This window comes from Adiantum capillus-veneris, chromosome 29 (assembly GCF_014529385.1).
Source record: "Adiantum capillus-veneris isolate H3 chromosome 29, ASM1452938v2, whole genome shotgun sequence".
Lineage (NCBI taxonomy): Eukaryota > Viridiplantae > Streptophyta > Polypodiopsida > Polypodiales > Pteridaceae > Adiantum > Adiantum capillus-veneris.
The window spans coordinates 49,286,095-49,430,273 of record NC_140959.1 but is presented as its reverse complement, the minus strand read 5'-3'; the positions used below and the strand labels follow the sequence as shown (position 1 = coordinate 49,430,273).

Genomic DNA, 144,179 nt, shown 5'->3' with positions numbered 1-144,179 from the left:
GAGTAAGCTTGGGTCGTGCATCCTTTTTCTCAGGGTTGCTTTTTTTCTTTCTACTTTCATTCCCAAAAGTTTGTTCGGCTCGTTGTGTCATGTTCTCATCTGTGGGGTAAGTCAGACTGCCAGAGTGAATGGCAAAGCCCTGCTTCGCATGTCTCATCAACTCCTGAATAGAAGCTGACTTCTGCTCCAAGCAGTGATCTCGGATCTCTGTAGGTAGACCCAAGGTGAACCGCTCAATATGTTCTCTGAACATGATCTTCTTGAATGAAGAGGCGGGTAGACAAGAGCTCCATAATCTTTCTCAATAAGCATTGATTGTATCTTTCTTGGTCATTCGAAGATGGTTCCAAGCAGCTCATATATCTCGTTCATATTCTTGCGTCAACTAAGAAGAAATAAAATGTTTTTTGAATTTCAGGCATTTAAATGGCGCAGTCTTGTTTAAAAGAAGCGTGGACCACCAAGTACGAGCATTCCCCTTTAGGTAAGAGGTAGCTCTCCGAATCTTGGAGTGCTCTGAATAGCGTCCTCCCGCGAAAGAAATGTCAAACTGCTGTATAAACGATAAAGCCTTCGAAGCATCTGAGTATCCTGAAAAGGTATCAAACTTGATCGAGTGGCCACCTTCCTTAAACTCTCAGACTTTCTTGCTTTTATCTTCGAAAAAGTCATACTGGTTGGCTTTCTAAAAGTTCTTCTTGTTCGCATAGAAGTTTCCATCATCAAAATCTGAGCTGTCTGTGACGAGTCCTCAGTAGAACTGTCAGGCTCTGGGCGAGATTTAGCCTTCTTTGCCTTTTTTTTCCCCTTTCCGAAGCTTTGTTTCTTACTTCGCTTTTTACCTTTTCTGTCTTCTTCGCTCGATCTAAAGAGCTAGAAGAACTGTCGGAAGACAAAGAAGAAGAATTGGGTACTCCTTCAGATCGAACACGCTTCTTCTGTTTCTTTGCCTGGTCAAATGTCGACTCACGACCCAAATATCCCGAGAAGTCAGTGCTTTTCTTCTGCTTTTTGCCGTGCTTTTTGTCTCTCTTTTGTGTCAAAAAGCTGGGCGATCCGTGCATCAACCACCTCTTCTAATTCCTTCTCCGAATATTTCTTGTGAGTTTCTTGAGAGTGGGTGTAGTGATTTTTTGCCACTGCTCATGCACTTCCTAAAAAGAAGTCTCGCTCATATATTTTGCAAATTTTGGGTCCTTCGCAAAATTGAGCATCATCTTCGTTGCATCGCCGATCAACTGGCAACGCTCCATCTCTCGCCGCTCCGCCTGAGTAGGCAGAGGCGGGCCATACTCTCTGCCGGAATGTTCGTTGTGATCCCTGCCCCCATCTCGAGATGCAGAGGGAGTCGAATGATCCTTGCGTGAAGCCATAGGTGCCGCGGGAAAAAAATTAGGGATCGGATTTCCCGTAGAAGAGAAATCGGCCGTGCTTTGATACCACTATAACAAACTTGGACACTCCAAGTCAAGAATCAATCGCGACAGCACCAAATAACCACTTCAAACAATTCACAGATCACAATAGATTTGCACTGGCCCGGCGGAGTTCCGTGCCTAGAGATATTGGCCCAAAAGACTGGCGCCCCTTTCGGTATTTCTTTTCATAATAATTAGTTCAAAGTACAAGAGAGTGACTCGGGGTTCACTCTCATACTCTGCGTCCAGATGCTCTGAGAAGTGAAGGCCCAAGCCAATTATTTAAAGGTTTACAAGGGATGCCTAAAGCAGAGCTCCAAAAAGCTTCAAAATCAAAAGCAATTGCTTTCTCTCTCTCTCAGAGTCCAACTCAAAGCAAAAAGCATTCTCTCTCTCTTTCTCATTGCGTGGAGAAGAAAAAGCAGGTTGCCGTAAAACGTGTCGCAAAAAGCGGAAATCCGTACATGTTGCCACATCATCATGCGCGGGCAGTTTTAGGGTTTGTTGAGTTTAGGATTTCAGCCAAAATTTAGGGTTTATAGCAAATTAGGGTTTTTGGTAGTTTTTAGGGTTTGCAAGAATTTTAGGGTTTAGCCAGAAATTAGGGTTTTTGTTGTCTTCCACGTCATCACTTTGTGACACTGGACAAGCCCTTCTTTCTTGGGTTACCTGTCACTCTCCAGAAACACGATTAGGAATCCATACGCCCAAGAGAACTTGGGTTATGTGCGATCGCAACAAGCAAACCTTCAACTTCTTTAGGCTAAGTGGCACTCCAATACAAAATATGTCTGTCAGGCTGAATGTGGGAGATAATTGTTTTGGATTTGAAGTTCAAAACCCATCTCTAGCATTTGATCAGCGTCATCAAGGACAAGATATGTACCCTGCAAAGGTTGGTTTATCTACCATTTGTGTTTGCTCTTCTTCGTTTGTGACTCCTTTGTTCCTTCATGAAGGGGATAAAAGTTCCATTTTCCACTGTTAGCTTTTATATGCTATATATCATTATACTGCTTCTACTTGATACATGACTTAATTAAAGCTCGACAAACCCCAGTTAATTCCCCAAGTTAGTGACTTGCTTCAAAAGGGATGTATCTGACATCATTCATCATCGATGAGCTATCGTTGTCCATTTGTCTTCAAAACTCATATACATGATGTACAAGGTATGTAGATGGATATCATTGCTTCAGCTTTGAAAAGTTTGCATCTTTGGCTAGGGGTTTGTATATATTTTTTCAAAAACCTTAGATTGTACTCTCTATTCATAGCCTCCTGACAAACTTTGACTTGATTTGAACTTATATTGGACACTTTTTGGACTTCAGTCTCAAAAATGATTGATGGGCATCCCTGGCACCATTAATCTCTGGTTGCTTTTGTTGACATCTGCTCCTTTTGTTCTTGTCAGTACCGTTAGTCCCTTTTGTTTGTTAGGCTTCATCATGTCACATACAAGATAGAGGATTTACAGTATAAATATCTACTTCCTATATACGGCCTTGTAGTCACATGAAGTGTCTGATAGGAAAATTTACACTTGATGAGTGCATTCGTTAGTCGCGTCACCAACTTTCTTTGTCCTTATAGGCCATATCGAAGTTTTATGACCATTCACAATCATTTTTGGTCGCATGTTGTTGTTGAAGACTGATCAGCGTCCTTTGCTCACCTCTGATGTCATAGCCTTGTGCATGTGGCTTTTGAGACGTACTTTGTGAAGTGTCGTCATTTTTGTGGACCTTCTTTGCTTTGTACGTCTCAACATCTCTTCAGTCTTTTCTTCATCTGGATTATGGATTTTTCTTACTTTTGAAAAAAAAATTACAAAAATAACAAAATAAAACAAAAAATCAACTCAACTCAAAAGGTAAAACCAAGTTAATAGAATTCTAAATGCTATGTACATTGTACACATGTCCGTAGGGATTCATATATGGCTTTTGTCCTCGTACTCCTCTTGTAATGCTGCTATGAGGGCATATACTCTGAATTTTGTCCAAAAATGTCACAATCAAACACAAAAATTCAATACAACTCACAAAACATTGCCCTCTATTATTCATATACTAGGTTCGTATTTAGAATGCCTCCCCCCCTCCTATTTGGAGTCCTGCTTGGCGAGAGGGTATTGCCAAGGGTATGTATTGTGCATGGGCAATCAAAAATTGTGCATATGCAGGCCTTGTAATGTAGCCCTATTATGCATACACAATCAATGCATATAAAAGACTTATGTTGTGCAAGATTTGGGTATAAGCAATTTTCTTATTGGCATTTGCTGGCAAAGCTTCCTATTCTAATCAATGTGATGATCTTTGAAGCTCCTGTGTTGTCTACTTGATTGAAGGTTATAGAGATTTTTTCTAAAGGCTCACTTATCTCTTTGATGCTTCTTTGGAACCCAGTTTAGCCTTGTGGTTGGGCGTTGTATTTGGAATTATTCCTCAGAGTGGGTTCTCTTCTAACTGAATTGTAACCGTAGGAAGAATTGAAGTAATTCAAGCAATGGTGTGTTCACAGGAGTGTTATGGTTTCCTTTAGGACCCACTTCTTAGTGATCAATTTTGTTGATGCTGCTCGTTTTGGAACCCATACTTGTTCTTGCTTTGTTTGTGTGTTTGAAGAGACTTCTTTGGGATCCATCTTGTCTGAGTCTGCAGTAATCTTTGCTTCAGCCCTTTGGGCCATTCTGTGTGTTTGTCTGCAAGCTGCAGTTTCATCCTTGTAGCCCTCACTGCTAGTTTTTTCCATCTTTTTCAGACCTCTTTTGTTGCGATGGAAACACCAGCTCCATTGTCAAGGATTACCATGGTTTTTACACATTGGAATTCCATAGGAAGAGTGGTGTTCCCATCTTCTCCCTCATAGTATTCTTCAACCTTGTTTAATGGAATTGGCCTAGTGTTTAGTTGAGGCATTTCCAGCTCTTTGATCCTTTCCTCAATTTGAGTCATTGGTCTTTTGACACCAAATTTCTCTAGGCATTTTCCCACAGTAGCCCACATGTTTGTCGAGGGAGTCCACTCTGTAAAAATAGCATATAGTATGTGCGAATAAGAGGTATTTAAATAATCCCTTACCTGTATATGTTCAAGTATTATATGTATGTATTTTTGCAAAAAAAACTAGCCCTTGTGTATGAAAATTTTCACTTTCTCAATTAAAAAACCCTTTATGTAAGTACATTTTATTGTAAATGTACCTAATTATAAATCCCTTATTTTGTTTGCACGTGCTATCTTACATATTTCTTAGTGGACGCCTCGGGGCATGTTTGGTCGTATTTTGAGCAAACTCGGCTAACATTATCGTACAAGTGACTGATGTTGACAAAATGTCTATCAGCCCTTTTGAATTCATGACCTTGTTAGAAGACAGTCTCTGTGATGGGACTGCAACAACCTCTGACTCGGCCTCATGCTCTCTTAAGAGTATAGGATGGTAGTGTACTCAGCGAATGGGGTTGACTGTCCATAGACATGATAGATCCTTTGTCTTCCCGATATGATTCCACTTCTAGATTCATTTGAGATCCAGCCTCATATTCCTCTATTGGTGGAAGAGACACTCCTCTTTCATCACCCGTTTGTTTTACTCGTCTGCTTATCTCACTTTCTTCATTGGCCTCTCTGACTTGTTTCCACAATTTGTCAAGACAATCTATTTCTTTATAGTTGTCAGGTATAGCTATGTGAAATCCCTCGGAAGAGTTATCCGTGGTATTCAACACTATCCTTGGCTCTAATGCGGGGTCCTTGATCCTTTTTCCGTGCTTGTAACTAGAATCTAGCTCTTTTTGTTCCGGGCTTGGTGGGATTACTAGTGTAGGTGGGACAAGGATCACACCCTTAGGTTTTCCAACTTATGGTTCTAGTAAATCTTGGGTTGTTTGAATCATTTTCTTACACATTTCAAGCTTGTCCTTTTCTAGTTCCGCATATGGATATATAATCCATCTCTGTTATTGGGTTTGGTTGTTTTTGAGCTGTGTTTCATACGCTTTTAGGAGGGCGTTTAATGGCTCATTAATCTTTTCTACCAATACTGATCCTCCCGAACTAGCACTTCTTGGTTTCTCATTTGTGGATTGTTCTTCTGGAGGTTGAGACATTTGTGCAAGAGAAGGGGAAACCCTTTCCTCATGTTATCTTATCTTCTCTTCATCTTGGGTAAGCTTCTCAACCAGGCATTTCTTCTTTTGTTCTCTACGTGCTTTCATTCTAGCCTTTCTAGCTTTCCAACTATTTTGTTTGCTCTTGGTTTTTTTGACTAGGTGCGTTGGTCTTTGGTTCACCCATCTCTAGACTTGCATCAATTTCCGCTTTCACTGTCTCTGGGTTCTCAGCTTCTTTTTGAGCTTGCGCTCTTGTAACTACTTGAATTGGTACAACGTTGTCATTTTCCGAGCTACTCGGTATTTGAAAGATTCTTAAGATATCTGTTGTGATCTTTTTGACTTAGTTTGGGTTTTTTGGACAATTAGGGATCAAGTGAATGACTCTGATTGATCTTTGTCTGAGGACATTGTTTGACCAAGTGGTTGCCACGAATTTTGTGACACTCTATCTCTAGTTGAGGATCTTCTTCTTGCATTTCCTCTTGGCTGCTTTGACCTAACTAAGCCTCTATTCATAATGGACCACAATGTCCTTTCGTCCATCTCATACCTTCTTTCTTCAGGTCAAAATGCAAGAGGTGGAGGTTGTACCAACCTTACTACTCCATGTGTTCCTCTCATCTTCTATCGCTTCCAAGAACAGTACCCACTTTGGTTGTTATAATACATGGTCACTGGTACTATTGCTTGTTTGTTAGATGCTTCCATCATTGGTGTGTATCTAGGCACTTTAGCACCTGGCAGCGGAGGTTGTTGTCGTAAGACACGCTGTGACCTTGAAACTCCTACTAGTCCTGACGTATTTCCTGTACCGTATCTAGGTGGAGGAGGTTCTACTGGAACAGGTTGTACATACCTCTCCCTAGCATATTCTATACCATAGTAACACTCTTCTCTCGTATGGTTTGTCCATTTCTCTCAATTTTGCACCACTTAAGCTCCCTCGGGTCAGCATTTACAAGAGCAGTTAACCTCTTGACCATTTCATTGATAAACTTTTCTTGATCGATAGGTGCCATTGGTTTTGCAATGGAATCACTCATCTGTGAGTCAATGTGCTGAGAGGATGTGTCATCCTCTTGACTCTTATAATTATTTTCTTTATATCAGAGTTATCCACCCCATAAAGAGCTTCTTTGATCAATTTTTTTAGTGACTTGCTCCTTATCATGTGCAGATCCTTTTGAAACCGACATGTCTCATTCCTTGGATAAAGATCAACATTATCGTGTTGCTTGCGTAGGAAGTTCCACTCTTGGACAGAAGTGGATATATCTCTTGAGTCGTAATGTTGCTTTGCGTACTAATTCACTTTCGTTTTGCTTGAATCTGTGGATTTGCGAGACCGTATTATACCTTTCTGCGAGAATTCTTCGATGAATTCCTCAAACAGCTTGTCTAGAGTTTCAAAATCATATCTTTCCACTGAGTCAAACCATGTAGCTGCGTCATCTTCTAAAGTCAATAGTCTAAATCTTGCAAACTATGTCGCAAAATCTGAAACTTTCTTTGCTCTATCAATTACTCTATTGAAAGCCGCTATGATCTCTTGGATCTTTATCTCCGGAGTATTTCTTGTATACCCATTTCTGGATCTGGGATGGTCTAACTCGCCGATTGTCTACAAGTCTAACCATAGACTCTCCCAATCCTTCTCTTGCTTCAGGCTCTTCCTCAAAGAGATTAGTCGTTTTCTTGGAGATTGTTCCTTGAGAAGACATGTCTGTCATCTTTGTGATCACTTCATCTCTCGTTATCACTCTAGAAGGGAATCTAGGTGTCTGTCTCTTTGGAATTCTCGTAGAAATTCTCGTGTTTGGTGGAGGTATATGTGGTCCTTCATTGACCAAATATTTATCTATGTCTAATGCAATCCATGGATTTGTGCTTTCTACAGCTCTATATTCTCATTCATACTTGTGAACAACTATAGACTTCCAATGATAGTTGACTTCGTATGTATAGACATATAAGAGCTTGTAATCCATCAGCTCTTCTAGGTATGGCTCTAAGCACCTATAAAGGTTGACCTTAGCTAATGAAAATGACCCATGCAACATAACCCTCATCTTTCGTTGCGTCGCCCGAACCCACCCTTAATGAAGAGCGGGTGTGGATTATCAGATTGAAAAAAACCAAAAAACAAAAAAAAATCATCTTGAGCGATGAGGCCAAAAAATGTATCTTGGGGAGGGTATCCAAACACTAACTAGAGCCCCGTCTTGCCAAGGGGCTGCAGGTTCTACATGACAAGCAGTCTATGCTATGCAAATTGCAGCTTTACTTCTCGATGATCATGGTGAGAAGCCACGATTCCCCCCAATTATGACTCACATGCGTCCTACTTTTCAATAGACGTTGGGTGCACTCTTTTGTCTATTTTTTAGAATTTTAGCAGCGCTTGCAACATAATCTTCATCTCCATGTCATATAAGTCCTACAAACGAATTGGTGTGACAACTACTTTTAAAGGATCCGAGCTACCGTAACCCCTGGAGATGCTGGGCGGGATGTGGCTCTTAGTGTTTCGTGAACGTGGCTGCGAGCTGACACATGAGGAGTGGCTCGTTTGGGTCACCACTTTTAGTTCCCTATCACATTGGGACAAGTAGTAGGTAGTGATTAATCAAAGAAAAAAGCAAATGTGGTCTCACATCCTTGTCAGAGCGGCATACACATACCCACAAGTAAGGTGGGAGATATTCCTCGTCAATAAGTGACACGCGGTCGCCTTCAAAGAATCGACGACGTGGCAATTTATAGGCAGGGTGGTGTGATTTGGGATGTTGGATCTCCGCAACGGGAGGAGGGGGGGACTTTTATACACGCGGCATCGCCAATAGTGCATCAACTCGTGCTAGCTAAGGTAGATAGGCGAGACAGGTGGAGCCCTTAACGGGAAAATGCAACGACAAGAATCCTATCCTTTTTTCTAATGAAATGCGATCAATGACAGGGTCTCCTTGTGTCACATAAAGTGGAGGGGAGATCACTTTCGACTTGATTAAACTGAAAACAGTGCGCTTGTTAGGGTGCCCACAACCTAATGAGATTCGGGCGGGCGTCCAAGTGTGACGGGGCCTTTGTGCATGGTGGAGTCTATAATAACTCCCAGCTTGGCTTGAAACCTATTTCCACTCCTCCCTGTTCTTGATGTGCTTAGCGAGCACGCGAGTGCTTCATGTTCTTTGTGTGAGTCGAACCTTTGGCTGTGAAGACCTATAGATCTCTCTCCCTTTACTGTTGATTCTCCTCTTGCTCGTTCTCTAGGCACGATCGCGCTTTTCCCTTGCTAGTTCTCTGGGCTGGACCTGTTGCCTGGCTGTGAGATGGATTCCTTTAATTGCTCCTTGGCGTATATTGTGCGAGCAAGGGGAGGTGAAGCAGATTTACAGTCTCACTGTTTAAGAGTGGTGAAGCAATTACAGGACCATCATGATCGATCTCACAGTAGGCAAGATATGTGGATGTATTTTGGAGCATGAGCTTGGTGCTTGGACCGAGATGCAGGGCTTGAGGTCACTAGGAGGGGCTGGTTTCAGACGTGGATACACCACTTTGTATCACATCCTTTCACTTGAAAGTGATCAAGGGTTGAGCACATGGTAAGAAGAGTTTTTGTTGCTTTGTGGATTTTCGTAAGTCTTTTAGCTTGATACCCTGAGTACACATTAGGCAAAGATTGTAGGACATTGGTGTCCAGAGCGCCTATTATGGGGTATATATGCTTTGTATGAGAATGTGATTGACTGCACTAGAGCTCCTCGAAGACTATCATACAGAATTCACACCGCCACAAGGTGAAACAAGGATGTCGACGAGACGTATACTGTACGAGCAGGGATAGAGGATACAGAGTAGAGGATATTCAAATGGTAAAAATGATTTTTAAAAAAATTGTATCAAGCTATATTCTGTCACAGGGTAGAGGAGGAGCGAGGGGGGTTGCGGTTAGTTATTGGCCATAAGATTTATCAATATTTGACGGGGGAGATCTTAAATCAACGATCCTCATGTCGTGGCTTGTATCCAATCAACGTCTACTCCACCACCTATAAATAGGTTTACGTAACTTGTATTTGATCTTTTTGGACCAAAAACATGACGGCTCTTGTAAGGGACCGGTTCGCTCTTTCTCTCAAGGTACATATTGACCTCCAAAAGTACCGTCTTATTGTTCTGTTACTTTGCCGATCTGTCTCTGCGTTGCTTGTTTCCACGTTCAGCTGTTTGTTTTCACGTTTAGTCAGGTTATAGACTAGCTTGTGATTATATTCGCTTGATGCAACAGCGTGAGCTATTCTCCAACATTGTGGATTCAACGATGGTGGATGAAAGATGAGTGTCAGATTTCTTAGTAACGACGACAAACGATTTGCTCTGTCACACAATTCTCCCAATGGATTTGATTGGTGTTGCTTCCCAGCCTCTGGCTCTGGAACTAATCTAAAAGTCACAAAATTAGTGAGTAATTTAATCTATAGTGAAATTCTGTAAGAATTTTTTCAATCAAGTAAATTATGTTAAATCATTGTTCTAATTTACTGTTGCAGCGACAGGATCATGATTTCTTGATGTTCTATATGATGATGCTTGGGTCAATCCGGACTTTATATATACAGACCATCTTAAATTTTTAAAGAGTTCCTAATTTATATTTGCATACCAAAATGAGAGATCCGAAATATCTATTTCAGTTTAGCATCATTCATGGTTCTCCCGGTCAAATATTTCCATCTCTTAGAGGTCTATATCTTTGGTATGCTTCTTATCTGTATATTTTTAAAATAAAAAACATTGTGAAGTATTTTTGAATGCTTTGTTTTAAATTTGTTATAGAGGTAGATGTTAACATTACTATTTTATGGAATAAATACTCGATTCACAAGTTATCAAATGTCATAAAGCGCATTTGTTTTTCTCTGATCGGTGATATAATTTTTCAATTATGTCGCACGATATTGAAGCTTGCCCAATCTGCTCCTAAGAATGCGAGAGTTTGTTGAAGTGTATTAACAAACAGTGAAATGTTTCAGAAGCTTGAAAGTCAGCTATCTAAATTTATGGTTTCAAGTGATATATCTTACCGGAACAAAGCAGTTCATTTAATAAGTGGTCTTTTAATGCCTCCAACTGGTAATGTGTCGACATATTGCATCGCGTTTTCCTATCTAAGGCTAAATTTGGAAATCACTTAGCTACATGAAAATGACTTGAAGAGGAGGATTGATAAAATTGTGTTTGCCGATTCGTCTCTAATCAAATTCATAATACTTCAGAATGTCGATTGTGTTGCACCAGAGTTATTTGCTGCTTCTTCTTTGCTGCTGAGGGATTATTACAGGGAGCTGGTAATGTGCTCATGATTATGTAATATTTTTTTTTGAAAAAATATTCACTTTTGGTTTTTTGCAAATTCCACACTCATGTAGATTCATCTATCCTGGAATGACACATGTTGTAATAAGAAAGGTTGTCAATGACATCATTGAAAATTTTGATGTTTTTCCATCCGATAAGTTTTAACAAAGCTTACTCTTTATTATTTCTTAATCTTTTCTACTAATCTTTTGTAGTTGCTACCACCTTCCTTCGAATAGATGTGGACGAGTATTTGAGCCTATGGAATGGATGGCATAACTGTATTATTTTGCAAAAACGATCAAATTTCAGTATTATATTTGTTTCTCCTTGATATTTGTGTAATCAAAGATACTTTGTATTGCTGGTTACAGTAATAATTTCACTTATTGATGTGCTTTCTTGGTAGGTGAATGTATTGTGTTTTTCAAATTTCTATTTGAAAAACACAATACATTCACCTACCAAGAAAGCACATCAATAAGTGAAATTATTATTGTAACCAACAATACAAAGTATCTTTGATTACACAAATGTCAAGGAAAAACAAGCATAATACTGAATTTTGGTCGTTTTTGCAAAATAATAAAGTTATGTCACCCATCCTATAGGCTCAAATACCGATCCACATCTATTCGAAGGAAGGTGGCAGCTTATCAACTATAAAAGATAAGTAGAAAAGATTAAGAAATAATAAAGAGTAAGCTTTGTTAAAACTTACCGGATGAAGAAACATCAAAATCTTTAATGATGTTATTGACAGCCTTTCTTATTACAACGGGGGTCATTCTAGGGTGGATGAATCTACATGAGTGTGAAATCTGCAAAAACCAAAAGTAAATATTTTTTCAAGAATTTTCAAAAAAAAATCTTACATAATCATTAGCATATTATCAGTTGCCTGCAATAATCCCTAAGCAGTAAAGAAGAAGCAGCAAATAACTCTGGTGTAGCATAATCGACATTCTGAAGTGTTATCAATTTGATTAGATACGAGTTGACAAACGCAATTTTATCAATCCTTTTCTTCAAGTCATCTTCATGTAGCTAAGTGTTTTCCAAATTCAGCCTTGGATAGGAAAACGCGCTGCAATATGTCGGCACATTACCAGTTGGAGGCATTAAAAGACCACTTATTAAATGAGCTGCCTCGTTCCGGTTAGATATAGCACTTGAAACCATAAATTTAGATAGCTGACTATCAAGCTTCTAAAACATTTCACTGTTTGTTAATGCACTCCAATAAGCTCTCACATTCTCAAAAGCAGATTGGGCAAGCTGCAATATCGTGCGACATAACTGAAAAATTATATCACTGATCAGAGAAAAGCGGATGTGCTTTACGACATTTGATGAACTGTCAGCCGAGTATTTATTCCATAAAATAATAATGTTAACATCTGTCTCTGCAACAAATTAAGAACAAAGCATTCAAAAATACTTCACATTATTTTTTATTTTGAAAATATACTGATAATAAGCATACAAAGGGTATAGATCTCTAAGAGATAAAAATATTTGACCGAGAAAACCATGAATGATGCTAAACCGATGCATGTATTTTGGATCTCTCACTGCGGTATGCAAATATGAATTAAGAACTCCTTTTAAAAATTTAAGATGGTTTGTATATATAAAGTTCGGATTGACACCAAGCACCATCATATAGAACATCAAGAAATCATGATCATGTCACTGTAGTAGTAAATTAGAACAATGATTTAACGTAATTTACTTGATTGAAAAAATTCTTACAGAATTTCACTATAGATTAAATTACTCACTAATTTTTTGACTTTTAGATTAGTTCCAAAGCCAGAGGCTGGGAAGCAACACCAATCAAATCCATTGCGAGGATTGTGTAACAGAGCAAATTGTTTGTCGTCGTTACTAAGAAATCTGACACTAATCTTTCATCCACCATCGTTCAATCCACAATGTTGGAGAACAGCTCACGCTATTGCATCAAGCGAATATAATCACAAGCTAGTCTATAACCTGACTAAACGTGGAAACAAACAGCTGAACGTGGAAACAAGCAGCGCAGAGACAGATCGACAAAGTAACAGAACAATAAGACGGTACTTTCGGAGGTCAATACTTACCTTGGGAGGAAGCGCGAACCAGTCCCCTCCACGAGGCGCCATGTTTTTGATCCAAAAATATCAAATACAAGTTACGTAAACCTATTTATAGGTAGTGGAGTAGGCGTTGATTGGATACGAGTTACGACATGAGGATCGTTGATTTAAGATCTCCACCGTCGAAATATTTAAAAATCTTATGGCCAATAACTAACCGCAACCCCCCTCGCTCTTCCTCTACCCTGTGACAATCTAGCTTGATACGAATTTGTTTTTATCATTTTTACCATTCGGATATCCTCTACTCTGTATCCTCTATCCCCTGCTCGTACAGTATACGCCTCGACATCCTTGTATCACCCTGTGGTGGTGTGAATTCTGTATGATAGTCTCCAAGGAGCTCTATATGCCCCATAATAGGCGCTCTGGACACCAATGTCCTACAATCTTTGCATAATGCGTGCTCAGAGTATCAAGTTAAAAGACTTACGAAAATTCATAAAGCAACAAAAAATCTTCTTACAACCCTCGATGACTGATTCAAGTGAAAGGATGTGATACAAAGTGGTGTATCCACATCTGAAGCCGGCCCTTCTAGTGACCTCAAGCGCTGCATCTCGGCCCAAGCACTAGGCTCATCCTCCAAAATACATCCACAGATCTTGGCTATTGTGAGACAGATCATGATGGTCCGGTAATTGCTTCACCACTCTTAAATAGTGAGACTGTAAATCCGCTTCACCTCCCCCTACTCGCACAATATACGCCAAGGTGCAATTAAAGGAGTCCATCTTCATAGCCGGACAACCGGTCCAGCTCAAAGAACTAGGAAGGGGAAAGCGCGATTGTGCCTAGAGAACAAGCAAGAGGCGAATCATCAGTAAAGGGAGAGAGATCTGTAGGTCTTCACAGCCAAAGGTTCAGCTCAGACAAATAACATGAAGCACTCACGTGCTCGCTAAGCGGATCAAGAACAGGAAGGCGTAGGAATAGGTTTTGAGCCAGGCTGGGAGTTATTATAGATTCCACCACGCATAAAGGCCCTGTCACACTTGAACGCCCGCATGAATCTCATTAGGTTGTGGCACCCTAACAAGCATAGCGCTTTCAGTTTAATCAAGTCCAAAGTGATCTCCCCTCCACTATATGTGACACGTTTGAGACCCTTTCATTGATCGCATTTCATTGGAAAAAAGGACAGGGTTCTTGTTGTCGCATTTACCCATTAAACGCTCCACCTGTCTCGCCTATCTACCTTAGCTAGCACGAGTTGATGCACTATTGGCAATGCCGCATGTATAACCCCCCCCCCCCCCCCCCCCCGCGTTGCGGAGATCCCCGTCCCAAATCACACCGCCCTGGTCTATAAATTGACACGTCGTCGATCCTTTGAAGGCGACAGCGTGTCACTTATTGTTAACCCTCACGGCTCACGGACACCCTATAACCTACGACGGACGTTGTATTATTTACTTGGTAGAGTCAAGTACTGGGCTTGTCGGTCCAATAGGAAAAGGGTAAGAGTGATCGCCGATGAGAGGCGCACTCTAATTGGAACATTCAAGGGATTAGTTGGCTAAGCATGGGCATCCAAGTGTGAATGGGGTGAGCTCATATAAAAGTCAACTAAACCTAAAATTCACTCATTCTCTCATTTGTGCAATTAAAGAGTGCTCTTGCTCCATCTCCATCTTCTTCTTCTTCATCTCCTTGTGTGTGTGTATATGCGTGAGAGAGAGAGAGAGAGAGAGAGAGAGAGTGAGAGTGTGTGCGATCGAGCATTGCGGTGAGGCGGTTGAGCGCGGCGTAGCGGCGTCTCCCTCTTCTTCGCGGCGAGGAATCCTCCATGACAGGAAGCGTAGAGCGGTGAGTGACACACCAACGCCATCTTTAAGCTTGCTAGTTTAGGCTTGTTGTGTACTTGGAACCATTTGTGGCTCGCACGCGGTGTATCGACAAATTCCTGGCATTGATATGTGCGATATTCGCGCACATTTTTGGCGCCGCTGCTTTTGCCGGGGATTGCCATACATTAAGCTCGAGTAGCACTCTGTGCTTCTCCGTGGTGTAATTTCTATTGTAGGAAAGGTAAGGAAGGAGAGTGTGTGTGTTGAGAAGAGGGATTTGGTGTTATACTGTGTGTTTCTTTTGTTAATGGAGTTTTCAAAGGTACTGTGTTTATTCTCTGTGTATTAAGGTAGTTAGTTTTCTGTGTACAGTAAGTAGGAAGTAGATCTGTGAGAGTTAATAGAGTGTGTTAATGTGTAACCGTAGGTGTATTAATTAGAAGTAAGTAGATAGAGTATGTGTGTGCTCTCGCACAGGCCGCGGCGACCTTATCCTTTTTTATTTAAAAAAATTAAAAATTAAAAAATATATATTTTAAAGGTAGGACCGTGATCAAGAATATCTCCCATACCCAAGCCCAAGCTCACGCTCAGGCCTAGGCCTCAGTCGCCTTTTTAAAAAAAACGAATTTTAGCTTCACACGTAGCTAAAAATCCATTTTTTCAGGACCAACGGAACGTTAGATGCCTGAAAATTGTGTTGTAAAGCACACAACGACCCTCTAAGTGATACGCTCATTTCAAGCTATCACACACTTTAATCAAAAAAATCAAACATTAAAAAACATTAAAAACGTAAAAAACACGAGTGAAAACGAACGCTTAAAAAAGGTAAGCGGTTAACCTTCGAGGTTAATCATCGACGCTTGTAGGGTGCCAAAGGCACATGCATCTGCACTCTGGTCGTGTGCTAGAGACGGAGCAACTAGAGAGAATTTCGACTTACGCAAGTTCTCAATATCCACCTACTTTAGGTTCTGGACCCTCGGCGGGGACCCAAGGTATTACAAACCAAGACCCGAACATAGCGGCTAGTGACTCTTCCTCTGACTACGACGTCATGGAGGGTTTCCCAATGCCTGATCCCGATAGCTCGAGCCAAGACATGCATGCCACGGGTCCTCGGTCCGAGCCGAGTGTGCTTAACCGCCTGAAGGAAACCTTTAGTAGAGCCACTCGCTCCGAACATGGAGCTAATGATGTAAATGAGGGGGGTGGGGAAGTAAATTCTCCATTCGTGACAAACGTAGACCCTATACCGTTAGAGAATGTGCACGTGAATACTTCATTCACTGCACCTCCTGACTCTTCAGAGTCATTTCCCTCCGAGGTCATATTACCCGATGGTAGAAGCCTTGCCGAAGTGCAAGAGATTGAGCGATATATCCTTGCAACGAGGGAAAAGAAAGTCGAGAGCTTACGCAAGGCGAAGCAACGAAGAGAGTTAAAAGCGATAGCTCCTATGTCAATATCCTTGCTAAGAGAGCAATCAAGTGCACCTGATTTAGCAACCGCTAAGGGCCAACCCCTAGAAAACAACATTGCATCTAGCTCAAAGGACACCCCTAGCACCTCAATCCTAGATGAAGTGTTCTTAAATGAGAACTGGGAGTACGAATTATAAACAGAGACTCTGACCGACCTATACACAGGTCACACCTATCACATGGGTTGGTTAGATGTCCTACAATCCACAATGGGTGCTACTAGTGTGGAAGATCAACAACAAAGAGTTTGTGAGGTCATCCATAGGGTTATCGAGTTAGAGAGACAGAACAAGGGGATCAACATGCCTTCAACGGGTCTCATGAGATTCTTGGATACATGGAAGGCTAAACAACCGACCTTATCGCAAATGGAGACTCCCTCGGTAAGTCCAATGGATCCTCCATATGTTGTTTCGCCAGGGGTCTCTGTGCAATCTAAGCCCACAAGTGATAGCTTCACCTTTCCAAGTCTAGCTCATCTTTCCCTTGATGACACCACGGCCACCATGCCTACCCCAATGATGGGCATGCCGAGAAACATGCCATATATGGACCTCATTTGTTAGTAAAGCACTACTACATCCAGTAGCTCAATGCCTACAACAGTACCTACAAGTGTGCACCAATCATATGCACCTATGGGTCATCACACTCATGTAGTCCCTACCCCTCCCATTGTTTCAACTACCTATGCTCCACAACCACAATACACAAGTTCTTATTTCCATGGGACTATATCGGCTAGCATTAGCATGTCACATCCGACGTCTACTATGCCTAGGGCCACCCATATGAACTATGGACCACCACATGGCACAACATCGTACCCAACGTGGAACCCAAGGGCTTTCTATGCGCCAAGCCCAATGCCAATACCTACTCCACATTAGTCTCTGGAGCGCCTTCACCCACGGTACCTGCACACTTAGGTGACTTGGCAACATTTGCTCAAGCTATAGGTCGATCTATTGCTGAGAATATGCGTAACGCTCCTGATAGAGAGCCTAGAAGTAAGGCAGTACAAATAGCCAAGCTCACACAAAAATTTAGTGGAGACGGGGATGTGAGAAAGCATATCGAAGTGTTTGAACAAATATGTGATTCTCTAGGAGAACACAATGACCTACATAAGAGCAATGCTTTAAGCCTAACCTTAAGTGGAAAGGCTGGGGATTGGTATAGAACCCTAAGGGTGGAAGAAAAAACGCTTTTAGGAGACTGTTCTTAAAAGAATACATACAAGAGGGAGTACTTTGGGGTGTAGCCTCTCAACTCCAGAAAGCCCAACGAGAGGAAGGAGAGTCGGTGAGAGACTTTATAAGTCGCTTGAAGCATTTGAATCTCGTTGTAATCCAAATGAGTGCTTCAACAATAACCAATTGCTTGATAGCTTCATTAGGGACTTACAACATGAGGATATCTACAATGGCCTAGTCATTAGAGGTATCACCACTTGGGAAGCAGTCACCACCAATGTGATCCAATTGGAGGATAATTTAATGATTCAAGGAGAAAGAGTGTCTGTTGAGTCTAAATCTATTAGCTCACAAGCATCGGGGCATCAGCCAATGACCCTAAAGTCTATTGCTAAGGAGCCAAAGATATCTTAGATGACTTTAGCAGATCTCACCAAGGCTATTCAAGAGAGTCTTAGAGACAATCGTGCTCTGCAGAACAATCATATGTATCCAAGAAGGGAGCAACAATGGTGCTCAGTATGCTATGGACCGCATAATACCAGTGAATGCCCTACTTTTAGAGTAAAATTCAATGAGAACTGCAATGTCTGTGGGAGGTATGGTCATCAAGCTAAGGATTGCATAGTATTTAAGCGCGCGATGGCCAATAGACCAACCTTAGCATAGACAGACACACCTCGAGTGCCTGCATTGATGCCGGCCCCACCTCTCGAACAAACAGCACAACACATGGTCCCTAGGGCCTAAAATGTTGTTCAAACAACACCCTTACCACCTCCAGTGCTAGGACCGCAACCACCACATCCGAGAATCACTTCTGTGAATCAAGTGGGTTGTGAGTCATCTATTTCTTGTTTGGAAGGCTGTGAGGAGGATATAGATCCTAATATCGCCTATGGGATGGATGTGCTTGAAGAAAGTCCACAATACTACATGGAGGACTATTGGGGACAAGTCAAACCTGTATATTAAGTAGCTGCTCTTGCGGCAAGAGGCCAAAATATCAATTACACTGCTAAGAGACCACCTCTTCAATGCTATGAGTGTGGAGGTCCACATCGTGTAGCTGAGTGTCCTATTACGCTACAAAAGAACGCCACACTAATGCAAACCAATCAAGCGAGCACGTCTACAATGCCGATACTCATGTGTAATCGATGTGGCATAGATCATTTGATTGCCCAATGTCCAAATAATCCAAATGCACAGAAGATCATGCCATTAAACTTGATTGAAGTTACCGACGAGCCGTCCCGTGGTACCAGTAAACGTACTCACACGATCGATGCTCCAAAAACAAAATTATATTCTTGAGGAAAGAGACATGGCATCAATTGCCCAATCTCAGAAAAAGAAGAAAACACGAAGAAAGAGATCGCAAAAAGCAGCGAAGTCAAGACCCCAGTTCAAAGACCAACATAGGGACTAGTGATGACCCCGTATATATGAACGACGCTGAAGAAGATTCTGATTCAGGTGAAACCATGGAGACCAAAACGACCACTAACATAGAAACCAACAAGGAAGATCTTCATGAGCCACAATGGTCAGGATCCAAAAAGAAGATAGAAACTTACCCAAACCCTACAGAGGAGATTTAGCGAGTCAAGCAATTAAGGATTTTGGTAGAAGATACCCAAAGGGATCTAGAACCAGCACCTAGGAAGATCCAGATTACAGACACCGTGTTCCCTACACAACAACAACCTCACCAAGTCCATAGACCCTTAGACATACCTAGTGTCATCCAAGAAGAAAGTGACTTAAAGTCACGGGAAAGTGGGCGTACTCACTTCTTGATGGAAAGAATGTTTACTTAGGGATACCTGATCCTATCGAAGAAATGGAGATCCCATCTTCCCCACGTCAAGGGACTAAAGTCCAAAAGGTGCCGTTAAACATTGCCAAATTGATGGATTTCATGTCTTCAGAAGTTAGAACCACCATCATGTCCAAACTATATAAAGACCCTGAGCTAGTCTCAGCTCTTCGAGCCTTCCTCAATGGAGAACTGAAGTTTGGGCTACCACAATTTGCACAGATGGATGGAGCTGGGGAGATGCCAATAGAGGAGGAATACATAGATCCACAACCCAACCTAGATAAGAACCTTGTTATAGAAATACATGTTAACAAGTTGGGACAATACTTTGAGGGTGATGAATCCAATGCGACTATACCAATCACTACTAAGGGAATAATTGTGAAGGGAATCCTTAATGGTGGCGCTGGGGTTAGCATTGTGACTAAAAATTTCTGGGAAACTATGGGAAGACCTCACCTTGCGACCACAACCATAGTAGTGAAGATGGCTAATGGGTCTATTGTTAAACCTATTGGGATGCTAGAAGATCTCAAGATCAAGTTCTTTGGACATAAAATAAGGATTACCTTTATTGTTATGGATTTCTCCAAACACACTATGGCATCGGAGATGATCTTAGGATGTCCTTTCATGAGGGAAGCAAAAATGATGCATGGCTGGTCCAAAAACCATGTCTGCCTGCAGTTCCAAGATTCTGTCATTCGAGTGGATCTTGTAACTGGTAGAGCACGTCCTCTAGGAAACAGGTTTATAATTGATCATAGATCTGACACCACAGTTCACTCGGCCCCATTGCAGTATTGTTACACGTGTAAAGCGGACACTGATGTTGGGGAAGATTCTCCTTATATGGATGTACTACTTGGGATGAATAAGTCGGACAATGTGGATTGGGTCCACCTAGCAGTAACCATAGACACTTGGGGAAATAGGGGGACGACCTGGGTAACACCTGAGGGGGATGAAATGCCACCACTCGTACCCTTAAACATGCTAGAAGCAATGCATATAGCTTCTGATGATCTTCAAGATGAAAGTTTGACTGGCATTGGAACCAGTAGCGCCTCACAAGACTATAGCCCACACGATTTGGGGTCAGAATCATCAATTGAAATTGACTCTGAGGACGAAGAATCTGAGTTAAATCTTAGTGCAAATGTGGGGACAAACCATTCAGGGCACAGTGGTAACATAGATGACAATCTATCCAAGGGAACAGAAGACACAAGTAGTGATTCATCTAGTGACTCTTCACTAGAGATCGGCCGTAATCGAGAATTAAACAAGAAGAGTAAGAGATATAAGAGGCGACGATATCAAGCAAATGTGCGTGCTAGAATAAGTGAAAAGAAATCTACCGCAAAATGGCTTATTTATATAGGGGCATGTGATGCTCATCGAAAGTTGGTAGATAATTGGGTTGAATACCTTCAAAGCGTTATGTGGTGTAGTCCACAACCCATTGACATCGCACAACTAGAGGCTACAGAGAAGCCAAAGTTGAGCCGTACTGTAAGGAGACGACAAAATCGATTGTTAGCTCAACAGAAGTGAAATCACAGTCCACAGAACAACAGTACTCCACAGACTTACACCCTGCATCTGAACATTTCAAATCCTATACCACAGAGGAACGTAAGGTTGTGGATACAAAGGCTCAAAGAAAATCTATCGATGGGAGCAATGGAGTCTATGACGGTCCAGCGATAGTTAAGAAAATAGAGTTAGCAAACCCAGGAGAAGAGTCTAAACATGTTTTCATTGCCCAGGATCTGATCGAGACTGAGGAGTGTGTACTTAAAGAACTTCTCAAGGAATTCAGGGATATATTTGCCTGGACATATCATGATATGAAAGGTGTTCCACCTTCAGTGGTGCAACACACAATCCCCATGAATAGCATGGCTAAACCAGTTCAGCAACGACCCTACCCAATGAATCCTAAATATGCAAAAATTGTTCAAGAAGAGATTGAAAAGCTTGTGGAATGCGGACTCATATACCCTATTGAGCACTCAGAATGGGTGTCTCCAATAGTGATTGTGCCAAAAAAGAATGGGAAACTCAGACTGTGCGTGGATCTCAAGAAGGTCAATGCCACCACTAGGAGGGACCATTACCCCTTGCCATATTCAGAACATGTGCTTGAAAGAGTTGCAGGGAAGGAAGCTTATAGCTTTTTAGATGGGTACTCTGGCTACAATCAAATCACAATTGCGCTGGAGGACCAAGCTACAACAACCTTTATAACCAAATTTGGAGTGTTCGCATTTCGTGTTATGGCTTTTGGCTTAACCAATGCCCCGGCTACCTTTCAAAGATTAATAAACATTGCTTTTAGAGAATATTTAAGGGAGTTTTGTGAAGCTTTCTTAGATGACCTTTGTGTTTATTCCTTTTGGAAAGAACATCTATCATGCTTACGAAAAGTGTTTGAGAAGTGTAGATTGTATCGCGTCTCCTTAAACCCTTTCAAATGCCAATTTTGGGTTAAACATGGAGTCATTTTAGGGCATATAGTGTCCAAAAATGGGATTTCCACAGATGAGGACAAAATTAAAGCCATTGCTGAATTGCCACCATCTACAAATTATAAAGGAGTTCAAAGGTTCATGGGCCATGTTGGTTATTACCAATGATTTATTTTAAACTTTGCCAAGATAGCTCGTCCTTTGTACAAGCTTCTTATTGAGTTCCAATGGACTGTGGAGTGTGACCATGCTTATGAGCCATTGAAAAAGACCTTGACTAGTGCTCCTATTCTACGAGTGCCCGATTGGAATGTAATTTTTCATGTGCATATTGATGCATCAAACTTTGCTATTGGGTGTGTTCTAGTTCAACCAGGAGAACATAAACTGGACTACCCCATTAGCTTTGCAAGTCGTCAGTTGAATGATGCCGAAAGAAACTACACCATTACAGAGCGAGAAGGTTTAGGTATGATTTATGCAGTGAAGAAATTTTGCTACTACCTTCTAGCCAACAAGTTTGTGTTCTATGTTGATCATCAAGCCTTGTTGTATCTAATAAATAAACCTTGTTCCACGGGAAGAATTACACGATGGTTGTTAATTCTCCTTAAGTTTGATTTTACCGTTGTGGTGAGACCTGGTAAAAGACATGTCATGGCTGATCATTTGTCTCGCACACCCAATGGTGAAGCCCCTACTGGAGTCGATGATGAATTGCCTGATACTTCTCTATTCCTAGTCGAAACCATACCTGAATGGAGTTGTGAACTTTCTAGTTAATGGTTTTCCACCCAAAGAGCTTCGTAAAGACAGAGCTCGAAAACTGTTAAAAGAATGTGAACCTTACTCTCTCATTGCGGGAACTCTCTACAGGCTAGGGAAGGATGATATTCTTAGACGTTGTGCCCGTGAGAATGAGTATTTATACATACTGCAAGAATCCCACATGGGTATAGCCGGAGGACATTTCTCAGGGGAACTAACAGCTAGAAATTTGTTGCAATCAGGCTATTGGTGGCCAACCTTATTTAAGGGTGCATCACTTTTTGCAAAAGGATGTGATGAATTCCAACGTTACAAGATCACACAACGAAACGATAGGATGCCCTTACATCCTGTTAAAGTGACTCAACCATTTGAAAAATGGGGCTTGGACTTTGTAGGCCCAATTAGTCCAGCAGCTCGTTGCACTCAATCTAGATATATTATCGTTGCCACTGACTATGTGACAAAGTGGGCGAAAGCCAGGGCGACACGTAAGGCCGATGTGAGGTCAACTGTCAAGTTTCTCTTTGAGAACATTATTACAAGATTTGGTTGTCCCTTTGAGATTGTGAGTGACAATGGTACTCATTTTATAAATGGAGTAATAAAAGAACTTACTACCAACTTTATGATAGCTCACCATAAATCCACACCTTATTATCCACAAGCAAATGGCCAAGTTGAGAGCACCAATAAGACCTTAATCTCTATCTTAGCCAAAACGGTGGAAGCTCATCGCACAGATTGGGATTTAAAGCTTACATCAGCTCTATGGGCTTATCGTATTGCGTATAAAGTTGCCATTAACTGCACACCATTCAAGATGGTGTATGGCCAAGAAGCGGTTATGCCATGGGAGTTTGTCGTTCCTAGTCTTCGAGTAGCTTCTCAAGAAGGTTGAGATGGTAACCCCTTAGTTGAGCGATTATATATCCTTGAAAGGCTAGATGAAGAGAGGCAATTAGCTGTGCAAAATGCACTTGTGGAGAAAGATAGGAGGAAGAAATGGTTTGACCGTCATCTAAAGAAAAAAGATATCAATGTTGGTGATAAAGTCCTTATGTATGGAGTGCGTAATGAAAAGAAAAAGTTGAATATGCAAGAAAAGGACCATATAGAGTATGTGAGATCACCCCACAAGGAACAATTCGTGTGGAGACTCTTGATGGGGTTGAAACCATTGGATTCCTCAATGGGAGCAAATTTAAAAGATACTATGATCCTTTAAGCCAAGAGGAGTTGCGTGCCATCCATAAAAAAAGGCAGCCAAGGCACAAATAGAATTGAAGAAGATACAAGCTCAAGCTGAGGTTAAGGAGCGACAACAACGTATAAGACGAAAACGAGAGGCTAACCTTGGAGTCACACATGCATTCCACGTTGAAATCGACGAGGATTGGTTGGACTCTGGCACACCTCTACGATACCCTATTGAGCTAAACAACATCTATGGAAAAGTGCTATATAACGCCATATTGGACACGGGTGCTAAATATAATCTGCTATCATATGGGGTGTGGTGTCAGTTAGGGAAGCCACCTCTATCTGAGAGTATTATCCAAGTCAAGGGTGTCAATAAGAAAAAAACTGCAGTTTTTGGAATCTGGCACACTTCTGTTAGTTATGACAATGGGGTTGTAGCTCAAGACTTTTTGGTCATGCCTGTTGGAACTATGGAGGGTAATATAAACCTAGGACGCACGTGGATGATAGCCACCAAATGCACTATTGATTGGGGGACAGGGGGTGTCACAACACAGAAACCAACTCTTAGCCTTGCCACAAAAGCCGTAGTCCCTGAGATATTGCCTCTTAAGGAAATAAAACCCAAAACATTGCATGTCGAAGAGGTCATATGTCCCCATAGCCCAAGTCTCTAGAGCTTCAATTGATGTAGCTAAAATAAAGCTTGAGATACACAAGACCCATCCCAATATAACAAAGAAAACATACAAGTGGGTCCCTAAAGCTTCTTTAGCAACCATAGCCAATGCTAAAAGACAGAAGCCTGGTAAGAGACGTCCCATTCGCCCAAATAAATGTAAAGAAATGTTGCGTTGGATTCCTAAAAAACTATTGGAAGCCCAAGGCTACTATGAAGGAAATGATCAAATCTGGGTGCCAAAACGTAAATTGTGCTCTTACTTGTCACCAGGCCCATGTGAGCTCAATCCTGTGGCTCCAAAACAAATTGAAGATCGTGGAAAGGAAAAAATCACGGAATGCGACACACCCACTCCAGAGCTAGTTTGGGTACCAAAGAAAGAACGATTTGTTCCACCTAGCTCACGAACATGGAAAGCAAATGAAACGTCTTGCTCTTCATGTAGTTCTTATACGAAAATAGAAGCTTCGACACAACCTCCACCTACCATTGTACATATCCATACAAGCAAGAAAGAGTTTACACCTCCCGTTGTAAGTTCACCACCTACAACGATGTTGCAAATAAAATCATGGGAGAGTACCTTACCACCCTTGCAACTAGATGAAACGTATAGAGCGGTCTAAAACTATTGGTTAAAGCCTTCACCTATAACAACTTGAAACAACTGGTTTGAAAGGGTGACGACATCATTTCAAACGGTATGATCTACCCAAGGAAGGGGGGAGTGTTTGTTGACATCCATCATTCTCTTTCTTCCCTCTCAACCTTTCTCCCTGACCTCTTAATCTCCAATCTTAGGGAATGTATATATCAAGTCTTATACTCACAAAAACAAGATAAAAAAGTAAAAGAGCAAGAGCCATAACAAAAAATCATAAAAACACATTATGCACAAAAACACGACCCTTGTAATATTTGCACTCTAACCATCATCTATTTGTGTGTATAGACATGGCTAGTACGCTAGAGTCATCCACTCCTGCCTTGGGTGAGAGGTATCCTTGTTACTTTTCACAAATGTTTCACATGGTCTTTCCAGTGCTTGCATGTGAATGGGATTTGGTAATTACGCTAGCATGTGAGAGGAATTTTGAGGAGTTAGACTGGCTGATACGTCTCTTGACCACGACTGATCCATACTTAGTAGAGAGCGTTTCTCCCATTGCACAAGCCTATCCTTTTGACCAAGATGACTATAGGCGTCTAGTGACCTTCTTAGTAAACATGGGTACCTATGATGAAGAAGAAGATTTACATGACTACACGGATGGCACATATGGTCTCATGGATGATGACTTTGTTTATCTCGACGACGAGGATAGGGGTTTAGCCTTAGGGTTTTCTCCCAATCTCTACAATATCCTATTCCCTTGACTCTCTAGGGGGAGTGCAAATAATTAGGTTGGGATTCCTTATGTTTTTTTTTTTGTGTTCAATAAGTGTTGGTACCTTTTCCCACTGATGTGCCTCCTAGAGGTATTCTTTGTGTTTCTTAGTGTGTACAAGAACGTGTTGCTATTGTTAGGATTTGAACCTTCATGGGATCTTTCTCTCATTCACACTTCAAATCAAGCGCGACCATCGACACAAACAGGTGTTTCTTGTCCATTAGCATTGTCCCTTATCTTTTTGCATCCATGTTTGCCTGCTTTGATTGTGATTGGTAGCATAATATTCAGCGCATTTGCTTAGTACCAAACATTAAATTCAATGAATTTTTTGTCATAATCACTAGTCTAAATTTAAAAATCAAGCAATCTGACTAAGCTAGTTTGACCAAGTTAGGTGTTAGAGATCTTCTCTTAATACCATGGGGAATGCTTTCCTAATAATCAATGATTACTTAGGTTCTTAATCCGATTTAGGCAGCATTGTGTGAAATGTACTAGGGCTTTCTAGTGGGCTTGACCCTATTGACCTTTAGCTTAAGTATTATAAAGGGAGTTTACTTGTGTGATGAGCCTGGGGAGGTGTATCAGTGTTATATGACCCCCCAAAGTTACAAAATTAAAATGTTGAAAATGAACAAACAAAAAATCAAAGTGCCACATTGTAAAATCTTAAGCTGGAAGAGAAATCTTAGCTTGATTGGGTACTTCACTCACATGTATCGCCTATGGTACTAGAGCCCTAGAGGTTCCCAGTGTGGGCGTTTTTCCTTGAAAAACAAAAAACCCAAGGCATACAAAATAAGCACACACATCGAAATTGAATCACTGTGAAAAGACTTTGGGGGGTCAAAGAAAAGGTAATCAGTCAAGCGATGATTTCATGAGAGATTATTTTTATCGTAGCTTAACTACAAGGTCTTCTAGGTATAGCCTCTACTCAGCCCTCGAACATGAAATACTTGGCTCTCGTGATTAAACAACTTAATTGACCAGAGAAAATTAAGAAGCTTACCCATGGTATTAATAGTCGATCTCTAGTGCCTTTCGACCGTTAAATTAGCGACCCCATACTTGTTTAATTTTTTACCTTTACATTTGTTTATGCATTTGATTATATTGCAATTTAATGTTTATTGCTGACAAATGGTTTAAAATTATGTTACCACTCACATTGTCTGCCTACAACTGTATATGCTTTTTAATTCTATATGAGAATGCAATTACTTTGCCAATGTTGTTTGATTTTGCAGTGACTGAAGAAGGCTAAGGACATTCATCTCAAATGCTCTTCCACCTCGACGAACCAGCTTCAACTCAATAGCTTGCGAGGACAGAATCTACATCAGGAAGGGGGGCATGTTAACCCTCACGGCTCACGGACACCTTATAACTGACTCTACCAAGCCCGGTACCTGACTCTAAGCATGGGCGCCCAAGTGTGAATGGGGTGAGGTCATATAAAAGTCAACTAAACGTAAAATTCACTCATTTTCTCATTTGTGCAATTGAAGAGTGCTCTTGCTCCATCTCCATCTTCTTCTTCTTCATCTCCTTATGTGTGTGTATGCGTGAGAGAGAGAGAGAGAGTGAGTGTGTGCGATCGAGCATTGGGACGGCACGACGGCGGCGAGGCGGTTGAGCGTGGCGTAGCAGCGTCTCCCTCTTCTTCGCGGCGAGGAATCCTCCACGACAAGAAGCGTAGAGAGGTGAGTGACACACCAACGCCATCTTTGAGCTTGCTAGTTTAGGTTTGTTGTGTGCTTGGAGCCATTTGTGGCTCGCACGCGGTGTATCGGCAAATTGCTTGCATTGACACGTGCGACATTCGCGCACATTTATTGACGAGGATTATCTCCCACCTTACTTGTGGGTATGTGTATGCCGCTCTGACAAGGTTGCAAGACCACATTTGCTTTTGCTTTGATGAATCGCTACCTACTATGTGTCCCAATGTGATAGGGCAACTAAAAGTGGTGACCCAAATGAGCCACTCCTCATGTGTCCGCTCGCAGCCACGTTCACAAAACGCTAAGAGCCACGTCCCGCCTAGCATCTCTAGGGGTTACGGCTGCTCAGATCCTTTAAAAGTAGTTGTCACACCAATCCGTTTGTAGGACTTATAAGATATGAAGATGAAGATTATGTTGCAAGTGCTGCTAAATTTCTAAAAATAGATAAAAGAGTGCACCCAACGTCTATTGAAAAGTAGGACGCATGTGAGTCATAATTTGGGGGAATCGTGGCTTCTCACCATGATCATCGAGAAGTAAAGCTGGAATTTGTATAGCATAGACTGCTTGTCATGTAGAACCTGCAGCCCCTTGGCAAGACAGGGCTCTAATTAGTGTCTGGATACCCTCCCCAAGATACATTTTTTGCCCTCATCGCTGAAGATGATTTTTTTTTGTTTTTTGGTTTTTTTGTCAATCTGATGATTCACACCCGCTCTTCATTAAGGGTGGGTTCGGGCGACCCAACGAAAGATGAGGGTTATGTTGCATGGGTCATTTTCATTAGGTGAAAATGAATGAATGTCAAGGTCCAACATTCCTCTAGCAAGCCCCCCCCCCCCCCCCCCCCCCCCCCCTCCCGCGCAAGATGAGGAACTTCCATGGTTGAGATTAAAAATCTCCACGTGTATAGCTCACAATTTTTGAAGTTGGACACAATCCTTTACACCCTTGGATTTATTGACACCTTTTCCTGGCTGTTGTTTGCTATTATAGCTCACTGTTGTTGAGCTGTGTAAACGGGGGGTGGTAAAGGTTCAGAGCGAGGATTGGGTCGTCGTCGCGCCGTCTTAATTAGGCCTCAATTGGGAAGGCGGGGAGAGAGGGGGGGGGGGGGGGGGGGGGAGGGGGGGGGTTCCTTTTTTCTTAACATTTTGTAAGGTGGAAGCGGATGGCAACGTGGTGAGGTGCCGTGATGGTCATTCTTTTGTGATTGTCCTGGATTCCAAACTTGTCTTGGAGACTCTGTTCACCTTGAGATAAGCAAAATTTGCAAGAAAGATTCTCACTAGTGAGAAATGGAAGATGAGCAAGTATGGTCCTCGTTGTGGGGATAGTTGGGTTCGAAAGGCGAGCCAGGTCAGTGCTAGGGTGCTAGATGTGGGAAAAAAGAGAGAGAAAGGGTGTGCCACATTGCACAATAGAGTAATTGTTGAGTGAAAATAGAAACGGATCACGAAACCAATTGATTTTACTAACACTATCAACAATCAGTACACGTTTGTCAAGGAGTGTTGTTAGCAGCACCATAAACTCAATTACGTGAGGTTAAGGAGTTTAAGCTCCTTTTACAAAAGGTAGACCAAATTAATTTAGCCTACCCTTAGTTCGTGCGTTTGTCGATACTCTGTATTGATAATTGAAATGTTTTGAATGATTTTGAAGATACAAAAAAACGGTGAAGCTCACCCAAGCTTCCTTTATCTACAAAAATTCCTCCTTACTTGCTTCCTTTCTTCATGTCCTTGAGCCTTCTTCTTACTCGGAGAGAGAGAGAGAGAGAGAGAGAGAGAGAGAGAGAGAGAGAGAGAGAGAGAGAGAGAGAGAGTGATTGGCCCATTTCTGCTCATTCTGTCCTTGCCTTCACTCCTTCCTTCTTGCCTTCATCTATGTGCCCTTCACATTCCATGGCTCCATGCCCTCTAGCCACCTTCTTACTCCCTGAGGTAGAGAGAGAGAGAGAGAGAGAGAGAGATATTAAATTTGATATCCCCTCTTAGAGAACCATATATTGACACTTGACCAAAATATACAAGAAATAAAAGACAGTAGACAATTGACAAAGACAAAATAGACAGAAGAAAAAATTCATTATTCTATGCTGCTACGATCGTTTTTTATAGGAGAACAATTGAGCTTTAGAACCCATGAAAGAATAGACCTATACATGTCACCATCCAACACAAGGACCCAATTAGAACATGGGCAACCTTGATGGGAAGACAGGTATCCAAACAGTCTATTCTGCTTGTTATTGTTGTCCCATAGCCCTAAACCCCTTGACTCTCCTTATATGCATTTCTAGGGAGTTTTTTGTTTGCTTCTCTATCGGGCATGATCCGTTTTTTAATGATAAGATGATTTTATTTTATTTTATTTTATTTGGTTTTTTTCAATCTGATGATTCACACTTGCTCTTCATTAAGGGTGGGTTCAGGCGACCCAACGATAGATGAGGGTTATGTTGCATGGGTTATTTTCATTAGCTGAAAATGAACGAATGTCTGGGTCCAACATTCCTCTGGCAACCCCCCCCCCCCGCGCGCAAGATGAGGAACTTCCACGGTTGAGATTAAAAATCTCCACGCGTACATTGTGAGCGGGATGGAAACACACACAACGCCTCTATAATGACCCGACACACACTCTTGGGATGATACACACACACATTATGGGGCACCACTCGGCTTACACAACCAGCCTGGCCGAGACAGGAAACACACAGACGGAGTGAGAAGAGAGAGATTTCCCACTTGCCCACTCAACACTCACACATACACACTCACAATTCAGCTCAAAGGAGGCAAATTGCTATTTTTTAGACTCAATGAAGCTCAGCCCAACACCAATGGGGCAAATAGTTTACACAGTATTGAGGAAATACACCAGATACAACCACAAAGTTAAGCAGAGGCTTCACTCACCAGAGAAGATGACACAGAAAAACAGCAGAAAATCTGTGAGGAATTTGGCAAAATAGACAGCACCATTGCGTCTAGAACGCCCAAAAACCCCAGTCTACAATGTCAAAGTGCTCAAATCCGACCTCAGATGACCAGTTTAGGGCCAAAAAAATACTCCAAAAACAGCAAAAACACACTTGCGGCTGTTCCTCCTCTCTTCTCCACGATTTTTCTGGTCTTCTCTCAGTTTTTTCAGTTCCCACACTTAGCTTTATTAGTTGGGCACCGTGGCCTTTTAGATGACCTCAAACGGACCCCGAACAAGCCAAAAATTGACCTCGCAGTGCATAGTTGTCACCTTTTTGCATCATCCGCACACCTGGCACTCAGTTTTTCCAAATAATGCATCGCGCAACCACGTGAAGTGTCCCCAAAAATTGGTCCTCATGATGACCTTTCTGCATAAGTATCACAAGAAAACACCCACGTCGTGTCCATACTTCTCCGCGTGCACGTATTGACCCCGTTCGACCTCCTGATGCCACTCGATGCCATCTGACGCACCTGCTTACCTCATGTCGTCGGCCCGCGGATAGCTTCCTCGAGAAGTTTTACGCGCTACCAACTCCTCCTTATTGTAGAAAAAACACAGTGGTACTGGTAATAGTGAAAATAGATGCACTATGTACACCCTGTCCTACCTGTACACATGTGGGCCCCACGTAACCACCTGGCTCTGAAAAATGGGCAATTCTTTATTTGATGCACCATGCATGTATATGTACATATGCGTAATCCCTTGCTCCAAAAAACTCCTGACATAATTTGCCCATCCCCTAGCCTGCTAGATCATTCATGATCAGCAGCAACAAAAAGAGATATGAGGCTCGCCTCATCACAGGTCTCCTCATCCCTCACAGACATCACTTGCTCCACAGACAGCTCATCCTGCTCCACCATCATCAATCTAGCATGATACAATTTAAGACGCAATCCATTTACCCTTGACTTATGTAGAACCCCATCCAGGTTAGCCAACTGATATGTACCATTCGAGAAACACTCCACTACCTTGAAAGGGCCTTCCCACTTAATTTGAAACTTCTTTTGGAAGGTGTTGTCCAGCTTACTGATGTAGCGCAAAACCAAGTCATGCTTCTTGATACCCTTACTTTTGACCTTTTCATTTATCTTTGCCAAAGCCTTATCCTGCATCTGCCCATAATGCTCCAATGCGCTCATCCTATCCAACTGAACCTCTTGTAACTGCAAGAGCCTCTCTTTGAATGCATCACTAGGCATCCCAAGCAACTTCTCTAACATCTTGACCGCAGGCAACTCTACCTCCACAGGCAATAGTGCTTCCTTTCCATACACCAAATGAAATGGAGTAAACCTTGTACCTGTCTTCACCGAAGTACGGTAAGCCCATAATGCACTAGGCAATTCCAAATCCCAATTCTTTCCTTGGTGCTCTGTCACTTTAGAAAGAATTTGTACCAACTCACCATTGAATCTTTCATTTAAGCCATTACACTGCGGGTAATAAGGAGTGGTATGCTGGTGCCTAATCTTCATCTTTGTGCATAAGAAATCTAGCAGTTTAGCTCTAAATCCTGGCCCCTTATCTGAAAGTAGCTCTAATGGCACCCCAAACTTGCAACATATTTCATCATACACAAATTTTGCCACATCCTTTGCAGTGATCTGTTTTACTGCTATAGCCTCTGCCCATCTAGAGAGATAGTCCACTGCCATCAAAATATAGCTTTTGCCCCTGCTTGTGATAGGTAACGGGCCTATTGCATCAATCCCCCACTTTTCAAACACATCAAACGCCATAATGGTTTTTCGTAGCTCTGGCTTCAACACTCTCTTCCCAAATGCTTGACACCTATTGCAAGACCTACATCAATGGTGAACATCCTTGTGCAAACTAGGCCATACATACCCCTCTTGCAAAATCTTATGCAAGGTGATCTTTAGAGCAAAATGGCCACCACATGCGCCTTCATGATTCTCTTCCAACACTCTATAAAGCTCCTCTCGCCAAGGTACACGTCTCAACACAAGATCAGCCCCTTTCATGTATAAGACATCACCAATCAATTTGTACATGTATGCTCTACGCACAAAACCATACTTCTTAGACTTCTGAATCTCCTTTGGAATAATTCCTGTTAGCAAAAACTCCTCTTCTTGAGCCAAACTTTCCCGGCCATGATAAAGAGGTAAAGTGGTCCTCAACACAAATAGCTCCCCAATCATGCCTTGAGCTGCTTCATGTGCCTCTCCATTTAGAGCACGTTCAATGTGTCTGATGCTCCATGCTTCGAACTTTTTTAACAGGCCTTTAATTCTGAAGCGCATTTCCTTCAATGAGGTGTTCTTGCTCTTCCACACACGCAGCACTTGCTTCACCACTAACAAGGCATCACCTTTTATGCTCAACCTTCAAACCCCATGCTTCAAACAAAGGTGTAATCCGGCTTCCAAAGTAGCATATTCAGCCTCATTGTTACTATGAGCATCTAGTTTGAACCCTCTCTTGCATACTAGCTTCCCCTCTGGATCATAAAGTGCTATACCCCCTGAAGCTGCATCATGGCTCTTTCTGTATGAACCATCAAAGAAAAACACATGTGCATTGCTGATCTATGGCACTTCTTCAACTACCTTTCTCACCACCTCTTCCTTAACAATAAGGGGATTCTCCTTGTAGGTCAACAAATCAGCTAGGGAAGCCCTTGTACTATCTTCCACTAGAAAAGAGAACTCAAACTCTTAAAGCTCAATTACCCATTTCTTCACCACATTTGACATGTTAGTATCGTTAATTAACTGTGGCCAGAAGGAATAACTCGTCAAGAAAACAAAAGGCCGTGGTAGCAAGTAATGACGAAATCGTCGACAAGCAAATATTACACTGGCCATCACTAGCTCTACTTCCGAGAACTTTCTCTCCGCTACCAACTTCACTCGGCTTGCACAATACACTGGCCTCATATAATGGCTGCCCTTCCCCTTTTGCAATAGCATGGCTCCAATGGCATCATCCCCTACTGATGGATTTACATAAAACACTTTCTCCCAATCAGGAGCCTGCATGGCTGACAACCCCCCTAACACCTCTTGAAACACTTCTTCACACTTGTCATCCCATTGCAATGGATCATGCTTTGCCACTTGCTGTAATGGATAAAGAAGTTGCGAAGACAATGGAATAAACCGTGCCATGTACTTCACTTTGTGTATAAAAGTTATCAATTGCTTTGTACTCGTAGGTGATGGAAGAAGAATAATAGACTTAACCTTGTCTGGATCAGCTCCTCTAATCGTTTCCTTGTGTCCATATTATAAAGCCTCTTGGTACCTATCTTTCCATAGAGGCTAATCGTACCATGTCGCCAATCTTGAACAGCTCCCACTGCACGTAACCATGGTCTGCCCAGTATAATAGGATATGCTCCCAACCCTGCTTGCATCACATGAAAATCAACCACTGCCTTTGCATCATATGCCTCCAATTCTAAGCTCTTTACAACACCCAAGCATTTTACTTTTTGATGGTTTTCCAATCTGATCCGAAAACCTGACGCCCCAGCCACTGTGAGACCCATCTTCTCAACGCATGAGTGTGTTATGACGCATATTTGGGCTCCACCATCCACATAACCTTGTGCCAAATTTTTCCTTTTATGCCACACATCTACTATTGGACAAATGTCTGGTAGCTCATCCATTGCCAACACCTTTACTGAACCTCTCTCTGGCTGTTTCTCCATTGGGTTAACCATCCTCTTTCACTGTCGCTTTAGCTTAGGCACCATCTCTATAAGCTGCCCAAAAGTAACATCTGCCTTCCTGCTCGTCAGATCCTCCTTCAAGTCATAGCTTAATTGCCCATCTCCTAGTGGAAAATCTGAAACATGAAACTTTCAACGAGCTCTCCTTTTCCTCTTGGCCTTGACATCCTCGCCTTCATGGCTCTTTCCTTTCTTCTTACTAGGACCTGGGGCACTTCTTCCTTCCTTATCCTCTGTGGTCCTCTTCCCAATAGGCATCACTAATGTATCCTCTAGCTTTGATGCCTTATCCAAGGTGACTACACTTAGCACTTTCGTCTTTCTCTTTTCCTCCTGGGTCAGTCCACTGGTTCCTTCGTCTCCCTTAATTTTGATGCCATAATCATTTGACCTAGTTAGCACCTGTCTTGGCAATGGATACATGTCTCCCCCCATCCTTGGTGGCTTATCACATTGCGGGCTGATGTGACCCAACTCTCCACAATTATAACATGTGGGCGTCTGCCTCCAAAACCTACCATTGCTTTGTCCAACACCATTCCTAGGCCTTTCTTCACCTCCTGGCTGATTTGCAAACCTCCCTCGACCTCGATTATTTCCCACTTGACCTAGCATGTTTAGGCTGAGATTCTTCATCAAATCTACCACTTGCCTCATGTCTTGCCTTAGCCCATCATCTTGCACTGATGTAGTGACCACTGCTAGCATAACCTGAGTAGTAACAGGAATCACTGGTTCATTATGAACCCCTGACATGCGACCTTGTAAAGACTCTATAGGCTGAAATTCAGACCTCATGGGCAAAGAATCCACCCCTAACTGGCTCATTTTCCTCAACTTCCACTCTTTGTTCCTTGCTACCTCTAGTGCATCTTCATATGTCCTAGGCTTCTTTAGCTCCACTCTCCAACGTATATTCTCCCAAAGACCAGCCAAGAACATGTCCTTCTTCATCATGTCAGGCGGGGGTACCTGTGGTGCTAAGTCCTTGCACATCCGCTCCCATGCCAATGAGAACTTACGTATGTACACATCTACTGGCTCACCTTCCTTTTGCACCAAACCTTGTACTTCTTGGCACACTTTGTCAGGATCTTCTATCTTCACAAACTCCACTTCCAACCATGCCTTAGATTGTCCCAACTCAATCTTACAGGTGGATCTGCTGCACGCAACTCCTCTTCAAATGTTTTGGACCAGACTCGTGCATCACTCTTCAAACAAATTTGGAGAAGACGTAACATCTGTGCAGGGTCATGAATCTGGTTGCTAATGCAGGCAACCTCCATCTTTTCCAAAAAGTCTTCCACATCTTCATCACTTCTTCCATGAAACTCCGGATAAGAGAAAGCCATGGCTACCCAAGTTACAATGCTTTGAGAACCCCTTTGAACACACGTGCAAGAACCCAAAACTTTTGACTACCCAATCCCAAGAAACTTCAATGGAGCTCAACTTTAGATAAGGACAAACACATGCACATCAAATGAGTTTTCATAGTTGATCATCGGAATTACAACAGGCAAAGGACATTCCAAGATCTCTCGTAATCTTCTTGGCCCGAACATAAAGACTATGCGCTGCTGGAAAAAAATCTTCCTGGACACATGAGCATTTATCTGGATTCTTTGAGTTAAATGAAATGGAGTGAATTGAGGGCCATTTTGATCATCCATTAAAGCCAACCATGAAGCTCCCAAGAAGGCACACCTGACTTAACCTCTAATTTTGCCAAAATTTCAGCAGCATAACAGCATAAATGGCTCAAAAGACCAAAAAACCAGCCATCATAACTTGGAGAAAATTTTGGCAGAGTTTCCCCAAAAATAGAGCAGTAGGAACCCAAAATATAGACTATATATGTATGCATAAACTGTCAACAATAGAACCCGAGCATCAAGTAGGACTCACTAGTACATAGCCTATGGCGAGGTCACAAAAAGGGTGCTCCAGCTACCTGTATCACCGAAAGGATCTCCACATTTGAGAATCCCCCAGCTCAATAAAAACCTCACGCTATCGACCCTCACACGAAGGCTAATGCAAATCGCGTATAGTCAAGTCTCAGAAATGACTATCTTCTAGACCAAGTCTCAGAAATGGCTGGGACTGCCAAATACAACCAAGTATGGCTCCACAAATGCGTACAATGGCAGTTTCCACAAGTGACGTACAATCCAGCAGACAATGCGCTCAAATAGGCGCCAAGTGATGCATACCCACAACAACTGCAAGTGACATCACTGCTAGTATATCACTCTACTCCAGCTACCTGTACCTGTGTGAATCACCTATACCTGTACCTGTCCCTGTAACATGTAACCTGTAACCTGTAGCCCCGAATCTCGAAGCTCGAAGCTCGAAGCAGAAGGTACTCAAAGAAGATCCTCCGTGGGGGCGCCAAAAGAATGTGAGCGGGATGGAAACACACACAACGCCTCTATAATGACCCGACACACACTCTTGGGATGATACACACACACATTATGGGGCACCACTCGGCTTACACAACCAACCTGGCCGAGACAGGAAACACACAGACGGAGTGAGAAGAGAGAGATTTCCCACTTGCCCACTCCAGCCCAACACCAATGGGGCAAATAGTTTACACAATATGGAGGAAATACACCAGATATAACCACAAAAGCAGAGGCTTCACTCACCGGAGAAGATTACACAGAAAAATAGCAAAAAATCTGTGAGGAATTTGGCAAAATGGACAGCGCCATTGCGTCCGGAACGCCCAAAAACCCCAGTCAACAATGTCAAAGTGCTCAAATCCGACCTCGGATGAGCAGTTTAGGGCCAAAAAAATGCTCCAAAAATAGCAAAAACACACTTGCGGCTGTTCCTCCTCTCTTCTCCACGTTTTTTCTGGTCTTCTCTCAATTTTTTTAGTTCCTACACTTAGCTTTATTAGTTGGGCACCCGTGGCCTTTTAGATGACCTCAAACGGACCCCGAACAGGCCAAAAACTGACCTCGCAGTGCATAGTTGTCACCTTTTTGCATCATCCGCACACCTGGCACTCAGTTTTTCCAAATAATGCATCCCGCAACCACGTGATGTGGCCCCAAAAATTGGTCCTCATGATGACCTTTCTGCATAAGTATCACAAGAAAACACCCACGTCGTGTCCATACTTCTCCGCGTGCAAGTATTGACCCCGTTCGACCTCCTGACGCCACTCGATGCCATCTGACGCACCTGCTTACCTCATGTCATCGGCCTGCGGATAGCTTCCTCGAGAAGTTTTACGCGCTACCAACTCCTCCTTATTGTAGAAAAAACACAGTGGTACTGGTAATAGTGAAAATCGATACACTATGTACACCCTGTCCTACCTGTACACATGTGGGCCCCACGTAACCACCTGGCTCTGAAAAATGGGCAATTCTTTATTTGATGCACCATGCATGTATATGTACATATGCGCAATCCCTTGCTCCAAAAAGCTCCTGACAACATATAGCTCACAATCTTTTGAAGTTGGACACAATCCTTTACATCCTTAGATTTATTGACACCTTTTCTTGCCTGTTGTTTGCTACCATAGCTCACTATCCTTGAGCTGTGTGAACGGGGGGGTAGTAAAGGTTCAGAGCGAGGCTTGGGTCGTCGTTGTGCCTTCTTAATCAGGCCTCAATTGGGAGGGGGAGGGGGGGGGGGTCCTTTTGCTTAACATTTTGTGAGGTGGAAGCGGATGCCAACGTGGTGAGGTGCCGCGATGGTCTTTCTCTTGTGATTGGCCTGGATTCGAAACTTGTCTTTGAGACTCTGTTCACCTTGAGATGAGCAAAATTTGCAAGAGAGATTCTCACTAGTGAGAAATAGAAGATGAGCAAGTATGGTCCTCGTTGTCGGGATAGTTGGGTTCGAAAGGCGAGCCAAGTCAGTGCTAGGGTGCTAGTTGTGGGAAAAAAGAGAGAGAAAGGGTGTGCCACATTGCACAATAGAGTAATTGTTGACTGGAAATAAAAATGGAACACGAAACCAATTGATTTTATCAACACTATCAACAACCGGTACACGTTTGTCAAGGAGTGTTGTTAGCAGCACCGTAAACTCAATTACATGAGGTTAAGGAGTTTAAGCTCCCTTTACAAAAGCTAGACCAAATTAATTTAGCCTACCCTTAGTTCGTGCATCTGTCGATACTTTGTATTGATAATTGAAATGCTTTGAATGATTTTGAAGATACAAAAAAAACGGTGAAGCTTCACCCAAGCTTCCTTTATCTACAAAAATTCCTCCTTACTTGCTTCCTTTCTTCATGTCGTTGAGCCTTCTTCTTGCTCGCACAGAGAGAGAGAGAGAGAGAGAGAGAGAGAGAGGGAGATTGGCCGATTTCTGCTCGTTCGGTCCTTCCCTTCACTCCTTCCTTCTTGCCTTCATCTACGTGCCCTTCATGTTCCTTGGCTTCATCCCCTAAGCCTCCTTCTTGCTCATCATGGTAGAGAGAGAGAGAGAGAGAGAGAGAGAGAGAGAGAGAGAGAGAGAGAGAGAGATTAAATTTGATATCCCCTCTTAGAGAACCATATATTGGCACTTGACCAAAATATACAAGAAATAAAAGATAGTAGACAATTGACAAAGACAAAATAGTCAGAAGACAAAATTCATTATTTTATGCTGGTACAACCGATTTTGGTAGGAGAACAATCGAGCTTCAGAACCCATGAAAGAATAGACCTATACATGTCACCATCCAACCCAAGCAGCCAGTTAGAACATGGGCAACCTTGATGGGAAGACAGGTATCCAAACTGTCTATTGTGCTTGTTATTGTTGTCCCATAGCCCTAAACCCCTTGACTCTCCTTATATGCATTTCTAGGGAGTTTTTTGTTTGCTTCTCTATCGGGCATGATCCGTTTCTAACGGTATTTTCTACAATAGGTTTGTTCGATAGATTTTCCTCTACCATAGTTTTAACTGGTACAATAGTTGTTTCCGGTTTGATGAGGAAGACTAATTTGCATCCTTCTGAAAAATCATGTATGGCGGAGGGACGTGGCTTTCCATTGGATAGGTAACATCTCTTGCGAGTTTCTGGGCTTGCATTCTCAAAGGATGGTATATCCCTCATAGTTTGACTTTCAATATAAAGCATCATACCCTTTAGTACAATTTCATAAACCAGATATTGTCTATGAGTGGTCTATGCTTGATGATATCTTCTAAGAGTGACTAAAGAAAACTAAGGCGGAAAGCAACATTTTTGTATAGTGATTACACATGAATTTGAAAAACCTACCCCACAAGTGGATAGAGTGAAAGCCCAAGAGGATAAAGACAGAGAGATAGAGAGAGAAAGAGAGAGAGAGAGAGAGAGAGAGAGAGAGATAAAAAGCTTCATTTTGGGGTTATGTAGATGATCTTTTCAATGGATAAAATATATACTACTTTTAAATAAGAAGTAATGTATTTTGCCAAAATTTTGGCAGAGTTCCGTTTGTAAGTGGACCCATTTTTCAAAAAGTAAACCGGCTCTCCTTTTTTAGGAGCCTCACACAAGGATTTTGTTTTAAATGATAAATCCAAAACTACTCGACAAAGTACGTACGCAATTAAAGGACACGGTAATGCAGACTTTTAAAATCTAGAAAAATCTTTTCTCTTTTGTCAAAATTTTGGCAGAGTTTTGTTTGTGATTTCGACCTGCTTTTCAAAATAAACATGCCCTCCTCTCTGAGGAGCCTCACATGAGGAGAAAAACCATTTTGGAAAACCTTCCCAAAACTTATATCAATGAACGTAAAAAACAACTTCATTTACAAGTAATTAGATCAATCTTTGAAGTGTAAAATAATCGCCTTTTCACATTTTCAAGACCAATTTTACTTAATACTTTGTTTTATAAACTTAACCAATAAGAAACTATTCCAAATATTGGTTGGACATTCTCTCAGTAGACAGGGAATCTACCTGAAAGATCGAGGTTGTCATTTGCATGATTTATGTTGAAACTACACCTTGTCTGTTAACCGATGTACGACTGCCAAAAACCATACAAGATGCCATTTCATGAGAGGATGTTCACCATTTTTTGTCTTTCAAACAATGTTCTCTTTTATGTCTAAAAAAATCATTCAAGTAAGATATACGAGGTGTATCTCCAATCGTTTAGTCCATTCTTAAAAACACAAATACAGTAGATGCATGCTCCTAGAACCATTAAATCTTATTATACATTGGTCCATATTATGCATTCATTTGTATACCTATACTAAAAAGTAGCGTTTTTTTCTTCACTATGATGCTATTATGATTATCCAACGAGTACAATCTTTGTGCAACATGCTTATGCAAACCAAAGTTATTTCATACAATCGATCACAGCTTCTACAGATATGTCTATCAACATCAATTAAAAAACATCAAAAATTCTTATTACCGTTTGCGTAGTACTACCAAAAAACGGATGCTATGGCTTGTAAGTCCGGATGATCACTGGTTGACTGTGTGATGGGGTTGCCTGCTACAATAGGTTTACGATTGTGTGTGTGTGTGTGTGTGTGTGTGTAGCTTGTGTATAAAAGACCCGGGCAGCACCTCCCTCAAGTGTGTGTGTGTGTGTGTGTGTGTGTGTATGAGACTAGCAGCTCTATGCGCAATTGCGAAGTAGGGAAAGACTCAGGAAACACCTCCCTCAACTGTGTGTGTGTGTGTGTGTGTGTGTGTGTGTGTGCATGCGCTGATGGGGACTTTTCACAAGCCAAGCTCCCATACCCCTCTTCTCTCGTCCCCACCCCATGAAAACCCCCTCTTAGGGAGGGAGTGATAAAAGGCATTCGAAAAAGTAAGAAAAAAATAAAGTATGATTATGTAAATATATAAGAAAGGTAAAATAGGCCACCTCATGCCTGCGGGGTAGCCCATCCCCACCTTGCCTCCTTTTTCTTCACTGTTGCCCCGCCCTGTATCCCTTTTCCTCTCCTCCACTCAAAAGGTCAACCCCCTCTCTCTTCCCCTTGTCCTTTCTCCTTTCTCTCTCCCCTCAAGCTACCCCACCTCTCACCAATAATGCATTATAACTCACCAATAATGCACCAACTCACATGCAACTTACCCTATCTTCCAAAATAGTATACCCCACCCCCTCTTTCTCTCTCCTATCATATCCCATGACCCAAATACCCCCCTCTCTCTCCAAAGGGCGCCATGTCTCTTGTCTTGTAGCTAAATAACCTCCCCCACACTCACACACACTCAGTTTCACTGAAAAAGGTGCCCACAGACCCATCCCCACCCGGTGGTTACCTGATTTTTTTTGTGTTCACACACATCTGCACACAGATTCACCTCTGAACACACTCCTCTTGTAATTACTTTATTCTCCATGTCACCTCTCACTTTTTTTCATCAACCCATCTCTCTCTCTTAGTCTCTCTCTCATGAGACTGCTATTCTGGCACATATACACACAGCCAGACAAGTGGGGCCCACAGTCACATGGCCTATGTAGATAATGATTTCTTCATTTCTAAATTCTACAAATTCTCCCCCCTCCTCCCCTATATAAAGAGGGGTCACCATCACAAAAAATACACACAACATCACCAAAGAACACACTATGCACTGTGTGTGCCTAGTGCACACACACACACACCCACACCATCACCATCACCGCAATCACCATGCTTGTCTTGAGCATGACCTCTACACCCTTGGCTATGGAAGATGAAGGGCAACTAAATGAAGGATGATGGCCATAATCCTCGTGCGAGTCTTCGCCATCAACTCCCACCTATCCGCCATGTGCTCTACCACTCTCTCCCTTCTCATTCCCCTACCCTATGCTCCCCATTTCATCGCCTAATTCTTCAAATAAAGCTTGAGGTTTTGTGAGTATGTTTTCTTGCAATGTTTTGCCCATGTGAGGTGTGCGGAATCGCCACCTAGTCTTGTGTTTTGGAGTGAGCTTGTGTATATGTGAAGGGTGTGCGGATTCGCCATCCTTTTGTGATGCCTAAGTACTAAGCCGCTATACCCCCTCCCTCACTCTCTCTCTCTCTCTCTCTCTCTCTCTCTCTCACTTGATCTCATTCCCTTTCCTTTTCATCATTACTCCCAAGCATCCATCTCTCTTGGATGAAAACTTTGTTATGGTGGTGTGTTGTTTGCGTCCTAGCCGCTGAAGCTAGGTGGTGCCCCCTGTTTGCTTTACCATGACAGGCTCGAGACGCGCCATTCGGTCCCCGGTGTTTTAGAGGCCGTCGGGGTTCGGGGTTCGCTTTGCTCTCGTCATTTGGTGCCCCCACTGAGGATCTTTTCATGAAACCCTTCAGTTTACAAGACTGAAACCCTTAAACTATTGTGAATGGATGAATGGCTAGCAGGATTTGCTAATTGGACGACAGAAGAAGAAGAGCTCCAAGCACAACTAGACGAACTCCGCATCTCCATCGAAGCTCGAGTGCCAGGCGTAACGGTAATCGATTTGTAGTGGGAGAGTCAACCAACAAGCCAAACCCAGTGGATATACATAGGCCAAGTGCCAAGAAGAAGAAGGAGAAGGTCGAAACCATGTCCGCAACCTACAACCAACCCACAACAACAAAATGGAAGGAGCTCTACACAATAGAGAATCAACACTATTCTACTTTGAGAATCGGGTAACTCAAGTCACCGAGGTAATTATCACAGTCAGTTTTCAAGTCGCACCTGATGCTGCAGCACAGATAACGGAAGCATTGGCTCACACTCTCACTAGAGAAACTAGGGATCTACTGAGTTTGTTTCAGGAAAGAACACCACCCTCTCCCACAAGCTTGGACAGTGACTAAGCACCTCTAAGCTTCACATGAATCAGTACAACCTACCTCAAGACAGATCACACATACCAACACGTGTACGCTCAATCAAGTTAATACTGGATTTGAAGGCTCACTACCAGCACGTCATTGACACCATGCCGGGTGGGGAGCGGTTTTTGGAGGTTCTGGCATCAAATCAACCATTTGTCTTACCTTTGGTACAAGGCAATGTACCGTTTGAAGTTTTAATCTATGTCCTAGTATAAGAGGGTATACACGCCTCCTTGTAAAGAAGCAAAAAAACTTTTGCAAGTTAAGCAGGGTGTCTTTCTAGCTCTCTCTCAGTAATCATGGCAAGTGTAGCATTTCCAACATTTAAAGGAAAGAAGGGGGAGGATTTGGTAACAGACTTCCTAGATGACTTTGAAGTAGCATGTGTAGTGAGCAACAAAGATACGGATGAATCCCGGGTTAGAATCTTTAAGCATCTCATGAATCTAGAAGCTAGATCATGGTACAATGCACTTCCACAAGCAACCAAGGATGACTGGGAACCCTTAAAAACCGCTTTTAAGAGGCACTTTGGGGGAGGTACCACTTCAGAAAAGTTGTGGGACAAGTTGAGAGACTTGAAGCAGGAGGGTCTTTTAGAATATGCCACCTATGAGTCCAAATTTGTGGATTTGTGGGAACGGTGGGTTGAGTCACTGGCTAGGGGGGAAGCCGCACCCGATTTCCTAAAAAAAGATCGGTTCACGCATGGCTTATGGCCGCTTCTCAAGGAGAAGGTGAAAGGTAGATTCCCGGCTACGTACGAGTTAGCCGTTGAGATTGCTCGCCTTAAGGACAAGAAGCTGCGAATGAAAGCCAAAGAAACCGAGTCAACAGAAGCAGGAACATCACGCCGACCAGCAACTACGACAACCACCATTCCACCACCACCACCGGCTCTTGGGGTAAGAGATGACCAACAAGATATGTTGGCCCATATTACTGACCAACTACAGAATTTTTCTGTCCACTTAATACAACAAGGGAGGAGTCAAGAAAGAGATCAAGACCCTGGAAGAGCATGACGACAAAACAGGGAGTATCATTGCTACAACTGTGGAGAAGACGGTCACGGTATGTACTACTGTCCCAAACCACGACAAAACTATAATAGAGGAGGTAGGAGGAACCAATTGTCACCCCCTAGAGAAAGAACACCCCCACCCCGAGCACCACCCCCACCAACACAAATTCTACGTCCACCCCAAACACCACTACAAGCATCCATCCCACCTCTTCCACCAGCCCCACCACCTGATCGCCCTGTAAACATCATAAGGCTAGAAGAGAAAGGAAAAGCCATAGTAGTGGATCCACCCAGAGCAAAGGAGAGGGCCAAGGGTAAGGAGAAGGTAACCTTTTTAGAACCACTTGAAGCCATGACTGTGAAAAGAGTTAGGAGGGAGAAAGCTACACAATCAGATGATGAGAGAAGCATGAGAGGAGAAACTAGCAAGAGGCCATCCAGGCCACGACGGAAATTGGGCATCACCGACTTCCAGCTAGGGGAAAGTTCTAAGCCCTATGATCTAACATTGGATGTGGCAGAGCAAGGACCGAAGATTACATGGCCACAGCTGCTACATCTTGCACCAAAAGTAAGGCGACAATGGTCTAAAATGGTAAGTACAAGACGCTCCAAAACAAAGGTAGCCGGAGCAATTTCGGGATGCAACATGGATGACATCCTTCCAATTGTCGACGTAAACATAAAAGGAAAGAGGGTTGGAAACACCTACATTGATGGAGGTGCACAAATCTGTGTAATGAGCGAAGCTATGATGCTTCGATTAGGGCTTGAGGTTGACAGGCCTTCTCCATGCAAGGCAAAGATGGCAAACAACGCAAAAGTAAAGTGTGTGGGTGTGGTAAGTGCCGTGAAAATAAAAGCTTTCAACACTGAGGTAGAGGTAGATGTTTTTGAATGCCTACTAAGGGGGAGGGCTATCCACTAATTTTGGGAAGGCCATGGTTGATGGCCATGAAGGCAAAACAGGACTGGGGTACTGGCCTTCTACGCATGACCGGTAAGAAAGGGGAGACAATCTACTACGACATGAGGATTGGCAAGCAGAAGCAAATGAATCTGGAAACATCGGCAGATGAAACCACTAGCGAATCTTCCAGTTCTGAGGAGGAGACCACATCCACCGAAGAAAGTGATAGTTCCATTGATGTGATGGGTATCATTATGAAGGATCCACAAAGGGTAAGCACAACTGGTGATCCATCACCAAAAGGGAAACCCAATGAAGAGGAGAGAAAATCACCTGGCTTAGGAGGAAGTAGGTTGAAGGGTATGTTGTCTACGGAATTAACACTTGAGGAGAAAGATAGTTTTTTGCAAATGTTGATGGGATTTCCTAACTTGTTCATTGACAACTATGAAAGAATCACAGGCATTATAGTGGTGGAACATCATATTAAGCTGAAGGAAGGGATAAAACCAGTTGTGCAAAAGCTACGACGACTGGGGGTCATACAAGAAAAGGCACTCTTGGCCGAGGTAAGGAAACTGCTGGAGGCGGGATTCATCTATCCTATAGAAAACTCAGAATGGGTGTCACCCGTAGTGGTGACGCCTAAAAAGAATGGTAAGTGGAGGGTCTGTGTTGACTACAAACCACTAAATGCAGGTACAAAGAGAGACCACTTTCCTCTCCCTTTCTTGGATGAAATTCTGAATGAAGTAGCGGGTTTTGAATGCTATACCGTCTGTGATGGTTATTCTGGATACTTTCAAATACGCATAGCCTTGGAAGATCAGCTAAAAACCACTTTTATCATGCCATGGGGTTGTTTTGCATACAGGGTTATGCCATTTGGTCTCACAAATGCACCTACCACATTCCAGAGATATGTCACATATGTTTTTCAACCGTTCTTTGGAACATCCATAAGAGTGTTCATTGATGATTTTTGTATATATAGCTCCCGTATTTCACATTTAGAAAAGGTAACTGAAGGTTTGGCCAGGTTGCAGAGCCTAGGTGGGCAATTAAATGTGGATAAATGCCACATTGGGGAGAGTAAAGTCATTCTACTAGGCCATGAAATTTCAGCAAAAGGTATCAACGCCGACCCAAGTAAGGTGTCCGCACTCATAGCCCTACCTTCACCAACGACCGCACTCTTTTCTACAGAAGATGAGGTACTTAAGTAGATTCATACATCTACTATCACAACTTGTTCTACCACTGCAACAACTCACTCAAAGATCAACTTTCACTTGGGACGAGGAAAGCGAACATCACTACAACAAGGTAAAGGAGGTCTTAGCCACTCTGCCAACTATCTCACCACCTAAGTGGGATGAAAAATTCTATGTCACCTCAAGTGTTGGTGATGACTCATTGGGGGCTGTGCTACTCCAAAAGGATGCGACGACATCTTTCATGAGGCCAATCTACTTCTCTAGTCGAATGATGACAGCAGGAGAGAAAGGTTTCACCCATGTGGAACACTTAGTCCTAGCTCTTAGATTTGCAACTACAAAGTTTAGGTCATATTTGCTGCCAAAGAAATTTGTGATTCTAACCACGGATGAAATATTTCCCTATGTTGTACAACACATGGATGTGTCTGCTAGAATTACTAAATGGCTAGTTCGTCTGCAAAAGTTTGACTACACGGTACAGGTAGAAAGCACGACAAGGGCAAGTTTGGGGGGACTCATGACCTACCAAGTCTTTGAAGGGAAGGAGAAGCAATCTAAGGAAGGAGAAGTCCGATTACCTCCAGTACCACCGATGGTAGAAGGAGCATACTCTCTCTACTTTGATGGAGCCTACAAGCGAGCATCCGACAAAGCAGCTGCGAGCATAGTGGTCTTTGATGACAAAGGGACAAAGGTATTTTCGTTGGGCCAATTGTTAGATTCACATTCTAACAATGAAGCTGAGTATGCAGCACTAACCAAGGGTCTACAATGGTGCGTCTCACAAGGTGTACAACGCCTTAATGTATTTGGGGATGCTCTACTTCTGGTAAGGCAAGTAAATGGAGCATGGACATGCAAGAATCCTAGTTTAAGGACTCACTTAAGTGGTGTAAAAACCTTGTTGGGTAAGTTTGAAGAAGTTCAAATACACCATATCCCAAGGGCTCAAAACCAAGAAGCAGATGCCCTAGCAAGTGAAAGACTACAGGAAGTGGTGGTTGGAGCAATAAAGCTAAAGCTCCCTCTATTTCAAGGCAGTGATGCCTTGCCTGACATCATGCATTTTTTGGAAACAGGAGAATGCCCATCATATTTAACAAAGGGACAAAAGCAATGTCTGATGCGGAAGGCCACAAGGTATCGACTCATCAATGACGGTTTGTACTGTAAGGGTAAGGACCAAATACTCAGGAAGGTCCCTCTCTCTCAGGAAATCATGGGAGTAATTGCTAGCTGTCACGACGGGGTTTGTGGTGGTCACTTTGCCCTAGAAATAACAAGTAGGAAAATCTTGCAGGCAGGCTTCATATGGCCTAGCCTCAACCGTGATGTACACCACTGGTGCAAAACATGTAAGTTGTGTCAAAAGGCCGGCACTAGGTCACTTATGCCTGAACCACAGACACCTATTCTTTCATATGGCCCATTTGAAAAATGGGGTATCGATGCCATTGGGCCATTACCTAGGGCCAACTCAGGAAAATTCTACATTATCATGGGGGTCGACTACATGACTAGATGGGCAGAGGTTACAGCCACCACTAGAATCACAGCGGTAGAGGTAGCTAAATTTATCTACAAGTACATATGCTGTAGGTTTGGCACACCTTTAGAGATCATCTCTGATAGAGGGCCAGGTTTCAGAGCAGACTTGGTAGGAGAATTAATGCAGAAACTGGGCATTACAAGGAGGCACTCTTCACCATATTACCCTCAATGTAATGGCCTAGTTGAAAAGGTAAATGGAATGGTTTCTAAAATTATTACCAAGCAGGTAAACAATCATCCTGGAGACTGGGATAAGTATCTACTACCACCTTTATGGGCCTACAGAACTTCATTTCGTACATCCTTGGGATTCACACCGTATCATCTAGTATTTGGTAAGGAAGCAATCTTGCCCATTGAAGTGCAACTACAAAGTCTCAGAGTAATGGCAAGCCAGCTTCAACAGCCCAACATGCATTTGAGAGATCACATCATCAACTTGGACAGACTGCAGCTGGACAGAGAAGAAGCAATAAATTATTATGCAGCACAAGCAGAGCATAGACGGCTTAGCTTTAACGAGCATCTCCGGAAAAAAGAATTGAAGAAAGGAATGTTGGTGCTCCGCTACGACAATCGCTTCGACACGCGCAAGGATAAGAAACTCCTACTCCGATGGGAAGGCCCTTTCATCATCAGGAAAAAGTATGCCAATGAAAGCTACCAACTTATGGAGGCTGATGGAAAACTTCATAAAACCAGGGTAAATGGTTGGCGACTTAAACCTTATTTTCTTCGATTTGACCAGGCTCCACCAATTGACATTCCAGATGAGGACACACCATCAGCCGCCTCCTCTGACGATAATGATCAAACAGATGAGCTAGAGACATGAATGCCTCTAGCCAAAAGGGGAGGGCTAATGATGGGGGCTTTTCACAAGCCAAGATCCCATACCCCTCTTCTCTCGTCCCCACCCCATGAAAACCCCCTCTTAGGGAGGGAGTGATAAAAGGCATTGGAAAAAGTAAGAAAAAAATAAAGTATGATTATGTAAATATATAAGAAAGGTAAAATAGGCCACCTCATGCCTGCGGGGTAGCCCATCCCCACCTTGCCTCCTTTTTCTTCACTGTTGCCCCGTCGTGTATCCCTTTTCCTCTCCTCCACTCAAAAGGTCAACCCCCTATCTCTTCCCCTTCTCCTTTCTCCTTTCTCTCTCCCCTCAAGCTACCCCACCTCTCACCAATAATGCATTATAACTCACCAATAATGCACCAACTCACATGCAACTTACCCTATCTTCCAAAATAGTATACCCCACCCCCTCTTTCTCTCTCCTATCATATCCCATGACCCAAATACCCCCCTCTCTCTCTAAAGGGCACCATGTCTCTTATCTTGTAGCTAAATAACCTCCCCCACACTCACACACACTCAGTTTCACTGAAAAAGGTGCCCACAGACCCATCCCCACCCGGTGGTTACCTGATTTTTCTTGTGTTCACACACATCTGCACACAGATTCACCTCTGAACACACTCCTCTTGTAATTACTTTATTCTCCATGTCACCTCTCACTTTTTTTCATCAACCCATCTCTCTCTCTTAGTCTCTCTCTCATGAGACTGCTGTTCTGGCACATATACACACAGCCAGACAAGTGGGGCCCACAGTCACATGGCCTATGTAGATAATGATTTCTTCATTTCTAAATTCTAGAATTTCTCCCCCCTCCTCCCCTATATAAAGAGGGGTCACCATCACACAAAATACACACAACATCACCAAAGAACACACTATGCACTGTGTGTGCCTAGTGCACACACACACACACCCACACCATCACCATCACCGCAATCACCATGCTTGTCTTGAGCATGACCTCTACACCCTTGGCTATGGAAGATGAAGGGCAACTAAATGAAGGATGATGGCCATAATCCTCGTGCGAGTCTTCGCCATCAACTCCCACCTATCCGCCATGTGCTCTACCACTCTTTCCCTTCTCATTCCCCTACCCTATGCTCCCCATTTCATCGCCTAATTCTTCAAATAAAGCTTGAGGTTTTGTGAGTATGTTTTCTTGCAATGTTTTGCCCATGTGAGGTGTGCGGAATCGCCACCTAGTCTTGTGTTTTGGAGTGAGCTTGTGTATATGTGAAGGGTGTGCGGATTCGCCATCCTTTTGTGATGCGTAAGTACTAAGCCGCTATACCCCCTCCCTCACTCTCTCTCTCTCTCCTCTCTCTCTCTCTCTCTCTCTCTCTCTCTGTGACTTGATCTCATTCCCTTTCCTTTTCATCATTACTCCCAAGCATCCATCTCTCTTGGATGAAAACTTTGTTATGGTGGTGTGTTGTTTGCGTCCTGGCTGCTGAAGCTAGGTGGTGCCCCCTGTTTGCTTTACCATGACAGGCTCGAGGCGCGCCATTCGGTCCCCGGTGTTTTAGAGGCCGTAAGGGTTCGGGGTTCGCTTTGCTCCCGTCAGCGCGTATGAGAATAACCGTCTCTATGCGCAATTGTGAAGTAGGGTAATCTTGCGGGGTTTGTGCGCAGGGTGTCTATATTGTAGCATGCTAGCGCTTTTATACATGCAGCCCACCGTGGTGCCATTATGTTTAGCCAACTGTTCGACCTTTATCAAGCATGCTCAAATCGATGCAGTATACGATTTTCAACGATTTCTTTTGTTCACATCCATGTTAAGCACTTCACTTGAGTGAGGTTAAATTTTATTGAACTTTTTTGAATGCGAGAGAGAGAGAGAGAGAGAGAGAGAGAGAGAGAGAGAGAGAGATAATCAGGAGAGAGGCAGCCTTACCATAAAACACTGCTTTTCAGATATTGTTGATTTAGAATTGTTTTACCAATGATTAGTAGCGTAACACATTAGGTGACAAGTTGTCTTGCAATGTTTATTATTTAGGAAAAAAACTTTGTACAGATGTCATTGTACTCGTTCCATTCTCTAAACAAAATGTAGAGGTATATATCAATTTTTTATTTAACTAAAAAAGACCTTAAATTGTCTTAATGAATTACAGATGAGATAAAAAGATGCCATCATGTTGTGTGCTGAAACGGTATGTTTGTCCGCCATTCTTCCTTTTCATTGTGTGTCCTCGCTTTGCTGATTACTCTCCTGCATTCAAACCAGTTGTTTCAGAGATATTTGTCATAATATTACGAGAATTATGTGCATCATATTCTATTTATTGTTCATTCGGCATATTTGTTAAAGATCTAACCTTGAATCTTATATTATGGAAGTTACCTTTTAAGAGAAACTGTGTGATTAATGTTTTGATGCGGGTTTTTTTTGAATCCGTTAGAAGTAAAACATAAAGCTCAGTCGTTGTAAATCATTAAATGTTGTAACTACTCATGCAACATTATAAATGATGGGTAAGACCTGTGACACACACACTTTGTATGCTAACTGTGTAGGGCGATTGCTGGCTGCTTGTATGAAGGATACTTTGTGTCCTGGTAATGTGTCTTATTTCCATGCTATTTAGGTAGTATATTCCCCGATGAAAGGTCTTTGTAGAATTATATTTGTGTTCAAATATAATATATTTGTAGAATTGAAAGGTCTAAGTTTGTAGAATTATATTTGTGTTCAATTATATTTGTGTTTAATGAGTTGATTTAACTGAAATGATATCCAATGAATATATTGTAAAGGGGTCCTCAGGAGACTAAGGTTTGTTGTGATTCATGCATCGCGTAATATATGTGTTATTAACGAATAGAAGATCATCCATATACCGATTAGAATGTATAAAAGCTACGAGCATACCAGATTTTTTGAGTGGATAATTTTCTAACATATTCTAACTCAAACCAAGCAAGGTATATATAATTTTCTAACATATTCTAACCGAATAGAAGATCATCCATATACTGATTAGAATGTATAAAAGCTACGAGCATACCAGATTTTTTGAGTGGATAATTTTCTAACATATTCTAACTCAAACCAAGCAAGGTATAGATTGCACCATAAAGGAGAACATGAGTATCCCATTGGGATTCCTTTAGTTTTTCGGGGCATATCCGACCCTAACCCTGAGAAGAAATTGTCTAACACAAATATATTTAAAGCATCAAAGAATCCGAATGAACATTTTACTTCTGATTTCTTTTTTGTAAGGGTGATTTTGCTTTTAGATTGTTTATAAGCTTTATAACCTTTACTAGTTATTAATCTTTTAATGTTTCTCAAAGACTCCATCAAGCTATACTTCCCATGGTGAGGAATTGCTTCATAACAAGTTTTAATATCATATGTATGTATAGAATAAATCAGTTTAGGAAGGTTTAATAAAGCTTCGTATTGGTTGTTAATGATGATCCATTATGTGTTTGTATTAACCTTTGAGAATGAAGGTTTTTTTGAAAGTTCTCGGTATATTCAATAAGTCCGTTAGATAAACCTTGCAAAAAATTAGTGATCATACTAGCCACAGGGAAAAAGATACAATCATAGGCATTTGTTATCCAACGAAACTCTGATTTGTGAATTTTATAGTTTTTCATAATGTAGGGAAGGTCTCTATCAGAAGAAGGTATGACACTAAACTCCTTGCATCGTGAGTTAATGAGTGAGACAATGGTGTTATTACATTCGTGTATAGGCATGAATTCTGAAGGATGAATCAATCTGTTCTTTGCATGTAATCTAATGATTCGTTTACAAATAAAGACATGGGTTTGGGATGATTTGTCCAAACCACATATAAAAATGTGTTTTTTGATAAATTCCAATTCGTCTAAGATATCATTTTTCATGAACCAAGGAGTTTGGTTATGCCTATAGTTTGGGAAGGTGGATTGGAAGGTTTTTTCTAGTCTTTCTTCAATTAACTGAAAGTGAGACTGTGTACAATTCAGATGTAGCAATTGGCATAATTTTGCCCAACCCTTCTTGAACTCGGCCTTAACTAAATGCAGATGTACAAGGACAAGGGGCATATGGTTAAGGCCTAATGAAAGTTGACTGATTAGTAAGAACATGCTCACCAAGATGGCCAAAATCTTTCAAGAAGTTTTTAAGTCGTTTTTGGGTATGGCACTCACAAGGTTCACTAAGATCAAAAGGCTCAGCAAATGTGAAACGGTTTATATAAATATTGGCCCATATTGTTCGTGTATTTCTATCCAAATTTTATGTGAAAGTGTTCAAGATTATTTTTGATTCCAATATCCTTTAACAATTCCTCAAAAAAAGTGTGGGGGTGTATAAACTCCATAATTTTATTAGTGAAAGTTAGGTTAATAAACCGGTGTCTACTTTTTTTACCTTGTTTAAACCGTTGTAAATCATTAGTTCTAGTAATTAAATGTCGTATCTTGTCATCTGTATTGTACTCTAGCATTCTTGGAGTTTTGCCAAAGTCCTCAGATCAGTGGAATGGTCGAGGTTGTCTGATGATGATGTCGTACTGCTTGGTGTGCTAGCAATTTTTGCTGCATCAATCAAATGTTCATGAAGAGCATAAAAAATCACTACTGCATGTCGAACTTCAATGGGAAAGGTTGTTACCCATCCAATGAAAGCATATACTTGTGCGGGTCCAGAGGAATAAGGAAAGAACCTTGGGAGATTTTGAAACATAAACCATAGAAGGTGATCTGTCATAATAGCTAATATCTAATTCTCCTAAATGATTTTCTCATGTTAAAGTGTTCATTTAATATGGGGAAGTGCCAAGGGAGAAAAAGCTAGAATATTGGTTAAGCTGGCAGACCGGTCATAGTAGGGATCCAAGGGAGGGAAAATAGGGATCCAAAGGGGGGGCCATTTGCAAAAGAGCAATGTGCAACAATGGGCTTTAAAGACCCTAAGGTTCAGCCCATTAAGACTTCCAAAATGCTTAAGGTTCCAAAATTCAAAGGTTGTGTCCAATGGTCAAGCTTAGTTAAAATTGGATGCTTTGACTGGTCTAAAAATCATGTCTACTTGTAGTTCCAAGATTCTATCATTCGAGTGGATCTTGTAACTGGTCGAGCACATCCTTTAGGAAACAGGTCTCTTAATTGATCATAGATCTGACACCAGAGTTCACTCGGCCCCATTGTAGTATTATTACACATGTAAAGCGGACACTGATGTTGGGGAAGATTCTCCTTATATGGATGTTCTACTTGGGATGACTTAATTTGACAATGTGGATAGGGTCCACCTAGCAGCAACCATAGACACTTGGAGAAACGGGAGGACAACCTGGGTGACACCCGAGGGGATGAAATGCCATCACTCGTACCCTTAAATATGCTACAAGCAATGCATATAGCTTCTGACAAAACTCATCCTAATATAACAAAGAAAACATACAAGTGGGTCCCTAAAGCTTCTTTAGTGACCATAGCTAGTGCTAAAAAACAGAAGCCTTGTAAGAAACGTCCCACTCGCTCCAAGAAATGTAAGGAAACGTGGCGTTGGATTCCTAAACGAATATTGGAAGCCCAAGGCTACTATCAAGGAAATGATTAAATCTGGGTGCCAAATCGTAGATTGTGTTCTTACCTGTCACCTGACCCATGTGCATCCAATCCTGTAGCTCCAAAATGAATTGACGATCGTGGAAAGAAAAAAATCATAGAATGCTACACACTCGCTCTAGAACTAGTTTGGGTACCGCAGAAAGAACGATTTGTTTCACCTAGCTCAAGAAGGTGGGAGTCCCATGAAGCTTCTAGCTCCTCATGTAATGCTTCCATAGAGGTAAAAGCTTCTCCACAGCCTCCACCTACAATAATGGACCTCTATAAAGCTACAAAGGAATCCACACCTCCCAGTGTTCAAGAATCACCTGATGAACCACTTCAAGTTCGATCTTAGGAGAGTACCTTACCACCCTTGCAACTCGATGAGGCACCTAAGGTAATAGAAAACTAATGGAAAAAATCCTCAACTATTACCAACTGGAACAATTGGTTTCAAAGGGTGACGCACACATTTCAAACAATATGATCTATTACCCAAGGAAGGGGGGAAGTCTTCATTCACGTCAGCCTATTAAATTATTTCCCTCTTACCCTTCTTTCCTTGACCTCTCAATCACCAATCTTAGGGAATGTAGATATAAAGCCTTATACTCACAAAAAAGAAAAAAAGTAAAGAGCAAGAGCAATTAGCAAGCGAGTATGCACAATAAAAGTCAAAACATTAATTAGACCTACACATTCACATCCGGTACACTGAAACAAAAACCTATGTCATCAAACACCTTTGATCCTCATCACTCGAGTGATGGAGGGTAGGTAAGATTAGTACGATAAGAGTGTTTCTGTTTTAGAGTTTAGTGATTAGCAAAGTTCTTTCTTCTCACTGATGTGCCTCCTAGAGGTATTCTTTGCGTTTCCTCGTGTATACAATAACGTGTTGCTATGGTTAGGATTTGGACCTTCATGGAATCTTTCTCTTGTTCACTCTTCAAACCAAGCGCAATCATCAACACAAACAGGTGTTTTTTGTTCATTAGCATTGTCCCTTATCTTTTTTGCATCTATGTTTGTTTGCTTTAATTGTGATTGGTAGCATAATATTCAACGTATTTGCTTAATACCAAACGTTAAATTCAATGTAATTTTTTGTCATAATCACTTGTTTAGGTTTAAAAATCAAGCACTTCTACTAAGCTAGTTTGACCAAGCTATGCGTTAGAGATCTTCTTTTAATACCATAGGGGATGCCTTCCTAATAATCTATGGTTACTTAGGTTTTTAATCCGATTTAGGCAGCATTGTGTGCAATATACTAGGGATTTCTAGTGAGCTTAGTGCCTATTGACCTTTAGCTTAAGTATTTTAAAGGCAGTTTACGAATGTGATGAGCCTGGGGAGGGTAACAGTGTTATATAACCCCCAAAGTTACAAAATTAAAATGCTGAAAACGAACAAAAAAAAATCAAAGTGCCACAATGTAAATCTTAAGCTGGAAGAGAAATCTTAGCTTGATTTGGTACTTCATTCACATGTATCGCTTATGGTACTAGAGCCCTAGAGGTTCCTAGTGTGGTGCTTTCCCTTGAAAAGCAAAAAACCAAAGGCATACAAAATAAGCACACACATCAATATTAAATCACTGTGAAAATACTTTGGGGGTCAAAGAAAAGTAAATAAGTCAGGTGATGATTTCATGAGAATTTCTTTTATCGTAGCTTAACTACGAGGTCTTCTAGGTATAACCTCTAGTCAACCTTCAAACATGAAATACTTGGCTCTCACAATTAAACAACTTAATTGATCAGAGAAAATTTAGAAGCTTACCCATGGTATTAATAGTTGGCCTCTAAAGCCTTTCTATCGTTAAATTAGCGACCCCATACTTGTTTAATTTTTGACCTTCACAACTGTTTATGCAATTAGTTATATTACAATTTAATGTTTATTACTGAAACAAATGGTTTAAAATTCTGTTATCAATCAATTTGTCTGCCTACGATTGCATATGCTTTTTAATTGATTATGAGGATGCATTTACTATGCAACTTTTGTTTAAATTTGCAGTGACTGAAGAAGGCTAAGGACATTCATCTCAAATGCTCTTCCATCTCGATAAACAAGCTTCAACTCAATAGCTTCCGAGGACGGAATCTACATCAGGAAGGGGGGCATGTTAACCCTCACAGCTCACGGACACCTTATCACCTACGACTGATGTCGTATTATTTATTTGATAGAGTCAGGGACCAGGCTTGTCGGTCCAATAGGAAAAGGGTAAGAGTGATCGCCAATGAGAGGCGCACTCTAACAGGAACATTCAAGGGTTAGTTGGCTAAGTATGGGCGCCCAAGTGTGAATGGGGCGAGCTCATATAAAAGTCACCTAAACCTAAAAATCATTCATTCTTTCATTTGTGCAATTGAAGAGTGCTCTTGCTCCATCTCCATCTTCTTCTTCTTCATCTCCTTGTGTGTGTGTGTGTGTGTGTGTGTGTATGCTAGAGAGAGAGAGAGAGAGAGAGAGAGAGAGAGAGAGAGAGAGAGCATTGCGATGACGACACGACGGCGGTGAAGTGGTTGAGCAGCGGCTCCTTCTTCTTCGCGGCGAGGAATTCTCCACGAAGACGAGCGTAGGGCGGTGAGTGACACACCCTTGCTCTCTTGAGTTTGCTAGATTAGTTTAGTTGTGTGCTTGGAGCCATTTGTGGCTCGCACACAGTATATCGGCAAGTCCCTTGCATTGACACATGCAATAGACGCACACAAAGAAATTGACAACTTGAGGATCGGATTTACTTGGAGCCGGTCCCCCCTCCAAAAGGCTTTTGTATTATAGATTCTCCCATGAAGAGAGATTTGGTACGATACATGCTTTGTGTTCCTTGAGACCTTGTTGGTGCAATGAAGATGGTAAGCTTCATGCACGAAGATTATGCCAGTGACTACCTTGCAAAAACATTAACTTGTCCCCGGCCTCAATCCCAATACCTCAAACACCTTCAAAGGTGGAGAGAGCTAGCAAGGAGTGAGGGAAGGGAAGAGGAAGAAGAACTAGCATACGAGAAATACATAGTATTCTCACTTATCACTACTCTTAGAGCATAGCATAATCATGGAGATGAAGAAGATGGCAAGCATTGCTTTGAAGCATGACTCTTGGTTGGATTTGCATTCCATAGCCAACAGATGTTGATGTAAGCTCTCAACTTCTCTAGCTTAGAGAAGGAGATCAAGTTCTTGCTTCACACAATGAGAGAGTGTGTGGATGCGAATGAGCAAAAAGGGAGCCTCCTCTTGCCTAGGTCGATCCCTCTTTCCTTTTATACTACCTTGCCTCTCATTGGCTTGTGCCATGCCTAGCCAATCACAAGCTTTAGTCATAACTAGCAATAGAGGTAGCACTTAGACAAGTGTCCTCCTTTCCCCTTTGAGAGAGAGGGCTTGAAAAATTCTTGTGAATAATTAAATAATAAAAAAAAATTAAATTCTCATTGGACCCCTTTAAAGGCCATCCAATAGGCTTTAGGCACACTATGAGGGCAACATGGGTAAGAGCTTGACTTGTGTCCTTATTGCCTCTTGTGGAAAGGGCTTGCTGTGAGTGTGTGTGTGTATTGTCTCCCATGCCCCTACCTTTAGGGCTCACCCCTCCTTTGTAGGGATCCTGGTTGACTTGCATACTACAAGAATCTTGGCCTTCAAGCATGACAAGCACCTCAAGAGCACCTTAGCCATCAAGCACGACAAGCACCTTAGTCAGCTCAAGCACCTCAAGCACATGCTCAACTTACTCTAAGGTCTAAGGACTTTTAATTCTAACCTTTGAAGGTATTTAATGAAGCTATCCTCCTAAGGTCTTTTAAGCTCCATTATTTACACATTGTTCTTCAGTAGACCATCTCCTTTTGAGCCCTTGTCAAGATATAACCATCTCTCATTTTGGCCCCATGTTGAGCTAGGTCTAACAGCACATATCTATGTTCTAGCTCTTGTTTCCCTTTTATCTTCCCATATTAAATGATCAGTTTAACATGAGAAAATTATTTGGGTAAAGCTAGATATTAGATTTTATGACAATAGATTTGATCCGCAATTAACTCGTAGGACTCAATTTCAAGACCTTAAACACCTCGTAGGAGATAGGATCTATAAAGATTAAGTGAGAACTCAGGTTGGAAAAGAGGAATACATAAGCATTAAAAAGTAATAACATGTTCTGTTGTTAATTAAACAAGCAATATACTTAGCCATGGAGAGAGAGAGAGAGAGAGAGAGAGAGAGAGAGAGAGAGAGAGAGAAGATGATGAGCCTTGAGAAGAGCATGGAGACCTTTCTTTAAACTAAGGATTGTATGGAGCTTCAAGAGCCAAGAAGACAGAAGTACCCCCACTCTCTTCAGTGTAGTCTTGCAAAAATATGAAAAAATTTCCCTTTTGTTCTTCTCAAATAAAAAACTCTAAGCATGAAAGTTACTCATCTTGCTGTTTCTAGTAAGACACGCGTGACACGAGCCATTTTTAAAGAAACACCTTCCTTATCGAGTTATAAAAAATACTCACATTAAACAGTTTTGTATTTTTAGAACTACTTCTTTTACCTTTTCTCTTGTATGGGAGGCTTGTGGACCATGTCCCTTATCTCCACATAGCTTAAGCTTTGCATTGTGATAATAACACTTTGATTCTCACCCACCTTTTGATTAGCCATATTGTCTATTTTCACAGGTTTTCGGAATCCATTTCGGACTCATAGATATTCTTTTTTGTCTCGTAAAATCACAGTTGAATCTTTACTGAAATTTGTCACTTTTATAAAATGCATTTACCTTTTGGAACTCTCTGGTCCTAGAATACATTTTACTACCCATTTTACATTATTAGCCCTGCTACTTTGTTTTTATTTTCTCTCACTAGAATGACCAATTCTAAAGAGAGAAAATCGTTTTAGTAGACCAAAGATGAAATTTGATGACAGTACGCTTCCTGATTGTATACTTTGACACATCTAAAGCAACAACATTAGGCAAACCTCCATGGACTTGAAACAATAGTACCGTAGTACTAAAGACCAAAACATTCACTCTTGTTTGTTTGGTTCTAAGCATGGAAGCAATACTGAAGAGCAAGCCCTTCACTCTTGTTTGTTTGCTTCTAAGCATGGAAGTTTCACAAAGTAATTTATAGCAGAGCATGATGCCCAATATTGAGTGATAGACTAGGCAACTTACAAGCATGATCGCATGTAGCTCGTACCTTGCATAGATTTCTCCTTGCCCACAACTTCAAGGAAAGGTAGTGCATGTATCTATTCAACATTAAAAGCCTGTATTGAAATACGATCTAGCTACTCAGACCAGTTTATAGCCATTATTGCTAGGCTAGAGTTGTAAAGCAAGCTAGGTAAAGATAAGCTGTTAGAGCGTGCATCTACAAAAATGGGAGGGATGCAATGAGGTTGGATGGCTATAGGCACGACAACACATAAGGCTGCACTGCATACGTCCTCATCATATTCTTTTTGACCTTGTCCGCCTTCAAACTTTGCCATCGCCTTCTCTAGAGCCCCAGGCCCCTCTGTCCATTTCTTTATGGGGGCAAGTTGCATGCACATGACAAATGGGACTAGTCCCACAATAATCGAGGCTCCAAACTTCAGCGTGGAAACACTTGTTGCACTATCATAATAAGCAAAATCTTTCACTCAAAATCACTCTGTCACTTCTCCATGCCTCTTGAATCTCGAGTTTTCCCATATTTCGGTGCTTCTTCACTTTCTTGTTAGTGTTCGTGCCGTAGTAAGTGCTGAGTAGCCTATCCACCAATCATTTTTTTTTGCTTCCAAATAAACAGAAGTGTATTTTTTGCCATGAAAAAAGAGGTCACCTCTACGGCCTCTGTCCTTTGGGGGAGAGAGAAAAAGGCTGATTTCTGAATGAATTCGAGAAATAGGATTTGGAAGCTGTGCCAAGTGTATAAAGATTGAGATTGTCCTTAAAAGCCAGATAGATTCCCATCATCAAGAATTTCATTGCTTTTGAAAAACTTTATAGTATAGAAATGAGCTATTTCATGTGAGCTTTTTTGAATGGACCCAACTAACTGTTCACACACCTACGCACGAAATCTCTCTCCCCCTCTCTCTCTCTCTCTGTCTCTCTCGGGCGCACACGCACACGCACACACACTCCGCAGAAGGCCAGCTCCGCACGCGCGCGCGCGCACCGCAGCTCACGTTCTTTTCTTTCTGCGAACCCTCAGCCAGCTCCTCTTGATTCGCTTCATTTTTCTTTGGCTAATTTTTGCAACAAGAAGCGCCACCCTGTGGAAGCTCATTCGCCATTTCAAGCATTATCTTGTCTGATGCTGATCATCGTTTCTGAGCCTACTTTTCCTTGAAGAAACCTGGTTATGGCTTCCTTTGGAGGCGTGGTGTTGAGCGATCCTTGGCTCTCGACGCAGTTCACGCAACTTGAGCTACGAAAATTGAAAACCCAGGTAGTCGTTTAGCTTGTATCTCCGTGAAGGCTGTAATGATCATGCGGATAACTAGCGATCTTGGTGATTAGAGTAGCAGAGTTAGTATCATGAAACCACAGCTAGCTGCAAGATCCGATTGGTACTCGCAAAGTCGGCAATACAAAAATTTAGGAGTAGTCCAATCTGCTGCACGCTCTTAGTTATGCATTTATGTGATCAGCCCACATGTTTCAGCCCTGCTTTGGAAACATACACTCATGTTCTACCCGATCCAATCATTGCTTGCCGTTTTTCTTGCTTCATAACATAGCCATCGACCTTATTTTCTACCTTTTGACAGCTTTTACCTGGCTGTACTAGGAGACCCATTTGCAAATTCTTTTGAGTAATAACCACGGGGCTTCTTGGTTGCAGTTTGATTCTCTTGCAGGCACTGGTGGCCTGTTATCCATTTCTGATCTTGATTCTGATTTAAGCAAATTCAAATCTTTACAATGGTCGATAACACATGATGAATTGACATCTACTTTGAAGAATGAAGGAGTAAACCTAGATGTGGGGCTTGACTTCGAGGCATTTTTAAAGGTATAGTAAGTTCAGTTTCTAGTTGTTTTGTGCAAAAGGAATAATGTGCATCTTTTTGATTGTGGCAAGTCATTTTGTTTTGCTCCAGATGTATCTCCACCTCCTAAAGGGAAGGGACCAAAAGGGTGGCTTTCAAAAAAATTCATCAGCTTTCTTGAAGACGGCATCAACGACATTGCTACACACTGTCAGTGATTCTGAAAAGAAAGCATATGTTGATCACATCAATACTTACCTCCGTGAAGATCCTGCCTTGAAAAAACACCTTCCTATTGACCCCTCTTCCAACCAGCTTTTTAGCATTGCGAAAGATGGTGTTCTTCTATGGTACGTGTTGTTTTACTTCCAAGTGTTCATGAGTTGAACTGGGTTTATATGAAAATGGAGGGCTTAAGTATAAGCACTTGGTGTTTTCATTTGTTGTTTTACACCGTTGTAAAAGATTTTTTCCCCATTTCCACAGTAAATTGATAAATCTGGCTGTTCCTGGGACCATCGATGAAAGGGCGCTTAATGTCAAAGAGCATCTCAATCCATGGGAAAGGAATGAAAATCATACTCTATGTCTGAACTCAGCGAAGGCAATTGGATGCTCAGTTGTAAATATTGGCACTGAAGATCTTGCAGAGGGTAGGGTAAGTCCTCTACTAAAGCTTTGTAGAGGTATGGCTGTGTTATTCTAGTTGGTTATTAGTTTAGCGCATGTGTGAAATTTTGGGAGAGTAGAAGCTTTGTTGGACTTCATTGGTTACTCAAATGCCAATACGGAGCTGGATTCTTTACCGTGAGTCTGGTATCATTGATGTTCATAGCTGTGATGGATATTAGTGGGGATGTCTCTAGTGTCAAATACTATGCTGATGCAGGTCTGGTTATAGTAATGCAGATGCCTACCACGAGTCTTTAACTTGCACCTTCTTCTATTTGTTTTTCCTAGACTCACCTAGGACGTTTAGATTTGGCAGTGTGACGCTTCCGTCAGAGTTATGACTAGTTGATATTGTGGATATTGTTCCTACCTTTAGTTGTGTTATGTCTTATCAACTATCTTTTTGTTGTACTAATTCTTTCTATTTAATGCGTTTGTTTAATGCTAGCTTTCATTATGGCCAAGTTTGCACCGCATTGGTGGGACTGAGATTGCACGGCTTTATTATGGACAAACTGCCACTCTTTCAATACTCTTTGGAGGCGTAATCACTTGCATTCACACGCTCAGATAAGAACAGGATTATTGGATAGAATCTCACACAAATTGATATAGAGAGGACATGAATGAATCCATTTCAGGAGTAAGAGAACGATTTTCACAAAAAAGCATTTTCGTCACACTTCTCTGGATGGATTTATTTTATGACAGAGATATGTGGATTCACACCTCGTTCGGATGTCGCTGTGCCATAGGATAACTTTGCATCTTCGTGATAGGTATATATAACTCGGTATATGCAGAGGAGCAGATATGCCAGCTATCTGACTTAGAGCTCGAGACAAAGGAGCGTTACATATGTTGGAGCCCTTCAGATTATGAGATATGGGGATGATTACATTGTGTCTTCGGATGGCTTTGTGCCTTTATCGAGGGTGATGGATTACACCAATCAGAGATTCATTGGGCTTGTCTTGCTAGACTTACACACAGACATGCTTTATTATGGAGTACGACACACTGTAGCAAAGGACCCATTCAAAGGTAGGTGACAATTTTTTTCTAAAGTGGTAGCCCTAAGAAGAACCTCGAACTTCTTTTTGATTTCTGGGATGCTCCTGGATAGAGCTACGGAGATTAGTAGATCTCGATGTCCTTGTTCTTCTCACATATCATATCACCGATATATTTACCATCGCTGCATCTGGACCATTGTAGAGATGCATAGAGTAGCTCCTATGAGGTTATTTAGAGGAGGTGGATGCCATGATGCAGCGGCCCTTGAAAGAGTTCATGTGATGTTACTTACAATGATAGCCCACTGCTTAATCACAACCCAATTGTCCCTGGATGCAGTCTCATGCACATATGCAATGCTAACATAGACCTCTTTACAAAAAAGCATTTGCTTTCCCAAAAAGCAACCTCCTTTCTCAGAAAGCATGTGTTTTCCCTCAAAGTTTCCTCCATCTTCATTCAAGTGTTTGCTCATTATTGTGCACAATTCTAACACAGTGTGGAATTTCCTCCCGACTATGGATTATTCCCTTTTCGATGCTCCCATCACCCACCTTGTGACGCATCAGGAATACCCATCACCTAGTCTTTTCTCAGTGAAATTACGGTACAATCTCCTTCGCGATGCTCTATGTCACCCATCCTATGACGCATCAAAGATGTTCGTTCTTGGATGGTCGAATACTTCTTGCCGATGCTCCTTGTCACCCATCTGATGCGACGCATTAAAAGTGCCCGTTCTTGGATATTCCCGTTCACAGTGCTCCCATCATTGCTTTGAATGACGCACTGGAAATACTTGGTACCTGGATGTCTCCAGGAAGAAAAACCCTCTCACTTTTAATTTCAATAATTCATTTAGAGTATTTGTCACGGTGTCCCAAGCGAGAAAACCCTCTCACTTATAAATCCAATTCAGAATTATATTTCGATTAGATAAAGCTAATTTAGCAACATCCCTCTCACTTATAAACAGTTTCCTCAACTGTATAGGTCGAACTGAACTGCCTGGGGAGAAATCCGAAAAAATCGTGCTCAATGGTGAGTTGAGCTGGTCATTTCTAAAGAGAGAATTAAAAAATTTAATTAAACAAAAATTCAATAATTCAATACTTACCTTACCTGTTCGAAAGTTGATGGGGTACTCAACTCCATTAGGAGAAATTCATGTCTTTTCTCTAGTTCTTTGAGGATGTTTCACCAATCATCAATCTTATGAGTCACGTAGGCACTCTTCTTGTCATTCACGTTGTTTTAACAAATTGAAAGTTTCCTTATTTGAGAATTTGTTAACTCAATTCCGCTTTCTCAACCTCCAGAAGAATAATCTTCCTAGAAATTAATCTAGGTATCTGGGCTTGTGCGTATGGTTTGGAGGATATTAAACCTCTTGGGTTTTCCCACATAGGATATGTCCAAATCATAGAGCATTAATCTCATGTGAGGATGTTGTCCTTTGGTAAACAAAGTTTGCCATCTCACTAGAGAAGGGTCTTGTTCCAGGCCTTTGCTTATGGTACTCCGATTGTTCTAATGCGAAGATCCCTTGTGCACTGCGACACCTCTTTCTGCGTTTTCCTCCTATGAGCTGTTAGCATAGGCATTGTCTTCACGACGCTCATCGGCTTATTTTCCTTGTGGATATCATCAAGAACTTTTCTCCTCACAAGCATCATTGACAACCTGCAAAAACTTAGTCTCGGAGTATGTTAATAATACTCGACGTGCTTATGGAGAAGTGCATGCTGCAATCATAACTTGCTACTTTAGTAGTCAAACCATAGCGTACCCGATGATCAACGACCATCAGAAAACCCCTTCTCAATAGAGAAACATAGAGCTACCGAACACATTGCAAATAGAGACTCTTGTCTGAATATCATTGCGTGCCAAAAGGCACTCAAGAGAGGCATCTCAAATGCCAATCCACTTCTCGAAAAGGAAGTTGCCTCATCTCATTTCGCTTAGCAGAAAAAATTCGAGTGGTAGACGGCTCACCTTGACAACAAGGTCTGTATCTTCATGCGCTATCCATGTACCTGAAAATGTACATAATCCTCATGCTGTGTTAGAGCTTTTGTGAACTCGGGAGATTTCCTTCTCTTCTTAAGATTCTTAGAGCGCGCATGCTCAAGTGGGCTTTTGTGAACTCGGAAGATTTCCTTATCTTATTAAGATTCTTGGAGCGAGCATGCTCAAGTGGAAAAAACGCTGATTCATGCTGTATAAAAATGCTGATTTCATGCTGTCTAAAAACGCTGATTCATGCTGTATAAAAACGCTGAATTTGCTGCTGTAGAGACGCTTGAGAAGCTGCTGTTGGTGACTGAAAAACGCTGAGAACAGAGGCTGAAAAAGGCTGTTGACAGAGTCTGAAAAACGCTGATCAAGGGCTTCAAAATGCTGATCTGCAGGGCTTCAAACGCTGGTCAAAGGTGCTGAAAAACGCTGGCTTTTGCTTGGAGAAAACACAAGGTCTTCAAGGTTCTTGCTTGAGAGAGAGCGAGAGATGCTTGCTGCAAGTTCACTTGCCTGAGCACTTCCTGCTCTTCTGCCAGATAAGCCTAGCGCTAGGTTTTCTTTTATATTGCCTTGGCTCATTTGCCCTACCCAGTTTTCAACAAAAGTCACTTAAAAATATTAAGTGAAAAATGGCTAAATTAGGGAAAATAGGTTTTATGCACTAGAAAATGCTCCTGATGGATTCTGATGGTAATGCTGATGATAATGCTGTGTGCAACCAGAGGATATGCATCTACTCTTAAGTGCCTGGGCATGCACGGTCTGCGAACAGACTCACAAAAGTGCCAGAACACTTCCTAAGCTAGGCTAACTGAACCCTTGTCATGAAGTAGCTTGTCCACATGCACATAGGGTTAGATGTGCACGTGACATCCCCTCGTTTTTAAAGTGAGGTACGGGTACTGAGTTGCATGGCTTCCTTGCAGTCTGCCAACAACTCTGGATAATCTTTGAAAAACTCTTCGTCGACCCACACTGCTTCGTGGGTTCCTCGATCCTTAAACTTCAAAAAGTACTGTCTCACTTGCTTCTTGAACCATGTCGAGACCGATGCAGCAACACTTGCTCCGGCTCCATGACTTCAGCTTCATCGATGATCTCCGGTTCTTCTTCTTCCGAAATGTCCTTTGGAGGCGTTCCCTGAAACACTTTCAACCAAGAAACATGGAAAACGTTGTGCATTGACCATGAGTTAGGCAATTGCAATTTCATTGAAACCTCATTTATCTTTTTAATGACAGGAAATGGACCATACATTCGAAAAGACAACTTGGGACACTTCTTTCCAACTTGCTTAAGACGTTGCTGCATGATTCTTAAATACACCTAATCCCCTTCCTTGATCAAAACATCCTGACGATGCTTATTAGCCTGCCGTGAATAAGATTTCTGAGCATTGCTTAGCCGAAGCTTTACACTCTCAGAAATCTCATCCAATGACTGACTTTCAGCATTGGCATCAGGCATTTGACGAACCGGGCGAGTCAAAAGTGACTGGAATGGACGGCCAAAAGTTGCCTCATACGGAGTTCGACCAATGACAGAGGAAAAAAAGTCATTCAAAATAGCCTGACCCAATGGGAGATAGAGCTCCCAATGAGACTGCTGATCGTGCATATATGACTTTAAAATATCAAAAGCCAACCGATTGTAAATCTCTGTCTGACCATCTGACCGTGGATGTAAAGCCGATGAAAAATTCAACTTAGTGCCAAAATTTTCAAAGAGTGCGCGCCAAAAATTGGACGTGAACTTAACATCCCTATCTGAAACAATTGATTTTGGCAAACCACAAAGGGGGTATCAACGCTTTATAAACAACCGTGCTACATCTTGTGCAGTGACTGTGGCCTTACAAGGAATCAACATGCAAAACTTGCTGAAACGATCAACAATTGTCAAACATTGAGTGTTCCTTGAATGCAAACTAGGTGGAAGATTAGTCACAAAATTCATGGAAATATCTCAAAAAGCTCTGTCGGGAATAGGCAGCGGAAGCAAGAGGCCTTGTTGCTTACCCCAAGGAGCTTTTACCTTTTGACATATAGTGCACTGTGTGACATAACGAAACACATCTTTTCGCATTTTAAGCCAATAAAAGAATCTTTCTATTTTTTCCAAAGTGGTGTTCATTCCCCTGTGCCCACCCGTGAGAGAATCATGTGCATCATGGGCAACACACATAGACGTTGACGAAAATACAACAAACCATCACGAATGAGATAGTTGCTTGGCCCTTGGGAAGCAAGAGCTTGCAACCACTGCTTACCAAACTCGGAATCCGCATATTGGTTCTTCATGTTGTCGAAAGATACCCCCTTGTATAGAAACTGTGGATCTTGACTTGAGAGCCAAAATCTGTCCTTTGCGACTCAATGCATCTGCCAACAGGGTTAGCTTTTCCAGGCACATACTCAATCAAACCTCAAATTGCTCAAAAAATTGTGACCACCGTGCTTGGCGATCACTCGAATGTGCACTAGGCATAGACTGGAGCCACTTGAGGGCTTGGTTATCTGCGAATGTGAACTCTCTACCATAAAGAAAATGCTTCCAATGCTTAAGAGAGTGAATGACAGACAAAAGTTCTTTATCATAAATTGAATAGTTCTTTTCTGCACTATTGAGCTTCCGGCTAAGGAAAGCTACAGGACGACCATGCTGCTGAAGCACAGCACCGATGGCGACGTTTGCTCGCATCCGTCCATACCTCAAAGGGGTCATCCCAAGAGGTAAGGATAAGACACGGTGCTTCTGTCACTGCAACCTTGAGAGCTGCGAAAGCCTCAATGGCTGCCTCGGGGCAAGTCTACGTGCTGACGGCGAGTCTTTACCCCTTTCAAAACATCAGTCATAGGTGCATCAATGCGTGAAAAATTCTCTATGTGCGAACTATATGCTTGACATAGACGAAGAAAAGAACGCACATCATATGTAGTTTTGGGCAAATCCCACCTTCGTGGGGTCTAGCTTGACGCCTTCTGCAGAAATGATATAACCCAGATAAGTAACTTCAGTGAGAAAAAACTCAAATTTCTTAGCTGCAATGTACAACTGATACTCATCCAAACGGGTTGGTAATCTCTTGACATCCTTTTCATGTTGTTCCCATAATGCAGAAAAAATGAGAATATCATCAAGAAAGTGAACACACATACACCAATCATATCGCCGAAACGGCTTACTGTGAGACGATTAAATGTACCCACGGCACCTGTGAATCCAAAAGACATAACAACATACTCCCATTGCCCTCGCTCTGTGCGAAAAGCTGTCTTGAAGATGTCACCTTTGAATACCGGTACCTGATGGTATCCACTCTTGAGATCGACCTTACTGAAAACCTTTGCCCCATTGAGCCTATCAAGGAGATACTCAATGCGAGGCATCGAAAACTTGTTCTTGATTGTCGTCTTGTTCAATGCCCTGTAATCAACACACAAACGAGACAAACCATCTTTTTTGCGGACAAACAAAATAGGAGCAGCAAAAGGACTTACACTAGGACGTATGAATCCTCTGGCCACCAACTCCATGAGTTGCCGCTCTAACTCTTCCTCCTGTGTCTTATTCAAACGATAGGGAGCCTTACTAACCGGCCGTGCCCCCTCCATAAGCTCGATGCGATGATCCTCCGGCCGCTCGGGTGGGAGATGGGGTGGAAGATCATCTTGCAAAAAGAGATGTCGAAACTTGGTAAACAAATCTGAATACCTGCCTGGAGCCTGAATGCTCTGGGAAACTGAAGCAGCATAGATGAATACTGCATGTGCTCCTTATCGTAATTCACGCTTTACCTGCACATGAGAAATGAGAGGCAAAGAATGCAGACCCTCCTCAACATGAATGATCATGGGAGAGTCAATCTTGGCAATCAATGAGAGGGTTATGCTCCCGAAACCATCTAATGCCCAAAACCATATCACATCCTGAAAGAGGAGACACGAGAAATTTCCTACGGAAAGTAGCTCGTTCAACTGTAAACAACACATCAAGGCACTCTTTCGTGATAAGAGAGTCCATACCGTGAGCGAAGCCCGAGAGGAGATTGCTGACTAACCTCTAGGCGGGCTCTCTCAACAAGAGAGGCACTAATCACATCATACATACTACCTGGATCAAACAATATTATAAAACGCTGACCCTTTACATGACCATAACACTTCATGAGAGACTCATCAATGTGTGTGTCAGAGATATGAGAAGATTCAACTTGGTTCATTAAAGTGCTTGTGGTTGCTGTGGGTGCCTTAGGTTCTTTAGGTGGGGCTGTCTTAGGACAAGCCTTCTTAATGTGACCCTTGACGTGACATTGATAACATCTACCTTCCTTAGCATAAATCACTTGTTCTTCAGCCGTTATGTATCCTCCTACAATTCCTTGTGCAACTTTTTCATCCGGGGTTAGCTTAGGTTTTGCAGGTGCTTTAGCTTTACCCTTGATTCATTGTTAGAGTTCTTTTCCGAGGAATTAGAGGAAGATTGGCTAGAAGAGTTACCGTTCTTACCATTCTTACTGTTCTTACCATTTTGAGGGTTCTAAGAAGTCTGGGAGGTACTTTGAGACGACTTGTTCTCCTTAGGCTTGTCCTTGTTGTGCTTCATCTCTTGGGAGAGAGCAATTGCTACCGCCTTGTTGAGATCCGAGGGGTCGAAGACTTCTACACAAAACTTGATATATTCGTCCAACGCAAAAAGGTAACCCTCTTTGCGCTCATCATCCGATTTGCATAATCGGGTGCCGAGCTACAAAACACGGTTAGAAAGACATGACTGGCATACCATTCTGCTTGAGATTGTGCCAATCCTTTTTCAACCGTCATTCCGTGTGTAGGTTATATCAAATGTACCACACCTCCTATAGGAAGAGTCAAGCCAACCTACTCCAAAGTTCGGCTCACAATGCTCTTGTCTGCCTCACCATCCTCTGAAGACTGGATAGGTACTCTAGGCTCCATCAAGGAAGTAGGAGCAATGGCCTGAGCCTTGTGCCAAGAAAGAAGTTTGACAAGATTTCTATCCTTCTTGCAGTCCTTGTGAGTGCTTGGTGAAGATGAAGGTAGGTGAATCAAATGTGTAGAAGCTGAGAAAAGTGCAACAGTAGCTGCTCTACCGGACTTCAAATTCATATCAAACTTCTTTGGGTCTTTCCTCCAAATATGAGTGTAGTGATAAGACATAAAACAACTAAGAGTCTCTTCCATCACAAATTGATGACGTGGCAGTTCTGCCCGGACACACACGCAGGCAGACTACTGACGTGGCAGGCAGGCTGTACTTTTGCGTTGCCTGCTGACGTGGTGAGACAAAAGGGGTTCCGAGATTTGCGCTGATAGTGTTGACGTGGCAGCCTGTACGGATTTCCACAAATTCCACTGCTGATTTTACTGGCAGATTTTTGACCAATTGCTTTGGGGATTATTGCTTTTGAGTTTGAACCTTTTGGGGCTCTGCTTTTGGCATCCCTTGTAATGTTTATAAGTGACCTAAGGGTCTCACTTCTCAGAGCATTTGGGCACAGAGTCTGAGAGTAGAGGTCCCGCGGGCAGCTGTACTTTGCTCAAAGATTAATATAAAAGAAAATATCGAAAGGGACGCCAGTCTTTGGGGCCAATCTCTCTTGGCACGGAACTACGCTGGTTCGTGTCGACTCTTGAAATTGTGAAGTGTTTTGAAGTGAATCTCTGTTGTGTCGTGACAAAATCTAGACTTGGGGTGCCCAAGTCGGTGATAGTGGTATCAGGCGTGTGCTTTTTTCAAAGCACACCGGTCCTATCAAAGAGCAGACAGAGCACTTGGGAATAATTTTGGAAATTGTTATTTGAAGTATCTTTGGGCCCCGACCCCGGACTAATTAGCCACTCCCACCCTTCCTTCATCGCGCATTTGGCGCGTTTCCGTCTTCATCGCTGTGTCTTACAGGGCATAAAGCCATTCAGAATCCCAGATTACACATGGGTTCTCGTGAAGAATCTGATGGAGATAACCCCTCTCAACGGGAAGGCAAAGAAAATTTCAAATCTGACGCGGGAACTGAAGAAAAGAATGAAGATTTTGGCAAATTTTTTGACAGAGAGTTTGGTCAGAGCGAAGTACAAGCGTCAACCGCAGGTTGATACATGTGTGAAAAGATTGATCAAGTACCCCAGAAACCCGAATTTTCCAATTGATGAGATTCACTCGAGATGGCGTGAGGCCATTGAGTCTCCTCTCAAGATGGGGTGGAAAGCTGAAAGGACAGAGGAGTGCAGAAAAGCGGAAGCTTTACTCACAGGAGGAGTTGGAATAGGACTGTTGACCAGAAGATGAACCAGATACTGGAAAGGACATTGAAAGGGATACTGATGTACTGATAATCTTGTTGTTTGTGAGATAACCGGAAATAGGAGCGAGGAACTGGCTTCTATATGGATTGGGAAGCATGGAGCTGGACATCCACTCTTTTGCAACGAGGTAAGCCATCTCCTTGCCTGTTTTGCAAGTGAAATCAAGGATGAGATGGTGAGATTGAGAGTGAGACAGCTCAGGAATGAATCGAATATCCTTTCGATTCGAGATATGAATGATGATTTTGAATGAATGAATGATGACGCATGTTGAATGATTCTAGTGCATCAAGATTCCCATATGAATGAGATGACTGGATAGTGTAGTGAGCGCATCAAGAGTTCTTGCGGGATGAGATGGCTACACAGGGATCTAGGTGCATCAAGACTTCTAGATGGATGAGATTGAAACACTATTTTCAATATGAACTAAGTGTGTGAATGAAGAACTCTGAAATAGGAATTTCTGAAGATGAATTTGATTTATGTATGAGATTAATGTTCTCTGGAAGAACTTGCTAGATGTGTGTAGATAACAGGTGAAATCGATGATAATGGATGACCAATTGGGAGCGATAACGACTCCAGAATGAACTCGACAACGATAAGTATCATGAACTTTGAATGAAACTAATGGAAGAACGTGCTATTTTGAGAACAGGTACCAAGATTAAGAATGAGATAATGATGATTTTGGAGCAATGATAACTCCCGAATGCTGCTCTGGCTCCCGAATGCTGCACTGGCTGCTGTTTTTGGGCTGGCAGCTTTTGGAGACAATTTACTTTTGATTTTAATGCTTTTGGGGCTCTGCTTTTAAGTTTTAGCAACCCTTGTAATGTTTATAAGGACCCAAGGGGGGCTCACTCTGTAGAGCATCTGGACGCAGAGTCTGAGGGCGAGCATCCGCAGGTTGGTTGTACTTTGCTCAAAGGTTAATATAAAAGAAATACCGAAAGGGGCGTCAGTCTTTGGGGCCAGTATTTCTTGGCACGGAACTACGCCGGGCCCTGTTGACTCTCTTTTGATCTATGAAGTATTTTTGAAGTGACTTGGGGTGTCCAAGTTTGTTACAGTGGTATCAGAGCACAACTGTTTTCTCTGCTATGGAGAAATCCGATCCCTTTTCTCACGACACTTATGGATTCCGAAAAGAACCAATCAACTTCTTCTGCAACCGCCGAGGTGGGAGGACGCAACATGAAAAATTTGAATGACTTAGCAGAAGATGAGTATGGGCCACCTCGGCCTACTCAGTACGAACTCTTGGAGATGGAACGTCGGCAACAGGTTGACGAGTGCACGAAGCAGATGACTCAGTTTGCTAAAGATTCCCAGTTTGCAAATTTTTTCCCCCAACAGTCCATGGCTGAAGTGCAAACTCAGTGGCAGAAAGCCACTGAACCATCGATCAAACCGGCGATCAAGAAACCTCCTTCTCCGAGGATGTTTACTGAACAAGAACTTCAAGAGGTGGTTCAGACCCAAATCAGTAAGCTTTTGGACACGAAAAATCAATCAAAAAAGCAATTGAAGAAGCGCAAGAAGAGGACTGACTACCTTGGTTACTTGGGCCGTCAATCTTCTTTTGCATCTGCAAGAAAGTAGAAGAAGCGTGTGCGTTTTGAAGGACTACCCAGTTATTCTTCCTCTTCTTCTGAGAGTTCTTCTAGCTCTTTCGACTCGAGTGAGGAGGACAGAAAGGGCAAGAAGCGAAGCAAGAAGCGTAGCTTTGGAAAGAGCAAGAAAAAGGCAAAGAAACTCAGATTCCGACCAGTTTGTGATAGATCTACGAAGGAGTCATCCTCTGACAGTTCGGACTTCGGCGATCACATGTTTTACGCAAAGAAGAAACATTTTTACAGAGCCAACCAATACGACTTTCTCGAAGACAAGAGTAAGAAGAGTAAGGAATTTAAAGAGGGTGGACAATCGATAAAATTTGAATCCTTTTCTGGATTTCGAGATGCTCCGAGGGCTTTGACCTTTATCCAGCTGTTTGACATAGCCTTCTTTGGAGGGCACTACTGAGAGCACTCCAAGATCAGGAGGGCTGCATCTTTTCTAAAAGGAAATGCTCGAACATGGTGGTCCACTCTTCTTCTGAGGAAAGAAGCTCCAGTTAAGTGGTTGAAATTCAAACGGCTCTTTATTTCTTCTTGGCTGACCCGAGAGTACGAACGGGATGTAAGAACCGCTTGGAACCATCTTCGGATGACCAAGGGAGATTCTTTGGATGCTTATTGCGAGAGATTTTGGGACTCTTTTCTACCAACCTCTTCATTTAAGAAGGTCACCTTTAAGGAACAAGTTGAGCGGTTTTGCTGTGGACTACAGAGATCCGAGATTACTGCCTTGAACAAAAGTCGAACTCCATTCAAGAATCAATGGGTCATGCGAAACGGGGTTTCTTGATACATTCGGCGAATTCGACTTACCCGTTGATGAAATCTTGACTCACAAGACCAGATAGACCTCTAACAATGAAAGTAGAAAGAAATAGAGTTCTTAGGAAAAAGAAAAGAAAAATACACGACTCCGAATGACTCTTAGAGAAGGGGCTAACTATCTCAAAGAGGGGAAGTGTTTTGGTTGCGGGGAACAAGGGCACATCTCTGCAAAGTGCCCCAAAAAGGCAACAAGGGCAGACTAAAGACATGCCAAAGAGTTCTAGAGCAGCAGAGGAACGTGGCAGAAAAGGCAAGATGAAAGCAGGACTGGTACCGGATTGCATGGGAACCGACCCAAGCCAGATAGATGAAAGTAGAAAAGGCAAGATGAAAGCAGGAGTGGTACCGGATTGCATGGGAACCGACCCAAGCCAAATAGATGAAAGTACATAACTTTGTCGAGCTTGGGGCAAAGTGAAAGATCAGGAAGCCCTTATCTTTTTCGATGGAGGAGCCAAGGCCAACTTCATTTCACCTAAATTGGCGGTGCGGCTCGAGATTACGCCTGACAGGATGGGACCACCAGCAGAGGCAGTTCTGGCGGCACCCGGACGGGATATAGCCATTATGCCTGTCATTGGCAAACTTCGTTTGCATTGTAAGGGGTATTTAGGGCACGAGGATTTTTACATCATGCCTTGAGAAGGGTTTGACGTCCTCTTAGGAGTCCCTTGGTACCATAAGAACAACGCCATGGTCGATTATCGGGCCAAGAAAGCAATTTTGACAAATGAAAAGGGCAAAAAAATTGTACTTGATGTAAAACTGAAGGGTGAGTTTGTCCCTATTGTATCGGCTTTGGCCGTTAGTATTGGCTATTTCCGCGATTCATCATAGAAGCTTTGAGGATATGGTTGATCAGTACGCCACCGATCCGGATTTTACCGATGTATTTACTCGAATACAAAATGGGGAGGTAGTAGCGGGATATTCCATACGCGATTGCTACTTGATAAAGAAAATGATGTTGTGCGTCACACAGCCGTTGAGGGAAAAGGGTTTGACTGAGTGCCATTGTCCACCTTTTACGGCATAGACACCACCTTGAAAGGTGTGGAGCATTATTTCTTTTGGCCGAGACTCAAGAAGGATGTGGACGACTTTGTTCGCTGTTGTTTAGTATGCTAGAAGGTCAAGTTTGATAGGCATAAGGCAGAGGGATTACTATAGCCTTTACCCATTCCCATCCGCCCCTGGGAAAGTATTGCAATGGATTTCATTTTTGATCTTCCGAAGACACAGAGCAGGCACGATGGCATTTGGATTGTCATTGACAGATTTAGCAAGCAAGCTCACGTCATTCCAGTGAAGAAAACAGTCAAGTGGGACCATTTAACGAGGCAATTTATTGCACATATAATTTGATTACATGGCATGCCTGAGACAATAGCCTTTGACAGAGATCCCTGATTCACGAGTTTGTTTTGAAGGCCTATTTGGGAGAACATTGGCACATGGTTGCAGTTCTCGTCATCATTCCACCTGCAGACAGATGGGCAATGTGAGATTGCAAATTCAGTTGTTTTGGATTTATTGAAGTCTTATATCTCTGATTAGAAGACTGAATGGGAATTTTTTTTGCCTTTGGTTGAATTTGCCTACAATAACACGGTTCACTCTTCGACAAGGAAGGCGCCATTTGAGATAATTGAAGGTGCTCCGAAGGTTCCACCCTTCCTCAACACTAAAGACAAGATTTTTAAAGCCGACCAATATACGAGGGACTTGGACATTGGCTTTTGCCAAGGTCCGGGAGGCTTTAGAGAAATCTCAAGAACGACATAAGAAGGCAGCAGATCGACGTCGTCACGATTTGAAATTAAAGGAAGATGATTGGGTGCTCTTACGTTCTGAGAAGGCACTCCTAAGAAAACGAAAGGGAAGGGAGCGGCTTTTTCCAAAGCTTAGCATGAGGAATTATGGCCCTTTCCAGATTAAAGAAAAGATAAATGATGTCTCCTTTAAACTCAAGCTACCCGATACTTGGAAGATTCACGATGCATTCCATGCGAGTCTCTTGAAACCTTTTGTCAGTTGATGGGGAGCCTGATGAGCAACCCGAAGTGGAGGAGAGCGAGGAGATTTTCGTTCCAGAACAGATTTTGGCACACAAGGAAAGAAAGATCAAAGGTTAAGTGATTAGGCGGTTCTTGGTTAAATTCAAGAACTATTCCGCATTGAATGCGAAGTGGATGGAGGGGGAGGACCTAGCAGATACTCCTCAAATTTTGGAACTTAACCTTGAAGCATGCTTTTGGGGCTGTGCGTTTAGCAACCCTTGTAATGTTTATAAGGACCCAAGGGGGGCTCACTCTGCAGAGCATCTGGACACAGAGTGTGAGAGCGAGCACTCGTGGGTCGGTTGTACTTTGCTCAAAGATTAATATAAAAGAAACACCGAAAGGGGCGCCAGTATCTCTTGGCACGGAACTACCCTGGGCTGTGTCGACTCTCTTTTGATATGTGAAGTATTTTTCAAGTGAATTTGTCCTGTGTTGCGGTAGAATCTTGACTTGGTGTGCCCAAGTTTGTTACATTTCCAACCAAGACAAAAGACAGATGGTGAAGGTGGCCAAGTAGATCTTTGTAAACCTTAAGCAACCACCGTAGTCAGAAGTATGATGGCTGCTTAAGGTGGAGGGTTGTTCGTCACAATCTCTCTCTCTCTCTCTCTATAGATATATACAAGTCAATAGTGGGACATGTACGCACTCCAGAGGGGATTTCTGATTTGGCTCATTCCACGATTGGGGTGAAACAGGGTTGCCCGCTATCTCCTACACTATTTGGCATGTATGTGGATGAGGTTGCTGACTACATTGAGACGGATGGTGATAGAGGAGCACAGTTCGTAGGGACATGGATCCCACTATTGTTGTATGCTTATGATATTGTGTTGATTTCCAACTCCCAAGAGGGGATGCAACGTCATTTAGATGCTTTGTACACATTTGCCCACGATAGTGGATTGTCTGTTAACCTTGGGAAAACCAAGGTTATGGTGTTTAACACCACACCACAATGGGTCAGGAGGTCAACACCCACTTTTACATATGGCTAGGAGACGGTGGAGTATAGAGATGCATACACCTATCTTGTTAGGTGCAGCGGAATGAATGTTTGCGCTTTGCTCAAGATGAGTGCTCCGAACTGTGCTCAAGGTTCCTTTTGTTCTTATGGAAGGGAGAGCCTTCCGTTCTTAATGAGAGAATGCTATGATCACAAACAAAGTGAATGGACACTGTGCGTGCAAGTGAATGAGACTGAGAGATAGAGAGAGAAGAGAGATACGACACCAGACGTAAAACCCTCCTCCGAAGGCCCCACTCTCGTCGACGAGAGTGGTCTACTTATTGATTGCACAAAGTGGTACAATGATGATGCATGGAAACTGATGCAACCTGGGACTATGCCGATGACGACGACAGGGATGGCGACGACGACTTTAGGGTTGAAATTTGCGGTCTTTCTACTGCTGTCCAAAAACGCTATGGGCTGAAATCTGCTAATCTTCTATCTGCTGAATTCTGACTCTATGTCGGTGACGATGTCGATGACGACGATGCGACGACGATGCGCTGAAAACACAGATGCGGAAATCTGCGTTTTCCGGTCAGCATATGCGTTTTCCGGGCTGAAATTGTAAACCTTGCGGAAACTGACCGTGCGGTGAGGAACTGCTGCGAAAGGTGAGATCTGCGAGGTTCAGGACTTGATCTGCGATGTCTGATTGCTGAAAACTGAAAACGTTGATCCTAGGGCCGATTCTGTCGCGATAGATCTGCAAAACGTTGAGGTTGCTGGCAGATGCAGAAACGCTAGGCTGATCTGCTGTGGTCTTGTCGCCGTGGCTCTGCAAATGCAAAACACTGGCTGATCTGCGGTGTCTTGTTCAAAAACTCTAGCCAAGATGGTATGGAGCAAAAACGCTAGAAGCCTTTGGGGTCCTGCTAAGAAGGTGCTTGTTGAGAGGTGCTCCTGTTGCCTCTTCTGCCATTTAGTGCTAACTTGGGTTTGCTTATATATGAACTTAGCAAAATTGCCCTACCTACTTTTGTTGGAAAGTCACTTAAAAATAATAAGTGAAAAATACCAAAAATAGGGAAAATAGGCTAAATGCATTGGAAAATTCCCCTGACTGAATCTGATGGATTCTGAAGGGAATACTGATGATCATGCTGTGTGCAACCAGAGGATATGCATCTACACTCAGTGACTGGGCATGCACGGTCTACGAATAGAATCACAAAAGTGCCAGATCACTACTGATTGGATTGACTGAACCCTGATCATGCTGTAGCTTGTCCACAGACACATAGGGTTGGATGTGTCACGTGACATCCCCCCTTTCTCAAAGTGAGGTATTGGTACCGAACTGTATGGCGTCGAGGGAGATCGCCAATAGCATCCAGAATCCTGGAAGGGACACTTCGCCGGCCCACTCTGATGTGTGGGTCGTACGGTACTTGAACTTCATAAAGGTGTGCAACGCTTGCTTCTTTTGGCCGCGCCGAAAGCTACACAAAATCTTTTGAATCTCCTTCCTTGCTTCAACTTCGTCTAGAGTCGTGCTTCTTTCATCTTCAAGAATCTTCATTGCTGAAAATTCCTGAACCCATTTCCAACACAAAACCATGAATATACCTATTCCATGTAAAGTGAGTGGAAAAAATCTTATCTTCTCTAAAGACTGTGCATGCAATGTAGATGAACATAGAGACGGAGTGACAAACCGTTCATCAAACACATGCAAACAATGAGATCGAATCTCTCTCTTTTGATCGAAAGCAATCAACTGTGGCAATTCACAACGGAATTGCCCATGCTTGGTGCTCATACTTTCATGTGCTCTACTTTCATGACATGGAATGCGACTTCCTTGAATTCATACTTTTCAGCTTTTCATGAAAAATCCGCATACATTCGTGCTCATCCATGAGAGAAACGTGCTCAACATACAATATGTCATGCCTAGGAAAAGGGATCACATAACGATGCTGACTAAAATACAGGAAACGATCACGAATGAAACATTCGAACAATGCGTGCGTATCAATCATGGTTCTTTGGACCTAGGCTCAAGAGCCAAGATCGGTTCTTCGTGAGGGGGTTCTTTGGACCTCGACTCGAAAGCCAAGATCGGTTCTTCGTGATTGATCGAATCTACAACGAGGCTAGCTTCGCTGAAAAAGCATCCACTAACACATCATCCTTGTGAACAATCACATCATCTTCATGCAAATCATCATGTTTGTGAGAAATCACATCTAGATCATGCAAACCATCATGCAAATCATTGGCATCCAAATCATTATGCAAATCATTGGCATCCAAATCATCATGCTTATCATTGTCATTCAAATCATCATGCTTCTCACAATCATGCAAATCCTGTGTGTCATGCTTTGGAGAAGAAGAGACTGAGAGAGTATCCTTTTCCCGAATCTCTTGCATCGGTGCCTGCACTTGAGAAAAAAGCCGCAAGAACTCTTGCATGCGTCGCTCGCTCTGTTCTTGTCTTGCCTTTCTTTCTGCTTCTCTTTCTGCTTCTCTTATGCGTGTCTGCGTTTTATTTTTGCCATTTTTGCTGCATTTCTTGCTTCGCGTTGTAAATTCTGTTCCAGAAACATCAGCTCCAACTCCTCCATAAGAGTTAGTGCAATCCTTGTCGTGGATGGGGAAGGGTCATAAAAACCTCCTGGTGGGGAAAATTCTTCTTGGCCTCTCTTGTGCTCATTACCTCCAAGCGAAGTATCCATTCCGCTTTGAGTTATGACCATTCTGAATTCGGGGGTTCTTGTGGTCTTGGGTTCTTAAGTTCATGAGGAACTTGGGTTCTTGCGGGTCTTGGGTTCTTAAGTTCACGAGGAACTGGGGTTCTTGGGGGTCTTGGTTCTTGAGGAGGTTCTTGAGGTTTTCTTTTGCTTGCAAACCGCGTTTGAGAAGGATCTTCTCTTCACCCAAGTTCTACTCCTTTCTGCGGGCGCACCCCTCAACGGCCTTGCGCTCACACCAAGGTTGCTTTTTCCCACCTCACGTCGATTGGCCGGCCGCTACGTGCACGGTCCGCTCTCAATGAGTGAAAAGAGACACAAGGGGAGGCGGGACAAGCCCTTCTTTCTTGGGATTCCTGCCACTCTTCAAAAACACGATTAGGAATCGACACGCCCAAGCGAACTTGGGTTCGTGCGACCGCAACAAGCAAAAAATATTTCTTGTGATTCTTGTGGTTCTTCCCTTGAGTAATACAGAACACTGCCAAAACTCTGATACCAATGTTAGGTGCAGCGGAATGAATGTTTGCGCTTTGCTCAAGATGAGTACTCCGAACTGTGCTCAAGGTTCCTTTTGTTCTTATGGAAGGGAGAGCCTTCCGTTCTTAATGAGAGATCACAAACAAAGTGAATGGACACTATGCGTGCAAGTGAATGAGACTGAGAGATAGAGAGAGAAGAGAGATACGACACCAGAGACGTTGTAAAACCCTCCTCCGAAGGCCCCACTCTCGTCGGCGAGAGTAGTCTACTTATTGATTGCACAAAGTGGTACAGTGATGATGCATGGAAACTGATGCAACCTCAGACTATGCCGCCGACGACGACGGGGATGGCGACGACGACTTTAGGGCTGAAATCTGCGGTCTTTCTAGTGCTGTCCAAAAACGCTATGGGCTGAAATGTGCTAATCTTCTATCTGCTGAATTCTGACTCTATGTCGGTGACGATGTCGATGACGACGATGCGACGACGACGCGCTGAAAACGCAGATGCTGAAATCTGTGTTTTCCGGGCTGAAACTGTAAACCTTGCGGAAACTGACCGTGCGGCGAGGAACTGCTGCAAGAAGGTGAGATCTGCGAGGTTCGGGACTTGATCTGCGATGTTTGACTGCTGAAAACTGAAAACGCTGATCCTAGGGCCGATTCTGTCGCGATAGATTTGCAAAACGTTGAGGTTGCTGGCAGATGCAGAAACGCTAGGCTGATCTGCTGTGGTCTTGTCGCCGTGGCTCTGCAAATGCAAAACGCTGGCTGATCTGCGGTGTCTTGTCCAAAAACTCTAGCCAAGATGGTATGGAGCAAAAACGCTAGAAGCCTTTGGGGTCCTGCTGAGAAGGTGCCTGTTGAGCGGTGCTCCTGCTGCCTCTTCTGCCATTTAGTGCTAACTTGGATTTGCTTATATATTAACTTAGCAAAATCGCCCTACCTACTTTTGTTGGAAAGTCACTTAAAAATAATAAGTGAAAAATACCAAAAATAGGGAAAATAGGCTAAATGCACTGGAAAATTCCCCTGACTGAATCTGATGGATTCTGAAGGGAATACTGATGATCATGTTGTGTGCAACCAGAGGATTTGCATCTACACTCAGTGACTAGGCATGCACGGTCTACGAATAGACTCACAAAAGTGCCAGATCACTTCTAATCTAGACTGACTGAACCCTGATCATGCTGTAGCTTGTCCACAGACACATAGGGTTGGATGTGTCACGTGACATATCTTGGGATAGTCTTCAGTGGACCGGCGTTTTCACTGAGGAGAGCAGCAGAGACTAGATTGACGAGAGCTTATGCAACCTTGGGAGGATTGGAGAAGATGTGTTCACAGGTTCAGTTTTAGGAACCTCGAAGAAAGCTGTGCTTTTTGACACTCTAGTGGCTTCAGCTATGCTCTTATGGGGTTCAGATTTGGGGGCCCTCATTGGACCACCAGGGCAGATTTGGTAGCATTGATGGATGGAGATATATGGAGAGGCCTCTAGTCTCTATGATCTCTTGGATAATTCATGCTAAGGCCTCTGTGCCACATGAAGATTATTCTAGCTGAGCTAGTTGACCGGCCTATATGGACATTCATTTATCCTATGGGATACGATGTGCTATTGGTCAGATACGCACATCATCGCATCAACTAGAGATTGAGACTAGCATATTTAGGAGAGTATTAGCAAAAGCTAGGATATGCCAGTTGTGTCATATAGGGCCAGAGACAGAGTTACATCACATTTGTAAGTGTCTGGTATACTATGAGATACGAGGCCACCTTCACTGTCTATTCAGAGAGGGCTTTGGACCGTTGGCTAGAGTCATGAGATATCAGGATCAAAGATGCCTCGGGTTGTTTTTGCTAGAGTGGCATAGACACAGGGAGAGTCTCTTGAGGAGATCAGGCAGTGGGAGTAGAGTTACCAAGGAATGTGCTCCCTAGGGTTTGAAAATCCGGAATGGCGTTCCGACCGGTCACTGGTGCAGGGAACGTCTCGGAACGGCTGGGCGTTCCGGATGACAGTTTGATATCGGAACGGTTGGGGGAAAATGGTCCGGAACGGGGTGGAATGGCCGGAACGGCAGCAAACGAACAGATTTTCAGGAGGCTCCAACGGTGACAACCGATCACAAACGGGTAGATTCTAGGGGTTTTTGTTTTCTGGCAGCCCTTATAAATTCCTTCCTCCTCATTCCTTTCCTTCACAAATGCAACAAGCCTCAAGGCTCTCTCTCCCCCTTGCTCTCAAGCTCTACCCTCAAGCTTTCAAGCTCTCTCTCCCTTGCTCTCATGCTCTACCCTCAAGCTCTCAAGCTTTCTCCCTTGGGCTTGCCCTCAAGCTCTCTCTCCCTTGGTCTCAAGAAGTGAAGCCTCTCTCTCTCTCTCTCTCTCTCTCTCTCTCTCTCTCTCTCTCTGTGTGTGTGTGTGTGTGTGTCTCTCTCAAACCCTCAAGAATCAAGCTCTCTCTCTTTCTCGGATAATCCATGGCCTCTTCTTCTTGTACAACCCCCTCTGTTCATGTGGGCGACATTCAAAAGGCGAAGGAATGGTTGTGGTGGGATGAAGTGACTTTGGAGGGCACGCGGCGGGAGGTGCTCGTGCATGGGCATGCAAGCTATGCTCTTACACGTGAAAAGGGGGGCATGACAAAGTGAGGGCACACTTTCTTTGAGTGCCGAGACATGAGGTGAGATTTTGCACCAACGTAAGCGTCGAGAAGAGGAAGGAGCTTGAGGAAAAGGATTGGCAATTCAGTCATAAATTTAAGCCCGCGTGCAAAGGTATTGATCCAAAGACCCTCATTTTCCTTGTTCTTCTCTAGCCGATGCCGATGGCGGTGGATCTTCATTGGGTCCGATTCGTCGCTAAAGGACCCTTGCCACCTCTTGGGACTCAAAGAAGAAGGAAGAGGTGGATGCCGCCGTGGCCCGATTCTTCTATCATGACCATATCCCCCATTTGTCGCGGCTCGGTATGCTTTATCGATCTTCTCTCTCATTTCTTCTGTTATCGTCGTTTCGGCGAGTATGATCTCTAAAGTTTAAACTATGAATAATCATACTAACCTCTTCTATGTGTGATCGAAATAGGTCGGAGTATTGGAAAGCTATGGTGCAGCGGATAGGAGAGTATGGCACTAGCTATCTGCCGCCATCTTCAGAGGCTCTCCGAACCACTTTGCTCGATCGAGAGAAGGCGATCGTGGAGCAAGCAACACTCAATATTCAACGGCTTTGGGAAAAACATGGTGTTTCTCTCATTGCCGACGGGTGGAGCGATACAAGGAAGAGATCTATCCATGGCCTCATTGCATACTCAAGTGGAGAGAGAGATGTAAATTGTGCACTCTCATGATTCCTTCGAGAGTGGCAAGTCCGCCGATGTCTTCACTGCAGAGTGGACATCGGCCATAAAAACGATCGATGAGCAACATGTGATGGCCTTTGTCACAGATGAGGAGGCATCAAACAGGGCGGTAACAACTATTGTAGAGGACCACTATTCGCATGTGATAGTGTGCTTTTGCATGACACACTGCTTGAACAACCTTCTAAAAGACAGGCAAGCTAGAATGGATCGCACCAGTCATTGCAGATGCAATGAAGATTGTTAATTTCATCAACAATCACAACTTCATTCGGTGGAATTCATATGCCTCTCCTTTACACGGGGGCAACTGAAACCGGCCTGTTCAATCCAAAAAGGGCGGTAGACTTTACTTTAAACCTTGATTTAGCTTTCACCCATTATTAGTCGTCTATTTTACCTGTACTTTCAAGACACAACAAAGGGGAGAGGGATACAGGTTGCTAGATTGCACCTGTATGAGTAGACGGACACCAGATTGGCCCCTAACTTAGGCGCCCCTTTCGGTATTTCTTTATTGTTCAAAAGAGGGAATAAACGCTGTGGTTCCTACAAGCTGCCCCGCACAAACTCGGCTGAATTTCCACTGTTCCAGCCCGATTTCGGCAGCATAACTGTACTAGAACCCTTCACGGTCAGTATTCCCACGCATTGACTGACTTTCCCGACGCATACGGGCACTTTGCAAAACCTGGCGAGAATCTGCAGCACGCTAAATTCTCTGTTTTCAGCCCTGAAAATGCGCCAGATCGCCTGTACAGCGGTCCCCTTGCGTCCCCGAACCTCCTGGGGGTATTAGGGTCCGTTTAGGGCCAAAACCCTAAACCTGCAAAAATACACAGCAGGCTGTAATTCACTGTTTCGGGCTCCGTTTCGCGTGCCGGTCGCATCCCTAGCAAGTCCTCGAGCTCCCGCACCTGTAGGGCTACTTGCCCTTTGAATCGGACGAGATTTCTGGCGTGAAACCTCTCCGAATTCACCTGTACCTGCGGGGGGGATTAGCCGCTAGCTAATCCAGTACCTGTGCAAGAGGCTCTTGCCTCGGCAATCGCGCATGAACCCACACAACTGTACATTGGTCAAATGAAGAGCCCACTAGAGGGGCATAACATACTGCCAAAGGGGAGAGAGAGGGCAGTGCGTAGCGTGCAGGGCATCACTCCTGGCACCGCACTGTGCATAAGAGGGAAAGCAAGCACTCCATAGCTCTTAACCTGTGACAAAATCAGCAAATGAGCCCTTCTTCCCTTCAAATTCAGCGCCAACTCCTTCTTGCATTGGAAACTGCACCAGAATGTGCCACTTGGCACATTTACAAGCATTTTCCCGTTTCGGGGTTGCCGCCTAAAAATATCCCAACCGGTTGCCCAGTTGACTTCACGGCAGAGTAAGAAAATGTTCCCTTTGTCATTCCGGAGGTAATGACGCCAACACATTTTCAGGTCCCAAAATAGCAGTTCCCTAAATTTTAGGAGATGCTGCCATTATATCTTTCTAGGTCATCCGACCCTCTTTGTACACTGCGGCCACATCCAAAACTGAAATGTAGCCTCTGTAGCAAAGGATTCCACTTTGGCTAGTCAATGACCCCACTTGGCTAACCATAGTCCTTGTCCAACCTTAGTGCTCTCTTGCCCTCAGGCCTGGACTCCCTCTGGACAGTTCCACACTAGCTATGCAATGCACGGCAGTTAGATTTCCCGAGGGGTGTTTCCAAAAAGTGAAAGTAAATAGATAATAAGAAAGAAATCAACAAAAAGGATAGATAGTAGTCACACGCTGGTGACATACCCCCCTCTTGAAATCTCAAACGTCCTCGTTTGCATCTATGTCGTACATGCTTACTGTCAACACTGATGTATTCAACACCTGTCAACACATATACGACACATACATGCTCATTGTCAACCCTGGTGTATTCAACACCTCGTCGACTCATGTACGTGTGAACCCTGTCCCAATGACATAGTGGTAGCTTCGCACTCTGCCATTGCTTTGAGTCACTAACGTTCCAATGACAAAATGGTAGCTGCACATTTTGCCACTGTCTTATAGTACACGTTGGATCCCGTAACACTTTCGAGCATACCCAAACCGACAGTTTAAGAATGCAGTTACACATGTACTCTTTAATAGAAGCAATCACTGTATCCTTGACAAACTGACAAGAAATACTCACTTCTATAGCACTAACCAAACTTTTGGACATTCCATAAGAGCAATTGCCAAACTGACAATCTGTATAGCTCTAACATTCATGTAACAGGTATTTGATTTGAGCTCACTTTAAATACCATGTACATCATTTGTCTCAGAAGCCATTGTCACACTGACAATCCATTTAGCTTTGAAACTCAAGGGGTCAAGGTAGGTTGCAAATCGAAGGCTTCCAGGTAAAGTGATAACACAGTTGGTGACTCTGCAAGTTCACCTTCTTCCATCCACTTAGCATCCATTGGTGGATAGTTTCTGAACTTTACCAAGTAACGCCTAGCAACCTTGCCTTTCACTTTCCTTTCTTTGTGTGCCAAGATCTGTTCAGGGACCAAGATCTCGTCAAGTTCCTCGACTTCCGGCTGATCTTCAGCTGGCATATCTTCTGGCACATCACCCACATAGGGTCTGAGAAGACTCACATGAAACGCATTGTGAATCTTCCAACTGTCAGGCAATTTCAGCCTATATGCAACATCACTGATTATGTCGCACACTTGAAAAGGCCCATAGTAACGCATGCTGAGCTTTGGAAACAGTCTTTCCTTGCCCTTCATCTTCTTTAACCTTGCCTTTTCAAAGCGTAAAAGCACCCAATCACCAAGTGAATATACCACTTCACGACGGTGACGATCAGCTGCTTTCTTTTGCTTTGCCTGAGTCCTTTCTAAGGCCACTTTGACCTTCTTGTACATTTCATCCATGTCTTGAACATACTTATCTGCTTCAAATATCTTGTCCTTTGTATGCAGTATGGGAGGAACTTTCTTGCCACCTTCAACTATCTCAAAAGGTGCCTTGCCAGTTGATGAATGCACTGTATTATTGTATGCATACTCCACCAATGGCAAATACTGCTCCCACTTTCCTTTATGCTCTGACACATAGCACTTCAGCAGATCTAGGACAGTAGAATTTGCCTCTTCTGACTGCCCATCTGTTTGAGGATGAAATGACGAAGAGAATTTGAGCGTGGTACCCATATTCTCAAACAAGCCTTTCCAGAACAAACTAGTCATGCGTGGATCACGGTCGCTAATAATTGACTGTGGCATGCCATGATACTTGAAAATATTGCTCATAAACAAGCGTGCCATCTGATCTGGCTTTATCTTCTTCCTGACAGGAATAAAATGAGCCTGTTTGCTGAATCTGCAAATAATGGTCCAAATACCATCGTTTCCTGTCTGCGTTTTCGGAAGATCAAAGATAAAATCCATAGCAATACTTTCCCATGGTTTATCTGGAATAGGTAGTGGTTGCAATAACCCTGGTGCCTTTTGCCTGTCAAACTTGACCTTTTGGCATTTTAGGCATTCTCGCACAAAGGCATCCACATCCCTTCTCAATGTAGGCCAATAGAAGAATGTCTCTACCGCTTTAACTGTAGCATCGATACCACGATGCCCTGCATACGGTGGGACATGACTCTCTTCCATAACTTTGCGTCGCAATGGCTTTGTGACATAGAATCTGCCATGCATCATCATGAACCCGTCTTTAAGAAGATAGTGTTCATGACGTTGTCCATCCATTAGTTGCTCGAAGACCCTTGCAAAATCTTCATCATTTGCATACTGTTCTCTCATATCATCAAGTTCATGATGATAAGGAATCGACACAGCTGAAATTTGTGGCTTCCTTGACAAGGCATCAGCCACAACGTTCTTCTTGCCTTCCACATGCACAATCTGAAAATGGAACATGGACAAGATATTTGCCCATCGCATATGCTTCTCAGATAACTTTGTCTGTGTCAAGAAGTATCGCAAGGTCTGATGATCCGTTTGGACAACGAAATCTGCACCTAGCAGGTAGTGTTTCCAACTTAAGAGCGCATGAATCACAGCCAGTAACTCTTTCTCATAGACCTGCATGGTAATCTCTGGCCCTTGCAAAATTCTGCTCTCATAGGCTACTACCCTGCCATCTTGCATTAGCACAGCACCAATGCTACTACCGCAGGCATCACACTGGACCACAAATGACTTCCTAAGATCTGGCAACACAATGACTGGATCCGAAGTCATCTTTTCCTTTAAGAGATTAAAAGCTGAAATCTCTTTTTGTGTCCATCTGAAGGTGACTGCCTTCTTTTGAAGAGCATGTAAAGGTGAAGCAATCTCAGCGAAATTTCGGATAAACCTTTTGTAATAGGAGCATAGTCCCAAAAAGCTTCGGACATCATGCACCGTCTTCAAATTTGGCCATGACTTGATCGCTTCGACTTTTGCAGGATCCATTCTGACACCGTCCTTTGAGACAATGTGTCCCAGAAAGTGAATCTCTTCCAGAAAAAACTCACTTTTCTTTGCATTGATGAGCAACCTATGACTGCGTAGCTCTTTGAACACAATGGCCAAGTGATGCCTATACTCCTCTTCATTCTTTGAGTAGACTATCATGTCATCAAAGAATGTACCAACAAACTGCTGGTGTGGACGGAAAATTCTGTCCATCATGCTATTAAACGTAGCAGGAGCATTTGTGAGACCAAAGGGCATCACTAAAAATTCGTAAAGGCCAAACGTCGTTCTAAAAGCAGTCTTGTGCACATCCTCTGATCTAATGCGGATCTGATGATACCCACTCTTTAGATCTATCCTGCTAAACATAGCTGCTCCTTCTAATTTGTCCATAATATCATCAATTCTAGGTATAGGGAACCTATTCTTGATGGTATTCTTGTTTAGTGCACGGTAGTCGATGCACATACGCCATGAGCCATCCTTTTTCTGCACCAACAACACTGGAGAACAGAATGGAGATGAACTGGGCTGAATCAGCCCCTTTTCTAACAACTCCTGTACTTGGCCCATTATCTCTTTCTGCTGAGCCGCAGTAACCCTGTACGGAGGCTTATTTGGTGGGCTACAGCCTGGCACCAAATCTATCGCATGGTCCTCGGGTCTCTCTGGCGGTAATTGAGACGGTAATGAATCGGAAAAACAGTCACTATACTGTTGTAAAAACATTGACCTTTCTTTATCTAGCACAGATAAATTTGATTCATCACAATCTGACACTTCACGTGCAAAAACCAAGTACGCAGAAAGATGCTTTTTCATTACAGAAGTAATAGCAGAAGCTGATACAGTAGGAATAGACTCCCCTTTAAGCTTTACATCCAGAATGTGAGTCTTTCCCCTGCTCTGTACAGTGATCTTTTTGTTGTAGGCATCCATGATTCCCTGTACACGAAACAACCAAGGAATACCTAACAACACATCACATCCGTCCAGTGGCATGATGTAAAATTCTTCAGCATCTACATAGGACTGGATATGTAGACGCAACTTTCCAATGATGGGTGTCACAGCCTCTGTATGGCCAGGACATGCCAAACCTGCCTCTGCTGTATACCCCATCTCTTCAGGTCTGATTCCCAACTTTGAAGCCAATTCTCGGGAAATAAAGTTGGCTTTGGCACCTGGATCAAAGAAGATAAGCACTGTTTGATCCCTAATCTTTCCCCATGCTCTGCAAAGCTCACTTGCATCTGAATTTGGCTTGTCGCCCACCATATCTGGCACTAGACCAGCCATGGGCTTCTTTCCTTTCTTGTCTTCCTTGTCATCAGAATCAGCTGGCCTTTTCTTTGTAGGACAGTTGTAGGCAATGTGGCCAGGCTGCTCACATATAAAGCATTTGTTCTCTGTCCTCAGGACCTTCTTTTGCTCTTCTGACTTGCGAGGAAAACGTCTTTTCCATTTCTTTGCTGGTCCTTTTTCTGATTCAGCCGTAGCTTTGTCTTTCCCTGCATTGGCTGACTCATGAGTCCCTTTAGGAGCCTCATTGGGAACGTGCTTCTTGGCTGAATTTTTCTTGCCTGATCCTGCCTTGACGCCAGTGTTAAATTCACAATCTTCTCCCTTGAGCAAACCATTGCCAGTGTTTGCTACCTCGATGAGCTGCGTCAAAGTAGTGACTTTTGTCTTCGTGCAATATTTTCTCAATCCTTTGGGTAGGCCACAACAGTATTTTTCAATCTGTTCTGTCAATGGCACAAACCTATAGGAAGTTACTGGAAGTAGAGCTTTCCAAAACTTCCGATTGTAATCATCCAGATTTCTGCAAGTGGCAGCATTTAGCTGGTGCCATTCTGTCATGACATCTGCTTCAAAGTCATCAGATAACCATGCTGCTGCAAAAATCTGCTTGAAGTAAATCCATGTAGACGGAGCTTGCCCTTGAAGCAATAAAGTTGTCCACCATTGTCCCGCATTCCCTGTCAAGAAAGTGGCTGCCTTGCGGACCTTTGAAGCCTCTGTAAAGTTTCCCCCTGCATAGGCCTTATCAAACTGCTGGAGGAATGAAAGAGCCTTCTTCCTGTCATCAAACCCTGTAAAGGTCGTGAATGACACACCTTTGCCACCTTCTTTGTACGGAGTTGGCCTCTCCAGCGGCGTTAAATTGTCATATGGAAGTGACTGAAACATGGGAACACTATTAAGGTTCATGTGTGTTCCTTGGCCGCTATTAACTTGACCTGGAAATGCCATATTTGGTTGCTGATTTGTAATTCCAGCCATACCAAAATTTGCCTGTGGCATCCTGAATTGTCCCTGAGTGCTTTGAAACCCTGGTTGCATACCCATGACACTGTACATGGGGTTAGGCATCATCGTTTGAGCACCCGCAAACACTGTTCCTGGCGTATAAAACTGATTTCCAGGTGCATGACCAGCCATGCTTTGGAATACGGATCCACCTCCAAAATAGCCAGGGTGTACTGAAGGTGGTGGGAAGACCTGTTGCATAGCCTGTAGGTTGCTTCCCTGCCCATTAGAACCAGCTATAGGCTGCTGAAAGGTGGCGGGCTGAATTGGTACAGCTTGAAAAACTGGCATCTCAGCCACCTGTTCTTGCACCTTAGGCATACGTTGTGGAGACTGCATGTTCTCCGTCAAGTGTACAGGTGTTTCCATTGACTGTGCGGTATGAATCACCTGTGCTCGAGCCTTAACAGGCTTTTGAATATGATCCAGTGACCCAACTTGCTGAGACGGAACAGGAGGTTGCAGAAAGGCTAAAAACCTCGGATTCTGCATTACTTGTGTGAACATAGCCACAGCAGTAGCCAACTGGGTCCTGAATATATCATCATCAGTCTGTGGTGGTCTTGAGGACTCACCCACTTCATGTGTCTGTTGACCCTGTGAAGAGGAAACCTCTTCAGTCACATCATCTGGTTTGTCAGCCATAATTACAATTCCCTGTGTCTGGTCTATGATCCCTTGTGTCTTCAAGCCCAAAACTGCCCAAGGCTCACTTTTAGAGGAAAAAGTGATTTAATCCCGTCGATGGAACCATGAAACCGGCCTGTTCAATCCAAAAAGGGCGGTAGACTTTACTTTAAACCTTGATTTAGCTTTCACCCATTATTAGTCGTCTATTTTACCTGTACTTTCAAGACACAACAAAGGGGAGAGGGATACAGGTTGCTAGATTGCACCTGTATGAGTAGACGGACACCAGATTGGCCCCTAACTTAGGCGCCCCTTTCGGTATTTCTTTATTGTTCAAAAGAGGGAATAAACGCTGTGGTTCCTACAAGCTGCCCCGCACAAACTCGGCTGAATTTCCACTGTTCCAGCCCGATTTCGGCAGCATAACTGTACTAGAACCCTTCACGGTCAGTATTCCCACGCATTGACTGACTTTCCCGACGCATACGGGCACTTTGCAAAACCTGGCGAGAATCTGCAGCACGCTGAATTCTCTGTTTTCAGCCCTGAAAATGCGCCAGATCGCCTGTACAGCGGTCCCCTTGCGTCCCCGAACCTCCTGGGGGTATTAGGGTCCGTTTAGGGCCAAAACCCTAAACCTGCAAAAATACACAGCAGGCTGTAATTCACTGTTTCGGGCTCCGTTTCGCGTGCCGGTCGCATCCCTAGCAAGTCCTCGAGCTCCCGCACCTGTAGGGCTACTTGCCCTTTGAATCGGACGAGATTTCTGGCGTGAAACCTCTCCGAATTCACCTGTACCTGCGGGGGCGATTAGCCGCTAGCTAATCCAGTACCTGTGCAAGAGGCTCTTGCCTCGGCAATCGCGCATGAACCCACACAACTGTACATTGGTCAAATGAAGAGCCCACTAGAGGGGCATAACATACTGCCAAAGGGGAGAGAGAGGGCAGTGCGTAGCGTGCAGGGCATCACTCCTGGCACCGCACTGTGCATAAGAGGGAAAGCAAGCATTCCATAGCTCTTAACCTGTGACAAAATCAGCAAATGAGCCCTTCTTCCCTTCAAATTCAGCGCCAACTCCTTCTTGCATTGGAAACTGCACCAGAATGTGCCACTTGGCACATTTACAAGCATTTTCCCGTTTCGGGGTTGCCGCCTAAAAATATCCCAACCGGTTGCCCAGTTGACTTCACGGCAGAGTAAGAAAATGTTCCCTTTGTCATTCCGGAGGTAATGACGCCAACACATTTTCAGGTCCCAAAATAGCAGTTCCCTAAATTTTAGGAGATGCTGCCATTATATCTTTCTAGGTCATCCGACCCTCTTTGTACACTGCGGCCACATCCAAAACTGAAATGTAGCCTCTGTAGCAAAGGATTCCACTTTGGCTAGTCAATGACCCCACTTGGCTAACCATAGTCCTTGTCCAACCTTAGTGCTCTCTTGCCCTCAGGCATGGACTCCCTCTGGACAGTTCCACACTAGCTATGCAATGCACGGCAGTTAGATTTCCCGAGGGGTGTTTCCAAAAAGTGAAAGTAAATAGATAATAAGAAAGAAATCAACAAAAAGGATAGATAGTAGTCACACGCTGGTGACAGCAACATACATGGTGGGTCCAGATTTCCAAGGTGCAAGGCAAGAGACAGATAAAGAAGTCATGAACCAGTTTAGAGAGATCTTAAACAAGATGGTTGTAGACAGAGATGGAGCGACGCATTGTCAAGATCAGTTGAGACAATATAGAGAGATGCGGGGGTTATTTGGCAGTCCAGATGCTCAGATTGGTGGCAAGAAGATAGGTTCAGTGCTATGATGGGAGGACTATGGCTATGATGGCCCTGAGCTTCAGAGATTGGCGATCCGTACTCTCAACTAGTCAGTTAGTACCTCATGCTTGGAGCAATTGTGGAGTATCTTTAGCCACATTGCTTCCAAGAAGAGGAATCAGCTTGGAGTAGATAAGGTAAATGATCTTGTCTTTGTCAGCGCAAATTTGAAAATGCTTTGCAAGAGTACAAGTAAACAAACAGATCCTTTTACACAGTGGGAGATGGAGCAAGAGGCTCCTCAGGCAAGAGGAGATACAGAGGCATCGACACCAGGTACTTCCTCCATAGCCGAGGTCGAGCCGGGCCTAGAGCTCGATGATGAGGAATGGGAGGATGTGCATGGCATACAACTGGCTACTACTAATTGGAAAGCTTCTCAGGCTAGTGGCTCTTGAGTCTTAAGTCTTGAGACTTTAGGACTTCATTATCCATACCTTTTTGTATTGTAGCTTGTCCTCTTTGTAGCATCTTTATGGTATTTGTCACCTTTGGTCTTTTGGTATTGTGGTTTGCCCCCCTTGTACTCTCATTATGGTATATGTCACCTTTGGTTTTTTTGTAGCGCCTTGGCGGGCCTTGTTAGCCAAAATTAAGCGAAAAGTATATTTTGCTCAATGTTATGGCTCAACTTTCAAGTCTTATCTCTTAACTTACTCTTGCAATTATTTGAGAGCTCTAATCTGTAATTTCATGTGTTATTGTATATAGGCATTGTTTCTGTTGTGTATGTACTATGACCGCGGTACCGCACATCACAATCAAGTCATGATAAGGTTGAATGGTCTTCAAATCGTGTTTTTTGTGGGTATTAGTGTCAAAGTACTCTAGTACTAATTGTATTCAGGTATATAACGCTAAAAATTGCATTATTTGGGTGTTTTTTATGCCTCCCGTTCCGTGCCATACCTGTTCCGGACCCATTGCTGCTCCCCCGTTCCGCAAGGAGGGCCGTCGTCATTCCCGTTCCGCGTAACTTTGAGTGGGAGACATTCACAGAGGGAGATTACTGACTTCTTTATAGCAAGGACTCATCAGCCAGAGGAGCATGCTTCACAACAAACTTCAGAGCCCACTTCTACCAGAGGTATATTAGTGGACAGAGCCATTGATGTTACGTGACACATCCAACCCTATGTGTCCGTGGACAAGCTACAGCATGATCAGGGTTCAGTCAGTCTAGATTTAGAAGTGATCTGGCACTTCTGTGAGTCTATTCGTAGACCGTGCATGCCCAATCACTTAGTGTAGATGCATATCCTCTAGTTGCACATAGCATGATCATAGGCATTCCCATCAGAATCCATCAGAATCCTTCAGGGGAATTTTCTAGTGCATTTAGCCTATTTTACCTATTTTTGACATTTTTCACTTATTATTTTTAAGTGACTTTTGTTGGAAAGTAGGTAGGGCAAATTGAGTGAGTTTGTATATAAGCAAACCAGACTAACACTATTTGGCAAAAGAGGCAACATGAGCTAAGCTCAACAGACAACTTCTCCAACAAGACCCTTGGTGGATTTCCCCCAAGCTAGAAGAACCTCCCCTAGCGTTTTCTTCATCAGCCATTGCCTAGCGTTTTCAGCATCTGTACCATCGCCAGCAAGCCTCAGCCTTGGCGTTTTTGCATCAGATCTTCCCGCAAGCATCCCACAGCACCTAGCGTTTTTGGAAGCATCATCAGCCTGGCGTTTTTGCATCAGATCTGCACCGCCAGAATACCTCAGCCTGCAGCGTTTTTCAGCAATGAAAAACTTGTAGATTCAGCCCTAAAGAAGTAGCAGATTCAGCCCGCAGAGACCATCAGTTTTCAGCCTAAAGAAACCTCAGTTTTCAGCCCTAAACCTGAAGATTTTCAGCGTCAAAGACCCACAGAAAACAGCCCCCAATTTAGTGTTTTTGGACTAGTCGCAGATTTCAGCCCATATCATTTTTGGATAGCAGTAGAAAGATTGCAGATTTCAGCCCTAGTGTCGGCCTCGTCATCCCCGTCGTTGTCGTCAACATAGCCTAGACTTGCATCCGTCTCATGCATACCATTTGTACCAGTTTGTGCAATCATAAGTAGACCACTCTCGCCGACGAGAGTGGGGCCTTCGGAGGAGGGTTTTACGTCTCTGGTGTCGTATCTCTCTTCTCTCTCTATCTCTCAGTCTCATACACTTGCACGCACAATGTCCATTCACTTTGTTTGTTATCATAGCATCTCTCATTAAGAACGGAAGGATCTCCCTTCCATAAGAACAAAAGGAACCTTGAGCACAGTTCGGAGCACTCATCTTGAGCAAAGCGCAAACATTCATTCCGTTGCACCTAACAACTGAGCTCGGGAGAGCTAGACGCCCACGTCTACGGAGGTAACAATGACATCGACGGAAGCTCCACCAGAGAAATCAGGACTATTCTAGCACGACATGGGAGACGCTTCGTACGACTATGTACAGAGGTGGACATTGACGAAGCTTTTCAGTGATCGATGCAATACTTTCTCGGACAACGCCTGATGCCAAGCATCCTCTGGCATGGATGATGATGATGATGATCTCAGTCTGACGATTTTAGTCTTTTAGTTTAGTCTTTCACTTTACTTCATTTTTTTTTTGTACCCAGACATTGGATTAGATCCACAAGGATTGTATCAATTTGGTCTCATAGTTCATTTTGGCCTTTTGAAGACGTTTAATATAACATTTTGTAACAGACTTGGACACTCCAAGTCAAGAATCAATCGCGACAGCACCAAATAACCACTTCAAAACAATTCATAGATCACAATAGATTTGCACTAGCCCGGCGGAGTTCCGTGCCTAGAGATATTGGCCCCAAAGACTGACGCCACTTTCGGTATTTCTTTATGTATTAAATCAATGTCAAAGTACAAAGAGCGGTTAAGGTTTTACTCTCAGACTCTGCGTCCAGATGCTCTGAGAAGTGAGGCCCTCACCGCATATATAAAGATTACAAGGGATGCCCAAAAGCAGAGCCCCAAAAAGCTTCTATTTCAAAAGCAATCCCTCTCTCTCTCTCAAGAGAGCAAAATAAAGAAAATTCTCTCTCTCTCTCTCTCTCTCTCTCTCTCTCTCTCTCAATCTTCCTTGCGTAGCCAAAAGCATGCCAAAAAAAACGTCGCTTGCTTTTTGTTTTCAGCTTCCGCAAATTTCGGGATCTCCGTACACTGTTGCCACGTGGCACTGGGGTTTCCAGCCACTTAGGGTTTCAGCCAGCAGTTAGGGTTAGGGTTTCCAAAAATTAGGGTTTTTGCAAAATTAGGGTTTTTGTCAAAATTAGGGTTTTTGCTGTCGGTAGCCACGTCATCACTTTGTGACATACCCCCCTCTTGAAAGCATTGTAATCGACCGCGATTACGCCTGCAAAACCGACAAAAGACATAAACCGTCTTAGCAGACACTGACTGTTAGTACCTACGTACTAGGAACACACATCTAGCACATGTACCAAATCGAAAGTCACATCATAGGATATCACAGGCATAGTTACATGGGACGGCGTATCGGGGTCGGGACGGCAAAAGTCAGGAAACGGGGACGGGGGTTGGAACAACAAAAAAAAAAAGAGTTTTTTTGGCATTTTTTGACCTACACACATGCCACACACATAGAGCATCACTTTGACCATAAATTTACACTAAATAGACCAAAGAACACGAGTCATATAGGCTGAAATGTGCTAATAAAATACCGATGATCGATGGATACAAAATGAGAAGTGCATGCCACAAGGGCTCAAGAGTCAAAAAGCCTAAAGGACTTAGGACAAGCCTGAGGCCTCAAGGATAACAAAAAGTACAAAGGGCTATGTAGTAGGTAGAGTCGTAGACTCAAGAGTTTAGACTCGAGAGTCGAGTGATCAATGATCATCAAACTCAAGAAGTGCTCGCCTGTTGAATCTCCACATCGTCGTCGTAGTCGAGGTCGTCAGCGACGTATGAGGGCTCGGGAGGCTCGCATTGAGGCTCGAAATCCTCCTCTAGCTCCTCCAAAAGAGTATCGGCCATAGATGGATTCTCTTGTGCCATCTCCCACTCAGTGAAAGGATCTGCCTTGTGTGTGATGCTCTTGGCAAGCATGCGCAAGTTAGCGCTCACAAACACCAAATCATTGGCCCTCTGAACCCCAAGGCGATTCCTCTTCTTAGAGGCAATGTGGCTGTACACACTCCATAGTTTCTCCAAGCAACTAGTGGTACATGCTTGGCTAAGGACACGAACAGCCAAGCGTTGCCATCTCCTCCATAGTCCTCCCACCACAAAACCGAGCCAATCTTGTTGCGATCAAGCTGTGCATCTACACATCCATAGGAGCCCTTCTTTTGCCTGTAGTTGAGTAGCTCGTCTCTAATCTTGCGTCTAATGTCACTGCTAGGCTCAAGGCGCTCCAATGCAAGCCGCCATCCTTTGCTCACCTCCTTGTCGGTCTCGTGACGCCTTCCTTGAAACTCAGGGTCAAGCACATAAGCTGCCGCGTGAAGTGGAGAGTAGTATCCATTCCACCTTGACTCACATAAGTCATGAATCTCCGCATACTGAACAGGGTCAGACACAAGCTTCTCAAGTGCCTCTATCATCCGATCCATGGCTTCGTAGACTTTGCCAATGCATGGCTGCAAGCCATCCACCACTCGAAGTAGGTGTAGAATAGGTTTGATCATGGCGTCAAGAGTCTTCACCTCCTCCCACCAAGCGGCGTCATCGGCCCATTCTCGGCATTTCAATCCTACTGCTGATGTAGACTCCGGCATGGCCTGGAACTCATCACTGAGAAAGAGGCCCCTTAAGGCTCCCCCACATGTAGACAAGCGGCCTAGCATAAGCCAATTAAATGCAAATCTTGTCTCTGAATATTTGAGCAAGGACAAGTGGCTCCTCTTTGAGAATTCATGGCGCACTTTTTGATGGTTGAGCACAAAGCAGACAATTCGAGAGGCGTCACCAATGGTGGGTGAAATCCATGACAAGTTCCCTATGTCCTTGAGGAGGTTATTGAGGCAATGCGCCATGCAAAATGTGACATGGATGCTGGGATACATGCCCTCAATGATAGCTCCGGCTGCCCTATTTGACGCCTCTCCATCTGCAACCATACAAAGGACATTCTCCGGGCCGGTGATCTCTATGGTGCTTGTCCACTCCGCAGCAAGCATCTCGGCGGCCTTGCCACTATCGGATGCATCATGTGACTCCACAAAGTACATCTCCCCCTGAGAGTAGGCCACCACCCCGTGGATGGACCGCTTGCGGGTGTCGCTCCATCCATCTACAAGAAGAGAGACGCCATTGGTCTCCCACAAATCCTTTGTTGCTTGGGCCGCTTGCTCCACGGCAAGCTTCTCTTTGTCAAGGAGGGTGGTGCGAAGCCTCTTCGATGAAGGTGGCACATAAGAGGAGCCATATTCCCCTATTTTCGTAACCATGGTTCGAAAGTATGGAGACCTATCAACACAAAATAGAGCATGTTGTGTTAGTATGGAGAGTCGAGAGTCGAGAAGTTATAACCCATTATGAATACAAAATGGAAGATTGCAATGTGCATATGCCAAGGGAAACTCACCGCGAAGCATGGAAGGCAATGTGGTCGTGGAAGAAGAATCGGGCAACCGACCTATCCACCTCTTCCTTCAATTTAGGATTCCAATTTTCGTTGAGAGTGGTTTGGCGATGCGGAACGGAAGAGGACGGTGTAGATCCATGGCTCTTGAAGGTTCGAGAGATGTCGTCAAGGTTGGCTTCCCTTTGCTCTCGTGGTGTCCCCGTGGCAGAGGGATCAACGGAAACAAAACGGCCCCTCTTGGCCGCTTCCGCAACCTCATACACCGTGAGCTTCTCAAGAAGATCCAACCTCTTCTCGGGAGCTACATGAGGGCAAAACTTCACCTCGTGACCGGGATCATGAAGAAGATGGGCTCGCACTTTGTTTGAACCACCCGATCTCTTGTATGGACATAGCTTGCACGTCCATGGTCTTGCACCGCCACCTTTGCCACGCGAGCTAAAGTCGACTTCATCCCACCACGACCACGTTTGCACGGCGGGCCTCCTTCGAGAAGAAGCGGCTTGAGAAGTGGAGTTGGCTTGAGATGACATGATGGTGGAGAGACTCGAGAGAGTAGAGCTTAGAAGTTAGAAGAGTTAGAGGAGAGCTTGTGTGGAGAGAGAGTAAAGGAGAGCTTCAAAGTGGGTAGAAGAGGGAGAGGAGAGCTTCAAAGTTCAAACTTCAAAGTGGGTAGAAGAGGGAGAGACTTGAGAGTGGAGACTAGAGTGTAGAGTAGTCAATGGTCATGCTTCAAGCTTGAGCAATGAGCATTGAGTAGAGAGGAAAGCATTGATGATTGAGACTTGAGTAGCTTGAGCCTTGAGCTTGAGGGAAATGGAATGAGCATTGAGACTATGAGTATTAAGAGGCCCAAGGGAGCCTTTTATAGCCTCCCAAGGGCCAAGGATCCAAAAATATGGCAGTTGGGGTTGCACACACTCTTCCCCGTCGAAGAGTGTATCGTGTTATTGTAGGCAAATTCCACCAAAGGTAAGTACTTTTCGCATTGAGTCTTCTGATCCAAGATACAAGACTTCAATAAATCTAAAACCACTGAATTGGCAATCTCAGATTGCCCGTCAGTCTGCAAGTGGAACGATGACGAGAACTGCAACTGCGTGCCCATGTTCTCCCAAATTTCCTTTCAAAACAAACTCGTAAATTTGGGGTCTCTGTCGGAGACAATCGTCTCAAACATGCCATGTAATCGGAAAATCATCGTGATCATTCTGTGTTCTCGGGAGATCAAAATTGAAATCCAGTGCAATCCTCTCCCAGGGGCTGGTGGGTATGGGTAAAGGCTGTAACAATCCCTGTGCCTTATGTCCGTCAAACTTGACCTTCTGGCATACTAAGCAATTGCGCACAAACTCTTCCACATCCTTTTTGAGTCTCGGCCAAAAGAAGTATCTCTCTACCCCCTTCATGGTGGTAGCAATGCTGCGATGACCCGTAAAAGGTGGACAGTGGCATTCACTCCTAACCTTTTCTCTCAATGGTTGTGTAACGCACAACATGGTTTTTCTCATCAAGTAGCCGTTCCGAATGGAGTATCCTGCTACTGTCTCCCCATCCCGTATCCGTGTGAAAATATCTGCAAAATCTGTATCTGTGGCATATTGATCGACCATATCCTCGAAGCTCTTATGATGTATCGCGGAAATAGCAAGAACCAACTGCTTCAGAGACAAAGCATCTGCCACCACATTTTTCGAATGAACCGTCTGTAGTACGAACACAGCCCCAAGAAGCTTCCAACTTTATGGACTTTCTTCGAATCGGGCCAATCACGGATAGTGTCTATCTTGGCCGGATGCATTTGCACTCCTGCTGCTGAGACAAAGTGTTCCAAAAAGTGTATCTCTAAAGCAGATGATCTCTGTGGTCTGCCTCATTCTTGGAGAAAACAATGATATCATCAAAGAAAGTGCCAACAAATAGTCTGTACTCTCGAAAAATCCTGTCCATCATCCGGTTAAATGTTGCAGGAGCATTGGTTAAGCGAAAAGGCATCACCAAAAACTCAAATAACCCAAAAAGTAGTCCGAAAGGCTGTCTTGTAGCCGTCTGCCGGCGCGATTCGGATATGATGATATCCACTCTTCAGATCAATCCTGCTAAAGCACGAGGATCCCTGTAACCTGTCGAGTATATCATCGATCCTAGGAATTGGAAATCTGTTCTTGATGGTGATTTCGTCGAGAGCTCTATAATCGATGCACATTCTCCAAGATCCGTCTTTCTTCAAATCCAACAACAATGGAGAGCAATACGGTGAAGTACTAGGCTGGACGAGACCCTTTTCCAAGAGGTCTTTCACTTGGTTCATAATCTCTTCATTCTGTGCTCGGCTCACACGGTAAGGTGGCCGGTTCGGTGGCGTGCTTCCAGGTATCAGGTCAATGGTATGATCTTTAGGCCCGCTAAAAATCAATCAGCATGAGTGTGGAGAAAAATCTTGGCGTTCTTTTGTTCAGGTCAAAACATATTCAATCTTTATCCATCGTTCAGTTCTCTCCCAAAAGAATGAGTAAAGAAACTGAAGTTCATCAAGTACAATCTCTGAGCCCTTCATTTGTCAAAGTCGCTTTCTCGGCCCGATAGGCAACCACGGCGTGGTTCTGGTGGTACCAAGGGATTCCGAGTAGAACGTCACTCGCGTGCCCTGAACACCCCTGTCATTGCAAACGAAGTTTGCCAATGCTCGGTGTAATGGCAACATCCCGTCTGGGTGCGAGTCGAACTACCTCTGCCTGTGGCGTCAGTCTGTCAGGCGTAATTCCAAATCGAGCCGCCAATTCCAAGTGAAAAGAGGTTAGCCTTGGCTCCTTCAAAAGAGCTTCCTGATCCTTCACTTTGCCCCAAAAGTGGCAAAGTTTGTACTTTCATTCATGTGATGCGGTTCAGGTCCCACGCCATGTGGTACCAGTTTTGCTTTTCTATCTGCCTTTTTTGCCACGTTTCTCAGCTGCTCTCGAACTCTCAGGCCTGTCATCGTCCTTATCATTTTGTTCTTTCGGTGCCTTTTTAGGGCACCTCGCGGCGATATGTCCATGTTTCCCGCATCCAAAGCACTTTCCCTCTCTGACGAAGCGAGCTCTCTTCTCAGGAGTAAGCTTGGGTCGTGCATCCTTTTTCTCTAGGTTGCTCTTTTTCTTTTATTTCATGAAGTCTGTTCTGCCCGTTGTGTCATGGCCTCATCTGTGGGGTAGGTCAGACTGCCAGAGTGAATGGCAAAGCCCCGCTTCGCATGACTCATCAACTCTTGAATAGAAGCTCACTTCTGTTCCAAGCAGTGATCTTGGATCTCTGTAGGTAGACCCAAGGTGAACCGCTCAATCTGTTCTCTGAACGAGATCTTCTTGAATGAAGAGGCGGGTAGAAAAGAGCTCCAGAATCTTTCATAGTAAGCATTGATTGTATCTTGAAAACGCGAAGCAGAAGGTATCGGTAGGTGTGCGTCGCGATGTAGTGCAGGATTGGGGCAAGAAGCAGGAGGCGCAGCGCAGCAGAGAGGAAGCGGTAAGGATCGAAGCAGGGAGAGAGAGAGAGAGCTCACGTTTTTGGGGAAAACTCAATAAGTGAGTTTTGGGTTTTCCTACTTTTATTATAAGTGACTTTAAAAAAATGTGTCCAAGTTCAATATGAACCTGGACAAAGTATGAAAATGTACAAAAAGGGGTTATTTAGGCCTTTAACCCAACAACCTCTCACTTAAAGGCATAAATGACGCCTTTAAGTTAACCAACTCCCACCAGCTGTATGCAATGCTCATGTTGAGTCTTAGCAGAGTTATCCTGTGTACGGATCTTAGTCAAGGTGACTAGACCATCCTCCAATACCTGTCGTATGAAGTGGTACCGCACATCTATGTGTTTGGTACGCGCATGAAACATGGCATTTTTGGCTAAATAGACAGCACTCTGGCTATCACAACCCAACACGGGTGTATCAGCAGGCATGCCAAGTTCTTTTGCAAGTCTGCCCAACCAAATGGCCTCTTTTTAAGCCTCTGTGGCTGAAATATATTCAGCCTCAGTAGTACTCAATGCCACGATTTTCTGTAACCTAGAACACCAAGAGACTGCACCACCAACAATGGAAAATACATATCCACTGGTAGATTTCCTGGTATCCATGTCACCTGCCATATTTGCATCACAATATCCCTGCAACTTTAAGTCACTTTTGCCATAACAGATACACTTTGATTGTGTACCTTTCAAATATCTCAGAATGCATTTGACAGCTTCCCAATGCGCTTTGCCATGATTCGACATGTATCGACTAACAACTCCCACTGCATAAGCAATGTCGGGACGAGTGGCAACCATAGCATACATAAGAGAACCACAAGCTGATGCATAAGGGATTCCCTTCATTGCTTTCAATGCAACCTCATCCTTTGGGCAATCTGCTTTGCTAAGCTTAGTGTATGGAGGTAAAGGTACCCCAAGAGACTTAGCATCAGCCATATTAAATCTGTCAAGTACTTTTGCAATGTACCTTTCTTGAGATAAAAACAACAATTTCAGCTTCCTATCTCTTTTAATACGCATGCCTAAAATATGCTCTGTATCAACCAAATCCTTCATAGCAAATGCTGAATTTAGCTTTCATTTCAGAGCATCAAGACTAGTCTTATGTTTCTCGGCAAGCAGCATGTCATCAACATAGAGAACAAGTATGATGGGACTACCATCTTCATCCCTTTTCGTATACAAACAATGATATGCATGGCTACGTTTAAAGCCTTGAGACAACATAAAAGTGTCAAAACTTCTTATACCACTGTCGTGATGATTGTCTCAAACCATACAGAGCCCTTTTCAGTTTGCATACAAGTTCTTCGTGTTTAGGAACTACAAAACCTTCAGGCTGTTTCATGTATATGTCCTCTTCAATGTCACCATGCAAAAACGCTGTCTTTACATCCATTTGATTCAATTCCAAATCAAGCACCGCAACGAGAGCAAAAAGGACACGTAAAGTTGTAAGCTTTACAACAGGAGAAAAGATTTCTTGAAAATCAATTCCTTCTTTCTGTGCATATCTTTTTGCAACCAATCTTGCCTTGTAGTTGGGTTTTTTATCCACTATCTTAATCTTGTATACCCATTTGTTAGGAAGAGCCTTTCTCCCTTTAGGCAATGGCACAAGATCCCAAGTATCATTTGCATACAAGGATTTCATTTCCTCTTGCATCGCAAGCTCCCACTTATTGCTTGACTCACATGATTTGGCCTCTTTATATGTAAAAGGTTCACCCTCATCTGTCAACATTACACGATCCAAAGAGGGGTTAAATCTTTGCGGTTGCCTTCTCAAACGAGTTGACCTGCGTACCCTGCTACATATGCTGTAGGCAATTATGGCAAGGTGTACCTTGGTAATAATTTTGCTTGCAATATTGAGGGAATGGGTACTATGCGTTTGGCTCTTAACAATGGTCAAGAGCTTGTGTTGAATGATGTCAAGTTTGTACCAGGCATTAAGAAAAGTTTGCTATCTGTTGGCCAGTTAGATGCACATGGTTATACTACCATCTTTGCTGGGGGTTCATGGAAGTTGCTTAAGGGCTCTATGCTTGTTGCGAAAGGGTCTAAAGAGGTACTTTGTACCATCTTCGATGCAAAGCTTTGCCTGGCAAGTTTCTTGATGTTGCTGAAGTTGCTTCACACACGGAATTGTGGCATAAGAGACTTGGCCATATGAGCCAAAAGGGTATTGATGTGCTTTCGTCTCTAAAGAGGGTTGATGTAAAAGGCAAAAACTTGGATTTTTGTAACGATTGTCTTTATGGAAAGCAAAAGAAATCTTCTTATTACTCTGGTGTCTCTCGCAAAGCTAATCCTCTTGATCTTATTCACTACGATGTATGCACTATGCCTGTTAAGTCTTTTGGTGGTGCATTGTATTTTGTTACATTCGTTGATGACTGTACTAGGAAAGGATGGGTGCATTTGTTGAAAAGTAAGAGTGAGACTTTTAATGCTTTTAAGAAGTTTCGTGCTTTTGTCACTACGCAAAAGAGTATTAAGCTTAAATGTCTCAGATTTGATAATGGAGGAGAGTATGTATCTGCTGAATTTCAGCGTTTTTGTGATGAAAATGGGATTAAAAGGGAGGTGACAGCCCCTTATAATCCGTCTTCTAATGGTGTGGCTGAGAGGTATAATCGTACTTTATGCGAGAGAGTGCGTTGCATGTTGTCCACTGCTAATCTTTCCCAAGAGTTTTGGGGGGAGGCATTGATATTTGCAATCGCTCTCCTAATAGTATGCTGAAAAATGACATTCCAGAGGAGGTTTGGTCTGGCAAACCTGTCTCTTATGATCATTTGAGAGTATTTGGCTACGAAGCTTTTGTTCATGTACGCAACGACTTGAGAACAAAGCTTGATATGAAGTCCATTAAAGGAGTCTTCCTAGGTTATGGGAAAGAAGGTGAAATGGGCTATAGAGTGTGATTACCACAGTTTAGAAAGGTAATACGCAGCCGAGATATAGTGTTCAATGAGACAAAATTGCTTAAGAATGCCACAAAATCTGATGCTGACAAGAAAACAGTCAGATTTCAGCCTTTCGTGCCACCCATTGATGTTGAAAAAGAGCCTCATGATATATTACCACAAGCTGAAATTGATAATCAGCCGGTTATTGAGCCAGAAGAGGTAGGGCTCGATTTTGATGCTCCTAATGAGGATGGACAGCCACCTGAATTGGCTGAAAATGATTTTCAGCAGCATGATAGAGCTGAAAATGAGTTGCCTTATGATGTAGAACCGTTGCCTAAGAATGTAGCATCAAATTGCTGAAGCCCACTCTCCTGCATAACTGACTCAACACACCAGTAAAAGCACTCAAATGCTCAGAAGCTGACTTCGAGTCATCAAGCTGCATATTCACCAACTTTCGCATCAAATGCACGTGGTTCACAGGTGTAGTGTTTTCATAATTGGACTTTAGCTTTTGCCATATTGCATAAGAAGAGTTCAAACGCTTGATGTCCGTCAAAATGTCGTCATTGATAGCCATTTTAATGTAGGCCATAGCCTTCTTATGCAACGTGGCCCACTCTTCATCAGACAAACCTGGCGGCTTATTCTCTTCCAATGCATCTTCACAATCCTTTAAGAAAAGGATACCTTGCATCCGTTCTTGCCAGAGGTTGAAGCCTTGACCATCGAAACATTTGATTTCCATCAAACTTTTAGTGTCAAATGCGGAAGAAATTGATCGTGGGAGAGCAATTTTAACTCGCTGTCCAGGAGACTGTGCAGTGCTGTTTTGAAACCCTAGGGCTCTAATACCAGTTGAAAACGCGAAGCAGAAGGTATCGGTAGGTGCGCATCGCGATGTAGTGCAGGATTGGGGCAAGGAGGAGGAGGCGCAGTGCAGCAGAGAGGAAGCGCTAGGGATCGAAGCAGGGAGAGAGAGAGAGAGAGCTCACGTTTTTGGGGAAAACTCAATAAGTGAGTTTTGGGTTTTCCCACTTTTATTATAAGTGACTTTAAAAAAATGTGTCCAGGTTTAATATATTGAACCTGTACAAAGTATAAAAATGTACAAAAAGGGGCTATTTAGGCCTTTAACCCAACACATCTTTCTTGGTCATCTGAAGATGGTTCCAAGCAGCTCGTATATTTCGTTCATATTCTTGCGTCAACCAAGAAGAAATAAAACGCTTCTTTAATTTCAGCCATTTAACTGGCACAATCTTGTTTAAAAGAAGCGTGGACACCAAGTACGAGCATTCCCCTTAAAGTAAGAGGCCGCTCTCCGAATCTTAGAGTGCTCTGAATAGCGTCCTCCCGCGAAAGCAATGTCAAACTGCTGTATAAAAGACAAAGCCTTCGAAGCATTTGAGTATCCTGAAAAAGTATCAAACTTGATCGAGTGGCCACCTTCCTTAAACTCTCGGACTTTCTTGCTTTTATCTTCGAGAAAGTCATACTGGTTGGCTTTGTAAAAAATCTTCTTGTTCACATAAAAGTTTACGTCATCGGAATCTGAGCTGTCTGTAGACGAGTCCTCAGTAGGACTGTTAGTCTCTGGGTAAGATTTAGCCTTCTTTGTCTTTTTCTTGCCCTTTCCGAAGCTTTGTTTCTTGCTTCGCTTTTTACTTTTTCTGTTATGAGCAGGTATAGAGCTAGAAGAGAGCAAGAGGAGGTGCTGACAATGTACAAGAACTTGGATTTGATGATAAGCTTAATATTGATTATAAGACTTAATACTTTATTAAGAGAGCTAGATACAAGACTTGGATTACATGACTTGAGTACAAGACAAAGCTTGATTGCAAGGACAAGACTTGAACATAAGACAAGAATTAGAAGAGGGATTTCCTCATAGGAGCCTCACAACTGGTGTTGGCAAGACTGAGGGGCTTGTGGCCCAAGATCCCTATTTATACTAGTGCTTGAGGAGGTTACTTGAGGAGGTTAGGACTTTCTAGGTTCTTCTTGAGGAGGTTAGAATCTTCTAGAACCTTCTTGATCCTTCTAGTTCTTCTAGAACCTTCTGGATCCTTCTTCAACTTTCTAGAGCTTTCTAGAAACTTCTAGATTCTTCCGGAATCTTCTCCAAGCTTCTAGAAACTTCTTGATCCTTTTAGTTCTTCTAGAACCTTCTAGATCCTTCTTCAACTTTCTAGAGCTTTCCAGAAACTTCTAGATGCTTCCGGTATCTTCTCCATGCTTCTAGAAAGTTCTAGAATCTCCTTGATACTTTTAGAACTTCTAGAATCTTCTAGAGCCTTCTAGTGATGATGTAGGCGATGACATAGGCGATGATGCAGGCAACGACTGACTCTCAAGCATCCATGACATTACCCTCTCCTCTAGCGACGAGTTCCATGAGGAGCAGTGGGGTTCCTTGAGTTGGGCTTCCATGGATGTTGTTGATGGAACTCTTAGACTTTGAGAGATGCATGCTGTAGATTGTGTGTTGGTTTCCAGGTTCGTTCACTAACATCATAGTCTTTTCAATGCACCAAGTACTGTAACCTGCCACGCGAAACTCGAGAATCTTGGACTTTCTCGACCTCATATTCGTCATGTCCTTGAATCTCAACCGGAGGAGGTGGTTGTAAGGCTCTTCTTGGGATCTTAGATGTGTGACAAGGTTCTAGGACTGAGACATGAAAGACTGGATGGATTTTCATGGATGAGGGCAATTGGAGTCGATAGGTGACTGGATTGACTTGACGGATAATTTTAAACGGGCCAAGCCTTCGATAATCAAGCTTTTGACAGGGACGAGATGAACGCAGATCACGTCGGAGGAGCCACACTTTATCCCCTTCTTTGTATTTTGGATACTGTATGCGATGGAGATCTGCACTTTCCTTATACTTGGATTGAGCTTCTTTGATATGAATTGTAAGTTCTTTGTGAATTGCAGATAATTGTTGTGTAAGATGAATAGCAGCTGGATTGTTGACTTGATAGTGTCTGTGGATATCCTGTTTGGGATGTTGACTATAATTAGCAAAGAATGGAGTGTGACGGGTGGAGGCATGAAAATTGTTATTATAGGAGAATTTTGCTAGCGGTAGGAGCTCGACCCAATCATCCTGGTGATAATTGATAGTATAACGGAGATACTGTTCCAAAACTTGATTTACTCTCTCTGTTTGTCTATCACTTTGTGGGTGGTTGTATGAGGAGAGGTTGATTTGTACTCCGAGTAGCTTGAATAAGCTTTTTCAAAAGCTAGAGATGAATTTGGGGCCTCGATCAAAAACTATGTCATCTGGTAATCCGTGATAACGATAGGTATGCTGTAGAAAGAGTTTGGCCGTACCTTCGCTGGTGATGGTTTTAGTGGTTGGAATGAAGTGTGCCATTTTTGTAAACCGATCCACGACTACTAAAATGGAGTCAAATCCTTGTGACAAGGGTAGCTCTACAATGAAATCCATGGAGATGGATGACCATGGTTTGGTTGGAATGGGCAAGGGATGGAGTAACCCATGAGGACGATGACGAGGGGCCTTGATCTATTGCAAGTGTCACAAGTGCCTACATACTCCTTGACAAAGCTTCCACATTTGAGGCCACCAAAAGTCACAGGAGAGAAGCTCAATTGTCTTATTAACCCCAAAATGCCCTGCTGATGGAAGATCATGCCGTTGCTGAAGTACCTCCAAGCGTGTTGGTCCTGGCGGAATATAGAGAAGACCCGTATAGTAAATTAGTCCATCAATTTCTTGAAAGTCCTCATTAACCTCTTGTCCTTGTAGTTGTTGTCTAATATTCTGAGCAAGTGGGTCTTTGGCAATTTGCGTCTTCACCTTAGAAAGAAAAGTAGAATCTTCAGGAGCTTGGCTCATGGTGGCGTTTAGCATAAGCTGCTCAGGTTTCAAAATCACTTACTCTTGTTGATCAAATGCTGCGTCGCCTTCTCTAGGTGCAAGGTAGGATCTTCTTGATAAGGCATCTGGCTTAGCTTGTTGACGGCGAGGTCTATAAGAGATAAGTAAATCAAACCTTGATAGGATACCACTCCACCTGGCCTGGCGACGATTCAAGACGCGGGATGTCATGAAGTATTCCAAATTCTTGTGATCTGTATAGACAGTGATCTTATGAGGAGCTCCTTCAAGTAGGTGACGCCAAGTGCCGAAGTAGTCGATGATTGCTAAGAGCTCTTTGTCATGGATTTCATGATTGATTTCTGCAGCTGAGAACTTGCGGGAATGAAAAGCCATTGGATGTACTCGACCATCCTCTCCTACTTGGGATAGAGCGCCAAGGGCAAAATCTGAAGCGTTTCTTTCTAGGATCTGCGTGAATTAGAATGAGTGCGGTCGTGAAAGCTTGCTTGAGAGTCTAAAATGCTTTCGCGGCCTCTGAGTCCCAGACAAACTTATTATGGCCTATCAACCTTGTGAGTGCCGTAACCACCTTGGAGTATCCCTGTACAAAGATACGATAAAAATTTGCAATCCCGAGGAAACATTGAACATCTCTTACCGAGGTGGGTGTCGCCCAATCAAGGATGGTTTGAACCTTCTTTGGATCCATGGAGATTCCCTTTTTAGAAATTACATAACCAAGAAATTCCACCTTAGATTGATAAAAAGAGCACTTCTCCAACTTTGCATATAACCCTGATGCATGAATCTTTTCAAGCACTAATCGTACATGGTGCTCATGCTCTTCTTGATCCTTGGAAAATATCAAGATATCATCCAAACATATTACCACAAAATAATCCAAATACTCCCGAAAGATATCGTTCATTAAATGTTGAAAAACAGCTGGGGCATTTGTGAGACCAAATGGCATGACGGTATATTCAAAGTGGCCATACCTTGTCCGACAGGCTGTCTTCCATTCATCACCTTCTTTGATTTTGACTAGGTTGTAAGCACCACGAAGATCTATTTTTGTAAATATTCTTGCCTTGCCAAGGCGCTCAAGAAGCGTTGGGATCAAGGGAAGGGAATAGCGATTCTCGACGGTGATCTTGTTTAGGCCCCTATAATCCTCGCACATCCGGAGAGTTCCGTCCTTCTTTTTTACAAAGAGTATTGGAGCTCCTGTTGGGGACTTTGAATGCCGTATGAACCCCTTAGCAAGATTCTCATCAATATTTTTTCGTAATTCTACCAATTCATCTTGAGATAGCTTGTATATTGGGCCAATAGGGGGTTGGGTTCCCTCCTGAAGCTCTATAGCACAATCATAGGGTCGATGCTCCGGTAAGAGGTCTGCATTCTTCTTCTCAAAAACATCATTGTAATCTTGATATTGACGTGGCAATGCCTCCATGATTTTTGTTGTCAACGTGTCGGTTGGTGTTGCAAATATCAGGAAAGTTGGATACTTTTTGGCTGCACGCATGAAGACCTTGGCTCCAAGATATATAGGCCTATTATGCCTTCCCTTCTTCTTTTGGACTTTTCGCGGTTCAATTCTCCGAGCCCTCCAATCGATGTCAGGATTATGTAATTCAAGCCACGATAGCCCAATAACAATCGGACTGCTTGGGCTTTGTATAATATTGAATGCTATTCTTGAAACATGCTCCTGCAATGTTACTTCTATGGGGCGAGTTTCATACCTGACATCCTCTGAAGTGAGGGGACGACCATCAATGACTTCTACAGTTGCTGGATTAGACTTCTCCACAAGTGGTATGCCTTGTTCTTTTGCAAATTCTTTGTCCATGAAGCACGCCGTTGCGTCTGAATCTTGTAATGCTTCACAATCCATGTGCCTACCCTGCATATGGATCTTGATTGGTAGCATAAAACTTGAAGTGGAATCAGTGGGAAGAAAGAGACCTTTTTTTTGCGTGTCTTTTGTCCAACCGGTCGGTCTCTATTGGGGTTGGACATCCATGTTTTCCGAACACGTTGAGGCCATTGCACCATGAACCTTCATCCTTCTCTTCCTTGGACACTATTGAACTATGTGCCCCTGCTCTCCACAATACATACATAAACCATTAATGCATCGCCTTTGCTTCTCCTAAGCTGAGAGAGGTTGAACCCTTGCTAAATCAATTTGCATGGGCTCAATGCTTGATTCATGACCCTGTTGAGGTGTGTAGCCATTATGTGTCACTTCTGTTTGGGGTCGCAATGGTGCCCTAAGACGCCTCTCTTGTCTCCTCTCAAATAGTCGATTATCACATTCTATTGCTTGAGAGATGAACTCGCTTAGTGTGTGAACCTTTGGCATAGTCAATAAAAGATCTTTTACGTCATCCTTCAATCCCCACCGAAATTGGCTAATGAAATATTCCTCATGCCAAGTCAGATCACAAGTGAGCTGTTGAAATTCGGATGCATAGACGGATGCAGGTCTTGATCCTTGGCGGAGATTTCTAAGTTTGGTTTCAGCAAGGCTTGCTCTATCAGTATCCCCAAAGGTTGCAGAGAACTCCCGCACAAAAGCTTCAAAGTCTTGAAGAAGAGGAGATTCTTTTTCAAGCAAGGGAGCAAACCAAGAGAGAGCCGTACCCGAGAGGAGGGTCCCAATAAGGCCTACTTGAGAGGCATCATCTGGATAACGCTCTCGTTGCATTCGAATGAAGAGACGCACTTGTTGGAGAAAACCTCTAAACTTCGATCTAGTCCCATCAAATTTTTCAGGCATGCTGACCTTCGGCTCCTTCTTATGTTGTTGAGAATAGCTAGATCTTGCAGCTTGTGCTTGTCTCTTGAAGCTCTTGAATTTGACGTTGAAGATCTTGCAACGCCGGTCCCAAGATTAGGGGTTGCCCTCCTTGAAGTTGAGCGTTACTCTCGCGAAGTTCTTGTAACTGATCTTGGATGCTTTGCAATCCGTTTGATGACACCTTCCATCGTCGACTCCATGATGGCTTGAGAAGATTAAGAGATGGTAGTCTTGCCAAACTGTTATGAGCGCGTATAGAGCTAGAAGAGAGCAAGAGGAGGTGCTCATAATGTACAAGAACTTGGACTTGATGATAAGATTAATATTGCTTATAAGACTTAATACTTTATTATGAGAGCTAGATACAAGACTTGGATTACATGACTTGAGTACAAGACAAAGCTTGATTGCAAGGACAAGACTTGAACATAAGACAAGAACTAGAAGAGGGATTTCCTCATAGGAGCCTCACAATTGGTGTTGGCAAGACTGAGGGGCTTGTGGCCCTAGACCCCTATTTATACTAGTGCTTGAGGAGGTTACTTGAGGAGGTTAGGACTTTCTAGGTTCTTCTTGAGGAGGTTAGAATCTTCTAGAACCTTCTTGATCCTTCTAGTTCTTCTAGAATCTTCTGGATCCTTCTTCAACTTTCTAGAAACTTCTAGATTCTTCCGGAATCTTCTCCAAGCTTCTAGAAACTTCTTGATCCTTCTAGTTCTTTTAGAACCTTCTAGATCCTTCTTCAACTTTCTAGAGCTTTCCAGAAACTTCTAGATTCTTTCGAAATCTTCTCCATGCTTCTAGAAACTTTTAGAATCTCCTTGATACTTTTAGAACAACTAGAATCTTCTAGATCCTTCTAGAGCCTTCTAGCGATGATGCAAGCAGCGATTGACTCTCAAGCATCCATGACATTTTCTGTCTTCTTCGCTCGAATCTGAAGAGCTAGAAGAACTGTCAGAAGAAGAAGAAGAAGAAGAAGAAGAAGAAGAAGAAGAAGAATTGGGTACTCCTTCAAATCGAACACGCTTCTTCTGTTTCTTTGCCTTGCCAAATGTCAATTGACGACCCAAATATCCCGGGAAGTCAGTGTCTTTCTTTTGCTTTTTGCCGTGCTTTTTGGCTTTCTTTCGCGCGTCAAAAAGCTGAGCAATCCGTGCATCAACCACCTCTTGTAATTCCTTCTCTGAATACTGTTTGTGATCAGAAGGTTTCTTGAGAGCGGGTTTCAAGGGTGGTGTAGTGGTTTTTTGCCACTGCGCATGCACTTCCTGAAAAGAAGTCTCGCTCATAAATTTTGCCAATTTCGGATCCTTCGCAAAACTAAGCATCATCTTTGTTGCATCGCCGATCAATTGACGACGCTTCATCTCTCTTTGCTCCGCCTAAGTAGGCCGAGGCGGGCCATACTCTCTGCCAATATCTTTGTTGTGATCCCTGCCCGCATCGCCAGATGCAGAGGAAGTCGGCTGATCCTTGCGTGAAGCCATAGGTGCCGCAGAAAAAAAAATTTGGGGATTGGATTTCCCGTAGAAGAGAAATGGCTCTGATACCACTGTAATAGACTTGGACACTCCCAAGTCAAGAATCAATCGCGACATCACCAAATAACCACTTCAAAACAATTCACAGATCACAATAGATTTGCACTGGCCCGGTGGAGTTCTGTGCTTAGAGATATTGGCCCCAAAGACTGGCGCCCCTTTCGGTATTTCTATATGTATTAAATCAATGTCAAAGTACAAAGAGCGGTTAGGGTTTCACTCTCAGACTCTGCGTCCAGATGCTCTGAGAAGTGAGGCCCTCACCGCATATATAAAGATTACAAGGGATGCCCAAAAGCAGAGCCCCAAAAAGCTTCCAGTTCAAAAGCAATCTCTCTGTCTCTCAAGAGAGCAAAATAAAGCAAATTCTCTCTCTCTCTCTCTCTCTCTCTCTCTCTCAATCTCCCTTGCGTAGCCAAAAGCATGCCAAAAAAAACTCGCTTGCTTTTTTTTTCAGCTTCCGCAAAGTCCGGGATCTCCGTACACTATTGCCACGTGGCCCTGACGCCAGCTTTTAGGGTTTCTAGCCACTTATGGTTTCAGCCAGCAGTTAGGGCTAGGGTTTCCAGAAATTAGGGTTTCTACAAAATTAGGGCTTCTGGCAGAAATTAGGGTTTGCAAGATTTTAGGGTTTCTGCTGTCGGTAGCCACGTCATCACTTTGTGACACATTTCATCTCTCTCTCTCTCTCTCAAAGTCAGTAGTGGGGCATGTACGCACTCCAGAGGGGATGTTTGATTTGGTTCACTCCACTATTGACGTGAAACAGGGCTGCCCGCTATCTCCTACACTATTTGGCATGTATGTGGATGAGATTACTGACTACATTGAGAGGGATGGTGATAGAGGAGCATAGTTGGCAGGGACATGGATCTTACTACTATTATATGCTGATGATATTGTGCTGATTTTCGACTCCCCGTAGGGGATGCAACGTCATTTAGATGCTTTGTACACATTTGCCCACCATAGCGGATTGTCTATTAACCTTGGGAAAACCAAGGTTATGGTGTTTAACACCACACCACAGTGGGTCAGGAGGTCAGCACCTACTTTTACATATGGCCAGGAGATGGTGGAGTATACAGATGCATACACCTATCTTGGGGTAGCCTTTAATGGACCGGCATTTTCATTGAGGAGAGCAGCAGAGACTAGATTGACGAGAGCTTATGCAACCTTGGGAGGTTTGGAGAAAATGTTTTCGTAGGTTCAATTTCAGGAACCTCGAACAAAGCTGTGGCTTTTTGACACTCTAGTGGCTTCAGCTATGCTCTATGGGGTTCAGATTTGGAGGCCCTCAGTGGACCATCAGGGCAGGTCTGGTAGCATTGATGGATGGAGATGTATGGAGAGGCCTCTGGTCTCTATGATCTCTTGGATGATTCGGGCTAAGGCCTCAGTGCCACATGAGATTATTCGGGTTGAGCTAGCTGCCCCTCCTCTCGTAGTCGAGGCCCTTACTAAATCAATTTCCTTCATGCATAATTTATGGGGCCTTTCCAGAGACAGATAGGCTTGGCTAGCACTTGAGTCATTCCGACAGCTAGCGCTACAAGGGGACACAACATGTTGGTATGGGCAGATGACATCATTGTTTCTGTCACACGGCTTCAACATGGGTAGACTGCCTCCATTCTAGTACTCCTTGAATGCACCCTCCCTTTCTCTCACACGGATGGAGACCACTAGACTTACACATCAGGATTTGATTCACCTAGATATGAGAAGCACCTGGATACAACAGGTACAAGAGTTGGGCACGAAGATGGATTTCTATAAAGAGCATCTCCTCCAACTAACAGAGGATGGATATGTGATCAGACCGGCCTATATGGACACTCATTTATCCTATGGGATACGATGTGCTATTGGTCAGATCACACATTATCGCATCAGCTAGAGATTGAGACTGGCAGATTTAGGAGAGTACCAGCAGAAGCTAGGATATGCCAGTTATGTCATATAGAGCCAGAGATAGAGTTACATCACATTTGTCATTATCCGGTATACTACGAGATATGAGGCTGCTTTCACTGTCTATTCAGAGAGGGCTTTGGACTGTTGGCTAGAGTCATGAGATATCAGGATCAGAGATGCCTCATGTTGTTTTTGCTAGAGCTGCGCAAACACATGGAAAGTCTCTTGAGGAAACCAGGTAGTGGGAGACATTTACAGAGGGAGATCACTGACTTCTTTAGAGAAGGGACTCAGCAGCCGGATGAGCATGCTTCGCAACAGACTTTAGAGCCCACTTCTACCAGAGGTATATTAGTGGACAGAGCCACTGAGCTCGGGAGAGCTAGACACCACGTCTATGGGGGCGACCACGACATCGACGGAGGCTCCACCAGAGAATCAGGACTATTCTAGCACGAGATGGGAGACGCCTAGTACGATTATTTACAGAGGCAGTCATTGATGAAGCTCTTCCGCGAACGATGCAATACTTTCTCGGACAACGCCATCCTTGGGCATGGATGATGATGATGATGATGATTTTCAGGCTGACGATTTGGGTCTTTTAGTCTTAGTCTTTCACTTTACTTCATTTTATTTTTGTACCTAGACATTGGATTAGATCCACAAGGATTGTATCAGTTTGGTCTCAAAGGTCATTTTGGCCTTTTGAAGACGTTTAATATAACATTTCGTTTCATTCCTCTCTCTCGAAAAGATGAATTGATGGAGAGAAGTTGGAGTTTTTATCGATGGAGAGAAGCTAGAGGCTTGAGCACTTGAGTGTGACGGGAGCACTTGAGAGCAGCCTTGAGCACTCGGGTCTTTGTCATTTGAGTGTGGGTGGAGAAGACACGATGAGCTAGCTTGTATAATTGCTAGGCATAGGCTCAAATTCTTGAGGGCAAAGGGGCTTGGAAAGGAGGGCTCAAAACAGGCCCAAAAGGCTGCCCAAACTGGCCGAGTAGATGGATTGAACAGGTTGGACAGGGCAGACCGGAGAGGACGTCCTGTCCTAATATCGGATGTCTTGTCTTCTGTACCTTGTTCTGGTCTTATGGGCTATTTCAGCCTTAAAATACAGACTTAAACACCTCTCTCTTTCTTATTTGAAATTTCTTTGGAAGTCACAAGTACAATGTGCAGTGCCAGCTGCCGAGACTCCTTACCCATGCAAGGTCGTGGCTCAGTGTCCAGTTTACAGGAACCTGCTTGGTTTGTGTATGTAACTGACAAAAAGTAAAGTGTGGTCTTGTGAAACAAACAACCTACTGTCTTTTCTGTTGTTGCATAGCTTTTTTCATGTACATGCCAATCTGTTCTGACATATAAAAAATTTGCAGGTTAAAGTAACCTTTGTTAGTTTCAAGTGCAATTGTGCTAATGTTGAGTACGTTCCTTCAGGATTACTGTAGCTAACATGTTTTTTGTATGATGGCTGCAGTCTCACCTTGTGGTTGGATTGATTTCTCAAATCATCAAGGTATGTGAGGCAATCCTCATATCACTCTAGGCAGCATTGTTTTTAAATAGCCTTAACATTTTCAATGTTTTCTTCCAGTTTCAACTACTAGCAGATCTCAACCTGAAGAAGACTCCCCAACTTGCAGAAATTGTGGAGGATAGACAGGTCAATAATTTGTTCATTTCATAAGGGCAACAATTTATAAAAATGTTGATACCCTTTGCCTACAGGAGGTGGAAGAGCTAATGCACCTCCCACCAGAAAAAATGCTGCTACGCTGGCTAAATTTCCAGCTGCAGAAAGCAGGCTATGAGAAAACGGTCTCAAATTTTTCATCAGATGTGAAGGTGAGGTGGAATTTGCATGAGTGTTTGGTGGCTGGGTTTCTTTGGAACTTAGTTGACGTAATCTGATAACTCGACAACATGCAGGACAGTGAAGCGTATACTGTGCTTCTACATGCATTGGCACCAGAGAGCTGCGATTTGAGCCCGTTGGATGTGATCGATCCTTTGGAAAGGGCAAAGCGAGTCCTGATACAAGCAGAACATATTGGTTGTCGGAAGTATCTATCTCCAAAAGATATTGTTGAAGGATCTTCAAATCTAAATCTTGCATTTGTTGCGCATATCTTCAAAGAGAGGTGATTAAGGTTAAATGTTTTGTGCTTAATGTTGCTCTAGTCACCAATGCATTGGGATTTTTTGGTCCTAACGTACATGTTTTGATCTGCTGAATGATAGTATTTCCATTATTTGAGGATCTTTCACCTTAAGTTATTTCCTGTTTGTCAAGTATGAGGCTAAATCATCTGGGTTTCTTGGGTGTAATTCTATGTCAAGGCCGTCCTATTCATCAGTTGTAGGGTTCAAACCCAAATCACAGGCATCTCAACATTGGGGTGCAGCTGTCTCATTTGGCAACGCTGAAAGAATCGTGTGCAGCACCGCTGAGGGAGGCGCATATTTCATCCGAAAGTTTTTCCAGCTGAGCTTGTCCCAAGGATGATGAAGTGCGGTTCTGTGCTATCTCACTGTCTCTACATTGCCTCCTGTACCCTAGCCCTTGACCCCCTCTCATCTGACATCCTCTCCTTGGGTGATTCTTTCTTCCACTTCAGGCAATCCCTTTGTGAGCTTACACTACTGCTCTCGAAACAGCACGATCTCTTCACAACTTACCCCTCTTAACTGAGCCCTCATGGACCACAGCACTCAATTACGGCGACATTTCCTGCAACGCAAGGAAATGTAACTCTTCAATTACTCCCTTCTCTGTCTCATAATCATCTGCCTTTCTCTTTCCAGACACCATCTCGTACTTCTTCTATTAACAGTACACACTGCAGTGTATTGTGATCGTTAATTTCCTTTGAAACAGCACGACCATTTTCATCAAACGAGAACCCATACTCATTCGTAAGATTGGAGGGTGATATGGCTCACTACAGGGGCCTGTCTTGCTCTTCTAGCCAAGTTTCGAGCAAGATGGTGGTGGTGTGTTTGTGGCAAATCAAGAGGAACGCCCATGAAAGCAGAGCCCACTCACAGCACATGAATGTGAACCAGATTATGGAAAAGGAAGAAAATGTGGCCTGCAAATGTTAACCAATGACAGAGCCAGAGAGTGTTGTGAATAGCTTTTGGTTGATGTTGGAAGAGAGGAGAGAGTAGGTATATTGACAGGTCACAGATCGTGATGAGATAGAAGAAGAAGAAGTGAAGACAAGTTTTAACGACGTAGGAACGATCCCAAGAGACCTCAAAGACCTATCCGATGACACGCATTTTATAATCCCACTTCTTATGTCAGTTTGTCCTCATTGAGCATAGGGTAGGCGTGTGCTGTAATTCTCAATGTCAAGTACTTGAGTTGCTGATTGGAGGCGGTCTTGAAAGTAGAGGTTGCAAGTTGTTTTGGGTTGTTATGGTGATTTCAAACAGGCAGAGAGGCCCAGCTGTAAAGGTGCTTGCAGTTTTCAATGCTTGTATTGACTTGGGGATGACTACCGTGAGTCCATAACCTGCAATTTTCTTGTTTTGTAATTTGAGCATTTTCTGGATTCCTCTAGGTGAATGTCTTTTTTCCTCATGGGTTATTCATGCACTATGCCCATCTTCCTATCAACTTGTGTAATTTAATAGGTAGCTAGCTGATAGGATAATGTTCTCGGTCCCTCTGCATATGCCAAAACATTTTGGTGCTGTTGATTCTAAGAATACATAGGTTTCAAATCTGATCTAGTCACTTATTTCTTTGTTCTTGTCAATATGTTTAAGTAGTGTGTGCTGTAGGCTTCAATCTAGTTTGTTAGCTACTTCCCACCAAACATTTGACTGTTTTCACAACAGTGTGCTCATGATTGTTTGAAGGTATAGAAGGGTCATTAGGATAGAGAGAGAGAAATATTCGTGTATATTACTTCCTTCCAAAGAACGTCATCAGCTAGCGTTTATTGGCCATGAACCTTTCCCCTTGTTATCTCATTCCACGTGGTGTCCTAGTTGTCCATTTGGCGAGTGGGTTCCAGGTGCGAGGAATGTTTCCAAGTTAGGGCAAGGGGTAGCAGAAGTATTTGGTGGGTGCTACTTGGTGGTTCCATTTCTTTTGCTTTTTCCTCTGTTGTTTATGATGGTCTACTTGATGGTTCCTGTTCTTTTGCTTCTTCCTCTGTTGCTTATACTTGGTTTTGTTCTGCTCTGTTGTGCAGTTCTTTCCATTACTTAAAAATTATTGCTGCTCTTTTGTGTTTGAAGAACTGATATGTGCAGGAATGGCTTGACCAACAAATTAACATTTGCTGAGATGATACTTGATGATGAGCAAGATTCAAGGGAAGAAAGAGCCTTTCGAATGTGGATCAACAGTTTAGGGATTGAAACATATGTACATCATCTCTTTGATGGGGTGAGAGATGGGTAGGTTTCTATTTGCAATGTTTGTGGAGCCTAGATAGTACGATTTTTTATCAGAAAATCAGCACATTTGGACGTATGTGTATGATGTTTGCTTCAAAACAAACAAATTTAGGACTTCTCTTTATCTGTGGTAATTAGAGGTGTCTTTGGTTTCAAAATCTAGGTGGGTGCTCTTGGAGGTGCTTGATAAGGTTGCCCCTGGATCAGTCGATTGGAAACGAGCCAACAGACCACCAATTAAGATGCCTTTTAAGAAGGTTGAAAACTGCAATCAGGCAATCACTATTGGAAAACAGCTGAAGTTTTCCCTCGTTAATGTTGCTGGGAATGACATTGTGCAAGGAAATAAAAAGCTTATTCTTGGTATGCTTTGTGATACATTTATCTCACAGATTCTTTTTGGACTTTCAAGTTAGGACCTCTTATCTGGTTGGTAATCTACTGTGCTTTACAGCTTATCTGTGGCAATTGATGAGGCGTAATGTACTTCAACTATTAGAAAACTTAAAGTTCCATGGTAGTAAAGCGATATCAGATGCAGATATAATCCAATGGGCTAATGACAAAGTAAGGAGTGCAGATAAAACTTCTCATATGGAGAACTTCAAGGTAAACATATTCTGTTGATGTTATTAAGTAACATGTCATGATTTCAATGAAATAGATTGTTACATCTTGTTTCTGACTCCCATTATTTTGAATAAAAATGACATATCAATTGGAGCTGAGCTTGTTTTGGTTGGACATGTAGGACAAGAGCTTGTCAAACGGTGTCTTTTTCCTTGATCTACTTGGAGCAGTGGGGCCTAGGGTCGTGAATTGGAGTCTTGTAACAAGGGGAGAAACTGGTAAGCTGAAGACTTCAAAGTGCCTGATTTCCACCATTTGTATGGGCTGTGCGCTGTTTAACAGAATGTCAGCATTGTTGCAGATGAAGAGAAGAAGCAGAATGCCAATTATATCATTAGTGTGGCAAGGAAGCTCGGATGCTCGGTATTTTTGCTTTGGGATGATATTGTTGAGGTAGGATGGTTGCATTGACAAAGTATGCTTTCAATAGATCTTTATTTTCATCTTCATCTGTCATAGTCACATGGGATGGTTATTTCTGAGTTTAATACATCAAGAATCAGAGCTTTGTTGATGATTTTGTCAGGATAAGAGGTTTGCATTGACAAAGTCAGAGGGCTCTTCCAGAGGCTCTCAATACTATATCAAGTGGGCATGTGCAAATGGGACCATGGGTGGAGGCAAAAATGAGGGTGCACATAGATCGTAGGCTGTCCGCCTGATCAGGCGGCCTGAATTTACAAGATTGCCTGAATTTACAAATTCGCTCGCATTTACAATATGACACACCCAAATCCCCTATACTGCATGTGGGCGTAGTGGTTAGGGCACATGGCTTGCTAGGGGCAGACCGTGGGTTCAAGATGGTGGGTGGTGAAGTGACCCGAATTTGCAAGCCTACCCGAGTTTACTTTTAGCCCCGAATTTACAGAGTTTACGAATGTGCATCAGATGGTCCACATATTCCCAACCGTAGATCCCATAGGCCTACTACACTAGAGGGCCCTGTATGTAGTTAAAGGCCTTTTGAGATTTGGTGTGTCCCTCATAGGAAAGTTCTCTCACATCTCTAGTATTCAGGATCTCAGTGTGGGACCTAGACCTGTTGGAGTAGCAGTGGACCATGCTCTCTTGACTTTTTCAGTCTCTTTCCAGTACAGTGCCTCTCAGACACCATGGAGGATTGCACACACATGGTATACTTTTACACCAGAGACGGACTCAGTTTATGTGGAGGAGACTTACAGTCGGATGTGGGCAGCCGAGCCTGTATATACCGTGGAGGAGATCACCACTCTATTGATGTAGATCTTGCATGGGGCAGCAGCAGAGGCATACCCATACACTGAACCAGATCAGAGAAGACGTTCTGGGAACATGCCTAGAATAGTTGGTATGATGAGGAGTGCAGAGAGATGAGAGTTCAGATTCAGAGCGAGCTTATACTTGGAGTCATTACATATAGACAGTCTCGGATTGCCCTTCGGCGTTTAGTGCGACGGAAGAAGCGGGCCTTTTTAGCCCAGATGGAACGTGATTTGTATCAGCTCTTTTTGAGTCGAGATTCAGGTGAGGCCTGGCGTCTCTTCCATGAGCACTCACCTCCTCCAGTGATTACTTCTCCCGAGATTCGGGGTCAGTATGCAGCATCATTATATACAGTACCTGGGCAACCACCATTACCAGACCCTATAGAGCCACGTCCAGTCACTAGTACCTTCTTTACCACTGAGATGGTGAAGAACGCCATTGACAGGATGAGGACTAGGAGAGCATATGATCATGGTGGTTTGGTGGCAAAGCACTTGATACATGCTAGAGATTTACTGTCAGAGGTTGTGCGCGGTTGTTTAACCGTGTCATGTGTGAGGGACTACCCGAGTCTTGGAGATTATCTACTATTGTACCTCTCTTCAAGGCAGGGGACCCCACGGTGCCAGGGAACTACCTTACTATTATGATAGGGCACACATTGGCACGGTTGTATGCATCCATTCTTGAACAGCAACTGAGTAAATGGGCAGAAAATGAGGGGCATACGAGCAGCATGACAGGATGGATTCAGGAGGGGTTTCTCCACTTTGGACCATATTCTTACACTTAGAGCCATTATTGAGCAGGGTCGGGCACATGGAAGACGGATGTATTGGTGCTTTGTGGACTTCCGCAAAGCATTTGACACAGTGCCGAGGGCCAGATTGATGCGCAGGCTACTGAAGTTGGGAGTACCCACACAGATCATATGGGGGATCATGGCTTTATATGGCTCAGTGATTGGCCATGTACAGTGACTGGGCATGTACGCACTCTTGAGGGGATTTCTGATATTGTTCATTCCACTATTGGAGTGAAACAAGGGTGTCCTTTGTCCCCTACACTGTTTGGTATGTATGTAGATGAGGTTTCTGACTACATTGATAGAGAGGGCGATAGAGGCGCTCAGCTAGCAGGGACATGGATCCCTTTGTTATTATTTGCTGATGATATTATGTTGATATCAGAGTCACCAGAGGGCATGCAGAGACAGTTGGATGCATTGCACAGCTTTGCAGAGGATAGTGGATTGTCTGTGAACCTTGGTAAAACCAAGGTTATGGTGTTTAACACCACACCAAGTGGGTCAAGAGATCGGCACCTACACTCGTATATGGTCAGGACATTGTGGAGTACACAGATGCATATACATATCTGGGGGTGGTATTCACGGGACCGAGGTTTACTCTGAGGAAAGCAACAGAGACTAGACTGTCCAGAGCCTATGCGGCATTGGGAGGGCTAGAGAAAATGTGTTCGCAGGTTAAGTTTCAAGAACCACGAACAAAGCTATGGCTTTTTGATACTTTGGTTGCTTCAACTATGCTCTATGGGGTCCAGGTTTGGGGACTATCTGTGAATCATGACAGTTAAAGGAGCATGGAGAGACCCTTGGTATTTATGATATCCTGGATGATTAGAGCCAAGGCCTCCGTACCACATGCGATTATTCGAGCGGAGATAGCCGCCCCTCCTATAGAAATTGAGGCTCTTACCAGATCAGTGTCCTTTATGCACAGTCTATGGGGTACACATAGAGGCAGATACACTAGATTGGCTCTTGAGTCCTCTAGACAGTTAGCGATGCAGGGAGAGGCATCATGTTGGTATGCGCAAATGACCTCATGGTTTCAGAGGCATGGTTTCAGCATGGATAGACTGCCTCCTTTTCGGTATTCCCTGGATGCACCCTCACTGCTAGTCACACGGACGGAGATCACTAGACTCATTCGTCAGGATCTTATACAGTTGGACACCAGGAGGACATGGGTAGAGCCGATGCAGGAGTTGGGCACGAAGATGGCTTTCTACAAAGAGCATCTTCTCCAACTTTCGGGAGATGGGTTTGTGATTCGTCCGAGCTACATGGACACTCATTTGTCTCACGGTCTGAGATGTGCTATTGGTCAGATTCGCACATCCTCACACCAGTTGGAGATTGAGACGGGTAGATTCAGAGGGATACCACCGGAGTATAGGATATGCCAACTATGCGATAGAGAGCCAGAGACAGAGCTACACTACATATGCCACTGCACTGTGTATTATGAGATACGAGGGTGCTTCCATTGCGTATTCAGGGAGGGTTTTGGACCCCTAGATAGAGTCATGAGGTATCAGGATCAGAGATGCCTTGGCTTATATCTACTTGAGCTACATCGACATAGAGATAGTCTGCTGAGGAGACATGGAGTACGACAATCACAGAGACGGATCACAGATTTCTTTGGATCAAGTGAAACAAGAGACCAACCACCAACACAAAGTTGTACCCACATTCATACCAGAGGCACCCTCATTGACAGGGCGACTGAGGTCGGGAGATCGAGACGATCACGATCGAGACACAGGAGCACACTCCATCGACGGAGACTCCAGCAGAGGATAAGAGGCATTCTAGCACGACACCCAGAGTGTCATTGAGGGCCTATTCTACATTTAACATTTCACATTTCACACTTCATTTTTCATTTTCACATTTACATTCATTACTTTTTGTACTTGTACTTCAGACATTGTATTAGATTCACCACTTTGTATCTGATGGTCTCATAGGTCATTTTGGCCTTTTGAAGACGTTAATATATCATTTCACGATCAAAAACACAAAATTCAAGTAAAGACAAAGATGAGATCCCTTGAAAGGAGGTCAAAAGGTAGAATGACCTGAAGTACCAGGTAATAGAGGCTCTTTTTTCATGTAGGGGGTGGTTGAAGCACCCCCTTTTGAGATTTTGTGTGGCCCTCATAGAAAAGTTCTCTCACGGTCAAGAATACAAAAATTAAAGACAAAGACAAAGATGAGAACCCATAGTAGGAGGTCAAAAGTAGAATGACCTGCAGCCACAGGTAATATAGGCTCTTTTTGCATGTAGGGGGTGGGTGGTTGAAGCACCCCCTTTGTTAGAGCATGTTTGAGATCATGGACTCCATTCAATGACAAGCCGAAAGGTGTATGGGGCACTCAGGTTCATAGTTGTCAAGAAACTCGTTTCTTTTGATCGTTGCTTCTCTTGAACGTTTCAAAAGCAAATGCTTTCTACGAATATCTAAGGCACATGGTCTTGTCCATATGTTAGTCCTCGAGGTTTTCAACTCGAAACTTTTGAATCTTAATTCACACAAATGGTTTCAAAACTTCATGGCTTCTATGCTCGGGCTCCACCCAAGGGCCTTGCAAAAGCACCTTTAGAGGGCCTATGGGGAAGCCAAGCTTGGAATAGATGTTACCATCCTCAAGAGATGGTCATATTCCAGGTTTACTATCGCCAAGAATCGGAGTGACTCGCCGTTTCTGTCTTGATTGTATAAGCTGATGCTTGCCCTGGTTTCTCATTCCCCTCTCAATGGGCCGTCTCTCGCAACCATAGTTTTTTCCGAACCTGTCCGATTGGGGAACCATACTACCCGTTCAAGTTTGCTTAAAGTATGATTGGGTTTCGGACCTCCCCATTAATAAAAAATAACAGAATCCACTATGAGACTTAGTCATGATGGTCATTGGTGTGTCTTATGGTGATTGATCTTGGATTGAAATAGATTCTATAGTTTCTATGGTGTTTCACTGCATTCTATGGTTTTGTGCTTCTGTGTCTTGTTTTAAGTGTTATATGTAGACTGTTTTTAGTGTGCCGTATGGAATCTGTGCGCAGGGTGGGGGAGGGGGGGGGACCGTTCTTCTTCCGTATGTACTTGTCCCAGTCCCACATATGGTTTGACGTATGGAAAACTATGCTTGCAACTATGTGCGTAGCATAGAATTGAAGTCATGCATTCTGCGTGTATGTTTATCTTTAACCAAACTGTTTGGTGTTTTGATTGTCAGGTCCGTTCCAAAATGATATTGACATTGACAGCAAGCATCATGCTTTGGAGTCTATCTCATCCGTCTGATGATATTGGGTTTGTACCTGCTATTCAAGAGAATGGAAGTGTCTCCCCCAAAGAGCAGTAATTTTCGGCAGACAGGAACAAGGGGGTCTTATTATTACAAATTTAGGCTTTACAGATTACACAATTCTTATTCGGGAAGACAATAAAGAAGGTTTTTGATTGAGCTAACAAAATATCAGCAAATATGAAAGAGTTTGTTTTCGATTCTTTTTGACCTCAGGGGTGGTTATCCCACTAATGTAATATTGACAGGGTGTATAGTAATTCCCTTGATGTAAAAAGTAATCTTTCCAATTTATAGTGATTGGATGATAGAAATGTAATTGTTTTCGATTTTTTTTGCCTTCGGGGCGGGGTTCTCCCCATTATGTGATATTCACACATTGATTCCCTTGGTATAAGAAGAAAATAGCGACTATAATTTATAAGTTTATAATGATAAAATGATTGTTACCCCCCGGCCTCTCTCTCTCTCTCTCTCTCTCTCTCTCTCCCCCCCCCCCACACACACACACACACACACACACACACACACATTACTTTTTCTCTCTGCTATATTCAGCAGATGTGGACTGTGGCCTTATGCAATTGCCTTTGCTTTCACCTTTGCTGTTGTCCACTTCTCTTTGGCTAGCTATGGTAGTTTTAGTTGGATTCTTGAAGAGTTGTGCAAGCACCCATCGAATCATGGAGAGTTTGGCAGGATGTAGTCCTTCACGAATTAATCGAGATATTGAGAATGCACCACAAATGTGTGCTAAAAACTTGGGCACATAGCTCACACATGTGATGCATCAACAACTCTTGTTAGATTTCTTCAAAAAGTCTTGACAAATTCTCCCCCAAAAAACAAATCCTCCAAAACTTGTGGGAGGTTGGCTCCCTTTAGAGCCCATATTTAATTCATAATAGAGAAGGTTCTGAGCCACTATGTGATTCCTTAAATCCATCACCAACATCCCATTGTTGTGCTGAATGGTCGAATCATGCCACTCTTTTGCCAAAATCCACAAGGAAGGGCAATTTGTATGATCCTTACCTTACCTTTGTGTGATTCAATGAAATCACCCGTTGTCCTTGATAGCTTGTTGCCTTAGAAGCGCTTGACCGCCATACAAGCTAGATTATGGTAAAACCCATAGAACAAGATGGAGAGAGAGAGACAGAGAGGTCACATTTTTCCATGGTCACCTCCTTAAAGGCTCTTAACAGTGATATAAAGATTCCTATTCCATCAAACTTATATTTTAAATTTTGTTTGTAGTGAGCATATGTTATTTGCTGGGATGGAGCTATTGTAGAACCTTAAAGAAGCACCTTTGATAGAACCCTAATACCCTAAATTCTCTCGTACTATAATCCACACCATTTTGCAAAGGCCTTTATTCTCTATGTCTTGTGACAAATCACATTTCACATGCTTTTGAGCTACACAGAAAGAAGATTTTACTATACTTATTTCCTTAAAGTTGTCAATTTTTGCAATAAGATGCTATTGTCTATTCATGCTGCCAGTTTGTATCAAACGCCCCAAAACACGTGGAATCAGCGAATACGAAGGGATTGCAAAAAAAAAAAAAAAGGGGGTGCTCTCATGAAATGGGCACACAATTGTAAAGGCCAGACATACTTTGGTTGGCATTGCCTTTGACTTATACACAAGAGACTAGCCTTACATGGCCGAGCACAACCACGAAGAGCCAATCTATCTAGATTAAAAGAAATTATAGAACATGGCCCTCAAACCCTATCCCCTCTTAAGATCTTGGGTGCTAGCAATATTCAATGATCTTGGGGTCAGAGAAGGTAATGAAGGAATTTGACAAGTCATATTGCTGACAACAAAGATTGCCACAACATCAACACATCTCTTTTGAAGAGATACTCCTAGGGCATTGACACTAGGATAGAGAACCCTATCGACTTATGGAAAATCTAAAGAAAATTATCTTTTTATGGATGCCTATAACCCATATTTGTGTTTGCTAGGCATTAAAAACATGTGATGGTCACTTAGACTAGAAATCTACTAGAGGAATACCATGCCTCGCCTATCTCCAAAAGAATGTGGTTGAGCAAACATATGCCATATGCTTTCTCACAACCTCAACCATGGTAGTATCGTCCCATTATTGACGACAAAGGCAAACGATCCTTGTTGTCTTTGTCACAACAGTCCCAAAGAAATGAATAGGAACTCTAGTGGCTGCTAATAAGAAAGTTGAAGCAACTGTCTGAGCTTGATGCAATATGAATAAAAGAGGCCTATTGCCTTCCAATACTCTCGATGCATGCCTATGATCCCCCTTTTAAATTCCAATGATGTGTGGGAAAAAGTTGTTGATAGAAGTAAAGAGTAGTAGGGCTCATAAACTCAAGAGCATTCAAATCGAGTTGCTTTGAGAAATGCATATGAACATGTCCTTCCAAACCACATGTAGAATTCTCTTCACTCAATCCAAAAAATAAAAAATCTTTTGTGAGTAAAGAACTGGCTAGCTAGACATACTATTTGTGTAAGAGGTACAAACCCCACATTGGCTATATAATATGGGTCATGAGGCAGGCGCAACATCTCCTTGCTAGTATCAACAAGTGGCGGTCACTATCAAGCCAACGACGACACTGCTTCCATGCACACGCACATGCGCGCATGCGTGCACGCACACACACACACACACACACACACACACACACACACACACACACACACACACACACACACACACACACATATATATATAAAATTAATATAGATACGAGGATGTGTTGTAGGAGATGCTCATATTTAGTCTGTGTCCTTGCACATGTTCTCCTTTGGATGGTGATAGATGTTGTCCTATCAAGCTTGATATTCCCTCACATTGTTAAGTGTTGCGATAAAACAAACATGTCATCTAGTGTTGGTTTTTTAAAATTGCCCTAGGTAGTGAACTATCATTGTTTTTTAGAAGGGACCATCATCCTATTAACAATGCTTGAGTGAAATAAATGGATTGTTGGCACTACTTGCTTGCAGGTAGTGGTATAGGCATTGAGCATGTCCAATCTTGGTACACATTTTCAAAGCTATTTTTAGCTTTATCTTGAAGCTATTTTAAGATAGCTTTATCTTGTATATACACAAAGGTAGCATGCATAGCTTCCACACACGAAATTCCAAGATAGTTTGAGTGTAGGAGGAGGATCGATAGTTACGAAGTATGTGCTCTCTCTCTCTCTCTCTCTCTCTCTCTATATATATATATATATATATATATATATATATAATGGAATTGCTACGCAAGTTGAAACACCATGTTTCTATAGGTGCATGAAAACACAAACCCTCCATTGTCGTTCAAAACATCTAATAGATGTGAAATCAAGAGAAACTATCCATGACAAAAGGGATCAAGACTGAAAGTAAATTTTTGTGGGTAGATCTTCAAACTCCTCTATGATGACAAGAGATAGGTACACTAGGTTGCAATGAACTCCATAATATCCTTCTCTGCTATACAAATTCATGTTGCCTCCTAAACTAAACAATGTAATTACCCCAAAACTTAATCCAAGATAAAACAACTATGTACAATCCATATCTCCTTGCATTATAATGTAGCCATAGAAGCATCCTCCCCTTGGCTAAAATGCAACCACACCTCCTTGCATCAAAACATAGACATAGAAGAATCCGGTTGAAATGTAACGACTCTTCTTTGCCCTGTCTCACCCAAATGAAGCATATCCACAAGGATTCTCTATGATAGGATCAAAACAAAAATCCGCCAACCCTTTTCAATGTAAAAATACATGAAAAAGCTCCATTGCTACACAATTTTAATGTTCCTTGAATAGCTTTTTTTTCTCGACACACCAAAAAGGCCCATAGGAGGAGGTGCTTATCCCTTCCTAAAATTAGCCATGTTACATGGTCTGGCAAGGGCCGCGTACCATAGGGAAAGAGCCACGCGTAGGCATCACCATGGCCACCTAATTGATGCACCACGTGTAGGGAATGACAAAGAGAACTCATAGCAACCAACTAGAAACCTCCTCCTCGAGTGACCCACCCTAAGAGGAGGATGCACTCAAATGTCCAAGGGCAAGAGCCCTAGCAACGTGAACACCAGGTGAGCACAAGGTGTCCCCCTAGAGTGTGACCCAACGGGGCATTTGAACCCACAATTCGTAGGCTGAAAGGCCAAAGCCTTATCATTAGACCAACCCTTTGGGGACTTCCTTGACTATCTTCGCGTAGGATTTGAGCACTTATTCATGTTTTGCACAATAGGTTGCTCTTAGATGAAGGTCTTTTATTCTCTATTCCTTCTATACTTGACATTGATATGTTTTAGTTCCTTGTTTTTCTACAATAAGTTGCTATTATATTTAAGGCCCTGCATATTATACTTACATTGATATGTTTTACTTAATTTTGTCGTCCTTTGTTGAAATATTTTTATGTGAGACTCCTAAACTTTTGGCAATATAATCCAAATCTTCTGCACGAATGCGAACTGTTTCCCCTCAAACCACCGGCTTGTCCCTCTTCATCTCTCTCCTCCACTTGTTCCCTACTTTCCACATAAAAAAAGATCTCTCCCTCTCTCTTTCTCTCTCTCCTCCACGCGTCCTTCCCCTCCCTTTTCTTTTGAGGCTCCAAGGAGATTCCATCTAATGAACCCCACTTGGAAAATTTGACCCACCTACTAGAACAAAGACTTATCCTCAATTTGTCTAGTCTCATATTTCAATTGCTTAGGCCAACAAACAATGTGAGAGCGGTAAGGCTTCTCTTTATGTTAGCCACTCTGCTTTCAATTACTCTCCTTAAGCGTATACTAGGAAAAAATTTGATCAATTGATTTCCTTATTTGTGATTTGTGGTTGCATCCACAAATCACAAAAAATATAATTTATTGTTTTTCTTATTTGAAATTTGTGATTTATTGTTGTTTCAACCACACCACAAGACATACCATCATGATTAATTTTTTGGAAAAAAAAGCCATGTTTTGCCTCATCCAAATCACATGCTCCATGATTAAAATTTCTCATCATGTTCTTAGTATGCCAAACATCCCACCTCTCAAACATTTCTATTGTCGACCTCTCTTCTCCATATTTATACCTCTTCCTTCTCTTAGCATGCCAAGAATTTGTACCATTCCACACTTGTCCGGTATGATACCCAGGAGAATATGTTTAGAGGCCCCAATGCTTCCAAAGATAACTTTTCCTTCACCTTTAATGGATGGTTACCACATGGAGGTACTACATACTTGCAAAAATGTCAGGAAATGGCTATTTTCGCGATGGCTACCACCCAAGGGATCACCCTTTGGTGACATATTAGATTAAAAAAATTACATAGAGCCTACTCCTCCATGGCATGGCTTTAAGTCTTGCACCTCTATTATAACTTCATTTCTAACTGTTGTTCTAGATGCAGGCCAGACAAAAGGGAAGAAGAGAAGTTTTAGTGTCGCAGGAATAACCTCAAGAGACCTCATAGATCCATCTGACGAGTCTTGAACCCAAGACTTGTTTACTCAAGAGGGAACTCGGCCAACCAATTTACCACAATTTGGAATTTTATTCTCGACCGTAGTTTTACAAAATGGAGGGACAATATAATTATAAGCCCACACCCCCTTGTACAACATTATACACAAAGGGTGGATGTCACTTAGTCACTACCTTAAGAAGTCTTCCTCTTGAGTAATGAGGAGTAGGAAATGGGAAGAAAGATCTCGTTCACCCGTCCAGAAATTTGAAACGGGGAATTGTATTGAGCAACATAGTAGGATTCATCAGTTGTAGTAGCAACTTCCAGGCCAGCTTCATACACACTCTCGGCTAGAGTAGCCCCTTCTTCGACAACATTGCTATCGGTGGCAAAACCGCTGAATTGACGAACCGCAAAGTACATGGCATCCCAGCGTTCCACTTGTAGGCCCAAGCTAGAAATGGGTGTGGGTGGTGATTCTTGGTTAGCTGTTGGCACATAGAACCTCACTACAAATGATGACTTGCAGAAAGGCCCATCTGATGGTATAACGCCCGTAAGCACCGGCGCTGTCATGTTAACAGTCACACCTTCTTCATTTGCACCTTGTATGTATGCAAATAGCCTGTAGGCAACAATATTGCAATAAGGTGAGGACTTACACAGACATTCTAATACAAAGTCCTTCGCACTCTAAAGACAAAAAAAGAAAGAAAATTCCCATTGTTCACATGCAAGGATAGGTCCCCTCATCATCTCTCTTTATAGCCCCTTGGCCCTAGAGATCCCCGAACATGCATTGCATGCCTAACATGTGGCACAGCCCTTGCCCTAAGAGCGTCTTTCCCACCTTGCCATCGTAGGACGGCCTTTCCCACCTTGCGGTCGTAGGACCCTTGTCCTGGCGTTGTTTTCCCCAGTTTACATCTTCTTTTCCCCAATTGGCACCATGCTTTCAAATGCAGTATCTGTTCTTCCCCAGTCATATGCCCTTCAAGAGATCATCAGACACCGAAGGGTCATTGTCCAGAATTTTAACCTAGGGTCTCTCTCTCTCTCTCTCTCTCTCTCTCTCTCTCTCTCACACACACACACACACACACACACACACACACACACACACACACACACACACACACACCCCTCAGATCCATTTTGCATAATTTGTAAGCCCCTCTCACTATGCAGACCAACATGCCCAAACCCCTGCCCACATTTTATATACCATGCTGAGCTATGCAGAATTAGCTTTGCGCACGGAAACCGGTTAATGGCAGAACATCCCACTTGAGATATGCAAGCCTCTCTCTCTCTCTCTCTCTCTCTCTGTGGCCATGTGTGTGCATGCAAATCAATCCCTAACCACACGCAGATAAATATTTGACACCCTCCCCTCTCTCTAGATACGCACAGACACTTACTTGAGAAAGCCGACACGAGTGGCGTTGTAGAAGGAGGTGTCTTCAATGGCAGATGTGGCCATCCAGACAGTGCCATTGTAGAGGCGCACGCTGAAGTCGTCTGCTTCATAGAGCTCTTCGTACGCAGGGCATTCAATGGACTCGCACGTGGAGCTGCTCAAACCCTGCTTGCTCTGCGAGGACCCGCGGGAGCTGCCCACCAGACTCATCATCAGAACTATCGCCATTGCCATTTTCAGAATGCCAGAGCTCGTACCCGCCATCTTCTCCAACCGGGCGAAGAAGAGGAGCCGAGTGAATGTTTTGAGTAATGGAGCCACCTTTATACTGCTTTATCTCTTAGTAACAATTTAACACGTGGAGTGTTTGCATCCTCTCCTCGAACCGCCATGTTCCTTTGCACGGGGTTACGGTAAGAGCCGTGCCGGGGGGGGGGGGGGGGGGAGTGGGGGGAGGGCCGTTTCATTTCAGCGTAGAGAAGACAAGCGGCGCAGAAAAGGTTACCGCACATGCCTAGCTCTCATTGGCTCTTGCAACCCTACGATGAAGGAGTAAGCAAAGCTCCCTTAACCTTCGTTTAGCGCCCCCCCCCTCCCCCCCCCCCTCTTCCAAAGTGGTAGCAGGGTTACTAGCTCCTTTCGGGTTTTGTGCAAATATTTACGGAGTTTCTTAAAATGGTAAACAATCTCCGCCTACTTCCCCTCCACTCTCCCTGGGCATGACCTAGCTCTAAGTGGGCCAATTGCGGGACGGGGTCCAGCCCACCCTCTATCAATTGGTTCTAGGCCTACTCATCCACTCGTCTTCCACAACAAAAGTCGAGGCGACAACAAACAACCAACTAACCAAGTAATCAATTGCTCTCTCTATCAAAATATGTATAGCAGAGAGCAACCAAGGCACTCCTCAAACAGTTGTGAAGAAAACCGTGAAATTGAACTACTTTATAGACAATTATAGAGGTAATCATTCACCACATATGTTTAATAAAGAATACCTTGAAATTGAACTACTTTATAGACAACTAGAGGTAATCATTCACCACATATGTTTAATAAATATACACATACAATTCTTTTTTTAAAATTTGCCAATGCACTTTGTACTTGAAATTGAATCATTTACAGATAGCTATAGAGGTAATCAATCATCACATATGTTTAATAGATATACATACACAATTCTTTTTTTAACATTTGCCAATGTATTTTCATGGGTCTTTTCATTTCCTAAACTCACCGCCACTTATGGCTTTTCATTTTTCCATGATTGGGAAGACTTAATTGTTTACTTTAGTGCTAGATACTTGATATTAATTAATTTATGTATGTGCCGTTATATTCTATAGAAACACCCACCAAGCAAGACTAGTTCATTATGTACTAGGTCATAAACATAACTTCAATAGAAAAGCCTGGGGTACGCGAGCCAGATTAAGTACTTTTATCGAGGCACTGGACGTGATTTGTCTGTGTTGCATCGTTTCGAGCATGGATAGATCAATGTCATTTTTTGGTTTCAATCGTAACAAAAGTGGGAGCCGGTTGCCAACCATGGGAGATTGAGCATGTACTAATGAGAAAAACATGTAGCTAAACTAAACTCAAGCAAGCATCGACAAACTCAAAAAATGCAAAAAGCATCAACAAACTATAAAAATTAAACTGCACTACCGACCTGATAATCGTGTATGGGTGTTGTCCAATTGTGCAAGCCGGAGGACAATGTTTGAGTCAAGCTACATAAAAGCAATGTGAATAGTTAAACATTTCATCTTACAATGAAGTGTCACAGATTGAAATTGCTAAATATACAGTGCACGCCATACAGAAGTGCCATACAAAAGTATGGTGGAGAGTTAGCAAAAATTATAAGAAACAAAAGCCATGCCCTACCCCGTAGACTTTACATGTTCACCAAGCAAATGCATAGGCATGGGGAATTGGATACAGATAGTGGACTTTGCATTGTTGTCGAGTTGGAGTCATTGTTGTGTAGTCGAAACGTCCACTGTTGTGAATATATGTGCTTTCTGTGATACACAAAATATGAGTTAACACAAATACAAAGGATGTAGGAGATAGATTTAACTTAAAGAGAAGCAGAGGTAACTTTATGTTCTAAGTCATAGACGGTGTAGGGTGATGAGTTCTCAGTTCATAAGCTCCAGTGAAATCACTATAGTAGAATGGCTCAATAAGTAGGGTGCGAATACTGAGTTGGGGGTGTCTCATTTGTTGTTTTGACTCTACATTATACTAATTAAATAAAAAACTCAAATCGTTCAAAGCAATATTAACTTTGTTTTCTACTAAAATATATTTAAATACGACATATACGACAATGGATTTGCTTGTAGGTAGGGGTAAGGCATGCACATCCTCACTTCTCTAGAAGCTGAATTTCTAGCTACTTGTATTTCTAGACCTTTAGTAAAAGCTCTTACAATTTGTCCCTTGCATTTCATTACTTGATATCTCATTATGATCCTAAGCATGCTATCACTTGTGGTGCTCCATGTAGAAGTAAGGCAAGTTCAAGCATCTTGCAAGGTCAAAATCCTCAGGTCTTGGGCAATATAGGTGAGGATGTATATTATGGGAGTCATCAGTGATCACCCGCATACCATTGCTTTCCTCGACATCTCCATTTGCAAGAATCAAGAAGTGGGAGAGTTATTCTGGGAGATGACTATATTGGATGACAAAGGAAGCTACCCGTTCATTGGTTTTGTCACATCTCAATAGTAGCAAAAGTTTCTCTTTGATGCATCCATAAAATTCTCATCTTCTGGGGGACATGTGCCAAGGTACACGATTTTGTGCTTTTCTAAGGGCACCATTAAAGTTGGCATGCATATCGAACAAAGGCTTTCTTCCCCGCCGTCATACTCAGTATCACATTGCGCTCACCTCTTCAAAGATATCAGACAAGGATGAGAAAGGTGCAAAGGCAAAAAAAAGGAGGAAAAAAAAGAATGTACCTCTTCAAGTTCTACAAGCAAAAAGGAAGATAACAAAGGTAGATGGATAGTCTAGAGATCAACTCCTCCAGGCATTCTTCGTGCTTGAATTTTTTCTCATGTCAGCACAATGCCCAATGAAAGGGCAAGGGAACTGAACATGCTAATCTCCACCCAGACATGCCCTATATAGACCCTTGGCCTGCTAAATATAGGGACCCCCTTGACTTCATGTCCATCCTGGCCCTTGGCCGTGACTGGTCTTACCCTTGTCCTGACATTACTCCCCCCTTGGAGAAGCGTTTTCATCCGCGAAAACACAAGTGATGGTATCTTCATAAGAACACTAATGTCTTCTACAGTAACATCCCTCATGGATCCAACGGTTCATTTGAGCGGAACCTGGTTCAGTAGGAGGTTCAATGAAACCAAGAGTAACATCTTGATTTTCTACATTGTTGTCCATTTGTAACCATCTGATGGTACCGGTTCCTATCCAAACATAGTGTGTAAATTCCATTTAGAACGCTCATGAGAATGGTAAACGAGTTTATCACGACAAAGATGTACCAAAAAGAGTACCTCTTGTCACTTTCCATGAAAGTAACTTGCTGACATAACTCATCAGCCAAGTTTAAGTCCTTGACTTGTTCCCAATTTTCATCATCAGTAAACAACCCCACCCTAACGAGTGTTCAAGGTTGAGAACCTGAGTTATACATGAAGAGACTACACCTAGTCACAAACATGCTTTAACTTATAATAAGAAAACTCTAAGTAGAGCAATAAATCCTTAATGATTGGATCGCTTGGTGCTAATGTACGCACTGTGCATATCCTTCAGCACCAGATTACTCTTTGTAATCTGCTTATCCCCTTGGATAACTGACAATATTGAGGTGTGTTCCCTCACACTTTGTAATCTGCCTATCCCCTTGGATAACTGACAATACTGAGGTGTGTTCCCTCACACTTTGTAATATGCATATCCCCTTGGATAACTGACAGTATTGAGATGTGTTCCCTCAGGGTTTACAGACAGTCGTCCCAAATGACTGGTAAATGGGAATCACAATATCGTGTAACATTGTTGAGGATCAATCAACAATGTCTGGAATAACCATCATGGTTGACTTGAGAAATCCACAAACACCCAACCCGAGCCATGACCTCTATTGGGGATTAGTAGACCCAAAATTAATCTCATAGAGATACTGCACATAGAGTGCAAAATGCTTCATAAGCAACAACTTGAGGAATATGCATGCCGTTCCAAATCAGCCTTTGCTAAACACTAGGGCCCATAACACCTAGTGTGCATGCATTTAGCAAAAAACAGATCCGAAGCTCTATATCCATGGTGATCCTTGCCAATACTTATGGCAAATGTAATGCGCCTAGCACACATTAAAAAGGAATGTAAATAGTTCTGGAAAGAAACTAAATACTTTCAGTTGCAATCTTTTGCAATCCTTGCTAAAACGTCTGAATCCCAATAGAAGGTGAAACATTGATCACTTCTAGGTACAGACAATGAAACTTTTTCATTAACAACTTATAGCCTTGCTATATGTATAAACAATCATTCGTAATGTTGTTTAGCAATACTTGTACCTGGACAAGTCATTCTAAGTATCCGACAATTTTTGGCCGCGAAAGTGTTCCTGATACATCGTGCTAAAAATGGTCTAGAAAATAGATGTGACCAGCACCTAAGGACTTTGTCGTGACACATAATTGAAATAATGGCGCCAGTGTCAGTCCAGAGACTCATATTCTCCACATGTGGAATATATCTCATGTAAGGATGTGTAAAAAAGAACATCCTTCAAGTACAAGATGTACTTGTGTGTGGAGGTAACTCTAAACACTCTGCGACAAGAGTGAGAGGGACCCTCATTCATTGCTCCACACTGGCTAAACCGAACTCCTTGAGTTCCTAGACCATGTTGTATCCCATGTGACAACATGTGCCAAATTGAACCCTACAAGTAGGTTCGTAACAACATAAGGCAGAAAGATAGATTGGACACTTGGCCCAAAATACTTTGTGCCGACATGCCCTTGGCATGGCTCTGTAACATTCAAGCATACTTATACGTCTTGAAAAACCAAGCAAAGCATACTAAAAATGGAATAACACCAAATCAATAGATGCGTACCTAGAGATTTGAACGTAATGTTCACTTACCCGTATTCAAATGGAGAGGATCACGTCCCCTACCTGAAAAAAAAAACAACATTGCACTGGGAACCCTGGGTGTTGCCTTTGCAATCCAAGCCCTTGGATTAGAATCTACGTAGTCAAACCCCTTGGTAAGATAGAAACTGCTCAACTAGCAGATAACGGTAACCAACATAGTCAACCATGTACAGAATGATTGGAATCAACTTGAAAAGTGTGTTTGTCCGCTACCACATGCTAGATTGCATAATTCTTTCCTTGAAAGTATAACTGGGAGAGATCAACTGTGATCCTTAATGCCTATGGGGTGATGTAGCAATCACCCGCCAGGTCTTACCCCAAAACAGTATGTCCATAGACACTCCGTAGTGCTATAGAGAGAGCAGGAGACCCACACAAGTGAACTGTCGAGATCTTATGGACAGCCATGCTGTCGCAACTGATTGCTACATCTATACTTTCTTGTAGAGATCAGCTGCTGTGAGTTGAAGATTATCCAAAACTCAACTTGAGTGTCGCACTGAAAACATGTAGTGCAAAAATGACACCCTAAATATCCGGAATGACAAGACTCTTGCTTGTCCATTAATGTCAAGATGTTCGATGTGTACTCCACTGGGCAAATCTGTTCGATCCTCAGAACAATCACCCAAGGAATGGCAATAGTTGGGTCTTACCCAAGATCTGACAACGGCTCTTGGCCAGCCTATGTGTGGCTCCTAGCTCGTACGGCAATTACTGATCAATCAATAAACGGATGAAAAGTAATGTGAATGGCATCTTGGCCCATTTCTAGCTGAGAGTTAGAGCACCTTGGCTCATACTTACTCCCAAACAAAACATGTATGAAAAGCTTCTTAGAAAGTTTTCATTATTCTTGAGAGAAATAAGAAAAAGAGAGAGAAGAAGAGCATGCTGGGTTGAGGAAATTTCCTTAAAGTTGTAGAGTGTGTGCCCAGAATGTGTGTTCTTAGACATCTTATGCCTGAATTGCTTATCCTATAAGCATACCACAATCTGTCAGTATGACGCTCTCATCGAGAGAGGCAACAGAAAACACAAGTCAAATATTGACCATCTACCGTGTAGGGTCATGACTGTATGAGGATGACTTGAAAGGGGCACCTTGCAGGTGAATCTAGTCAAAATTTTAGGTTCTTTTAGTGTTGTTGAGTGTTGATAGCAACCAACAATCCATCCGTACTTTGTCCTTGACAAAGTTGTGAGTGTGTTGGCAGAAGCTTAATCCATGAAGCGGCAGAATTGAATTCACTTCACTAGCATGCCTTGCATGAAGAATTGTAAGCCCTTGCACAGAGTGATGGCCTCAATTGTGAGAACCAAAACTATAAGTACCTTGCAGAGTTTAGACTAGTAGGGATTCTGTGAGCTGATATTCCCTATTTTGCCAGTTCCCTGAAGCCGTGCTTCCAGGTCGTTGTTGCTGCAACCAGTTGTCATGAAAGTTGAGAGGGAAACTCATTCCAAAATAGCCCATAGCCATATCTGCACAGACGCCCTCGTATGTCCTTTACACCTGTCTGGCACATAAGGCCATAACCTGTAAAATCGAATTCACCTGCAAATACCTTGCCTATTCCTTCCCTATTGTGTATGCTCATAGCATATGCCAAACGTGACCAGCTTCAATGCAAGATGTAGAATTTGAATCCTGGCTTCATAGAACTCTGTCTGGCCGCATTGCCAACAAATTCTATTGACGAAAGATATCATAGCAAAGAGACGACCTTGTCGTTCATGCCTGGTTCTATGAATGGTAGCCGTGAGCATTCATTTTGGTGCATACGAGAGTTATCAAGCACCTGCTCAATAACTACTCTACTTCATGCTGTCAAGGACCGTGCCGAAAGACATGATATTGAGAATCATAACATTGGTCGATGCTCATCTACCGCTGAGCTATCAAATGTCAGCTATTATCAAATATTTCTTGATCAAAGAAACAAGTTAACATACCTATTGACTGCCCTTGGCAGTGAAAGGCATAACATCCTATATTATGGGTGTGGAGTTAGGTTTTAACTCATAGCTATGGAATTTTCTTGTCTTTTTCAATCAATAGATTCTTGGGCGGGATCATGCCCCCAATACATATAGAGATAATGGCGGACGGAGCCTTGCTCCTTGGGTAAAACATGTTTGATGTACCCCTTTCAAAATCGACCTTGTTGACATGGCCTATTTTACTTGTATTCCTAGGCAAACTTGTTGACATGGCCTATTTTACTTGTACTCCTAGGCAACCTTGTCTTGTTGGAGCACCATAACATTCTTGGTATGGGGTAGTGTTGTTGGAGACCTGCTTCTTAGTCCAAATTGTGGTATCGACCAACTAAATCGGACGGAATGAACTCATCATGGTAGTCATTCATGCACCATGGCCAAGATGAAAATAATTACAGGCTCCTGCAATACCATCATATGCACAAAGCTATGAAAAGAGAAGAAGGTGAAACTCAAACCTCATAATCCATCCGTGTACGGATGCCATGCCTTCAAAGTGTTGCATGATGCATGAGCATGAGCATGAGCATGAGCATGCATGCTAAACTTTTCATCTCCGTGCAGATGTTCCCTGCCGTCGAGTCTCGAGCGGTGTTGACGGATATACAATGGTAGGTTGTAGCCATGTAGATCAATGCGTCGATGATCCGCAAATCAATAATAATACTGTCCGTGCCGTTGTCACTGTGTCGAGGTTGTGGAAGTGGAGGGAGAAACTTACCACCCAAAACCCCAAAAACCAAGTCGTTAACCCGTTGTGCCTAGCCCTGCCGTGGGCTTTGACCCTTAATTGGGTGTGGGTACCCCAAAATTAGGGTGTCCCAAATTTTTTTTCCGAAATACCTCCTGCAGCCATGGTGGCGAATTGCACAGGCGAGATCTTGATCGTCTTCACCTGTATGGTTATCTCACGACCGTGCAGCAGGAGCGAAAGTTGCTTCGCAGGCCAACACGCATCCGTAGATGCTTTCCATGCCATGTATGATGTAGGTCGAAATTCGACCCTTACTCCTGCTAAGCGAGCTTGCCCGCGGTGCTTATCGGCTTCCCAACCCCACTCGGTTAGCCTCTACTCAAGGGGCGATGCCCGCCTTGCAGCCAGAAGGGGCCATGCCTGCCTTGCAGCCGGAAGGGGCCATGCCCGCCTTGCAGCAGGGTTTCCTCGTGAAGCTTGTCCACCGACCTCAACACGCCCTGCCATGGCCCTCCATCGAGGAAGAGAGAGAGAGAGAGAGAGAGAGAGAGAGAGAGAGATAGATAGTTCTATTATCGTCCTGGGAGGTCAAATATGACCTATGGGACCAAATGAACATGTCACGTGGTGTTAGTGGAGTTCATAAGTGACTCTCGATGCTCAAAAATGGCTGAAATGAGCGTCGCAATAGAGAGTCCACATCGTGGTTGGGAGAGGAAGCTATGTAGGGAGAGCTCATGGCTGAATATATGGGGAAAAGAGGACCTAATGTGGTCAAAAGCTGAGCACTCAAGTAGTGTGTGGTACTCACTCTCTCGCACTTGACGAGGGCATAAGGTGCAAAGTCGATGACACTCCTCGCCAGTGCCCCAACGTCCTGTCTCGCAGCGTAGAGAATGGGAGCTAAGACGAATGGAGGCAATGGTGCAGATCGCACTCAACGGGATGGGCTCAAGGATGTAGGAATGGGTTCGGTTACCTCGTTCTGAGAAGAAGAGAGATTTGTAGTTTGGGGCAACGTGTGTGGTGTAATGGCTGAAGCGAGAACCTCCGGATTTCTCCCAAGCCATGATACATTGGCGTTGTAAGAAGGCCTCATTAACTTGGGAGTCGATCGACGCATCCTTGACCAAGTGACATGCATCCCATCTTCCAAACCATTTCTTGATATCAAGCATCCACCCCGAACTTAGTATTTTGCTCTTGCATGTCTTTTGAACCTTTTGACTTGCTTCATATGCGATTCTAGGAAGTCGATGCAAAGGGCTACGTTGTGTCTTACGCATGTACTCCACAACCCTTTCCATGCCCAAGACCTCAATGGGAAGCGATCCGGACTCAAGAAGTAAGAGCATGTAGGGTGTTTGTGTCTTGACTTGGAGAAAGTTGGTGAGAAAACGTTTTTGGACATTCTCAAACTCTTTCCAAGTAGACTTCCCGATGCTTCCACCCCACACCTCCACTCCATAAAGAAGCACCGGTGTCACCAATGTGTCAAAGAGGTACTTTTTGAGAGCCCAACACCTGATCTCTCCTGCATTGCACATGTTCTCAAATGCATAATAAGCCCTCTTTCCAGCTTCCAAGCGACGCATTGCACAATCCTTCCATTTATGATTGGATGGAACCTCAAGGCCAAGGTACTTGAAGTGATCTACCACTTCAAGTTTCTCATTGTTGTATACAATGCATGTATTTTCGTCATTGAGGGTCTTTACAAGCATAACCTTGGTTTTGGATCCATTCACGATCAGCCCACTATGTAGGCAAAAGCGTTCCAAGATATTCATAAGCTTTTGTGCATCTTCTAAGGTATGTGCCAAGAGCACTACATCATCGGCATAAAGCAAAAGCATGATCACCGCATTTCCGATCTTAACCTCTTCTATGCCTTCTTGCTGCATAAAATCAAGAACCATGCATTCCAATTCATCAATGAGTAGCCCAAAGAGGGTTGGGGAAAGTGGGCATCCTTGTTTGACACCAATAGTGCTTGCAAAAAATTCTGAAATTCCATCTCCCATACGTAATCGACATATCACTTTTTGGTAGATGCGAAATACTGCATGCATAAATTCTCTCGGCACTTGAAGGCTTTGCATACGTCTCCAAAGATTTCCTCGCGGTACCATGTCAAAAGCTTTCTTGAAATCCACAAAGCAACAATACAACTTTTTTCCTTTCAATCGAGACGCTTCCATAAGAACTCGAAGAGTGACAAGGTGATCAATAGTGCTATGATGCTTTCGAAAAGCTGCTTGGCCAAGCGCACGTTTGCCATTCTTTTCAGCCCATTCACTTATCTTCATCTCCATGATACATCCAAATAACTTTGCCATCAAAGAACCAACCATTATAGTGCGATAGTTGTTCACATTGTTTACATCTCCTCCTTTGTACAAAGGTTTGATCCAATTTGCACTCCAATCATGAGGCATGCCATACTGAAGTGCAAGGTTAAACATATCGCATATCCAATATCGTGTTTTCTTGCTTGTCCATTTAATCATTTCAGCCTTGACACCTTGAAGGTCACCTACCTTGCGAGTAGCAAGTTTCTCAAGCGCGCGGCATACATCTTCAATGGTAAAGAAGGGAGACATAAATGGAAGGGAGCTACAACCCTCCATCTTATCAACATTGGGTTGCTCATAGAGGTTCTTACAATGCATATACATATCCTCAAGAGTCAAGTCACCAAAGCTCTCAACACGCTTGCCTTTTAGATTTTGCCAAAACTTGCCACATGCATGTGCTTTCTCTTGTGCTAAAAGAAGTTGTTTTTCGACTTCCCACCTTCTCCTCTTCTTTTGAACAAGTGCTTTGTATGTGTGTGAACATTCCAAGTAAACTTCCTTGTCTTTGATTGCATCCAATCTTAGCAAGTGTTTTCGGGCTTGACTACATTCCATGTCAAACCATTTCTTCTTGGTGCCACCCTTCTTAAACCTTTTGCAAGACATGTGTTTCACCGAAAAGCATTCCTTCGCACAAGAGAAAATTACTTCTTTGAAAACTTTCCACTTGCATTCTAATGTTGGGCTCTCTTGATGCTCTATCACGCTTAACATTTGGTCCACCATATCAGCATATATAAGTGCTCGTTTGAAGTCTAGACGTAGGTACAAATGATTCACATCATGATTGGAGGCTACATGCTCGGGCCGTTTACCACACTTGAGGTCAATACATAACATCCTATGATCCGATTCCGGATTCCATTCACCAAGTGTAAAGCTTTGTATGCAATCTAAAGTGGCTTCTGAGAACAACATATAGTCAATCACGCTAGCACCATTGTGCTTTCTACATGTAAAGTCATTGGTGCCTTGCCATAGAGATACACCATTTGCAATGAGCATTCCGGTACTATTGCACATATGTAGAAGTGACTTTCCATAGTGATCCACTTCTTTTGCATCATTAGAACTTCGATTATACATGTATGAGTCATCCACTCTTCTTGAGACATGCGGCATGTCAACTTGTTGTGTGTCGTGTTGTAATATATTTGTGCGAGCATTCATGTCTCCAAAAACAATGACTTCACCTTGATCCTTGTAATGAGCAATGTCTTCCTCTAGTTCAACAAAGGGCTGATCTCTATCCATATTCAAGCGAGCATAAAAGTTGGAGTCATAGTGAGGAATGTAGCAACCGGCCACAAACATGACTTGACCATTTGGTGGGCTGATTTTCAGCCATAAGTAGCGTTTATACTTATCTTCTTTGACAATGGAAACATCTTTCAAACCCTTTTTGGTCATACATGCTACGCCTCCTTGGCCTCTTCGTTGCTTTGCATTTTTGGCCCACATCAAAGAATGCACATCGTATTTGTCAAATCCAAGAATTCGTTGCACATCATGCTCCCATGTTTCAACAAGAAGTATCACATCGGAGTCATTGGTAAGCTCATCAATGCCAATTCCCGCATTCCATGGATACCCGTTACAATTCCAAAAGCTTATTCGCAAGCGTGAGTTGGTCTCATAGATCATGTGTCCCTATTTGTTGGGTGGACTTGCATCCTCCTCAAGTGGCTTTTCTTCTTGAGATGATACCTTAACCTTCTTGCTTCTTTCCTCGTATGCTTTGCGACGTACATTTTGTTGCATAAGAGTGCGATCCTCATATACATTACAACCCGTTCCTTTGAGGTAGATCCAACCATTGTCAAGGATGATCTTTCTCTTTACCTCATCAGCCATGGTACATACAATAGGT

The 144,179-nt window shown here is 43.1% G+C and overlaps 2 protein-coding genes across 2 annotated transcripts; one reads left to right on the top strand and one right to left on the bottom strand.

The window, feature by feature from the left end:
- The first annotated feature begins 60,321 nt into the window (after positions 1-60,321).
- Positions 60,322-125,633, top strand: LOC147419169 (fimbrin-1-like). The gene is made up of 14 exons (XM_086506417.1): positions 60,322-60,710; positions 61,107-61,277; positions 61,366-61,604; positions 61,741-61,912; positions 116,236-116,274; positions 116,353-116,421; positions 116,487-116,603; positions 116,688-116,899; positions 119,028-119,174; positions 119,338-119,537; positions 119,629-119,783; positions 119,926-120,022; positions 120,106-120,197; positions 125,104-125,633. Exons 1-14 carry the CDS (start codon positions 60,624-60,626, stop codon positions 125,230-125,232), a joined length of 1,926 nt encoding a protein of 641 aa, XP_086362543.1. The 5' UTR covers positions 60,322-60,623; the 3' UTR covers positions 125,233-125,633.
- A 5,099-nt stretch (positions 125,634-130,732) lies between these two features.
- Positions 130,733-132,377, bottom strand: HBP1 (SOUL heme-binding family protein). The gene is made up of 2 exons (XM_086506104.1): positions 132,087-132,377; positions 130,733-131,290 (listed from the first exon to the last, which is right to left on the bottom strand). The coding sequence occupies exons 1-2, from the start codon at positions 132,347-132,349 to the stop codon at positions 130,858-130,860; spliced, it is 696 nt and encodes a 231-aa protein (XP_086362230.1). The 5' UTR covers positions 132,350-132,377; the 3' UTR covers positions 130,733-130,857.
- Positions 132,378-144,179: the final 11,802 nt, after the last annotated feature.

Bases quoted from the DNA above. Each gene is read 5' to 3' on its own strand.
- LOC147419169 (XM_086506417.1), top strand. From the start codon at position 60,624: ATGGCTTCCTTTGGAGGCGTGGTGTTGAGCGATCCTTGGCTCTCGACG. The intron at 61,605-61,740 runs GTACGTGTTGTT...CCATTTCCACAG, and splicing joins AAAGATGGTGTTCTTCTATG to TAAATTGATAAATCTGGCTG. The intron at 119,175-119,337 runs GTAGGTTTCTAT...TTCAAAATCTAG, and splicing joins TTTGATGGGGTGAGAGATGG to GTGGGTGCTCTTGGAGGTGC.
- HBP1 (XM_086506104.1), bottom strand. From the start codon at position 132,349: ATGGCGGGTACGAGCTCTGGCATTCTGAAAATGGCAATGGCGATAGTT. The intron at 131,291-132,086 runs GTAAGTGTCTGT...TGTTGCCTACAG, and splicing joins ACTCGTGTCGGCTTTCTCAA to GCTATTTGCATACATACAAG.